The sequence below is a fragment of the Gymnogyps californianus genome, chromosome 5 (genome assembly GCF_018139145.2).
Source record: "Gymnogyps californianus isolate 813 chromosome 5, ASM1813914v2, whole genome shotgun sequence".
NCBI classification, from domain to species: Eukaryota; Metazoa; Chordata; class Aves; order Accipitriformes; family Cathartidae; genus Gymnogyps; species Gymnogyps californianus.
This window is the reverse complement of record NC_059475.1, coordinates 32,133,800-32,277,978: the sequence shown is the minus strand read 5'-3', so window position 1 is coordinate 32,277,978 and position 144,179 is coordinate 32,133,800. Positions and strand designations below refer to the sequence as shown.

Genomic DNA, 144,179 nt, shown 5'->3' with positions numbered 1-144,179 from the left:
GCCACTAACAATCTTTTAGTCCTTCCCAAATCACACTTATTCTTCCCCACCTCTACAAGCTTTGCAGATTCATTCCCCACAAGAGATCTGTTGACCAATTCTGACACTACTGACTACAGTGTGACAAACAGATGGATCAGACCACATACTGAGTATGCAGAGCTAGCAATAAGAAAAACATTTTTTGATTAATGCATACTGCATTTTTATTACAGAAACCATATGAAATAACAGAATCATCGTTTTCCATTCCCATGCACTCACAGCTATACTTTCCAGGCTGCCACAGTAACTGGTAGCTACTTGGCATTGTATAGTAAAAATCTACAGATGCAGATGTCTTAATTCAGCATATGAATTGCATCTGGAGCAAAAGCAGTGAGAAAATATATCCTGTACAACTGTACACTAAACATCATTTATGCTCACAGATGGCCAAAAGAACCCATCCAATACTGACTAATGTAGAGTGGAAAACCGAGGTACTGACCAATGAAAACATGCTGACACAGCTGAATTTACAGTAGTGGTAGGCCACTGGTGAGATACCATTGATGCTATTCTGTCTGACATTTTAGTACTTACCAATTACAGTCAAAGAAATTTTTTTAAAGTTTTAAAGGAAAAATACTGTAATGCAAGGATTTAAGCAGAAAGTCACCAAGACTTTTAATACTTTCCTGCATTTGAAATGCCAAATCTGACATGGTTCCCCTGCTTTGTCTAGTAGAAAGGAAGTTAAGTCTGTAATGGACTGACTTGATGTAGGTATTAATTCAGAGTACTGTATTATGTTACTGGGGCTTGTAGTTATCGATTGTATACATAAAACTCTCCACTGTTTTTAAAAGAAATTATGTAGTCATACAAGGCAAGGGAGGAGGTTGGATTCCGCTTAAGTAAAATATTTTACTTTTTCTAATCAAATGTCTTTCCTAAGTATAAGCCCATAGTACAAGACATTGTCACAAAACTGTATGGAATTAATACGAACTCTGCCATCCACAGCTACAGATTTTTTTTTTTTTCCCCTCACTGAGCTCTATCTTCCCTGAACATGACTTTTAAAAGTCTGGCTTACTTTTGTAATTCAGTCAAACCTGAGCTAGGAGTTGACTACATATAGGGATTATATCATCAACCTTCCTATGCAGTACAGCCAATACATTCAAATCCTTAGCTAGTGTAATAAGGATGCCTGTGCTCTTTTTCCTAGTGTTCCATGAACAAAAGATTAATGGGAAACAAGATAGAAAACTGACCAGGAAAAGTATTCCAAAAGGAGGAAAGGCCCTTTCCAGTCCAGAACCCAAAAAGAATTTATTTGTCTGTTATTGTGAGTACATCTTTTGGGTAACGCTCTGAACTTCAAGGATTTACACAACAAAGAAGGTTTCACTCCTACAGTAGCATCCTTTGTGTTCAAATGCTCATGAGCTACAGATTACTAGAAAAGATGAAGGAGTAGATTCTGTCCAGAAACACTGAAATTTTAGAACAAGACTGTAATGACAATAACTCCAGATATGAGACTACCCTGTCACTGAGAATACACAAAAGGAGCCACTCTGATTCTCACTGATGAAAGAGCTAAAGAAATCAGATGCTGAGCCCTATCACCTTCAGTCAGTAGAATTTCAGCACTGGTAGAACGCTCACGTAACCTGCTCCTAGGGACAAGGTCAATTCAAAGACTGAAAACGCACAAACAGGTAAGCCACAAAGCAAGATCGACAGACCGTCCCCCGAACTCCCGACACACAGCGTTCTGGTCGTATTCACAATCAGCGTTTTCCGCGGGCATTTCACGGATTCAGAAGGCATCAAAGACACGTTGAGCGAGCGCTTCCCGCTGGCCCGCAGCTCAGCAGGGGAGAGGAGCGGCGCGGCGGCGGGCAGCTCCGGCGGTGCTGAAGGGACAGCTCCGGCGGCGGCGGCGGCGGGCCGGCCCCGCGGGCAGCGGGCAGCGCCCTGCCCTGCCCCGCCTCGCCCTGCCCCGCCCCGCCGCCCAGCTGCTGGTCCAGAAAAGAAGTGCGACAGGAAGGCGGCAGGCAGAAGAACGAGATGGGCAAAGGAAAACCGAAGACGTGGAAAGCAAAACTCTTTCTGTATGCTGTCACCCGTTTTACTTCAGGAAAAACATAGCCCTGCTGGATGCCCAAATGAACGAGAACAAGTCCGGGACGTAAAACTGAGAGATATATGCTTCCAGATGAAATTTAATGTGTTACACCGCAAGTTATTTTGCAAAGAAAGTTTTATTTGCAAGTACGACCTTAGCTTACACTGAAAATATATGTTTCTTTAAGGCAGACCAGCCAGTCACCCTCATGGGTAGCTTAATCAGAAAAAAACCAACTCACGTTTAGAAAAGTTTTGTTGGTTTTTTTTAAAGGTATTTTGTGCTGAATTACTTTCTTCTTTTTCACAGACTTAGTTATACAGCTACGTTAGTGCACAAAATGCTTCTTTTTCTTCACCTTTCTAAACACACTAAGCCCTTTTCTAAACTCCAGTTTAATTTGGCAGACACGCTGTACTGGACTGTAAGGGTAATGGGAAAGTTTAACGCACATTTTTTGCCTTAGAATTTAAGAACTGAAGTGCTATCATTCCTCTGGGGACCGATAAGGAATTACAGAGGCTGTACACTATGAACCAGTGGCCACGTTGACAACCGCAAAGTAGTTGTTGTTTAATCAGCATTTATTATACCATACGATTAAGCTATTTAATTCAGTCTGTAGCATGTAAGAGCCCATAGCGCAGATAAGGGTCCTTCAAGTTGGCCCACTGCTGACAGCCTCAATAGGCTACTTCTGTCATTCATGGTACCCCCACTGAGGTAAGGTTCAAGCACACTACGTGGATGGCTGAAAGACAGCTTGCAATTACTAGCTATACTACTACAGCTCTCAGTGGAAGCAGGATCTCTAGGACTTATACTCCAAAACCTTCATCAAACATGAAGGTAAAATTTAGGAAAGCAACTAAAAATAGCTTCTGTGCCAAGGTGCACATCTGGAATGACACCTTGCATTACTCCTGCAAAACTTTAATACTTCATAGTCCAATAAGTTAACAGTAGACTGTTATTCCAAACAGCTATCAAACTAACATCACCAGCTCTAAAAGTGGGTATCACTCCTTGCAAAGGGATTTCTAATATTAAACTTGAAAATCCAATTCAACAGCAACCAACTTTACCCCCTGTCCAAATTGCATTGTTTCTTTAAAAAAAAGAAACATACCCCTTTAGCATATTAAAAACTTATTGGAGGGCAATAAATTCTATGCTGTCATGAACATAAGGTTGATGACTTGAGAGAAGAGAAGTAATGTAGTCCTGTTGTGGCACTAGAAGGGTAAGACAAGGATAAAGGGGGAAGGTGCAACTCCACAACTGTTCCTGAACTATCAAACCATAGAAAGTGCAATAAGGCAGAAGAATCCATAGTTACAAAGCCTGCACTTGAACAGTCAAAACAGGAGGGGAGCTGAGGCTTCAAGAAGTTCTGTAGAAATGGTTCTCCTAACTATCTCAAAGGCAAAACCTAATAAGCTTTCACAGTGTTCTCTGCATGTGGGGGAAAAAAAATAATTTATTTATACTGTTCCAGCATGAAAGAAAGCACCACCACTGCCCAACCCAGTCCCTTCACAATCCCAAGGGCAATACTACAAATTACTGAGTTTTTACCTAAATGCTTTCAAGCAGAACATAGAATAAGAAAAAAAGCTATTAGTTGTATCCCTTGGAGATACGTCCTAGATAGGATGAAGCATCTTTTTACTACTTTTACTTTCTAGAAAAGCCTACTAGTCTGAAGACTTTTCTCTGCCCCTCCAAAAAAAGCTTTATTCTTGCCTGAATTGTCAATAGTGATAGATAAACAGGATCTAGAAACAGTCATTCCACACTGTTTCTCTTTCCACAATTGTACATAGTGGCTAAAAAAATGTAGAGATGAAATGGCCCTATTCTCTGGCTCCAACAAAGGCTTCAAAACTGCACTGAAGTTCACAGAAACAAACCAATCCCTTCGTGCCTTCAGCATCACAACTTAGTCAAGCAACCCCCAGGTAGGCCCAGATATCCAGGAGAAAGGAAGACATTGAACAAGTGTTAGCAGGGAATGAACACTGCAGAAAGCAACTGCTTCCTGTCCAGCAGCGTCTCCTTAAGGATATTCTTAAAGGGAGAGTCACCAGAGCTCCCGCTGACTCCACCACTGCCTAGCCACCAAGCTTCAGCCGTTTGGTGAAAATTTATCAGGCCCTGGAAACACAGGACTTAACAATGGGAAACTGCTCCTGGCGTCAGTGAAACGCTAACACGCTGAGCTAGGTTCGGCCTCCCCGGAGAGGAGCGCTAGCCTGGAAGACAGAAGGGCACTGGAGCAGCAGGAATGCGGCTGCGGGTGGGAAAGGGAACGGACCGGAGAACAGGGCCGGGGCGGCCCTGGCCCAACCGAGCGGGGCCGCCGGCCTGGGGCAGCCCCAGGCCGTGAGGGGCCGGGCGGCCGCAGCCCCCTCCGCTCCCGCACCAAGGGCTATCGCGGGGCCCACTCCCCCCTGCCCCCTCCGCCGCCGGCCGGGCCCCGCGGCCTCCCACGGCCGCTCCCCATCGGGCTGGGCCTTCCCCCGCCGCGGCGGTCCCGGCTCCCGTCAGGGCCAACGGAAGGGCCGGGCCGGACCGGGCCTCCCTCCGCGCCGGCGGCGGTCCCGCCTCCCCTCAGGGACCTCGGGAGGGCCGGGCCGGGGCTCCCCCCACCCCACCCCGGCAGTCCCGGCTCCCGCCGGTCCGGTCCTCCCCCCAGGCCCACAGGAGGGCCGGGACCGGGCCTCCCCCCTTCTCCCCCGGCTCCCTCCCGCCGGGTGGCGGCGAAGGGCCGCGCCGAGCCCCCCGCCCCAGGCCCGGGCCGCCTTACGCTGTATGGCGGGGGGCGGCGGGTAGCGGGCCCGCAGCTCCGGGCCGCCCCCCTGCACGCCGCTGCTCACGTAGTTGCTGGGGAAGATGCCGACGCGCTGGTCGATCTTGCCCGTCCACCAGCCCTCGTCGCCGGACACGTGCGAGTCCCGGGACAGCACCTGCACCACGTCCCCCGGCCGCAGGCTCAGCTCGTCCTCGCCGCACGCCTCGTACTCGAAGACGGCGGTCCAGAGCGGCCCGCCGCCCGGCGGCTCCCCGCCGCCCGCGCCCTCCTGGCTGAGCTCTGTGAGGGGCTCCATGGCGAGGCTGCTCCATAGGGGGAGGCGCCCGCGGCAGCCGGGCGCTGCGGGGGGCGGCGGGGCCGGTACCGCCGCCTATTGTTCATGCGGCCCGGCGCCTGCCGGCAGCAGGTGCCGCCGCCGGGGGGGGGGCCCGGCGCGGGGCCGCCTCAGCCCAGCGCGGGAAGAGGCGAGGGCGGGCAGCGCGTGCCGCCGAGCCGCCGCCGCATCCCCCCCCTCCTCCTCCTCCTCGCCCGCCTCCGCCTGCCGCCGCGGCCGCGCATCCCGGAGCCACCTGACTCTCTGGCAGCTTCGGCGGCGGGAGGGGAGGGGAGGCTCCGCCTCCTCGCCGCCATTGGTCGCTGCTACCGCCCGTCAACGCGGCCCTCACCTGATTGAGGGCCCTCGCCCTCTTGGCCACGCCCCCTCCCCGCCCAGCCTCTGGCCCCGGAGTCTCGCACTCACCGGTGTCCCCCCAATTGGCCCCCGCCTCGTCAGCTTTCGCTTCCCATTGGGCCTCGCGGCGCTTGTCAGTAAGCGCTCCAAGCTCCGCCTTCCCCGCCGCTTCTCATTGGCTGGGGAAAGGGGCATGACACGGGAGAGGGTCGAGGGTGGGGCGACTGGGTGGGCGGGGCGACCTTCGCCTGCCGGCGGCCCGGGGCGGGGCCGCGCGGGGCGCTGAGGCGCTGAGGTGGCGCACCTGAGGCCGGGCCGGCCGCCGCCCCGGCAGCGCGGAGCGGCTCAGCGGTCCCGGGGGAACGCCGCTGCTCCCTTCTTAAAGTCGCCGTCCCTTGGCGCGGGCGCTGCCCGGCGTCGAGGGCCGCTCCGCCGCCTGTCGACGCCCTGCCCCCGCTCGCGGGCGCCGGCGTCCCGCCCGGGCCTCCCGAGGGGTGCCCGAGCCAGGCCGGGTCTCCTGTGGGTGCCGGCGGTTGGGATTTAGGGTGATGGCCGTGTGTAGCCAGAGCTGCGTGTCCTGGCATGCTTTCCGCCCTTCCTGGGTCACCGGCCAGCCGCCCCGCTGTCCCTCCTGCACCCTGAGGGACTGTCATAGCTCTGGTGTAGTCGCCTGGAACAGGGGCTTAGGCCAGAAACCAAATCAAAGCAGGGTCCAGGAAAGTCTTTGTTTTCAGTTACTCCGTATTCTTCCATATTCAGTCTATACTTACGCACAGGTGTTACGTGATTTTTGTACAAGGTTAATATGGGTGCATCCCTGCTGAATGCCTTTATTAAAAATTAAACAACAATTTCTTTCTCATTCTTGCAATCAGTGTATAGCTTCTTGGTCCTGAAACAGCTTGTGAAGATACTAGATCTTGTGAACAGAATCTGTTTGTAATTAGTGATATAAAAGGGAGATTTTCTTTCCATTTCACTCCAGTTTTCTTTAAAATCCTCACTTGATTTTCAGTGGTAAAACTGGAAATGAAGTCTCTCTTCATGCTTTATCGTAACAAAGCCCACTGATGCTGAATGAGAATCCCTGGTACCCTGACCACACATGATGTCTTCCCACTCAGATAAAATCTTGGGCTTAGTTTTTCTTTAGTGTTTTGTAAATGGAGTTACACAATTCTTCTCTGCAAGGTGAATTTTTTAAAAATTCTCCATTCCCTAGAAATTTTTCTAGTTCCCTTCTTTTTTCCCCAAACTTCACAGCCTTTATTTCTGACAGAAACCAAAAAATACCTTGCCTAGAAAGGACTGCTATATTAATATCCTTATTTTACAAATAAAGAGCAAAATAAATCTAGTTGAGGTCAGAACTAACATTTCAATGTGACACACGCAAGATTTAGGCATGCTGCAGCACTAGTTTTCAGCTGAATTTGTCTAAAGAATGAGCTTTAGATTTTCTCCTGTATCTCCCTCCCCTCTTGCCAGTGAGGGCAGAGCTGAGGATGCATCTTCTCCACTATTCTTTTGTTACTTACGGGTGTGTTTTCACAATTAGCGTAAGCTTATCCAATATTACTGTGTTGCTGAAAGGGACTTTCCTGCCCCCTGTCACATGCTTGACCCGCTTTCCTGACTGCAGCAGTAGTGACTGCGCAGCTGTAGAGTCATTTCAGCTCATTTATCTAACTGAAAGCTAAGCAGCCAAGTAAAAGCAGCTAGTTTTCAATCAGCTTTTTAGGTTGATCTGACTTGCGTTAGGACTGTACCTGTCCAGCACAATGTAAGGAAGCGGTACAGGACAGGTGAAAGGGACAGCAGACCTGGCTCTTCCAGCAACAGCCCAGAGTTAGGTTACCTTGTCTTGATCGTGAAGCCGAGGGGTAACAAATAGCTGTATTCATGATTTTTGGAGTTCAAATAATAGATGACTGAGATGGAATCTGAAGGACTGATGTTCATGTCCCTAGTTAAAAGAGCCTCAGTTGCATGCGATACTTTTCTGTCCAATTTTATTTAGGGACAAAAATTATTTTTTTAATTCACACAGTGGGTAATTATTATGCTTTATGTGAATATTGTGCTTTAAAAGTTGTAATATAAAAATTTGAGTGAGACATAAGAAAATAGAGGCCTCCTGTCTTTCAGCTGTTTGACACTTATTTTGACCACTGCTATAGAACACTGATAGGTTTAAAGTGGAGAGTTACATTACCGACGGTGAAAACTATGGTAGGAGAAAAACGACTTCTGTAGGGGCCGGGGTTGCCTGCTGTAGTGACCTGCCAAGACGGAACCCTGCCATCTTGTGGAACGCCTTGATATTGACGTACACAGTCAGCTTTGCTTCTCAAAGACATCTTCCTTTTTTTTTTTCCTTCCCTTATTTTTTCACCGATGATGTGTTTGTTTCTGCAGAGACGGTGTGACCGGCTCAGGAAGCCCAGAGCACCCAGTGCCTGGAGCTCGGAGAGTGCCAGGTGGATGCTCTGAAAAGCCGTGATAGGATTTTCCCATTCTGACAGACTTCTCTTGGCATCTTTTACTAGCCATGTCAGAGACTGGTTTCTGAATGAAAAGATTTGGCCAGATTGGGAAGGCTGTTCTTAGGATCAAGGTAAATAGAAGAGTCAGTAAATGTTCATATTTCAGTAACTGGCAAAAGGCAGAAGAAAACATTAAAGACTGTCTGCGCGCAGTCTGTGAAAGATGACATTTTAGCATTTGCAAGATACAGAAAGATTTTTGAAATGGTGCATGCCTTTCTGGTGAACACATAGCCTAAATGCTACACTTGAGGGTTTTTTCTTATGCATTTTCTAATAAGACTGTATATGTTCCCATTGTTATTCAGCAGATCTGAATAATGGGAATTAGATTCTAGATATAACAGCTCCAGTTCTCAAAGTCTGTATCTGAATACACACTCAGTGCTTCCCAAAGTTTGGATATAGATTTTGTTATAATATGTTTAAAAAGGGGAGTCTAATCTGCAGAATGCAGGTGATACTCTGAATGTAGTTCAAACTTCCTCCAAACTGGGAACTTAGGACCAATGATTTAAATTCAGGCTCATTTTTGCATCTACATTTAAAAAACCCAACAAATTATTAGAGGATGAACAAAAAGGCCAGTCTATCCCCAGCCCTTGTTTTAAGAAGCTATGGAAAGTAGTCTGCTTATTCAATTCCATTATTAATAAAAATTTAGGGTGATCATCTCGGCATTTGCCCTGTCTTTTCTAGACGTTTGTGCAGACTACTAAACTAGTACTCTCTTTTTCAATGGACGCCTTTCCTCTCCCTTCACTGGACTTAGCAGCTCTATAACAACATGTTACCACTGTGCCAGTCCATAGCTATAAATCTACACTGGATATCAAAATGTTGGAACTCTAGGCTCCTAGCCTCTGTGCTCTGTGAGGGGAAAAAAACAGAATGCTACAAAAAAAAGGAAGAGGCATGTCCAGAAAGAAGAAAAAGTACAAGCACAGTCCAACTACACCGCAGTACTAGAAAACCACTTCCAACTATAGCTACGATGAAAGCACATCTCTACCAGCACAGTAAGAAAGTATAAAAGATTAAGGAGATGCTCCTTGGCACATCTGCTTAGTGCAGCTCACTCCTTTTACATCCTGTGGTGATTTATATTGCATCTTAAATTAACCCAGCACTAATGCTCTCATTTGGCTTTTATACATTTCAGAGGATATCTCTCAGCTGTGTTCCATGGTTATATCCACAAGTATAACCATATACACCACTCTGGAGATGTAGCTCATGCCACTAGACAGATTTGTTTGATCAATTGCTGATAATCTCTCCTCAAACAATGTAAGCTTTACTGACAAATGGATTCTTCTGTCATTATAAATTGCCTCTCTGCACGGCTGTAAAGCTGGACTGTGTTTTCATCCCCACTTTAGAACAGTACTGCTTTGCCAACACCACTTTAGTGTAGGTTGGTTCTTCATGCAGGGGAGAGAGGTAAGCCACTGGCAACAGCTTTATGAACTGTGCTGTGCTAGCTAGGAGGCAGGCTGCGAATCTGGGTCTTTAGCATCTGAGTCAGTAAAAGAGAGAGCTCTGCTCTGCTTCATAAAATATATATGCTAATCTCCCAGATGGCTATATCTTCTTTCTCCATAGAACAGATGACCTGGAAAATAAAAGAAGACTAAAAACACTGGAGAGTGGAAATTCTGGGCCAAAATCTGGGAGCTTCCAGTAGGTTTTACAGATAGACTTGGCTTTTAAATTGAGTTTGAATTTGTTTTGATAATAAACTATAGCAGTGATTACATGACTATTATTACAGGTCACAGTACAATTTCACATGTAACACGAAGCATTCATTCATTTATCAGCATCCCTATAAGAAAAAACAAAGGAAGACTTTCAAATGAGATTTCTGCCTACACTAAAAGGTATACAGCTAACAGAAATAATGTTTAACTTTGGCTTAGTAATGACTACCATTTGCATGCTGTGTATTATCTCAATCTAAGCCACATTTATAGCTCTTGTTTAATTTGTCATTGGTTGAGTTGCTGCTCCTGTAGAGGAATAGCAGAACCACACTGCCACACTGGCAACATTGTGCCACAGTTTTGCAAGTGTGTGGAACAAAAATTTACCTTATTTGAATAGAGGAACTGAGATTAGTGCAATGCAAATGCTCCCACCGGAGTTCAGCAAAGACACTACAGCAAACCTTTCGGGTTTCTGAGATCTTTATCGGTGCTGGTGGCCTCGATCTTCCTTTTTATGTTTCGTGTGAAAAATGAAGCAGCAGCACGGTACCCTTCAGTGCCACAGCCAGCATATGGTGCAGCGCTCCCTCAGAGTGTTCTGCACTGCCTGCGGCACCTCGGCTTCCCTTCGAGGCCTTCTGCCCAAGGAATGACCAAGTCTCCCTTGTTTGTGAGGGCAATGAGGTTTTGTTTGGAAATAACAAAAACAAGATGGAAAACAAGATATTAGCTCATCCGTGGTTTTGTTTAGGTTTTAAGTTTGTCAAACAAAGCCTTTGGGCCAGTTTTCAGGTTGCTGAAGCCACCCTTGAATAGCTTCAGAAACACAACACAAAAATGAAGACTCCTGAATCTGAACTCAAACCATAGGAGACGGATGCAAACTTTATTCCTAAAACATACAGAGACATACAACATCTATTAGATACCAGCATTCATATCCAAATCATAGCTTTATACCCAAATCATAACTCTGCTAAATCTGTCATTACAAAGTTATGGACATAAAATAGATAGCTTTTTCATTTGGAGTAAAATAATCCTTTTGTTGATCGAGGCTGATGTCTTTTTTCTCTAATTTGTATTTAGTGAGTTAACTTACTATTCAGAATAATAAACCTCAATCTAAAATAAGGCCAACTAAGTCAGTGCAGTAGTAATTGTTTTTTTCCATGTTGTCTTGAGGGAATAGGCAACATTTGCCTGCTGTCTCCTTTTATTTGCAATCACAATTTAAATCCTTAGCAGAATTAGTTGGAGGAGCCTCTTTCAAAAAATGTATGACTCTCGACTGGAAAATTTTCTGTCTTGATTTTACCATATAGCGTCTACTCTATGCCTAGTGACTAAGCTCAAATATGATACTATATTCATTCGATATTTCATAAGGCACCTGGAAGGGGATTTCCTTGTACTTACATGGAAATGGACCTAACTCTGTTCTGATCTTTTCGTTAAGTGTGGGCAGAGAGACACATCATGTTTTTATTGTGATGCCATCTCTCAGTACTGGCAGCACCAGATCCATAGACAGCCAGAGACATCAACCCATTGCGCACGGATTTCATGTTACACTGTTGCAACCATCTCAAGGAGTCTGCCTTTACACTCCAGCATTAATTTGCATTATCTATTTGCTTTTTTTTTTTCTTTCCCTGATTGGAAGTCTTATTTGGTGGGTTCTGGTCCTGCACACCATCAAGGCACTGTACAGTTCACTGTACAGCTGAAGCTTTTGTAGAATGAGGGAAGCATGATTCATGGAGTGAGCCTACACACCGATCAGTCCCAGACTACAGACTGTTGAGTGTCTTTGACTCTAATTGGTACCTGAGTAGTTCTCAAAGGTAACATTAAACATAATTAACTTCTGAAGGATACATGCCTCCTTCTTTCTCATGGTGTGGTATTTTCCCTCCAAATTACGCTGCTGAAAGGGCCTGTAAGAGTACTATTTGTTAGCATATGAATGACGGGCTTTCTGCACGTATATATTGCTTAAGCATAAGTCTTCCTGCTCCACTGCTGGTAGAATCTGAAGTTTTGTATCACTGGGAAGCGGAGAGTCTCTGCTTTGATCCCAAAAGGTCTCAGGTAAGACTCTACCTACAATGTTTATGGACAGGCAAGTAATAATCAGGTCTTTCTTGAAGTCAGCTTTGACCCTTGTATTCAAAACAAGTAATACACTTGGCTTTACAGGAAGAGGGGATTTGAAAAAGAGTCACAATAAAAGGTTTTGCAATTCTCAGATTTCTTTTCTATCTATTTTTCTGTAACTTGTGTGAAGCTAACAGGGAACAGGGTAACGATGAACCAGCACTCAATAGAATGAGCTACATAAGTCACTCATAGCTTTAATGCTCGTTAAGCGTTCACCTCAAATTCATGCCAGCAGAGCCTTGCCATTACTCCACAACAGAATCTACTCTCGTTAGACTCCATGGTGCTCCTGCTGAAAAGGACTGAAGCCTATACCACAAGCAAGCACCTCCCTGGGAGTGCAGACAGGTACCTAGTGGAATTGAAACACTGAACGGAACCCACCATTTTCTAATAAGCTTCAGGAAAATCTAGCATGTTGTTTGCCTGCATTATTTTGAATGTATGTGTAAAATATGTTACAGTGAGACTATTTTGATGGCTACAAAAAGTTCATTTCCCCATTTTCACAGTTATCCTTTCTAGTATAGCATAGCTGCTTCACTACCAGCAAAGAAATACGCTTCCTTTCTGTCCAATTTTAGTGTACAAATTGTTTTGCCTGCTTAACCCTAGTAGAAGGTATCCATCCTTAAATTGTCAATACTGTGCCAGAATTTCTTTACGTGGATAAGAAAAAGGAAAGGTTCTTAAACTCCAGAGCTGTCTGGGGAGGAAGATCTCTAAGGCGGCAGGTCTCATTATGGGTGTGCCCGGGGAATGTCACCCACGCTGAGGAGCTGCAGTGCCGGCCCCTGGGCAGTCCCTCTTCTCCTCAGACCCGCTCCAGAGATACAAGCCACAACGTCACATTTACGGTCGCCTTCCAGCACTTATTTTTGGTCATTCTTACCGGTGAAGGAGAACCGAGATCCCCTCACCAGCAGGAGCCGTAACTAATGGGCACTGATACGCCCATCGGTCTCAGTTAACACAGCAGACGGATGAAACCTTTGGCTTGGGGACGGTGAAAATCCCGCCTCCCGAAGGCGGGCGGCAGCGAAGCCCCGGGCGGCAGCGGTGGCGCGGCGGGGGGAGGCGGCGGCGGGGGCGGGGGGAGGCGGCCGGGGCCCCGCCGCGTCCCGCGGTGCCGCCGGGGGGCGCCGGGGGGCCGCGCCGCCGGGCAGCCCGCGCCCCTGCCCGCGCCCCTGCCCGCCCGCCCGGCGGCAGCGCCGGGCCTCCACGCGCTGCCTTTCTGCAGCGCCGCGGACGCTCGTCCATCCCCTCGCCGCCAGCGCCGCCTTGTAAAGACAGCTTATTTTTCCATTCTGCGGTTAACAATGAAGACGTTCTCGCCCGGGCTATTTTTGGTCCCGCCGGAGCCGCACGCTGTTTCCTCAGGGCTCAAAGCTCATTGTTTTTATTCACTTAGATGAAACAATTGTAGTCTACATAGGACGTATTTGTTTTCCAGTTCCTCAAACCATTATTACCTTTTCCTGTTCCCCTTGAGAAAATGGACCTTTGATACCCTGCCAGGTTGCGTTATTGAATTCCCTGCCCATTTCAGGGTGAAATCATGACAAAGGCAGGCGCTTTTACTGAAGGGGGAAAAAAAATCACAGAAAGAATGTGGAAGAAAACCTTACTCTGGAAAAAAAGCAAGTTGCGTAATAGTGAAGGAATGAGGTAGCGTGAGTCATCTCACTCATAAGCACTTCATCTGGTCGAGTTCTCACCCATCCGGGAGGGAGTTTGCCAGGCCCCGTTTACGCCCCACAGCCAGTGAGCCCAGCCAGAGGTATAGCACCGAAAATAGAACTGTATCTAGTCATCTCCTAGCATATATGAGAAACGATCTCACAGTTGCCCTCAGCAGAAGCATAAGCTCTCTCTACCTGCATTTTATTACGACTGACACCACTGAACCCAGCCTCATCTAGGTCCGCAAGGAGGTTTGGAAGACTTAGGTCCACAGGCTCCCCTAAACACCCAGTTACTCCCTGGAAGACTCCTTCTCATGGTCCATGCTTCATACTACTCTTACCATACTTCTCCTCCAGCTTCCCCCTCAGAACAACTCCTTTAATCCTCTGAAACTGGTGTTGACTTCAGTTCTTTCCTGTTTGCCCTCCAGTTTACCCGTTTTAATCTTTTATGGGACTTACATGTGCTGTCACAAATCCTGAGGGTGCTCTAAGAGTGAGAAACACATGCTTTTTGGATGTAATCTTTTCTTTTTCTTACGAACTGTGCAGTAGGGTGAAGTAGGTTAATTAATTTTCAGTTAAAGTTTGAATTAGTCTTAACTCAAATGTAACTGTACATGCACATCTAAGACTCCTGGCTTTTTCCTCAGCTCTGCTACCGACTGATTCAGAGAACATGACAGTTTCCAGGTTTGTACCCACAGAGGCTGACTAACTCTCAGCACACTTCTACCCTTATTTTGGATAGAGTGTTAGAAAGAAAGACGGATCACAAAGACAATGGCTGTTGCTACCTTATCGGTGGGAAGAAGACGAGGTGTTATTATAACGGATAAGCTTTCAGTAATGAAATCTCTCTTTTTGCTGTAGACTACACAACACCACACACACTGCCTGTGCAGCCACCTCCTACTGAATTTCCTTGAAGGTCACTCTAGCTAACTGAATTTGATGGATTCTCTGGAGACATCAGTCCCACTCCTACTAAATGCTTTTAGCCTGGAGCTGATGTTGTTCCATCACTCCATTAAACTCAGTCCCTCGTAATTTCTCTGTTGTATTTATGAGCAAGTCTTACAATTTAAGCACTTGTCTCAAAGTTTATGAAATGACGAGGTTCATAGAACTAGGAGGTGCAATTAGCTAGTGAGAATAGCATCCGATAGAAGCTCCTACCAGGCCTGCCAATCACATAGAAGTCTTTTTGAGAACGTGTGTGTTGTTTAGATCTGTTCTAAGGAGTAAGGCAGAAGGGAGGCTAGTGAAAAGTTGGATTATTATAAGCTCTGAACTGTTTACTTGTAAGATCCAGATCCTACAGACTTTCTGCATTAAAAAAACAATCAAGTTGTGTGCAGTTTTCCTCATGTCAGTAGAAGTAATAGTTGTGAATAAAGATGCTTTTCAATATATAGCTTGCAAAATTATGCCTGAAGCTTTGACTTATATCTCTTTTTTTAAAATTTAAAATGTTTTGCTTGTTTTCCATCATATGCCATTTAAAGATTTACAAGAAAGCATTTAGTTGCATTGCTACTAACACAACTGCGAAGCAGCAGTGTGTACCAGAAATTCAAAATTCAGTCCAAGAGTCAAAATACTTTGGCCACCTGTGCTTAATTCTGCTGTTACCACAGCGAGACTGTTTTTCATATGATTTGTGTAACACTCAGTATTGAATTAAATCTTGGAAGTACATTTTCTACTGCAAAATAGCTTTCTGTGGTTAAAATACTGTTTGCAACAAAACCTCCTCTTTTCATGTCATGTCACATGCTGAAACAATGGCAAAAAGATAAATCACTCCATGTCTAATTTTAACTGCTGCAAATTTTGTAATAGGTTTGCTAATTTCTATAATGTTTAGAACACTGTATATTACAGCTATAGGCATACAGCTTACAGATTTCTGATGCAACCTTCACCGGCATTTCTGGATTCTATAAGCAGCACGAAACAGAGTATAAATCTCTCCAAAAGTGTTGCTTACTCCACCCTTCCTTTGTTTCAAAGTTGTTTCTGATTTTTTGCCTTTAGGGTTATTTTTAATGTTAGATCATTTCCATTGTTTATCTCCAGAAAAGTGTTTCCAGGCCATTCTGCAGTCATCACTGTTCTGGGAAGGCCTATGGAAAGGTGAAGGTTATATGTTTCTGTGGCAGATGTGGTCAGAAATATATGACTGTCATCAGCATCATACACCTATAGCTAATTCCTTTGCTCTCTAACAGTTTTCTCCCTGTTCATTTTCATTGCTTAATCCATCAAAGATTTCCCAAGGGGCTGAATATCTCTTGCCATGCTGCGGACTGATAAAGAACACACCAGTGAAATAAATAGACTAATGCTATTAATATGGACAGTGCTCTGGAGCCAAACCTGGAGCCAAGAACCCAGCAGCCGCACAAGGCTTCCATGCAAGTGGCCTTGGGAAACACAGATGCCTATGGATGCCTGAAGATCCCTAAGAATCTGCCATGAGGGCTTTACAGGCTGCTCCATGATGGGCAAAATCCCTCATTCCTGAGCAAAGATCAGGAAGAAACTCTGCAAAGGATTGCTCATGGATCCACCCTCTCAGAGCATCTCCTGTGTGTTTTTCCACAGAAGGGATGGACAAACAAGCAGTGTTTATAGAAAAACCTTTAGGCTGGCTGAGAGTTGGAATGAATCTGCCTGCAGTTCTCTGATCTGTGAACTCCACCGCTACTGGGCTGTTCAGTATCTGCTCTTGATATGAAGTGGGGAACAATCCCATGTGATAAATAAATATAGAGGAATGAATAGCCTTAGTTTCATCCCACTGCCTTGTCTCTGAACAAAAAAAAAGCTCACTTGTCTAGTACTGACTCTGCAGAAGCTGTGACAGTTTGTAGAGACGCTCTTCATGTTAAATATCGCTCTGTTTAATGGTTCAGGACTGGGGAGATCTGGGTGCTGGCTTTGTCAACTGTTTATGTCATGAACCAGAGTAAATCACTGAATTTGCAACAGTTTTAACACCTGCACAAAGGAATTAAGGATACCTCCTTTGCAAGTTGCTTTCATCCACAGATAAAAAAAACTATATCCAACACATGCATTAGTATCAGTGCCACTTAACAGATAACATGGAGTTACAAAAAGTGAATCTATTTTTAAAAGTCCACTATTCTTGGCTGCACATAGTTCCCTACTCAATATGGTGCTCCCATACTGCTGCTGTTGATGAGGATCATCAAGCCTTACCTGTACAGATGAGGGCAAAGAATTCTGACAACAGACCTCATGGACACAAGGATAAATGTAAAAAGTGAAACACAGTTTGATGTACAAACAAGCTGAAGATTATCAGCTAATGCAGCTGAAAGAACATTTGCATGAAAAATTATACTGTTTCAGAACCTGTGGTGTATCTATACATGTGCATGAACACATGGGTCTATATACATGCATAAGAGTGCTCTGTGTTCACAGGGACTGTCTTCCTGGGTTATAGCGAAGAGCTAGCTGAAAGTAGGGGCTGCAAGAAGAGGCTGAGTTGAATGTGTGTGTTTCTGTATAGCTATGAGTTTCTTTTACAGTAAGAGCTTCCTCCTAAATCAGCTTAACATGAAATGCTGTTCATGGAGGGTAGGTTAAAACCAGTTGCCAATTGAATGGCTGCAACAAATCTATTCAGCCAGCAGGGGAGGAAGAAGATCTTTGTAGCTGCTGTTGTTTTCCTGACGAATAATCATGCCACCTCCAGCTGGCTGCCAAAGACCCTTTCTTTAAAAGCCATATGTCCTCTCTAATAAAGCTCTCATCACACCTCCTTCAGGCTTCCTTCATTCTGGTGTACTTATGCCTGATTTCATTTGGTTCATGCAGTGGTACAGCTGTAGGATGATGGCTTCCTTAAGGTAGTGCTTAGAGAAAACATGGCCTAGAGAAAAAGGAAAGATTGTCTGGGACAGCCTGGGTCTGTGCCTCTGTGATTCCTGGAATGTTACTCACTGGGTAGCTCATATGGGTTTTCTTTTTAAATAGCTCTTTAAAGGGTTGCTGGAATCCAAGTTACTTTAGATCTGCCATAAAGTGGCAGTGTTTCAGGGCACTCCCCCCAGATTAATCATTTTCAGATTCTGAAATCTGTCAACTGTACCTTCAGGCACTGCCAATTCAAGCAAATACAAAAATAGTAGTCACAACACCTCACGGCATGATTTCATCAGATCTTCTACACTAAGCAGGTCTGACCTGCTCAGTATTTATCTGGGAGACCTCCAGAGAACAGAGAGAAGAATACAGGAAGGGGCAGATCTTGTGAGGCAGCTGAGATTTCTTGCCAGTATAAATCATACAACATCTCTGGGAATTTAAACCTTGGTTGTATAAAAAATAGCACTGCTTCTGCTGCGACCGACCTATATTGGTGCTGAAGCAGTGTGTGACTAGAGATGCTACCTTCCAAAAGGGATTTAAAACTGAGATTCTGCAGTTCTTTTCTCAAATTCAGGTTGTTAACTATGGCCACGTTCCATCTCAAGGCAATGAATTACATACTGTTTCCAATAGTCTTGAATGTCAAAATTATTCTTCACACCTCCTACTAAAGCACACAGTCACTGCCATATTCCACTTCAGACAAGGCTGTATTCAGCGAGGAGTCTTACATACACAGTTAGCAAAGGAGTTGAAATCAGACAGAAATATAAAGTTAGTTTTCTGTTTATTCAGAATGAAGGTGAAATCCAAGAAAGATCTAGGGAAACTGCCAAGGCCTGCAGGGCCTCTCAACTAATCTGCCCAAGTGGACCCTTGTACTTGTATAAAATCCAGTCTCATGAAATAGTGACTTATATCCCCTACAACATTGTCACCTTGCAATGCCACTAGTTATTCCACAGATTTCCACAGTTCCCTGTTGATAAGCCAGCCATCTTAAGACTATTCTCCAAATTCTGCCCACATTTCCTCCTTGCAGTTCCTAATTTTGGCCTCTTTTCATTACCCTGAAATTGGTAGGCATTTAATATTTTTTGTAATTCTGCCTCTGACCATGTGCTTTAAACTGAAACCCTCTCCTAGGCAGGGACTGACCAATTCAAAAGGTTTAACTTTCTTAGAAAAATGGCTAAAAAGAGCCATAAGAGAGAGGAAATCATTTAAAATTGAGAAGGTGGTCTTGGGGACTCATTCGTACGCTATGGGAGCTTTGTACTTCAGACAGAGAGTTTTAACTGTGAACAAAGATCTTAAATAGGAATTTATCCCAGTGGCATCATGAATCATTGTTTGGTAGGAATTTCTTACAGTGAGGCGCCACTGTGCTGCACTTTAAAGAATGTGGTATAAATGCTACTAAACTACTGTCCAGCTGGGTGTTTGGATATTCTAATTTTAGCCTTGTTTATTATGTTTCATCTCCATGGTGTTTTTAGGCAATTCTTGTACCAGCAATGCTGGCAAATCCCTCTTTTTCAGAGAGACCTTGTGGTCACTAGGACACTGATGACGCTTCTCTGTGTGATTTCTGTATGGACACGTTTACACAATTAGGTCCTGTAATGTGAAAGTGGATGATCCCATCCCAATTTTCTTGTAAGAAACACTAACAGAACTATCTTTAGGAGGAAAATTCATCTTAAAACTGCACTCTGTCTCTAGCAATGGGACCGTTAAGCCATTCCAATTGATTTTTCAGCCATGCTGAAGCAGCTGCAAGAGGTTAGGATAGTGAGACTAAGGCCCACGTAGCTGCTAAAAATGTACAGCAGAAAGCTGTATAGACACAATTTCTAGACAACAAAGAAGAGCGGAGCTGAAGATGCTGTTTTTCTAGTGGCAACTTACAGAAGGTTGCTATCAACAAGTTGGTAAGAATTCTTTTTTCTTAGCTGTCATGGGACTTCTTTGTCTGCGTGGATCTATTTTAAACAGTTTTCCCCTTTCAGCACTCCCTGATAATAAGAAACTTATGTAAGTGCTCTTCTTCGGGGAGAATTTCGCTTTGGTCTGCTTATTTTGTCTTGAGAAAACCACAGGGCTCAGAGAGCGTACAAAAAGAGCTTACATACTCAAAAGGTGCAGCAGGCAGCTGAGACAGACTGCAAGGGCAGGATTAATGGGACTGTGAGCTCCATGGTTCAGCTGTTTGCAGATCAGTAATTAGCATCCTCCACCCAGTGCATTGATCTCTCCCTAAGTAGCACTGTGAAGTACTATGGAGAGCTATATTAGTCATAGGGATAGATGAACAAAAAAGAAAAAAAAAACAAAACAAACCCCAAACCTTTCTTCCCCTTCATTGGTTTGGGAGGGCAAGAACTATGTTCTCCCACACTGAGAGAGAGGGAATGGTTTGGCCTGCCCCACAAGCTGCTGGGCAAGGTGTATCCCGAAAGGGCAGGTGGATCTGGGAGTGTGTTTGGTGCCATGGCAGTGATAAAGGTGGGTGCAGGCTGTGTCCTGGCACACAGCTGGGGCTGCATCATGTGCTGTGAGTGGTGAACCTGCCAGCACAGCAGGGAGAGGAGGTCTCCTGCCATGTAACCTTCCTGCTGGTAAATCCGTGTCTGGTCTGTACTGAAACATTAGAGAATAGGCATATCTTTCTTGTTGTTTCTAAAGGCTGTATTCCAGTTGGGAGTAGGGGTAATATACAGGACTGAAGTTCACAGAGTAATTTCATAGCAAGGCTGATTCTGGTGTGGCTTCTCTGCTAGAAAGGGAGTGTGGTCTGTGAAAGGATCTGGCTCTTGTTTAGAAGTTTTTTTAGAAACTGTGCAAATAGCAGACAAGCTGCCATCAGATGCTAACATGATGACAACATGTTCAGTAGAGTCCTGCAGTTGTCAAAAACCACTCTACTGTAATTAAAAACAAATCTAGAACAACCTCCTGACAGGTGTTATAAGAAAAGTAGCTATCTTACAGTGAAACCAGGCTAAGAAATATAATTGTAGAATGACTTCTGCTTTCTGTCACCCTTGTAAATAAGCCTACCTCTTAACTCTCATATGAGATAATGAGAGAATAAAATGCATTTATCACCATTTATGACAATGTTTTGAATTCAGATAAACCCTTTTTTAACCAGGTTGCAATTACAGGGGAATGGTGGAAAAAAAGTCAAGACTTAAAAATTCCGCAAAGACTCTTAATGCCCAAGTAGCAAGCATGTATTTTAACTATTGCTTCTTCAGGAAATCAAAAGGTAGGTGCACTTCTCTCCTAGGCGGATCAATTATATAGAAAATTGACTTTTGTCTTTTTCTTTCTTTCTTTTTGGAGCCAAAGTTGCTGCTTCGGATACTGTATCCAATCCACAGTAAGTAGTATGTGTCAGCAGGATTCAAAAATCGGGGTTGAAATGCTGCTGTCTAACTATAGATCTTGAGACAAGGAATCAATAGGAAGAAGTAAATAAAAGTTGGTAGTGAGCCACCAAGGCCTAGTTTGTCAATCTTCATCTGAAAACAAATGCTGTCTCCAGCATGGAGAGAGAAGTGCTAACCCTCATAAAGTGAGTAAATCAGTGTTTTTCTTATTTTCTGCTGATTGTTTTATTAGCTACTTACAGCTTGGTATCATACTGTGATGATTACTGTAACGAAAAATTACAAGGAAGTGCCAACCATAAGCTCGTTTCTGGACATAATAAATTTCATCCAATTTAGGCAAAATATTCTTTTTAACTTTCTGTTTCGCCTCTTGTCCTAATTATCTAACTTATGTTCTCATAAAACTTAGGAATTCTCTTGATACCCAAAATTATAATTTTTAAATTAGTTATCCCACAAAAGATGTCTGGAAGGAAAGTGTAGAACTTCATTCCCTTGAATGAGAAGATAAGAGAGACTAAAGTACTATTAATGGTGCAAAGCATGCTGCAATATTGTTCTTGGAAATGGCAACATGTTGAAGCATTTTTGTGGCAGGTTTCAGTGTTTTGTTACTGTTTTGATTAACTTCCTGTTCTTGTAATATCATGCATTAGAAAAAGTGTGCTCATAAGGCCGGTCAAGAAATCGTGATTAGTTTATCCATCTTAGTATTTGGTATAACCTACGTTCTACTGTGCACCACGTAAAGAGTTGCCCTGATTTTGCAAATGCCCTTTCAACCCACTGGAGTGTGGCATGAAGTAAAGAAAAACATTGCTGTATACGATTACAAAATCATTCTTCCTTAGCCAAGTCCAAGTCAAAACAGCCATATCTTTAATATGATGGCATACCTAAGAGAGCCAATCATATTAATTGCTATAGAATTTTCCCCAATAGCCTGCAGTTGTAAGGAGGGCACTTGACTGTGTACATATATAAAGCATGTGACGAAAAATGGAATTGAAGTATTGTCTGGCCGAAATAACAGTTACAGTTTCGAGTTAGTCTCCTCCTGTGTAATTCTGGCTTATGTGGCAAATGACTTCTTTGCCCTAGTCTTGGCATACTAACTTACAAGAGAAATGCTGGAGAAAAATAGGTTGATCTCCAACCATTTGATTTAATGCCCCTTCTCTTAAATATTTTATCTAATAAATCGTTCACTCTTCACCGATGTCGTGCTCTATTTTTCCTAGAGCACACTCTTTTGTGTACAGAGAGTAATACCCATCCTAAAGAAGTACTGTAAGGCTAAAGTAGAGTGGAGAAGATAAGCTAGTTATTTGTTGGATTGCAGAGGTTCGATGCATAGATTGAGTCTACTGCTGTTACTTTCTATCCAGATATGGATGGATTGTTTGTTTCCCTTAAAAGCTAATAATGACTGTTTGTTTGTTTGTTTTTTTCCTTACTTTGTTAATGATGCCTACAACTGGGCTTGTTATCAATTTTACCTTCGGGCATGGATGGATTCCAATAATATTATTTCTCCATCTTGTGTCCTAATGTTCTCAGTCTGTCTGCATTTAAATAGCTAAACAATGAAATTTAATTGTCCTCTCAAGCACGTGATACTCTCTCACTTATTTTACCGGATGCAGACTAGATCATCCCACGATGAAGCGCTCTTGAACAGGGCTGTCTGTGCTAAACTAGGTTATGCTGTTTTGGATCAGGGTTGAGCCTGTAATATTCATGCTTTGTTTCCTCTGTTTGTTTGTTTTTTGCTTTAAACCACTCCACCCCCCCACCCCCCCAAGCCTCTATCACTTCATGGCTGGTCCAATGACTTCCAGGAGCAGGGCTGAGGAAGCAGCCATAAGCTTCCACAGCATCCAGCCTCTCACACAGGGGCACTGTTCAATGTGAATCATTACTATGAGGCTGAGGCTAATCTGTCCAGATTTAATCAATGGCTCCTAAACAGAAGCATAAAGGTTTTTAAAGCATTTACTGCAGCCTTCAGACACGTTATTAATGAATGTTATCCCTCTTGCCTCCTTTTTGTGGAGAAGGTGAACAGCTTTTATGTAACATTCATAAAACAGCTGCTGGAAGAACTAACACTTCATAATCCTGATCATTACAGTATCATAGTATATTTATGGACAACACATCCTAAAAACCTCATCTTTTAACAGCTGTACTTGTAATTTTAGATTTTAATGATATTTTGGCAAATGATGTAGTTGAAACAGGCTTCATAGTTTTATTTTTTCTGAGCCTACTGTAAGTGGTGAGGATTGTCATGCTTGGCTTTATCTCAAAAGGGTAAAGGGAATTCCCCCTCTCCATCCATGATAATCCTCTGTAGGTTTTATCTGTTGGGTTTTTTTTCTTATTCTCCTCCCTCCTTGCATCCTTTTTTCTTTTCATATCTCAATCCTGTTTGACAGAGTGAAAAGATGCTCCTTTGCAAAATACTGCTAGCAGTCTTGTATTTGAAAATGCACTATCTGAAATGATAAAGTTTAAAATGGTTTATTTGTTTACACTGGGGAGAGAGAGCCACCATGGTTGGGGTTTTGTGTCCATCCCTTCTCCCTACTTTCCCACTGGGGAAACAAAAAATAGATCATCTACATCTGCTTTGAGTCAGTCACTTCTATCTTCTGGTTTTCCAAGAATAGCCAAATGCTGCCATTGGTTCGCTAACTGTCAGGGAGAAAAACACCGTGGAGACTGTGGCATTAACGCAGCCTCTTGCAAACACCAGCCCAAATGCATGCTCATCATGAGTCATGACTGAGTGCTCTGGTTATTTCATTCCTGCAATTCCTCCGCAGCAGAGACCCAGAAGGTGCTGTTCCACCATCTCGTATCTGCTGGAGTGGGACAGTAACTTGGTTTCAGGACAGAACGTATGTGGAATCCTTCTGCCACCACAGTGACAGTATCATAGCGTGCCCTCAAAGCTACTTTTTCCCAAACATGGCTGGAGACTCAGGTAATTTAATGAGGGATCCTCAGCGTTACTCATTTGTAGGGTTTGAAGGAAGAGACCTCTCCTTTCCCCTGCTTGCCAGCACTCTCAAAACTCCTTCCCTAATCTGTCCCTTTCTATCTGACACGTGACTTCTGGGATGTGCTTGTCTAAGGGGAAAGCTTGAAAAGCTGGGACTTGATGAGAATGAGTGACCTGTAAAAATAGGTCAATGTGGAAGTTGAGACTTAAATTTGTGAGAGACTCGTGGTGTACCCATGGCCTGCTGTGTTGTCTTCTCCTTTCTAATAAATCCAAGTGACTCTGGCTTGGTATGTGTTGAAAGCAACAACACAACAAACCCCATGGTGGGGACAGGCACGCAAGGGTTTTGGTAAAATCATGTATTGACAGTAAATGGAAGGACTCCAAAAACGGCGAGGTTGTTATCTTGCTTTAATCTTAAAGAATTAACGTGTACGATGCGACAATGTCCTCCTGCCCTGCCACAAGGAGAGGACACCGCGCCTTGCCAGGAGTAAGGCCCTGAGAGAGGGGAAGGAAAAGCCCTTTGCGACGGTTGTGTCTCCCTCCATTTTCTAGGAGTATCCTGACACGGCACGAGGCCCGGGAGCCACCCTGGCCAGGCCGCAGGCGTAAGCACGCCTCGCTGACCGGGGGACACGTTCTCCTCCGGTACTGCGGGCGAACCCCAGCCTGCTACCGCCCCGTAGGTGGGGTCTGGGCCCCGGACGGGGATTAGGGCCGGCGGCGGCACCTCACCCGCCCAGCGCCCAGCCGCCCCGCCCTCCTCCGCGCCGCCAGGGGGCGCTGGCGCCGGCTCTGCCCGCCTCGGCGGAGGCGGGGGCAGCGGTGAGGCCGCGCGCAGGCGCAGTAGCGGGCGCCCCCGCCCCCGCAGCGTTGTCCCTCCCCGGCGACAGAGCGCGGGGCGGGCGTCCCCTGCCGCAAGGGCTGCCGGTCTATCGGCGGCGCGGGGGCGGGCGGCCGGCCCGGGGCCCGGACATAAGATGGCGGCGGCGTTGCTGGGGAGGCGGCGGCGGCGGTTGCGGCCGTGCGGGCTGTCGCGGAGGGCGGGCGGCGCGCGGCTCTGCCCGGGCTCGCAGGGCGGATAGAGCGGGGCCGGCTCGGCGGAGCGGGGCCGCCATGGGCTCCCAGGTGCTGCAGATCCTGCGCCAGGGCGTGTGGGCGGCGCTGAGCGGCGGCTGGTACCAGGACCCGCACCAGGGCGCTGGGGTCAACGCGCTGCACCTCTACCTGTGGCTCTTCTTGCTCGGCTTCCCCTTCACCCTCTACATGGTGAGCGCAGGCCGCCGCCGCGCCCGGGGGAACGGTGTCGGCCTAGGCCTCGGGGCGGGCGGGCCTTGTGGGGGGCCGCCCGCCTCAGCGGCGGCGGGGAGGCCCGGGGCGGGGGGGGCGGGAAGGGCCGCGGGGCCGTCGCACGCGCGCCCCCTGCCCGCGGCGCCGCCTGCGCGCTGCCGTTGCCGGGCTGCCCCGGGAAGGGGCGCCGCGGGGCCCGCCTGCCCGCGGCTTTCCCCTGTCGGCGCCCGCCGCTGTGAGCGGTGGCCCGCGGCGGGGCCCGGCAGCCGGGATCGAGGCGGCCCGGAATACGCCTGAGGCTGCGACGTTTCGGAAGCACGGACCTGTTACCGGGAAGATGTGGGTGGGTGCTAGCGGAGCGCCTCGGGCGCGGCAGGGCTTCAGTCGCTGGCATTTTGCCTTCGTTTGCTCTTTACTTTCTTTCAAAATTGGGCATAACTCTACTAGCTTCCACTGCAGATCTACTGTTAGTCCAGGAAAACGCACAGTTTCTGTAGAAGCTGTCAGATCTAGCCAGTATTTCTGGCTGGCAGCTCTGTCACTTTCTGTTCTGACTTCTGAGACTGGTGAGGGATGTGCTTCAGGGTCCATAACCTAGAAGTTTATTTGGCCATAGTGTAGTGAACTGTGTGCTGGCTGGTAGCGTGTTTGGACTGTGTGTTATTGACAAGAAGTTACTTTGGCTTTTTTGCTTGTGTCCAGACTTTAGTGTACTTGGTTTGGGAGAGTTCCTCTTGAATATATCTTTGTATCTGACACTTCAATCAAAGCTGTTAAAATACTAACCTTTAAACCTAGAAACTTTCCTGACATTTGGGCTTGGAAACTAATATAGGAGAGGTAAGATCAGTTATGAGAGAAGGGAACAGTTTCCTGTTGGCCACTGCTTTTCTTTCTCAGTTGTGTGTAATTTATGAAATACTAATATTTCACTTCAGATTTCCCAATAGAAAAGTGTGATCATACTGGATGTGTTGTGACCAGTTTTGAGCATATGAGGTAGAATGTAATTTGCAAGTCTGCCAGGTCCAGATGCTGTGACAACTTAAAGTAGAAACTGCCTTGTGAAAAAATGTGAGTTAGTGAATGAAACCTTGGAGGAAAAACTCTATGTGAGTGCAGTTGCAGAGATTGAGAGCTCTGGGATCAGACATTTGCTTTGTTAAAAAGCAATTTGTAAGATTGCAGTGTGAGACACTTCATACTAAGAAATAGCTAATGTGGAAGAGGAGGTTACAGCCCTGTATGGTTAGCTTTTAATTCACATTACTGTGTCTTGGAAAAGGTAGCTCCAAGGCTTTTTGTTTGAAAACTTTAGACTGCTGGCAAGGAAACCGCAGGCTGAGACAAACTGCTTTTAAAACCAAAGTTAATGTGACAACAGCTAGATAAAACTTTCAAGTAAGCAGATCCTCTCTATAAAAACTGTGAATCTGTATCTGTTTGCAGCTCCACTGAATATGGGAAGAGGGGAGTCCTTTGGTCTCAAATGTAGCTTCCCCCCCCGAAGTACTGCTCTTCTGCTTTGACAGAATAGTCTATTTAATTAATACCGCCTTGCTGAGAAGGCTGTTCACAAAGGTGTGGTGAGCTATATCCTGCATGCGCAGGAGACTTTGAAGCAGGGCTGATCTATATTGTACCTAGGTCTTTTGACAACTGATAAATCTGGACCGGCATTTGAGTCTCCTGCTGCTCTTAAAGCAGCAGTTAAGCTTCAGTTGCCCATACTATAGGATAAACTTCAGTGTTGCTTTAAACTTTTTTTCTTTTCCTGTGCAAAGGGAAAAGATGGGTAAAAGCAAGCTGCTTCGGGTTTTGTTGAGGTCAGAGAAATTCTCTTGCTTCATAGCTCTGGACAAGTTAAAGATGCAACAACAAGTGCCAGCTTCCCTGAGAGTAAGTAGGGAGATTAGTCACAAGTTAAAGCAGATTGAATCATATTTGGCTGTTTTCCCTCTTTCCACCCTCTGCAGTTTAAGTGTTGTCTAGACATAAACTAAACAGGCAGAACCGTGATGGTCATCTTAGCTCTTTAGCATCTCTTAAGCTCTTTTTCAGAATAAAAAGCAGTAAGTGTTGCATTACTGTAGGACATGCATAAATAAGCAGAACTTGCTTAAAAAATGTTAGGTAATTGTAATCTGAATTCTGACCATGGCTCACTGGTGTGTAGGAGGGAGTTTCTAAGCTAGCTTCAAATGACTTGTTGCTGGCAAACAACCCTGTGTGTTTAAAAAACAAGGTATATAGAAAGAATGCTGGCAGGTTTTATATTACTTACAAAACTTCCTCACATAAGGAATTCCAAGATCATAGGGTTGCTTTGATGCATTGGGGCAGCAATAACTGTAGTTATTCCTAAGTTGCTTTGTAGCAGCAAAGGCAAAAGGATCCCCTAAGAACTTTGCTTGTAGCTGGCTCTCAAGGCTGAATGCATTTTACAGTAAGCTAATCACTTTTTTCAAAGGTTATTTAACCCTCAACAGGAACGGAACACTTAATCACTTTTGGATATGGTAATTTAGATGCACTTATTGCTTAAAGACTAGGTTTATTGCACCCAAAGTTGCTAATCTTTCGTCTGTGCATTCCTTCTATTGATCCTGTATTTTCAGAATGGAATCTGGTAATGGTTGTGGTCAGCAAGTAATACCATAAATCTGTGTGTTTCTTTGCACGTGCATGTCAGTGCTGTTAGGGTTGATGGGTTTAACGCACGGTGCAAAGCAACTGAAGAAATGAGCAGTAGAATTCAGCTAGCCTTTCTTCCTTGGTCCCTCATCTGCCTTCTGGGCTTAAGCACGTGAAAGTGAGGTCTGTACCCCTGTGTGAAGAACAGATAGATGTATACAAAAATGTATCTATATTACAGATGCAGATACTTTTTCTTATGTGTATTTATACACTAACCTGTTCTTGTTGGAAGTGTGGCAAAAAGAAAAGTGTAGATAACGAAGGAATTGGGGTGTAGAGGAAGAGAAATGTCTGCTTGAGTGAAGCTGCTTGAGTTTGTATTCTTGGATCTGTGGCTTGGCAGCATGCATACAAAAATACTGCTTTCTAGACTAGTTAAATCTATCCTGTTTGGATATTTGTATTCAGTAATAGACTCAACTGTGCTTGTTGATGTGCATATCTGTCATAAGAGCTGATCCCTGTTTTTACTCTAATCCAAAACTCAAGCTGGGAGAAGAAAATATGCTACAATTTGGGGAAACTGTACAACTAGGTTGTAAAATATAGTGGTAGAGTTGGAAAAAATACCCTAAATGCAGAGGCCAATGTTATGCATCAGTGTTGCAAGGGGGAGGGGAAGACAGGAGGCTGCCAAAGCACTTCCCTTAGTCGGAATGCTGTTTCAGCCCCACCACGTGCGCAGGAGGGGGTGAAGTCTTGGCTCCAGCACTCGGGGAACTTTGCCAGTGACTGAAGAGGAGCCAGGACTGTACCTTGCTTGGGGTGATGGGCTCGTATGTACCTACAGAACTTGTCTGTCAAAGTCAAGCTCATTTAGACAACAGTTCACTTAATACGCACTTGATTTCCTAACTTGTGTACATAGTTATAGAAGTAGGTTGTATAAATGTAGCTTCACGTGAAAATGTTTTTCTAGTGACACTTCTGAAATAGGTGCTGTCTCTTGAAGTAAGAGTTTAAGTTCTTGAAGTTGGATATGTGATGAGTATCCCTGGTATCCCACGTTGCTCTAAGCCACATCTAGTTTCTCAGCTACTCAAGTTTCATTTGTATACTTGAGGTTTCAGTCAAAAACTAGATAACTTGTAACTGAACATGCTTCCTGATAACAGCAGTTCTTAAGGGCTCTGGCTGTTCATAAACAACAAATGGTGACAAAACTACATCTGCTGTTTCTTGATCTTTCCTGTTCTCCAGTATGAATGTTTCTGTAAAATACTGGCCTCAAAATGCTTGAACTTGAGAGCGTTTTACAAGACAGCTGTTACTGCTTAACGAATGTTTGATTGATAACACTTTTATGTAAGGAGTTGCAATCTGATTTGGGAGACTTCCCTGTGAATGTTCTCAACAGGTAACACCTACATGTCTCTTTTTGAAAAGAATCTGGAAACTTCATTGCATCTGTAGTGTCTAGCTAAATAAAGCTAGATGTGGTTAGGTAAGATCCATATAGTGTTTGTTTCTTCATAAGTATGTAGCACAGCCTGTGATCAATGAAATTCCCGCTGGTTCCTGGCACTTATGTATGTGAAATGTTGAATCAAGATACGGTGACCTTTGTAGTTCGAATAGGAATATTTTAGTCCTGTAAGTAGTGGTCTGAGGCTTCTTTTCTGTTCTAGGTTGACCACTGGAATCTAGGAGTGCTTAGAGCTTTTTCTACCCACTCTTTCACAAAAGGTGTGCTATGATACAACTGAGCTGACCTAAGAGCCAGCAGCTTCCAGAAGGGACAGTCCCACTCCTCACCTGTGCATTCCTGCATCTTAGCTTTGTCCATGTGTATAGTATGGATTTCATAAGTTGTCTTGAAAGGTTTAAATTTGGAAAGTAACTCCTGAGGGAAAGGTGGTAGACTATCAGTGTCCTTCCCCTCCCTCTCTGTCTTTGAGAGTACTACTTTACTTCCTGTTAAGATTTAGGGAAATACTTTCAGCTAGGAGTTTATCTAATGATTGGGTTTGTTCAGCCATTAGATGACTGATGTTTTCAACAGAATGTAATTAAAGCAGGCAGTTTTTGTATGGTCATGTCTAGCTCTTTCTTCTCTCCTACAAGAGCTTCAGTTGTGACTACTGCTGTTCAGTGTATGTTTTCTTTTGGTGCTAATGGAAGTGACTAAAGATGTGCAGTAAAATGGGATATTCTCTGAAATGCTGTTGTAGCTACAGACTTGTAGCCAGCTGGTGTCTGCTAACAGGCTCTAACCTGAGGTTTTTAGTCTGTTGTGCCTAATAAAAATGCTTTAGTACTTGTGAAAAGAACTGAAATGATATCTAGCTGCAAATCTGTAGGACTTAGATTTGTATTCCAATCTTGAAGATGGTATTGTATAGGATGTTCAGTTATGCTGGTGAGAGACCCATCTCTCCTCAAATGTGGTAATAGTCAAGCACAGTTTAAAATACTAATCTCGCTTTAACTCGCTTTGGTTTGTGGCGAGAAGACCCCAAACGGAAGTTGAATGCTTCTAAGTTTGGCAAAGAAAAACAGAGAAGGCACCAGTGGTTTAGGGTAGGTTGCAGTAGCTTTTCCTCTTGAGGCTGGAATGCAGACGAGTTGCTGGTACCATGGGTAGCACTGCTGTAACACAGCATGAGACTTAATGTAAAGTATGATCAGACAGCAGAGTATGCCAGACATGCCAAAATTTCTTCTATTCCCTGAGTATATGCCCTATCCAGAGAGGAGTAACTACTAATGAATATGAAGAATGAAAAGTAGTGAGTTAACTTATCTAATTTTTAGCTTTCTGCAGTCCTGTGGAAACATGGAACACAAAAAGGATGTGAGGAAAAAGCACCCTTTAATTCTTTATTGGGTTTGCTGCAAGTTATGTGAGGGTGTTTTGCCTTTTTCCCCACTTGTTCTCAAAGCTTTCCTCTGCAGAACAGGATGTGTAGATTTTGCATTCCACAAGATAAACTGGATACACTGTGTGACCTCACTGCTGACGGAGCGGAGGGGAGAAATTTTAGAGCTCTCCAGATAGAAAAAGTATAGGCATGTCTTTTATAGACTAACTCTAACTTTTGTCGTGTAGTGTTAAACTGACTCTTCTGGTAATGACTTCTGAACACTAGGTACTTGTAAAGGAGAGGATAGTTGAAGTTGTGTTTGTGATTGGGTAGCAGACTGCTTAGCAGGTACAGGAAGCTCATACTTTTTGCCAAAGTTAACGGGCTTGCCCTTGTCTGCAGGGAGCTAGCTGCCTCTGAAGTTCTTGGAAGCGGAAGCACCGCATTTCTTGAGGGAGCCCTTGTAGTATTGCTTCAGGGGTTGTATGGATGCCATTAGCATCATTGTGGCTCCTGGTTGCTTACTGATGCTGTTTTTAAATAGCTTTGTTTCCTCTTTCTCCTCCTGAAGTGGTGCTTGGTAGGTGAATCTCCCTGTCTGTTAGGGTCTTGTCCAGCTCAGCATGCAAAAGCTAAGTTAGCATACTCAGCTTAGTTTGCCTGTCTTACTTCAAATGTTATATTAAGTGTTGACTTAACTTGTTTTGGAGGAAAAGGTAGGTTAAACTGGATCTCTTTAAGAAAAGAATCCTAATAAGTAACCTGCCTCCTGATTCCAGACTCAATTATTTATACTTGTTTGGCTTTAGAAATGTTATATTGATTATTTGTTTTCGCTTACTGCCAGAAAGTGAGCAGCCAGATTAAGGGTTGGTTTTGTTCTGAAGTCAACAGTCAATACAATATTTAGAAATGTTTATTCTTTTATCCTCTTTATTAGTACAATATTTTGTATTTGGAAATATCTTTGAACAGTGTTTTTGCTAAACTCATGGCTTAAATTGTGTCATGAGCACTGCCAGTTCTTCTGGGACTAATAAGCTCTTGAATATGTAGAAATATTAGTATTGTGATCAGATCTCTCTTAAATGACTAAAACTAGCTTTATGTGCAGAATAGAGGGCTCTCTCTCTTATTGTCCAGTCATGTTCCCTTTCTGATTCTGCAAGATGTGCATGGGGCTTTGATCACCATAAAGACTCTTCTCTTGCAATGGTCTGTCTAGGGAGGGAGACTAGATGTATGAAACAAGCTGGAGTTCTCCTTGGGCTAGGAGGTCTAAAAAGACAGTTCATTTGTTCTTCTCATCTACTAAATTAATGTTTGTGCTGGGTAACAAATGCTGTTTAATTCTGATTGTCTTATGTCTGTGTGTATATATATATATATATTTATGGCTGTTAGAATTTTGTATCAAACTACACCATCAGTGGGGTAAAGGATAGCAATGCAGCAAAATATTTGAGAACAGACTCTTGCTGCTTTTGTGAGGAAAGGATCTATTTGTGGATGAAGACTAAGAGTTAAAATCTCATTTTGTTTAGTGACTGCCTAGGGAAATGGCAAAATTATAAGTATGAATAAAAGGTGAATTAGAAGGGTGAAAGCTTTGAAGTGAAATCTGAAATTTAACTAGTACTCTGAACACTTCTTTTAAATAGCTATTAGGCTGCACTTAATCAATATCTGTTGCTGATGTAATTGATCTGTAAAAGCCTTTTGGGCCTCAGCAAAAGTTGCATGAGAAGTCTTAACACTGAGTGGAATTTCAAAAGTTGAATTCAGGACTGAGGTTTTTCATGTGGCTTCTGGCCACCTTTGACACAGCTGAAAAACTCTCTTCAGAACATCTGCGTTAGCTGCCCTTCCATGGGCATGTAATGGTCTAGCACAAATAATCGTTGCAGCCTGTGGTCTTGCAGGTTATTGTGGACTACTGCTCAAATGTGTAAGCCACAAATGTAAACAGCCTTTTTTTGTATACAGGTAGGGAAAAGTTTGGCTTTTGTGACTGACCGGTATCTTGTCATGCAAGAGTAGCTGTTGGAAGCTGACAAGCTATGTCAAAACATCTATGTTGGGTAGTTGAGCAGGTTTTCTCCCATCCACCATGCTGTCAAACTTGCACCAGTTTTTCCAAAATGGACTTGGTGCTGTGTACTAGCCCTGAAATAAGGTCATACTCTGTGCTTAGTTTAGTTTTCACATTGCTGAAAATCTTCCCATCTTTTTTATTTGTAACAACTAATCAAAAGTATTGGATGTAATACAAAAAAATCATGCTAGCTCTAGGTTTCCTAGTCTAGGTCTTGTTCTCTTTTTCCAGGCTATTGGAATACAAGAGTTGAATTTGGTTCTTGGGCTCCAGTGATAGCTCTACTTAGCATGCTGCTGTGGTGCTTTGGTATCTTGTAGTCCAACTGTTCCTTTTGTCTATGTTGCTACACTTCTAACAGTCTCCACACAGGTTGACTGTAGAGGGTGTGTGTTTAAACCTTCGTTTTCAGTATGATCAATATTTTCTGTATGAGAGAAACTGTTAAACTCTAGATAGCTTTATGTATTCTTATGGACATTTGACCTTGTGTTCATTAACTCTTTCTTACTCTCTTTTGAAAGGCTCTTCCTTCTTCCATGATGATAGTAGCTGTCTACTGCCCGGTGATAGCAGCTCTCTTTATCGTTTTGAAGATGGTGAATTACCGTTTGCACAGGGCACTGGATGAGGGAGAAATTGTGGAGAGGAATGCCAGTGAGCACATGGACAGAGGTGCAAAAACAGAACAAAGCAATGTTTCAGCCAAGAGGAAAGACAGCAATGGGCCCAGGTAAGGTGTCTGCTGATGTTTGTATACTGCTTCAAATGATAAACAGTTCTGTCTTCATCAGATGTGTAACTGGAATGGTGGTTGAAATAAACACTGAGGAATATAGATGCAGACCTCCATAGTTCTGAAAGACTGTTTAAGTCTGGTCTCTAAAAGCAGACTTATTTATGTATTAGGTTTGAAATGATGGATTTATGTTAATTTCCTGGTTCCTCTCCCAAAGGAGTTCCAAAACAATATTGAAAATGCTGGAAGCACTGAAACAATAGCATGGAAAATGTGTGCTGATTAGGTCACTAAATACTTAATGAACACAACCAGTACAAGTAATCTTATTTCAGCAGTAGACTTAGTTTTAAAAATCTAGCTGTCAAAGACCACATACTACATGCTAAGTCTTTTATCACTAAAAGGAGTGTCTGATCAAGTTTCAATTTGCTTAGTTTTTCAAAAGCAGGAGTCGGATACAATGCTTGACTCCAGTTGTAGTCTTGCTTCAGGAGAACACTGTCATGTGAATTTGGAAATTGTGGAATTGCTCAGCTCAGTAATGAAGATAATGATTGTGAAGTACTGTCAATAGGAGGCGATTCCTTTCCACAGATCATCTTTACTGTCGCCAGCATAAAAAAACCCAGAGGTTTTCCTCCTCTGACCAGACTATTGGGAGAAAGAAGAGCAAAAGATGACTCATCGACAAGGCCAGCCTAACCAGTCTGATCAGACTGAATGTGTTACAAGCTCTATTATCAAAGCCTCTGCCTGACTCCAGATAATTGAGGCCATCTTAGAGTCAGACTGCATGACATAAATCAACCTTGAATTTTTAGCTTTTAAAGAAGACCTTTCTCTTGTCTGTGAGTTTCTGGTACTAGTAGCCATGAATAATTTTCAAAGCGAGGCAACTGGTATGCTGTCCTGACTCTTAAAAGGTTGTGTGTGTTTTATTTAAAAAAAAAACAAAACAAAACAAAAACCCAAAAAAACCAACCTGAAACTTCTACATGGAGACACGTGCTATAAGGAAATGTAGTTGAAAGAAGCCTCTTAAGTCTGTTTATCAGGATGCTTAAAGAAAGGAAGTGTTAAAGTGATGCTTTTTAAAATGCTCAGCCTAGAAGTAAAAGGACTTCACTGTGCATATGGGGTAGCTTCTCATGAGATGGGTCTTAAGTTCTTCTGTATCTGCTCTCAGCTCAGGTATTGTTAGCAAAAACAGTGTCTTAGAATCCTTTAAAGTTGATATACAGTAACTTCTTGTATCAATTTTTTTATAACCTGACCCTTTTTCCATGTTGTGTTTGGTAACTGAACCTGCTGATTTTAATTGTGACTCCATTTATATTGCCATATACCTTACTAAAACTGTTTTGAGCTATTTTGGCAGAATGCTTGCCTAAATGTATATTAATGCTTATTTTGCTTAATAAAATTCATGAAAGTAAACTCATGGTCTGTTCTGTTTCAATGCAACCTTGCTAACGCATGTTTTAGCTGTGATCCTTAGATGTTTTGAGTTTTTTGTGGGTTGTTTTTTGGTTTTGGGGGTTTTTTTTAAGCCATGTAGCTTTTGCTTCCAAAACAGTAGCCAAGACTTGGCAAGGGACTTCTTTCTACTAGTACTGTGAATTACTTCTGGATGTTTCAGAAGTTCTGTTTTGTCTAAGGAGCAGTTGACATGGAACAAGTTACTACATTATAAGCATTTGTGAGCTCAGAAGTAGAGGTTAGTTTGCTGTGTGTCCTGCTTGCCAACTGAAGTTTCATTAACTTTTATATGATCCTTGTTCCCACTTTCAGGTCTCTTAACTAGAACTGGGAACAAGGTCAATGCAGAAATTACGGAGTTACTTTTTGGTAAGTGGGATGTACAGTATATACTAATCTCTGCCTGGAAGCTTACAAGAACTCTGGGATAACATTCAAACCAGTGGAGGGGATGTAGAATGAGTGTTTAATATTGAGCTGTCACCTTCTTAGTAAGTTAAATCCGAACACTAATAAAAAAAATTGTCTTGGAAGAAAGTGTTTATCTAGGGCTTTCTTTTTTTAATCTCTGCTCCCCTAGCAGAGGATATAGGGGAGACCTAAGCAGTCATACTACCTTAAATATTTGCCTAATCAGAACATTAGTTTTGATAGCTTAGGCTACAGCATGTGATTCCAAATAAATATATATATAATATAGTGTGCAAAGCTGTCCTAGAGTTTTCACCCAGCCACACGCACCCTCCCTGAGACCACTTTAGATACGAATATTAGTATTTTTGAAGGATTAAGCAATAGTCTGGTTTCTGTTCAGAAGTTATGTTCAGGATTCCGTTTAGCTTCTAAGAACTAGTGTTCTTTCTTTCTGAAGATGTTTATCTGCAAAGTGGTGCTTTCAGGTATTTGACAAAAATTATGTGCTGTCATTTGTAGGTTTACATGAACAGCTCATTTATCTTTGGTTCACATTGGTTTGTGAATAGGATCAAACTCTGAGGGTTTTTAATCTTCTCATAAAACTTCGGCATGCTTAAGCGAAGAACAACTTACTGTTCCCTAAGAAATACCTTATTTATTTTTTCCTCATCGTTTTTATAAAGCTGAAATTCTCTAGTTAATATTTTTGAAAGAAGCTAGTCTTAATTTAGAGATAGGAACGTGAGTTATCTTATTCCGTAGCTTCTAGTGCAGTTGCTGCTTTTATACTTAAGGGGATGGTGTTAGTAATGCTTCTGTGAGTTTTCATGAAAACGAGTAGTGGGGATACAGGCTCCTAATCTCACATAAAAGGTAGAAGGAACAGTGCAAGCATAACCTTCGTTGGGTATCAGTGGACCCACATAGATACCTTAAAACACTTAAGTCAGTCTTGCTTTTGGGGATATGAGTATCGTTTCTTTCTTGTGTCAGTGACTACTATGGTTCAAAGTATCATAAAGCATTAACCTGGTGACACTGCTGTCCCTGATCTCCATTAGCATGGGGGAGCTGTAATCATGATGCTACATGAATTTGACATGTACTTCTACAAAATAAAACTGACAGCTGGAGAATGTTGCATCTTTGAGTTACACACAGTCTACTTAAACAAGTATGAGCAAGAGAAATTAAAAAAAAAAGTAATCTCTACAACTTTTGCCCTACCTTTGCTGTTTCTTCTCTTTGCAGTTTTCTGTGGCTGGCAGACCAGTTCTTGAGCTTGGAGTTGTTTTGCATTTTGAATTAGTGATTCAAGCGTTAAAGAAAACTTCTCTTAATACTTGAAACTGTCATGGTCTAGCATTTGCAGTATGTGCTGTGGTGGTCCTGTGTTTTGAGAGCAGCCTCCTGACTAGTTATTCTGCTATTGTAGTTGGAAATTAAGGACAGAAGAAGGTTGTCAAAAGAAAAGAACAAAACTCTTCCTCTGCTTTGTCCTGAAATCAAAATTGCTCATTCCAAATTCTCTCTGGAAGTTCTAGTCCAAGTATCAGATTTCTTTAGTCAGTCAGCCTAAGTCAAGTTTTAAACTTCTGAATTCATGTAGACTTACAGCCTCTTCAGGCTTTCAGTTAGTCTCTGACACGCTAATGTAATACAGCTACAGATAGTAATTTTAGATATGACAGTTACTAATAATTAGAAATACTAGCTTTAATTTGTTTTGTGCAGTCTCTGAATGCCTCTTCCACAGTAATCACTGCTGCAGGTAGCTGGAGATAATTTATTCAGTCTTCTCAATTTGTGTGGTAACTTCACTTCAAGTTTTTTTGTTTGCAAATTGAAAAGCGTAGCACTTGCTTTAAGGTATGAAGTCAGCAAACTGTAATAAACTGATTGTAGAACTTAATAGCAGAAAGGAATGGCCACAGCACTAGCAGAAAATAGCTCCTGAAGGATTCTACATGCTGTTGTAGTCCAGATCCTTATGCAAACAATGATTAATCCTAGAAATCTGTACTTCCTGCTTGTTCCTGCAGACTTTATTTGTTGTTGTTTGTTACTAGCTTTTGTTAATCCATTAGTTTGCTATATTCTGTGACAGCACACGCAGCTGCGAGTAGAGTGGTGGCATTGGGTTGTATTGTTGCTTATGCTGATAACTGTTGGTTCATTTTTAGACAAAATCACCTCCTTCTCCCACCCTGGCTAGCTACCCAGTTCTATGCATGAGAGCTTATTCTCAATGACTTATTTTTCTACTTCATAGGACATACTTTAATCATATGCAGTGTTTCTCAATGAATTATTCAAACAGGAAAGGAATTTCATCTTTTTGTGAAAGGCGTTCTTTGTTATATCTTCGGTTGTCATCATAATGTATGCTGAACTTAAACATTAAGTGAGAGACTTTTTCAGTTTAGTCTCTAACTTCATGTTATATCCTTATGTGTCCTTAAAATGCTTACATAAGGAATACTTTGTTTGGTTAAAGCTGGTGGAAATTATTGAAGCTGAATTCTGTGTCTCTTCCCCCCCCGGCCCCTTACCTGGTTCTGCCTTAGTGTAATTGATTATCAGGTCAGAGAGGGCTCTGTAAACAGCCATCAATAAGAGCATGCTTATATCTCACTGCTGAGTTGTACCAAAATGGTGGTTTTTCACTTCTTTCTTCAATTTGCTGGAGTCAGACCATAATTGTTCTGCTACCTCATGGCTGGTTGTCTCTTAAGTTAACTTATTTTTACTGAAGGTAATATATTCCTAACCTCAAACTGTCTTTTTTGTCATCTCTTTGATGTAGGAAGGTTCAGGGGCCTCTTGTATGATCTAGAATGGTTCCCATGGTTGTACATTTACGCCTCTCTGACAACAGCTTGAAATGTCATGCTGCAGAATGAATGATGTTTCAGGTCCTTTAGTCTACAGACAGTTTGTTTATAATATCCTAGATCGATGTCCGTATATTACAAAAATTATTAGGTGTTGGTCTTATTGCATGAGACTTTTCTATGAGACTAGTTGTCTATTAAGTAAGTCCTGCAGTGCTTCTGTCCATTTCTGTCCCCTTCTCCAGAGGGGCTTCGTCTTTAGTTTCTTTAATCCAGCTGGAGAAGGGTTGTGCATGTGTTCTTTCTCCAGCAAAATGTTGGAGTGGACTTGCCATAGCTCTGAGTCATTGATTGTTGGGAGGCAGTTATTTATCTTTGGGAAGGAGCAGAGAGGGTCAGTGTCAAACTACGCTGCAGTTACTTCTGTTCAGAAGTCTCCTGGATCAAGATGGTTGGAGAGAACTGTATTGGGAGAGGAAAAAAGATGCCTCAACTTCTCCCTCTTTGCAATTAAGAAACACTGCTAGGTTGGATCCCTGAGTTGTAGTCCTCAACTCATTTCACACCCCGTTGTCCTAATGGACAGATCTAACTTGCTTTTGTTTCGTAAATATCTGCATTTGACAAGCTGAATTATGTTGAATTAATATTTGGTGTTGTTGATCTAGAAAATACTTTCAAACCAATACTTATTAATCCTGAAATGGGTGAAGTCACTAGGATGTAATAATATATATTGTACCTCAAAATATTTCTTGATAGGGCCTGTAAATTATCTGAAGGGAAGTTATTTTCTGGTAGGAAGAAATGGTTTGCATCCCTGGGAGAGATACCACGTCCCTGTATGTCTCTGCCTTTCTAATAACTTTTACTGACAGTGTGTGGATTTCTTGGTTAACCCATCCTTACTTTTGCTCCTAGATCCAGTCTAAGGAAGCGATCTGGAGTCCTTTCCCTGCTCTTTGAAAGAGTTCTATTTAGTACTTTTTCTATTGATTGATTTCTGGGTATTATAGTTGGACAGATGATCCGAAAGTTACATGTGTGTATGTATTGACAAAGAATTTCACACTGAAATTCAGCATTTCAGAATGCCTTGTAGCTCCTAAGTCTTCATGGTTTGTGTTGGCTGGTGACAGTGAACTTCACAAGGCAGCAGCTTCTGTGACAGTATATAGGGTGCTCCAGCTCTGACTGAGCTTCCTGTGTCAAATGGGCAGTATTCATCTGAGATACTGGGATATATTTGAGCCCCTGATATTTGAAAAGGGAAAAATTGTTTGAATCTGCACTCGGCATAGACAGACAAACTTCTGTTGAACTGGTAGGTTAATGTTCTTTTTTTTTTTTTTTTCTTTTATGTTTCTCTCAGTGATCCTGGTGGAGGGATTGAGATGTCAGAGTTCATACGAGAAGCAACTCCCCCTGTTGGCTGTAGTTCACGCAATTCTTATGCTGGGGTAGATCCAAACAACCAGGTAAGAATTAAAGCTACTGCAGTTGTTGCTTTAGTACTGCTGACTTTGCAATCTATAGAATAATCTTTGCTGATTTTTTTTTTCCTTATTATTTTACTTTTTAAAAATTGTATTAGGATAAACAACTTACCTTTCTGGATTTCTTAACGGCTTTATTAGGGTGGCATTGCACTCTCAGCTGCATAGCTCTTGCTCATCCCATCTTGTGTTCATTTTAGGAATGGCTGGATTTTATAAGGCAACCTACTGTCCCATCAGAAAGTATTCTCTTTTGCTCAGTTAGCTTTCTTCTGATTTAGTAAATCAAAATGGCTCAGAGCATGGTCAGATAAGTACCAAGACCCACTGTGGTAGGCTTCCCTCTTCCTTTTAGTATCAGTGAGCTGTTAGATAGCTCAAACTGTAACTTCATCCCTATGGTTCTAACTTTGTTTTCCTCCCTTACTTTTGTTTGATCTGTCATTTAGGTGCTTAATTGGCAAACTTCAGTTGTGCTGAATTTGAGGAGGCTTCTGTTAAGTCGTCTTAGAAAGCATCCACTGCTGATTATATCTTGCAATGCTAAATGGCTTTCTGAAAGTTGTTATTCCTGACAGTTCCGAGACTGCCGTCAAAAATGTTAATTTGCTGAAGTACAAAGCAAGATAAACTGGTAGAAATGGAAAAACTAAAACTGTTTATTTTTGGATGACCTCTGCAAAATCGTCACTATTTTGACACTTCAACAGGGGTGGGAAGAAAGCAATAAATAGGGGCTGCTGCGCACCAGATGGAAGTGCTGAAGAACTTGGCTTTGTTAGATTTTAATGCAGCTTCATTATGCTCTAGTTGCCTTGTAATTTCACTGGGGAAGTTGTTCTGTTTCCTTATGTCTGCTAGATTTATGCATTTGACTTCCATAGCGCTGCATGTGCTGTTCCTTCTATTTGGCTTGTGATGTTTAGCCAGTTGTGGCATCTTTCTTTTACCAACCCTTCATGAGGACAAGTAAATTGACTGGCCAGACTGTATGGTTATGTTGACGATGAGCAATGTAGCATTGTATTAAAGATACAGAAGCTATTTTTGAATGATGTGGAAATCCTTGGTGTGATATTACAATATCAAGTCCTTCTAATTAGCTCTCTGAGCAAGCAGTATATAATGTAGTGCAGTGTTATGCTAGTGTTGGTGTTTTATTTGAATAATGCTCCGTTATGCAGCATAGATACTCTAAGAGATTTTCTCCTTTGAAGAGAGCAGGTATTTAGTAGTGTTCAAAGGAATAGGAAACGATGGTCCACGTAGGAAGACAGAACTAGGCTGGGGATCATGTTTCTTTGACCCGTCTTTGGAAAAAAAACTGTTCCAAACATACTGAAACAGTTTTAATGTTAAAGCATGTGAAGAAGTTCTGTGTTCTTTAATGCTGACACTATAACACAGTTAAAGCTACTGTGAAAGGAAGTATAGTGTTTAAAATGTGTTTATGCTGATAAAATTAGTGCTCACTAGTCCCCTGTGATTGAATGTGCAGCATCAAAAGGGTATGTGAACAGTAAGCATCTGAGTTCTGTTCAGTTTTTTGTGTGAAATAGCTTTCCTTTGCTGATGCATTTGCATTCAGCTACAGCATTCAGTGAGGCATGTTACTGAAGGGGAAAAAAAAAGTTGAAACATGGCAAAATGACTAACAAAGTGTCCATGACAGTGTACTAAAGAAAATGCATTAAACAAGCTCCGGCTGCTTTTTTACATTACATATAGCAAAGCTATTGTTCCTCTGTAGTATGGCTGAATAAAATCTGAAGATGTGTGCAGATTACCTTAAATTTGCTGTGCTTACAGAGAAGAATTAGTAGAATTATGTTCTCTCTTCCCCAGAGTCATTTGAACTAGGGATTTTTGAAAAACAGCATCCCAATACAGTAAAGTCAAACTGCCATCATTTTTATGTATCTTAGGTTCAGCTTTGCCTTTGAGTGCTCTTCTCCTGTCTTATTTCTGAGTGGTGTAATTATTTGACACATGCATTTTTGTGTGCTATTTGGAGTTCTTTGAGAGAGCTGGTATTGGAAATATTATTGAAGGAAAGACTAAGTTCTCTTTAGCACCTGTGCAAAATAATGTGCTACAGACTACAGGATGTATGTAGAAAGGCAGATTGCAAACCTAAATGGCTAGCCAGTTTTTGTATGAGGTGGTACACGCCTGCTGGTTGGCCACTGAACATGGCTGAAAAGCAGATGCTATACATAGGAAATTTGATTGTAATTAATATCCAAGAATAGATGAAGGAATACTGCAGTCTTCCACTAACCAGTTTACTTGCTTTGAGGTAACTGTGATCTGTGTACTTGGAAACTGTCTTCAAAAGAGAAATTGCATTTGCAGGAATGAGAGGGAGGAATAAGATACAGTAAAATAATTAGGTTAAATTGACTTAAGTTTATTCAGCTGCCAGCAGGGGTCATCCTGCCATATCCCCTGTTCATGCTGCTGCCACTTTCCATGTACTAACAGTTGTAGTTTGTTTCCACATTAAGTGTTTTCAAGGAATATTCCTAGGTTAGAAACTGGTTTTAAAATCAGCGTAGTAAAATCTCCAAGTACATTGGCCATAAAACAGAATAATGCAGTGATATAGTTGGATGCATAACTAGATGCCTTGTCAGAATGTTTCCACTGCAAACAGATGAATCAGAAAGGATTTTACAGCACTGTGCTGTTGGATGCTTTTGTGCCTTTGAAAATCTCTCCTAGGTGTGTAGGCAAATGCATGCATTGCACTAATAGGAAACAACAGTTGGGTAATTCCTGAAAGTTTACAGCTTTTTACATAATTCCCTGTTTGTAGGTTGGATCTGGGTTATCTCGTCTGGGAACAGCAACAACCATCAAAGGTGAGATTTTTGGCTACTTAAAACTAACTTGCAGTAGCACTTCAAATCACTATTGTTTACTATGATGTTTCCAAATGCTGTCTACCTTGTTCATCTTCAAAACTTTTTTGTGAGCTAAGTATAGCATTTACTAATTGGAAGAAATCTTCCTTGGAGTTGCAAATTATATGCCTAAAACACTAGGAGAGAATATCCTGGAATCTTGGCATCTAGCAAAAGTATTGTCCAGAACAGCCCTTGTGAACTCCTCTGAGACAAAAAGATAAATTATTTGTAATATACGAAGTAGCTATCTTGTAAATTTATTAAGTCAATAATAATACAAGAAAATGAGATTTGAATTTTTGTCTCCTTCCTGATTTTTTCCTTACCTTTTTTATCTTTACAAGTATTTTGTTCCAATCTACCCCTCATTCTTATTGGCAACCATGCAAAAAGGAATATTCAAATAGATAATCTTTTAAGGAAAAAAAAATAAATCTTTATTTCCATTGGGTTCTGTGTAACATACTTTTCCAGTTCTTCATGGAAGATCTGTGTAGTTGAATGAAAACTTTCTTATATACCAAATAAAAGAAAGAGAGTAGACAATACTTATCTCTAAAAGATAAGAGAAATCTTGTGTTACTTGTAATTATTGTTATTTACCTTCAAATGAAGAAATAAAAGCAACAGTCTTTCATGACAGGTGAGAAATCTGCAGTGTATGTAGATGTATGTGTTAATACTTTCATCACTAATACTCTTCTTTCTTAAAATTCACAGGAGATACTGACACTGCGAAGACCTCTGATGATATCAGTTTAAGTCTTGGCCAGAGTTCTAGCCTATGTAAAGAAGGGAGTGAAGAACAAGGTAAAATTTCTTCTTCTGCATATTAAACATGGTATTTTGTTACCAGAGACCCTTTGCTTAACATGCTAAATAAATTCATGCAATTTGATGATAGATTCTCAGAAGGGGTATCCTGAACCTCTCTGTTTCCTTTCTTAATTACTCTAAGTTCCTGGGATGTATAGCTTGAATACTTTTAACTTTATTCTTTGGCTGTGTGTTTCTTGTTCTGGCATCTTCCAGCAGGTAATAAATATTTACTGTCTCCTTACTGCTGAAAGATAGCTAGCTTACATGTCTCTAGACGATCTCTCTCATACTGAAAATGGCCTGGGATTCATGGACTTCATTGTAGACTAATTTGCTTTGCTTCCCAGTCCAGCCAAATGAATTCTTTTAAATCAGGCGTGCTTTTCTGTAAAGTAAATAATCCTGTGCAGAGTTCTGTGTTTCTTGAACTATACACTGCTTCTAATATGCAAGCTATCAGAGTTTTGTAATTGTTTTTTCCTAGTATGTAAGGAAACTGCTAGCTTGTATTCTTCAGTTGTCCAGTTTTGTTTCAGATCTCATTTTTCATTTAGCTTCATTGCCAGGAAAAAGTCTGCTCGGACTAAAACAGAGCATAAAACTGTAGGAAAATCTTTTGCTTGCTGATTTTAAAGTACCTGGTGATTTAGCAGGAAGTTAACTCTGGGAATACTATAGTTCATTTTGGCCAATCTAATGAGACTGATGGGTTCCTTTCAGTTGTTACTGTGTGATTCAGTGCAGAAAGTATGTTTAAAATAGAGAATTACAGGTGGCCGTGCTGTTGTAATAGACAGCAGGGTTCTTTCAGCTGAATAATGGAACTGTTTGTCAAGTCTCTTGTTACACATGTGCAAATACACTCTACAAAAATTTAGCAATTGTAGTAACTTAACTTGGCCTCCAGATCTTCTATTTTTAGTGACAGTACAAGAAAGGAAAGTAGCCTGACTTTCAATACTACTTGCGGGTGGATGTTTTTACAAGGGACCGCTTGTGATGGATAACAGAAACAATTGTTCTGACCAAGAGCTAACAGCAAATCCTCATGATTTGCTTTAACAGCGCCAGTTTTAGAGGTCGTAAAACTCAGTAACTTTGTAGGGAGTTTCATTATAGTACCAATAGACCTGTGCCAGTGCCTGCATCCTTGCTAACTGTGAGCTTGCTTGGTATCTGGTAGGAAAGGTGACTTTTGGTTTTTTTGTGACTTCAAAGTTAATGGAGTTTACTCTGTTTTCTTCACTAATTTTAACATTTATGTGAAACAGTTTACTACATGTAGAAAATAAAACAAAAGGCAGGGTATCCTTTTATTATTAAGAAGCTTTGGGATACATAAAAACACAAAGTCTGAGACACGTGAGCAATAGAGGAGGTTGGGGACTTGTCAGAATCGTGTTGTCTTTTATTAGCTGCTAGGATTAAGCTGGTGTTGATGGTTTCTTTTTTTATAAAAAAAGTCTCTGTCAGGTTTGCCTAGATGCTAGGAAATCTTTTAAATGGTAATGTGATGCATAGTACTTGCAAATGGATTTGTCAGTTTATTTACTTTATCTGATATAAACAAGCAGTTGTAAAGCAGATTGTATAACTTACATGAACATTGTACATGAATATTTTTAAATATGTACTTGAACAGATTTGGCAACTGATCGGAAGCTTTTTCGTCTGGTGTCGAATGACTCGTTTGTCTCCATCCAACCTTCATTATCCTCTGGACAGGATTTGCCAAGAGACAACAGTGACAAAGTGTGCCTCTCGAACAACCAGCTTGTGGACCAGTCTAAAACCAGCGCATGTGACACAGAAGTAGCTTCGCTGGTAACTCTGCATTCTCACTCCTATAGGAAGGATCATAGACCACGAGGTGTACCAAGGACTTCTAGCTCTGCTGTTGCTTTTCCAGATGCTTCACTAAATGACTTCCCTCTCTATCAGCAAAAACGAGGACTAGATCCTGTCAGTGAGTTAGAAGCTTCCAAGCCCCCTTCTGGATCCAGAGAGTCCTTGGCTGAGAACTCTTGCATTTCAGGAGTCTTTCAATTAGATGACATTCTGAAAAGTAGTAGCCCTCAACCATTGGCTAAGAGTGGGAAGAGCAAATCCCTGAAAGCAGACAAAAGTGTGGACAGTCTGAGAAGCCTGAGCACTAGAAGCAGTGGTTCAACAGAAAGCTACTGCAGTGGGACTGATCGTGACACTAACAGTACCATCAGTAGCTATAAAAGTGAACATACTAGCTCAACGCATATAGAAAGTGTGTTGTCAGAGCACGAGGAGGAGTCTCCTAGAGAAGAGAAAAAGGATGGTAAAAAAAAGGACTGTGGTGTTGACTCAGAGGATGACAGTAGTTCTACTACTGACAAAAGGACTAGTAGCGAAAGGACTGCTGTGGAAGTGAGCACTAACAGTGGTGGTCAAGAGGTAAAGGGTTCTAATGCATCTGAGATGCACAGTCAGAAGGGTCTTGGTGCCTCTGCTTCAGAAGAGGCCAATAAGAATCCACATGCCAATGAATTGACTACGCAAGCTGACAGGCCGCCTGAGAAGGCTGCTGAACAAAGAGATGAGCAGAGTGAGAAACTAGCTGTGTTAGATTCAAGAGCTTCTAAAGAAATGAGTGGAAAACAAAAAGAAGGAGATGTTCGACCAAAATCTTCTAGTTTAATACATCGAACAGCCTCTACCCACAAGTCCAGCCGGAGAAGGACAGGAAAAAAGCGGGCTAGTAGTTTTGATTCAAGTCGGCACAGAGAATATGTTTCCTTCCGAGGTGTATCTGGTACTAAACCTCACAGTGCTGTGTTTTGTCATGATGAGGACTCCAGTGATCAAAGTGACTTGAGCAGGACATCAAGTATGCAGTCAGCTCACCAGTTCAGCAGTGATAGCTCTTCCAGCACCACCTCCCATTCATGCCAGTCTCCTGAGGGAAAGTACAGTGCTCTAAAGACCAAATATGTTTCTAAAGAACGTGGGGGCACAGACCCTGAAAATGCTCACAAAACCCATGTAAGCTCTGAAGGAATTAGCAAAAAACGATCTACACGTCGGACTTCTAGCACAAACAGTGCCAAGAACCGTGCCAGAGTATTAAGCCTGGACAGTGGTACTGTAGCTTGTTTAAATGACCCAAATAGTTTAATGGCACCAGGTAACATAAAACAGTTAACCACTTCAAAATCTGATTTGGAAGCCAAAGAAGGAGAGGTGCTAGATGAGCTATCTCTGTTGGGAAGGGCTTCACACTTAGAGTCAGTCACTCGTTCTAGGAATAGCTTACCAAGCCAGGCTACGTTTCCTGAAGGGGAAGAGCAAGAATCAGCAAGTGGAGGTAAGTAAATGACCTACCAGAAGTACCTTGCCGTATTTTGTTATGAGTTTGGTATACATGAGTTAAGTTACAACTATACTTAAGTGTCTTCCTGTTTCTTCGTTCTTGCCTAGTAAAACTGACAGAGCATTTATTTCATAATCTCTTGGAAGATCTACAGAAATGGGAGTTGAATTCAAACAGATGTTTTGAAATCTACAGGTAGAGGTGTTATGGGTTTGTAACTGGCAGTTGTTTTTAACCAGAGCTGTATCTTAAAATTATTATTTGTGAACAAATCAGACCTGCTCCATTGTATTACTCAAACTTCAAATTATGTGTACTATTTTAAAAATTAACAATAAAAGAGAGACTATTTTTGTTTGAAAGATTGTGCAATTGAGAAAATTGGGAACATGGAGGTGATTGTTTGAAGTTACTGCTACCTCTTAGATGAACTCTGGCATGACTTGAGGTGGTATCAAAAAAAAACCCAACCCCAGACCCTTACCATGCTGCCTTGAATTGTGCATTCTTACGATGGGTCTAGTTACTAAGCTGAATTCTCCTAGGGATTTGATTTTGCTTAGCCTTGCCGTTGTTGGCTAGACAGGGTTGTTTACTTTGGGTTTGGTGTTTGGGTTTTTGTTGGGGTGTTTTGGTTTTTTTTGTCCTCATTATGAGAACACAATAACCTTCCTGTGCTGGAGAGAGGAATGTAGTTTCCTCTTACTTTCTATAAATATTGCTTTGCTTGGTGTAACGTGAGTACTAAGCTTACCTGTAGTAGCTGGTATTAATATAGAATAATAGGGACATTTTTAACAAATTTTTGGAGCTCTTAATAGTTTTTTGTTTATCACTTGTTATGACGTTTCAGTCTCTTTTCTTGGTTAGCCATACTGACTGCCTTAACTGGAAGGCTTTTTGTGTCATGGAAGATAAGTGGGTTTAAAATATGTTTTCAGAGCAGTACAGGATTGCTAATTACCTCAGTCTGACTTTTGGGATTGTTTGAGGGGAATACCTAGCAGATAATCTGGATCTTGTTAGCTAAGCACACAAATGCTTCATAAAATTTTATTTTAGATGAAGACATAGACATTTGTAAGAAATCGTAGCAAATTTACTGTCCTTGTTATTTAGACTGCCTAAGCAAAATATAGTGACTCCGCCATCTTAAAACAAGAGACTTCCAGCTCACAGTGAGATGGGATATGACCAATAGTTCTTCCCCACCTGCCTCCCCCCTGCCCCAACACTGACATAAGAACAAACTCTAAAAATCAGTACAGTTAATTTCGGGGGGGGCAGGGGGCAGGAAGTGTGCTACACTGAAGTTCAGCTGTGTATTGATTACTGATCAAATTTGACTGATTTACAATTAGTTCAGACCTATTTAGATGCGTTCACTTTAAAAAAAAAAAAAAAAAAAAAACCAAAAAACCAACCCAAAACAAACCACCAACCTGCATATGTTAGTACTTTCTGTCTTTCTGTTGTTCTTAGTAACAGAGCTCTGCAGTAGTTTTAATGAAAGAGTCCAGGTTGCTCTTTTAGTGCTAACTGCAAGCTAAACACTTAACACACATTCTTATTATGCTTTGTTAAAGTGACAGCTCTTATGTCCACTGAGAGTAATTTCACTAATAAAAGGTCTACTTTATGTATTTACTGTTTTGACTCTATGCTCTCCTTAGCACAAGATTTAATTTAATTTTGGTTTGTGTTATTACAGCTTAAAACTGTTAAGGTTCTCTCCTTATATGCAAAGGAGGATTAATATACTTTACCTTACAGAACATGTCAGACTTCATATGTACTCACCAGTCATCAGTATTCTGAAAGAATCAGTGCATGACTGATGCTGTATATTGCCAAATATTTTGATTGCTCTTTTTAAGAGTGAAATGGGGGGGAAGACCAACCTTAACACATTTAAAAGCAATCTTAAAGATACAAATCTGTAGCAGCTTAAGCAGGGAAGTCTTGCTGTCATTCTCGCCGGAGTATTCTTTTCAGTTTCCCCTTTAAACTTTGTTTAGATAATGGTCATTTTGAAGTTGTTAGTATTTTTAATAAATGGCAAGCACCCAAGTATTACTTGCCCATGGGTTTCAGGCTGACTTTAAGAAGCAATCTGTATTCAGGTTCTCCAGATTTGATGACATCATATGATTAATAACACTTGCTGTATCTTATGTTTCTTATTACCAGTAGAATAGGAAATATTTCCTTTATGATTGTAAGAAATGAATGTCATTGTGCTTTTTTTGAAAGCAGAACAAAAATATCACTTACTTTTCTTGAGCATTACTTAAATACTTATGCAGTTGTGTCTAGCATCAAGCCAGTAATTATTTTGAATTTATCTGTTCATGATCAATCTGAATAATTCCTTCATGTTGTCCTTCGTTTCTACTGGTTTTTCTTTTGTGGTTTTTTGTTGGTTTTTTTTTTCCAAATTTATAGCTTACATTACAAATTTTGTAACAGCTGTATCTTTAGTTGTGGCTTTCTTGGGCTTACCTGTGACTAATAGTAATCAGAGAAAATGTTTTAACTTTGTAGAATCTAAGTTGCTTTATATTCAGTATTTCCCACTGTTGAGTTGTCTTCACCTTTTGGGAGTGTTTTTAAAGACATACATATGTAATATACATATGTGTATGTGTGTATAGAAATTATTTCAGAAAATGAAGAAGTTATTTTATTTACATGTAGCAGATGAATTACAGAATAAACTTGATTCAGATTTTCACAAGATCAGAGAATATTGGTTGGATGGGACTTCTAGAAGTTGTCTGGTCCAACCTCCTGCAAGGATTATAAAATAATTTTATTTAAATATTTTTTAATTTCTGTGATTGCTTATGATAACTTTCTGAAACAAATAATGAACAGATACAGGCTGGATAACCAAAAGACTGATATTAATACCACCTCCTCTTTTTCAGTCAGCAGCTTTCAGTTCCTATTTTTCAAATATGACTTAAATCAATAATTATAACTTCATTTTATCTTTAAGTCTTTAGGAAGTAAACTAAAAAATATGTTCTTACTTGTTTGTGTAACTGCAAAAACGTGTTTAGTCATGGATATGGCCTTTAGTAATCTTTTACTAAGCAGGATGCTATGCAAACTTGCACGTATTTTACTTCAGCAGATACAACTTAGCAGTTTCATTTCTATCTTACTATGCCAGGAAGTGGTGAATGACTCACTTTTTAGAAGATAACTTGTGCATTTGAATAGAAATTGCGGTTTATTAAAATGCAGACAAACAGCATTTGAAAATTCTGTAATTAAATATGTGGTGGATGTATAACAAAAAAATGGAAGATGTCTTACAATAGTTGTTATCCTTGTTTAACTACTCAGCCTTTAAAAGTAGCTAGTGAATTGATGGGTTATGGGTTAATGAAGTTGTTTAGATGTCAAAGAGCTTGCCTAGATGTCTAGTGATATTTTGGAAATACCACCTTGATACTCTTCTATGCCTGGTTTCTGTCAGATGTGTGCTATTTCTGGATTGCTGTTTGTAAAGCAATGTTAAAGAAGGAACATAATGCCTTATATGACATAGTGATGTTTTGTAAAACTCAAGCTGACCTGAAAAGTCAAGTGTTCTCCCCTAGTTCTATATGAACTGTAAAAGATGCACCCTTTAAGTTGCTACACTCTTTTACAACTTACTGTAATTTAAGATTTATTTATTTATTTACTTTAAGTTCTTCAGTTACATACCCTTTTGTAAATAAAACTGCATGTAGTGTAATGCTTTTTTCCTTCTGTGCATTGCATAGTGATATTGAAGTAACAGCTTATACTGTTCTTTTATGTTTTGTGGTCTGCAGTACATCTCTACAGGCAGGCAAAGTAGGGTTTTGTGAGCTTGGATTAGAATCTTGTGTTTCATATGGTATATGGAAACCTGTTCATCTTTTCAGTCTGTGTGTATTTGTACATATATGCTTAGTGTATCTGCTTGTAATCATTAGACAGTATCCTCTTCAAAGTTAAAAGTACAATTCAGTTCTCTGCTATGCAGCCAATGGTCATGTCAGCTGTTACCAATATATCACTCTTTTCCTACTATGCTTATGTTGCGTATGGTCTACAGTCTTACTTATTTTGCCTGTGTTGTAGAGCTGTTCCGTGCTTCTGATGGCTTTAGTTTGATATGTTTTCTGCAAGTGGAATTAATACACTTACAGAAGATGGGGCTTCTGGTCTGTTTTCTGGGAGTCTATCAGTTCACATTCAAACTGCTAAACAGTTTTGCATGAGAAATCAAACTGAGTTTAGAAATGGTAGAAACTGAAAAACATGTAAAGTTACTGTGATCTGGTCGTGTGTATGTTAGCTATCTCTATTCATGTGTTCAGCAGGACCCCTCCTGTAACTGGATCAGATAAAGCAGATTAGCCAGTAGAAAGGGCTCTCTTCCATATGAGGTTCTTTACTGGAACCAAAAGACTGTATTCCATTACTTGATTTTTAGATGTCAACTAGCAGTGTCATAATATGCACAGCATTTGGTTCAAGCATGACATAGAAATTTTAATGTTAGCTCTTCCCAATATCTGACTTTGAAAGCATAATGTTGTTCTGTCACAGCTTTTGTGTGTAAAGGTTGAGTTTTACAGAATTACCTCTGATTATGTGTATCTTATCTCAGTAGAGGTGAGATGTTGCTATTCAACACTTAGATGTAAACAGCGTTAGGAGTGATGTGTGAGGCTGAAATGGAATTCTGCAGTCTTGGAATTTAACAATGAAATAACACTTGGAATGAATCTTGCATTTTGCTTTAGTAGGTAGTGATTGACAATTAGTAGATGCAGTTTTAGTACATTGTGTGGGGACTCCGTCCAGCCTGTTTTGTCCCTTATTTATGGCCAATACAGGGACTTTCATTAGATGACTTAAGACCAAAAACTACCAGCTTCCTGATACTTTGTGGTTCCATAAAGGTGGTGATGGGGAACAAACAAACACACACCTCAGGTTTTGTCCAACTCACAGCAGTGGCTGTTGCGAGTCAGGAATGTGTGTAATTGCGTGGCAAAAGCACTGAGTACTACTGGTAAGAGACTTCTTATTACTTGATAGAAACACGCTCCTTTAGTGTCATCTACAGAGTAGTAGATATTGTACCTAAAGTTCTGCAGAGCTGCATAAGGGAAATTCAGGATACTTGATGAGAACTGCATGCCACAGCATTACAGCATACACCAAAAGTTAAAAATGAAACAAAATACACTTCATATAATTTTTTGTTTGGTTGTTTTTTTTCCCTGGGAATATTATTTATAAAATTTTACCCTGGTTAAATTCTCTCAAGTCTCCCAAAGAAACCAGAAGTAGTAGTTCTTTTGCATTGCCATGGGTTTGAGTTATTTAAATGTCTTAGATTGGTAGTGTTTGTGCAACTACTTCTTGCAATAATTTTTGGAAATTGATTTGGAAAGAATGGTTCAATTTTGTTGACAAGTAGCATGTATTCATAAATTTGCCAAGTATTCATCTCAAACAGGAGTTGAATAAGAATTTTTGATACTTGGTATAAATGAAGCTGCATCTACTAACTTAAGTTTATAAGCCACTCTTTTCCAGGTAGATGTACCTGGATTTATTGTTATGTATACAGCCAAGAAAGTTCTGAGAGCTCTCTGAACTGTAATGGAAGTGCTGACATTGCTGCCAAATGTAGCTATGAGATGTAGTTCCAGGATATATTGAAGCTGGCTACTGATTAACATTTGGTATTATAGTTAATAGAAGCCCATTCAAAGCAAACATGACTTTCTGTGTATGATACGCTAATATAGAATACCACTTATGCTGGAAAGGTTGTGTGTTCTAAAGATTGAAAGCATCTTTTCCTTAAGGTGAATAAATCCAAATACAAAGTCAGAATCAAGTTTCATGAAGATTAATGTAGGTTATAAACATTTGTCTGCTGCATGAACATACTATTAGCTATTGACATCCAAATCCCTGGATATAGGGACTATATTGGGCAGGGGATCAGGTTAGGTCATAGCTTTAGCTCTTTGACCCCAAGTCCATCAACATTATATTCAAGAAGTCTGTGTGAGTAACACCTAATGTTTTTAAAAATTGAATAATTCAAGTGGGTAGTACAGTGAAGTAGAATAACTGAGACTCCTAGTTTTATCTTTGGCCTTAGTATAAAATTTGTCTATCAAGCTGGTCTGTAAAAATGTTTGGTTCAGAATTCAAAACAGATGGTTTCATTGTCCTGGTTATTCCCTGCTTGACAGCGTTTTGCTCTTCAGACTGTTGTAGTGACTGGTTTGACATAATTGTAAATATTCCTCTGGCCTAGTCTCAAACTTGTTTTTTTCATACATTCAACCACACACTGAAGTCTTGGGCTTTACTTCCCTTGTTTCTCTTTCAATTTTCTTTTTTGTTGTGTTGTTTTCCTCTGCCCTATTTTCTAGCAAAAGCTTCTCTTAGAGATGTCCCTCTGTTCTTCATTTTTTCTCCTTTGCTGCCCACATCTCCATTCTTCAGAAATTGGCATTAGTGATATTTTTCATTAAATGTCCACAGTAAGTTATAATATTATAAGCCAATACTTTGCTTTTTCATCAGAGAAGTATAAGAAATCCCTGCAATTGTGGGTCTTACAATGGTGCATAATCCATGGTGATTAATAACTGTATACTGAAGATATGGACTGAACTTCTTTCTACTTGAGTATCTTACAAGTATGGTTTTTAAAACAGTGTTAGGGCACATGAGAATAAACCACAAATGCCTCAACCGCGAGGAGAGTGGTGGTGTTAACCAATAAATTCATGTGAGAAGTATGGGTTTTCTCAGGTTTTGAACACAAATGAGATACAGATGCTCGACTCGAGCAAAATTTCAGCTGTTTGGTTTGGCAAAGTATGTTCAGTGTTAGAAGACAGATTTCATTGCTTATGTGAATGCATGAACCATAAACTATTCATTTCAGCTCTCACTGAGAATTTGTAGGGTTGGTAATTACAAGTGGCTGAAAATAGTTAGATCACAATTTCCCATTTGATAGGGAGAGAAATGGCATGTTCAAGCATCAAGAGGTTCCACACACACGTTTAGACATGCTTAACCTGACTAATGTTCAAGACCATCTAGGCTTCAAGTGATGTATCTTTTTTTCTTTCCTGAGAAGAGTGAGGGACACTGTTTCCATTGTGTGTGGGATTTTTGGTTTTTTGTTTTCTTTCCAATCAGACTGAAGTTTGCAGTTTTTATCCTGAGAACTCTGTGGTTTTCCACATGGATACTTTACCTCTGTATTACCTCCATACCATATTGTTCCAGGAATCTTCTTACTTGGGAAGAATTTATCTACCTCAGAATTTATCTGAGGCACTGGCTTTAGTGTTTTTTCCTAGCAAAAATGAAATGGGACTTGTTGATGCAATAAAATTTGGAAATTCTGCTTTTTCATCTCGTGCTCCTTCAGTTTCCATCTTCAAAGTTTGGGTTAGAAGCAGGGGTACTGACATGCAGGGTGATGTTGTAAATGTTTTGGCTTGTATGTGTAAATGATCCTGTTCAAAATAAAATATTTGCATTTTATGTTTCTTAAAGCTAGTTGTATTGTACAACAATTGTATAGCTGTAGTGTAGAGCTTTGTCTTCAGTTCTGTTTAAAACTTTGAGGAGCTACAGAGGTTTACGTCAAAAACACTTGCGTAGTATAGAAAGAGAAATTTTGGAAAGGCATAACCTGCAGGCAGGATAGTTCAACCTATGTTCAGATATTCCCAGCTATTTGGCAAAGGGATGTGAATTATTTGTTCTAGAATTTTCTCTACAATAAATTTTAGTCCTTTTATTGGGAAAGTATCATTCCAAATGTGTGATGCCAAAATGATAACTTCATGACTTTCTAAGTGTGTAACTGCTAATTTGGCTTTTTTCCAACCAGAAGTGTAATGAAAGAAAAAAAGGATTAATTTTAATAAATATGTGTTCGTATGCACAGTTCATTAACAAATACAGAAGTCAAATTATTTCCTTTTTGAAATTAGATGTATTATAGTTGGGAATAGGTGTGGGATGGTTAAGTTTGCTGCAAAGTTGTCATTAGGTGTCCACCTCTTAGTTTATTCATCTATGGGATGTAGGTTTGTATTTCTAACTTGTGCACTTTGAACTTCAAACCTGGTTTTTCTGTTCTTGAGAACAGATAATGTTGGGGGCTCAAATGCATATGACAATATGCAGAATAAATTTATACTTAAATTTCTTGACATTAATGAAGTGTAGTTATAGTTGAACCATGACGTGTTTCAACATAAAAGTTTAGAATAAAACAGAAAAATAGAACAGACTTCAACAAATACTCTATAAGCTGAAAGGCTTGTCTTCCTTTACTGATTTACTTAAAGTAAGCAGGAACTGTAAAAGTGTAACCTATGTATCTCTCCCTATTAGATCTAGATTTTGTACATGAGTGTAGATGTTGGATCTTACCTTTTCTGGAGTCTAGAGTAAGTGGTTGTAAGTAGCAGCATTGGAGAACTGTAAGTGATGGTTTAAAAATGTATTTTAAAAAAAAAGCTGTCCTACAGGGGTAGTTTTATTTGTTTAGTTTTGTTTTTAAACATCAAAACATTATGTTACTTTGTAAATATTAAAGGAAGCTTATTTATGTTAAAACAAAGCTATTTCCCTCATGATTAAACTGCTCTCAGAGCATGATAGAGGATAATTTAGGAGCTTTATCTTACATCCTACTGGTGAACTCATGAGCAGCTGTACTGCTTCTCATTAAAGACAAGTAGAAACACAAATAATACGTATTAACATAAGTAGCTTTCCATACTGGTATATTTTTTTCAATCCTATGTGCTCTTTAAAATGAGGGGTTTCTAAAAAAAAAAAAAAAAAAACCCCAAACAAAAAAAAAACAACAAGAAAAAGCCAAAAAAAAAGAAACAAGAAAAAGCCAAAAAAAACCCCCAAACCCAAACTGTGCTCAGTTTGGCTTTCCACACTTCAAACAAACCGTAATCCTTTCTGCTCAATTAGCTTTTTTTTTTTTTTTTTTTACTGTCTTCGTCATGGTTTCAACATGTGGCTTCTTGAGACGTTGCATAACGTTAGCAGACTCGGAGCTTGTTGGGCTAAAAAGCTCTGCAGTCTTTTCAAAAGAACTTATAGACTTGCTTAGTGATCCTGAATGTCACCACCTACATTCAGGAAGAGCATATATAGAAGATGTGCGTTGCACAAGATCTTCAAGATAAATCAAAAATCCCTTGGTAGATTAGGTAGAAAGCTACACCAAAATCTACTTTGATTTTTAAAGGTTAAAGTGAAATAATAAAAAGTTAGCAAATGCCAGAACTATTTGCCTGTGCAGCCTTGAATTTAATCCCCAAGTACATAGGAATTTTGATTTTTAAATTTTTTGTCTTCAAACATGTTTATATCTCTCTCTCTTCCTGACAGGACACTGCCTCAGTCAGTGCTTGAGGTAGGCTTGCTTTAGTGATAAATTGGAGCTGTGTAGGAAGGACCTCTAGTGTTTCCATAATCTGGGCTTCAGTTATTGCAGAAGGTGATGTTTACTGAATAAAGGATGTGAAAAGAAAAACAGATATTGTCAGTGTTAAGGATGCTGCCTCGAAGAATTGCACTTGAATGCTGCTTTTGCTAAGTAGTTGCAAATGGTAATTAAGATGTAATGCTGATGTTTACCATCTTAATGGTAATTAAGCTGTTTACATTTCAGTTAAGACTAGTCACCCTTCTTTATTTTGTGATGCTTAACTATGGCCTGATTAGCAGAAACATGTGGAATTGCTTTTGCATCTGAAGTCAGTGGAAGCTGTGTTGTGAATATGTGAGTTTTTATATTCTGATGTATACACTGGAAAAATAGAGCTTTACAAATTAGCACCCAAAATTAGCAGGCAGTTTTGACCTCTTGGGTCTTAACTTAATCCACCAGAAAAAAGTCAGGATTCATACTGTCTTTTTTAGTGTGTTTCACTTTCCCAGTACTTCAAGTATGAGAGCTGTAAAGAAATCCTTGAAGAAATTAGGCTGTGTATTAAAACAAAGCATAAAGCTGTAATTGTATTGAATTCTTGCTGAAATACACTGAAAAGTAAGTATCATCTATTCATGCTTAGAATAACAAAAACGGTTGTGGAGGAGTGAGGAGAAAGTGAGCAATCCCACAGTTTTCCTGAAAATACAGGAAAGGACTGAATTAAGGATGTCCTTAACTTTTGATGTTTTGGTAATGAAATGCTTGTAACTTTAATATTGGTCTTAAAGTATATCTCTTCATGTAGCTTCTTAGCTTTTAAAGGAAACTACAGATTGAAGTTTCATATACAGTATTCATTTGATAACCTGTGGTTCATGGGTGGAATTAGACTCTTCCATGCAGTCTTTATTGCTTGAGCTATGGCAGTAATACACAGCAGCAGTAGTAGGTTGCTATAGGTTGCTATTCCCTGTAGACCAGCATTAGAGTTTTTGCTGGTAAGTTTTGAAAGCTTAATGACAGGAATGTTGTAACTTGAAATGTGCTTAAGTGAACATGGACGACTATGCCTGTTATCTGTCTGCCATAAAAAAGTGTTGCTCCCTTAGTGTTTTTTCTTTTTTTATTTTGGCTTGACACAATTCTTGGTTTTCTCACTCTAGTAACAGGCTTCTTGGCTACCAAGCTGTGACTTCCCCTTCAAGATTGTGATTCTGCTCTTGCACTGACTTCATGTCAATTTTTTTTTTATTTCTTCTTCACTTGCCTGCCAAAACCTATTTTCTCTGTGACCCATTAATTTGAGCTCTCTAGTGCTCTGCATTCGAATTGGTTAGTAGCTTCCTTGATTCAGGAGGAAGACTGAGATTGGAGACACATCATGAAGTTGTCCAGACTGTGAAGTTTAGGGAGCACAAGTGGATTTTGGGGGGTAATCTGTGGAAAAATCTAAGACTCCCTTGAGTACATACAAACTGGGTTTTTTACAGTGTTGCTTTAAGTGGACCAAACATTTTGTTTGTTTGTTTTTTGTTTGGGGAGTTGAAATAATGAAAACACCAATCCTTACAAAGAAGTTATTCTCTCACTTAATCTCAACCCCCTGCTCCTCCAAATCATAGTGTAGCTAGTCTAAAATGAGCAATATATATCCCTTGGTGCTTACGAGGGGGGGAAAAAAAAACCCAAAACTCTATTTTATCCCCTGAGGAGGTGTGATGAGGTTAACCTCAACCCTATCTGTCTGGCAGAAATTGTAAAATTGAGAAGAGAATATTATGGTGAGGAGTGGCAGACAACCTTTCTAGGTTGTCCTTTAGGCTTCTCCTTTAATTATCTATTAAATGAGATAAAGGGTGAGATCAGTCTTGTCTCTTCCTGCCCTGTGTAAATGGAAGAGATTTGGGATATCCGACTTTTTTTGCAACCTGACTACTTGGATCTGGGGGTAAAAAAAAAAAAAAAAAAAAAAAAAAAAAAGAGCTGTATATTCAAGAACACACACACCCCACCCCACCCCAAACACCCAAATTTTTGCTAATAATTGTGTGTTGTGATCCTGTCTTGAGGCAGGTCATTTGAACAGTCAGTGCATAAGCTACTTTTGTTGTTGCAAGTCAAGTTCATTAACTTGGGGAGGGTCAGGGGGAAGAAAGGAGTCTTAAGTTACTGTGTACGTAACTAGGATGGGTTCTTATTTGACCTAAAGTCTGTCTTGATGCAGCAGCACAAGCCAGCGAGGAGACTGTCACATTTCGTCGTGAACGCAGCACATTTAGGCGTCAGGCAGTACGACGCCGGCACAATGCAGGGAGTAACCCTACCCCTCCTACATTGCTCATCGGATCACCCCTCAGGTAGGGTATCTAAATGTTCCACCATATTTAGCATGCATGCAGCAGACCACTTCTCCCCAAACCCACCAGTGTTACCAGAAAAGTACTTTTTACTTCCTTCCCCACCATAACCTCCTTGAGCTGTCACTGCATGTCACTGTGGGCTTGTTGAATTGTGCATGTATATGTGGCACTATTTTCCAAATGATCAGGATAGCCAGTCTCTAACATGTTATAGCTGATTTCAGATTGATAACAAAATGAACTAATGCTAACAAACTTAGACTCAGTGTTTTTTATTAAAAACTTCAGAAACTTTTACTTTCAAGCAAGGAGAAAAACCCAGGAAAATATTATTCATCACTTTGGTTGCCTCACTTTGGTTTTCTTTCCTTTAAGAAAGTAAGCATTAGGGACAGGTGCCATAATCACTTTTCACATCTGTAGATAGGGATAAGCATAATAACAAAATGACAGAACTTTATAAAGAGTTAAATCATACGTGCAAAGGTTCCAAATCTAAAATACAGGTAAACCATTGTATGAACATCCTGCAGCTTTTTACAGCAAAAGAGAAATAATGAAGTAATAGCGATGCCTTTGTTATAGAATGCACAGTATTGCTCAGTATTAAATCTAATTGTGTGGCACTTTGCATGCCTTGGCGATGTTTAAAATGTACTATATACATGTATCCCAGGAGTCCCCAACCTTCACTGGCCCATTTATTAACAATTCTCAGCCTAGTGATATGTTGCATACAGCGGCTCTGTTTGGTCTGTCAGCTTGAACGGTAGAAGCAGCAGCCACGGTAGTTTTTAAACTTGCTTTTTAAATCTGTCAGTCCCATGGTTGCCTACGGTGTTGGAGAATCTGGTGAGAAGAACATTGCTTGTAGAGGAAGGAACACTCCCCCATACATAACAAAGTAATTCTTCCTCCAGTTATATGATAAATATGCAGGAATAATTGTATATGTTGTGTATGCTTAATGATCTTCATATGCTAAGCTATCTTTTAATAATAGGAGCAGTCTGCTTTTGTGTTTCAGGAATACTTGTGTAATTTTTTTAACTGGAAAAAGCTGTAGAAACTGAGCAAATAAAAAGAAAATACTTTACAATAGAGGATGGGGGAGGAATTGTGCCATCTTTGTGGCACCACTGAAATAATCAAGGACTAAGTTTGTAAATTTTCCTCAGGCAGGGGGATTGCAAGAATGGTATCTAAAATCTAACAAATGAAGGATTGACTTCTGCCACATCAAGGACTGAAACTAGTTAGATGTCTTTTTAGTGGCTAGTGCAGTATGTAGCAGTAATCACATAATTTCAGACAGTGTTTTGTTAAGCTTCTGATCTTGCTGAACATAGCTTGTTCAACTTTTAGTGATTTACTTCATAGTGAGGGATGCTAAAACTTTGCGTTCTCTTAATCACTTTTGCTCTACTCTCCATTGCTTTCACTTGCTTCTGATATTTTGTTGTTTTCTCCTTTTTTTTTTTTAAAAAGGAGGGTAGTGTAGGGGTGTGTATTGATTCATAAGAGGCTGTGCAGACTAATCGGAGCTCCTTAACTGTGTATTAGCCAGAAGACAGTGAGGCTTCTTTCTCTTAGGTAGAAAGTAGGGCAAATAAAGGACTCTGTTTTAAACTGAGGCTGACAGCTGCCTCATTTTCACATGCTAGTGCAGTCAGTAAGGTTCCCATGGCTTAAGCTGGACTTCAGTGAGAGATCATGAGAAAACGGAAGCTGGTGGAAGTAACTTCTTAATCAGACAAGATGTTCAAGAGTGAAAAAGCGGATCAAATATTCTAGCCTTGTATTTTCCTCTATGCGTCTTCCAGTTATCTAAATTTGTTCCTTTCTAAATAAAAAACCCCCAAACTCTGTACTTTCTCTGACATAATGACACATTATCAAAAGTACTTGTACTATAAACACATGTTCAGAATTGAATACTTAGTGAGGTTACTTTGCTCAAAGCATTGTTTGTGATGCTAAATGATTGTTCCTTGGAGTGGAGTTAAATTGCCTTAGTCCAACTAAACACCAAAGTGCTTTCAGATTTTTTTGACATAAATTCCATTTGAACTACCAACTGTGGAATGCATCTGAAAAATTGTATTTATTACTGTTCTGATTTCTAAATGAATAGTATGAAAAAACTTTCCTTTATATGGGTAGCTTAATTTTAGTGTAAATTCTATGTGTTGCTGGAAGGAGAAACTCTTAAGAAAGATTTAAAAAAAAAAAATCGTGCATAAGGAAGAAATGTGAAGAAATACAGGTATTTTTTAGCCAGTTACCACCAAGATCTTTTCAAAACATCACTGCACCTGTACTGGCATTACATATATGCTAGTGGTTAGCTGCCTCGGTCTGGTTCCTGATATTGCTAATCCATATGACTTCAGATGTTAAACTTCTAACAGTATTAGATTTACTAATCTTTACTTGCCCTGCTGTTACTTCTTTCTTATTCTTGCCAGCAAAACTTTAATCTCCTAATCTTCTAACTCTGGCATAAAATTGGATGTTGGGGGGATGTTCCCTTAAAACCTGTTGAGTGTAACCTGATTTTTTTTTTTTTTTTTTTTTTTTTAAATTTCCTATCCATTATTGCAGTTACTTTTCACTTCCTCTGTGGAATGTTTAGTAAAAGAGACAATGGCATTATATATATGTGTGTTTGGCAATGGTAGACACTTAAGTAAAGCCTGGTCTAGTAAATTCTGCTGGTTTGATGCTAAATTAGACGCAAGAGTACTTTGCCTGGTAACTTAAAAACAAAACAAAACCAAACCCCAAAACCCACCACAAAACAACCAACCACCCGTGCTTTTGTCCTGTCTAAATGTCGACAGTTTTTTGGGCACTTTAAACATAAGTATGCATTGGCATTCTATGTAGTCAATGGTGTATGCATGTGTGTCTGATACGAGAACGTAAGTGATTGTCTGAAGCAGAATTTTATTTTTATAGTTATTAATTAGGCAGAGCATAAATGTATCTTTTGCATAGCTGTGCAATCTGTTAATGTCAATGTTTTGGGTTGTTTTTATTGTGAGAGAGATGGATAACCACTGAAAAGGCAACTTTGCATATACCTTTTGATACGTAGCTACTGTTTAAGGGAAAGCAGCATTGTTTAGCATTGTTTTGATGTTACTGATAATACTTAAGGGAGACAATGAAGGCTGGCACATCTCTGAGCTTCCTTAGGGCTTTTGTTGCCATGTAGCTCACTGAAAGCCTTGTGTACAGCAGCAAAACACTGAATTTAAAGTTCAGATTATGTTAGAATACGATAAATAATGAGTTACAATTTTTACCTCATGAGCTGTGTGCATGTCTGCTTTATTTTGCATGAGCTTTTCTTAACACCTATTCTTATACTTATCCATATTTTGTTTTCCAGTGGTGCTCTAACAAAAGAACTGAAAAGTAGATGTTCTAGAAAATACTGTTAAAAGCAAGTACATTAGTTATAACTCCTCAGCTCTCAGTAAGATCTTGCTTTTTCAGTTGCCTCACTTGCCAACTGTAGCATCACACTGTAAACAGTGAAATGTTAAAAGCAACAGATGATAAAGATTGTTTTTCAAGAGTGTTTAAGATATTTTCTGCAGTCCTTAAAATATAAATTCTTTAACTGTCTAAAAAAAATGATTTCTTAATTTCATCACGTCCCACAGCTAATGACTGTGATATAACTTCTTTAAATGCACAAAATGAAGGACAATAAAAAGACTAATCTTGCAAAGTAGATGTGCTACACAAGTGTAAACGTTGTATTCTGACACTTCGCCATGTTTAATATAAAACAAGCTATTAAAAATCTAACATTGTTAAATAGCTTTATAAAATAGTTTTGCAATGAGAAAGCTGTGAAGAGAAGAACTAACATTTTCAAGCATTGTCTACTCACATGGCTATAAACTTACAAATTTCTCTGAAGCCCAAGTTGACTTTTAAAACCTGTTTTTTGGTGCAGGTATGTGTCTGGGTATAGAAGAATTTCTTTGTGGTAGTAATACTGAGTAATAAAGTTTTTGCTGTACTGTCAAAATAACTTCAAAATATACTTAAAACTTTTGCCAATTAATAATTTGTTATAAGCATTCTTAATATATTAAAAAAAAATTCTGAATCCAAATGTTTAACTACAGTTATCTACAAGGTCTGTGGTAGCGTATGGCTACTAACGAAGCTTAAAGACATTTTCTAGTTAGAGTGCAGATTAATAGCAAGAAAGGTGATGTTATTGTGACCAAAAGAAACCCAAACGGCCAACTAAACGGCTGATCAAGTCATACCTCAATGAGCAAAAAGGACCCTAACTATCGTGAGGAGACTGGAATAGTCACTACTGTATGTAGGTGATACCTCAGGTTAGTCTACAATTAGACTAACCACCAGTAATTTGCTTTTGCACCCACAAATTAAGACTTGTAAGAATATACTTGAGGGTGACTTGGGGAGATGTTAGAAAGCAATGCTACTTCTAAGAAACAGGACAGGAACTGTATCTCTAGATTACTGACGTAACCAGTGTCCAAATATTCTGTTATACGGAACTCATGGGTTATCTTAACCCTAATAAGTGGCTTCTTAATGCTATACTCTTTTTTTTTTTTATTAAGTTTTCCTCTTGAAACTAAAAAGTCGTTTTGCTTCACTTCTAGCTATTTTCCTCTTCTTCCTGGTAATGTGTCCCCAATCCGTGTTTTCTCGTAGCCTTCAAGATGGTCAGCAAGGTCAGCAGCCCTCCTCCCAGGTCAGAGTGCAGTCCCGCCCCCCTTCCCAGGCAGCTGTGCTCGGCGCTAGCGCCTCCTTGCTGGTGAGAAATGGGAGTGTCCACTTAGAAGCATCACATGCCACTGCATCTGCTGTAGGCGGTAGCAGTTTGCACGATGAACTTGGTATGCAGGCCTTATGTAACCTTGGTGACATGGAAGTTTTAATACGGCAGATATATCGGTAATAATGCGGTGAAAATCAGCTAACCTTCTCTTTGTTTCTGAGTCTTGTAGGTGCATTTCTTAGAAGGCCATATTGCTCATAAATTCCTTGCCTTTCACAATTGCCTTCCAGGCACTTGCTCTGACAAATGCACGATGGGAAACACTCTAAGGATGCATAGATACAAGTAGTGATGGTGTGAGAGCTTTCATGACTTGAATAATGTAACATGTGTAATGCATAAGTTTTCTTGCCTTGTCACAGGTAGTTTAGCAGAGATTGAGACCAACTTCGGGGATCTTCTGGTTCCTGAAAAAAATTTTTGTTATGGTCCCTGGGAATTCTTGACCTTACATTTTTTAGATGAGTCTTGCTTAGCTGCTCTTCAAAAAAGAAATCCTCAAGTAAATGAGAGTGCTTTACTTTTCATGTACACCTTAATTCAGGAGCTTCAGATTGGAAGAAAATCTGGACTCTTTCTCTTATCGAATGTCATCATTTCATGGAGCCTTACAGTGCCCCTTAGTTCTTCATGCTCCATTTTATGTAGTATTCTTAACTATTTATTAATTTCTGTGCAGCTACTAAAATTGCTAGGGAGAAGGAAGTTAAGATGGTCATAATAAGTGCCTGATCTCCTGTGACACGGTAATGCAGGGGCAGATGTGGAAAAATTCCTGGCAGGGGTCTTTGCAGCTATCTGTGCATGGCGTGTATTACTTAAGACTTCAGCATTAATACGGAGTTCTTCCTTGAATTATTAAAATGGGCATCTTTAGAACTGACAATTATTAGTGACAGTATTTTGAGCAACTGTCAGCTGTAATAACCTGAAAGTACAGGTTAGCTCAGAACACTGACAAAACACTAGTTTCAGACCTTACTGTAACCCAGTACTAAAATATAAGTGAATTGTCATCTTATTCCGCTAGTGGGGAAGACTTCAAGAGTTGCCATGCTGTGGTACCCCTTTAAATATGAGTTTGGCTAACAAGTTGCCATTCTTCTGCGCCATCTAGCTGCAATATAAGGAAGAATTGAATATAAGCAAAACTGAAAACAGCCCTGACATCTCTGGGACGTTTTATAAAAATCTAACTACAGATGTGCTAAATACACAAAATCTACTTACCTGATAATTTTCATTTTAGATTCTGTGACTCAGCTAGTTTCTAGATAGAAAAATTGAGACTTCTATCTCAACACTTGTATGTGTCTCTGAACTCTGAAAGCTTATCACATGAAACTACAGATTTCTTTAATTTGGACTCTTATTTCTTGTTTGAAAAAATATTGGAATATAACTCTGACATTCAGGGATACTGGTTATATCCGTCCAAGGTTAATGTTGAGATTTATTCTTAAAGCCACCATTATTGTATTTGAAGGATTTGGTTCATCTTATCCAAAATAATACAATCAAGTTTTATAGAATTCAAGATTTAATACACAATCTAGGTAAGTCTGAGTTATTTAAGTTATAAGTGGATCATTTAAGAAATTCAGCATTGCATTCAGGCTCTCTGAAAAGGCATATTCATTGCACTTGGCATGTATTGGAGTCTTCAGAAATTTATGTAGCTAAATTATTCTGCAATTTTGTCTGTACTGTGCTTACATTTATATGGGGCAGCACATTGCCTTTGGGAGGCACAAAACTTCCAGGATCTGCTCAGCTAAAAATCTGATGTATAATAGGGATTTATTGCTGATTTGAAGCTCTGAGCATCTGTTTAGAAACCTTCCATGAGTGAAAACAGCTGTTATAGGCAAGATCTGTTTTTGTTATTTTAGGAAAATCAAATTTTCTAGCTTGCGTAGCAGGCTTTGTGTGACAGGTACTATCTTTTGTTAGAGTAAAATAGTTGGCAAAATAGTGCAAGCTTTCACATGCATGATTCCTTTATCAGGCCTGACAAGAAGGGAGAGTATCTTTCCTTATAACTGGTACATAGTTTGTTTGGGTGTTTTTGTTTTGTTTTTTTTAGCCTCAGTCAGAGATGAAGTAACACTACGGCTCGTTTCCCTTAAGTCTAAGGCTGTTGGTTTTGCTCTGTTGTCCCAAGATACCTTACAGTGAAGGATGACCCTGTTATGTTACGTTACTTTAGATTGTGTATAGTTTGGGGATGGGGGAGGGTGTTTTTTCTTTAACTTTTATTCTGATGCTGATCAAAGCAATGCAGGTGATATGACCAATTCTTTGTCACTGCAGAAATCGCTGTGACTGCCCAGGGCAGAAAAATATTGAAAATAGAGAGTGGGGAAAAGATATGGAAACAAAACCTGATTTACAGCAACTGGAAATGTCAGTGACAAATGTAGTAGATGGGGTTATACATCTCTGTACAATGCATATAAGAATTTCTTTTCTTACTGAAATTCTATTAGCATATTCCAGCTCTTCTAGAAGACAAACAGGGCATGTGTTAATTTACATTAAAAGCCCCCGCATTTAGGACTCCTGTTTTTGTGCACCAATGCAGTATCTGCTTCTACATTTTTTCCATTTATGTGTTGATGTCAAGCTGCAGCTCTTAACAAGACACAATTTTTATTTTTTTGTTTGCTTTAAAGATTCGTGTCTGTTAACTTTATTCTGGTGGCTTATTTTACAAAGGATGAACCTTACTGTATTATACCTAGCCTACATCCAGTCTGGTGACTATACAGTTGTCTTTAACTGGGCATTGTCCTGAGAGTAAGGCAAGAGATGCTTTGAGGCATTATCTTTAGTCTTCCAGGTTGGAAGTAGCAAGACTTTTATCAGTTATGTTGTTGTTTTGTGAGGGGGAAGGAACTTGAAAGGATGGAAAAGGAGCTTAATGTGGAGCAGTAAATATGAAGTAAATCATAGGAGGAATGCAGGTCTGCAAGGAAAGGTGGCAGACCAAATACCATGATTATAGGCAGGATTAATATAATATGAATCCAGAAAGCAACAAAACACGTACCGTGACTTAAGTGAATGGCAGAGCACAGTGTGGCAGTACTGATGCCTTTTATTCTCACTAATATCTGATTCTTGAGATGTGTAGGTGATGGGTGGGATTTTCTCAGTCCTTGCAGCGAAGGCTGTAGGTGTTACAATTTGTGGTAGTTAGGAATCCAAGTACTGAGTTACTAGAACAGATGTCTAGTTTCTGAAACTGGGGTGAAATAACAGCCTCATGTCCTCAGCTAATGCTTTTTGTTTGGTTGGTTTTTTTTTAAAGAAATACTGCTTTTGTGATTAAAGATAACTGGTCATCTGGAGCTTTACAATACAATTACACTGCTATGTTGGATTTCTGGTTGTATCACTCACATGCAAGCAATAATCCTTCAGATTTATTGAAGAATTTTAATTTTTGAAGGCAGTTGGATGGTCTTGAAGATCAAAACTTTAAGGATAAATGTATACACTGATTACTTGTTTGATTAAAAACAATTTAGAATCAGTTCCTCAATACCTTTTTATAATTAAGTAGATGTAATTTATTTGGGATGGATAGGGGAGTATTTTCAAAGGTACAGGTAGAAAAGAAATACTCACTTCTTATAGTTCCTATTGAAAATATCCCTGTTGTAGTCTGTGGAATTCTGCGTAATAGGTAAGTTACTCTTTTGACAAACTTCATATAGAAATAAAAAATGAACCGCTTTAAAGTGTTCTAACTGAAAAATTGTAAGTCTTCATACTGCAGCTGAAGGTAAAATTTTGACCTTTGGAAATGATAGCTCCTTGCACGCTACAGAGTGTTCAAATTCTGATGGCTTTGGTTTTGCTGACTAGGATTAAAAAAAAATTGTCATAACTAGTAGATGACTATGTCTTGATAGTCTCACTTGATCTAATGATGATATAGGCTTCAACATGTCAAAAAGTGTTAGCAACATTCAGAACTAGTTTATGAGAGGTTTGAAACTAACTAATGTTTATTAGATAGAAAACTGGGAAATGTGCTGACAATAACTTAGCTGAAGAAACCATCAGAGCACCATTTTAGTTGGATCCTGAGCCACTTAAGTCTTCCAGGTTTCATCTGTGTAAGCTCATCAGCCTGTTGCTTTCATTGATTCCTGTAACTGTGGGAACACCAATTCGTACAGTGTGAACTGTTACATAGTTGTCTCTGGACTTGGTGATGAGATATTTTTGTCTTTTGAAACAAGGAAACTTGTTTCAAAGGAAGTGCATTCATCTTTTCCTCTCCATGTCAGAACAAAGATGTATTTTGGATTTGTGTGCCTGGGTATCAATGACTTGGTTTTGTTATTTTTGTAAGCTGGTCCAAACAGAATATTGTTTGGGTGACTTTAATTTGCTCAGAACTCACAGCCCTCCCTTTGAGGGGTGGGGGAGAAGTTACAAGCATTTCTGTTTAGTGCAAAAACAGGCTATTGGCCATATTTGATTTGTAAAATAAACTTTTGACTCTGCCATTTGTTCACAACTTGATAAAACTACAGTCCTTAGAGAAAGAAAAAACTTTCTGAAGCTTCTTCAGTGTGATGCTATTAAAAATATTTCAGGGAATGCTGTGGGAGAGCTAGGAATGGGAAGGAGAGAAAATTACTAGGGTAACTAAAAATGCTCGGTATGTCCATATGTATTGAATCTTGTGGGCACTGGGATCATTCATTAGAGTGTGTGTGCTGTGGGGAAGCTGCTGTTATCTCACACAGTTTAAAAAGTATTTAATTGATGGGACTTTGGAGCTCAGCCATAGAATCTCCAGTCACACCGTAGGGTTTGCGTCCTCAACAGCACTGAATAGTCTTGTCATCTTTTTCTAGTTTGGAGGAGTTGGGGCTTTTCTGGAGAGCCTTTTGATTTAAAACAAACAAACAAAAAACCCCAACAAAACAAAAACCAAAAGAAAAACAAAAAAGGGGGCAGACAACTTTGTTTTATTGAGAAGACGTGCTTTTCTTGACAGAGAGCTAACTTTCAATAGGAAGCCTATATAAGTAGCGGGGTGAATGACAAGTATGGCAAAACCTGAGTCTGTTTTGTAGTTTGTATGTAAACAATTGGAATTAAGTGTTCTGTCTGTTTGCATCCTCTCTGTTAACCAGGTTTGTTTTATCCAGCTGCAGCCATGCAGTACTTAAGCAGCAATACAAATGCAGTAAATTTTGACAGATTCAAAGATGAGTTGGATGTGAGGGAACTGTAGATATTTTCTAACATGAAGCGTTTTATGCTAAATTTTTTTCATAGTTTGAGGCCCTTTTCAGAAATTTCACATGAGTGTAACAGTTCAGTAAACTTCTTTTGAAACAAATGTATCTGATGTATTATCTCAGCCCAAGAGAATGGGAAGTTATATCTTGCAAGTAGTATATTCTAACTTCTGGGACTAGAATTTCGTTAATTTAAAAACCAGAAAGTTTAATTTCCAAGCTCTCAATTCTGTAGTGCAGAAACATGAAGAATTTAACCCAAACTTCCCTGTCTCTTTTAAGGACTGGTTGCCCAGAAGATTTTTTCTGTATTAAGTTATGCATAATTTTGTCCTGACTAGAACCTGAAGTGTATTATCTAATACCTTCATGTTTGCTGTTGAAATTTTTTTTTACTGATGCAGTTAAGAAATAGACCTGTGTAACCAACGTTATTTATTAGTTGTGGGGAGGAAGATTCCTAATGTCTTGCACTAGTTTACACTTCAGTAACAACTGTTTACTACAGTATGCATTAAAAACCAAAGGATATTTTAATGAAGCGCTTCATTAAAATCTTAACTATTGAGGAAAAAACCCTAACAAGTGAACTTGCTGCTTGGTTTTTCCTTACAAATGCCTATAGCAGATATAATTAAATATTGAGAGCTGTTGTATTACTGAGCTCCGACACACACTGTACATGACTCCTGAACTATGTAGTTGACTTTCTTGTTAGAATGGTTGGTCTTAGCATGGCTGCGGTGTGTGTCTGGTTGGTCTGAAGTGCCCCCTCTGAGGGTAGAAAGCTTTATGAAGATATTTTCAATATACCAGTGTTTTTCCTTAGTTTCACTGGTTCTAATCATCCAGTTCGAGGTTTTTAACCTTCTCGCTTTCAAACACTTCTAAATTGAACTTAATTGTCTGTGGGTCTAAAGAGAAGTTGGAGCAGGATCATAGAGTGTTTTTTAAAAAAAAAAAAAAAAAATCAAACCCCACTATATCAGATGCAGATTATGTTCTCACAGAAAAGTGAAAGATTGGAAGCTCTGATCTTGTTAGGTATTTCTCCTGGGACTGCTTGTTATCCTGTATCAACAGAAGAAAGAGCTGCAGGACATGCAGCTGAGAGGTGTATACAGTTTTTGGTTCAGATGCTCCAAAGTGGGATTTTTTTTTTTATATAAGCAGATCTTAAAATATTGCCTGCTTTGCATCATGACTTAAGAAGGGTTTTGAGCTAGAAGAGATGGAGAAGTTGGCAGAACACTTTGTATGAGATCACAATTTCAAAATCAGCTTCCTGCATTCAGGGCTGAAACATATTGAACCTGGCCTTCAGGGGAAATTACAATGCTTATCTCTCTGATCAGACTATTGTGGGAGAAGGGCACTGTAAAATCATATTGTGAGTAAGGTAATTTATTATTTGAGTTATAATCTCTGGCTACTTTTTTGTTAATTACATATTTAGGAATAGCTTGATATTGTTCATTCAAAAAGTTTTTAATAACAGCTTTAGGAAATTATGGTTAATGGAGTTCCAGTAACTCCAAATGGTTTATCTGAGAAGTTAGTTTTCAGTCTTCTGTTCTTACACTGAAGTGTTTTCTTCTGGCTTGTAGAATAAATCTCTGCCTGCCATTTCTTTTTTTCTAGAGGTATAATTTATGAAGCATCTCTGGCCACTTCTTTCACTGTTTGTATTTCTTTTCAAATAGACATGTGCCTCTCAAAAGAATTTTATTCAGGACACTTGAGGAATCTCTGCCTTAGCTAAATGCCATGGTTCTTAAATGCTGATAGTGAATGATTTACTGATTGTTCTACTGGGGGTAGGGGGGTGGGGAAGAACTGAAGAAGCTGGTCATTACAAGTTGTTTGCCTGGTTGTTCTCTAGGGCGGGGGGGCAAGGCTTAAATTGTGCTTCTGTTGTGTTAATGGTGACATCTTGTAAATACAAACTCTTAAAATTTAATTCAGTATTGCAGTTTATATATGTCCTGTAAAATGTTATGAAAGAGGACTGAGTAGCTAATGTCTTGTCTGCACTGGTGACACATTAATGTGTAATCACATTTTATATTTTGACACTGTAAATTTATATGTCTAAATTGATCTCAGTAGTAAGTTAATAAATAGAAACTAGTGCCAGTGGGATGAAACATTATGAAATTTTGACCTGCTTTTGACCTTTTCTTTAATAGGTAAGTTCAGTTCTACGCTCTACGAGACAGGGGGCTGCGACATGTCACTTGTGAACTTTGAGCCAGCTGCAAGAAGAGCATCCAACATCTGGTGTGTGTGAAGGCCAGTCAAGAGTGATGATTCTTGTCTTACTGCAACCAAATCTTTGATTTTAATTTTAAAAGGTTATTTAGTATGGACTACAAAAAAATCAATATAAAATATTATCCATATACTTTTACTTTTGAAACCTAAGTGATTTTTACTAGAAGATTACACTAACTGCATAAATAATCTTCTCCACTTAAATAAATCTCAGAAAATGGAGACTACTATTAGCTTAAGCAATGAATGTCCAAACTGAGAACTTGACAAATGCATTTTTGATTGGCTTATAGAAAGTCTTTCTTAAAGGATTTAACCCAGGTTTTGGCAAAGTGGCTGTTGACCATAATGGCTGTTAACTTATTTACAAATGAACTTCGAATTGTGAAGCAAATGTAAACTGATAAATTTGTTCTCAAGTTCATAGATGGCATGAAACAATACATGGAAGTGTTAACATGCCTGAGGTTAAAATTGGACTTACAGTTGAAATAGCCAGCTATATACTGGAAAGTTCATCTGCTGTTGGAAAGATGCCCTTTCTTTCTCTGAAGGGACAGGAGGCAGAAGAAAGAAAAACAACCCAAAACCTCCCACGCGTCCCCCGCCCCCCCAATCCACTTCACTACATAGAACTGCACTGAAGCTATTGCATCATGCTGAATGCTACAAATTCCCACCATGTGTAGGTGGAATAGCTATTGGAATTATGGAGTACTGACTATAAAAGCTCCCATCTTCAAATCTTTCTTGTGAAAGTGTGCAAGCGCCTTTTGTAGAGTTGAACTTTGACAAAAAGTTCTGTATTCCTTGCACAAAGCTGCCAATGCCTGCCTCTACTGCATGTTCCAGATGCAATGGCTTTGCTGATGGCTGCTCTTATGAAGTTATATGTGCTAATGGAAGGAACAAACTGGCCACATCCAAATAATCAGATCTCAGCTTTAGAGAATACTTGAGTTTCAGTGAAGTAAAATTGGTAACAAAGAATGTTTTTATCTTAAGGCAAGGAACTGAAGGAAAGTTGCATAAATTTGATACAAGTCTTACAGCCATGTGATTTACATGGAAAACAAACATCCAAAAGCTATCCAAAATTGGGGAAAAAAGCAATGGTTGGATATGGACTCTCATACAGTAAGAGAAATTTCTCCTCATCTCTAATGAATGGAAATTGCAAAGTAATTTTGCTCTTCTTACCAGAGATTTAAGTTTATTTAAAGTGAAGTTTTTCAAAAGCAATTTATGGTTAAGTAACTCAGTATACTCGTGTTAAGTATGTACTGTTTTTGGCAGTTTTGGGACCTTCGTAAAAACAGTATAGAATTAACAAAAACTCTGTATGTGAACACATAGCAGACTCTGCACTCCTTTAGGGATGTGTTGCGTGTTTACACATCAGTAGCTATCAAGTTATAAAATATCTTTGTTTATTCAAGTGGAATAATTACTATCGTGATAATCCTTGTTAGACAGCTTAGGGACTAGGTGTTGAGAAAATTACACTGAGGGTAAGGGTAAAGAGTTTCCTGATTTACTATAACTACAGAATTTACCACAGTACACAAGACTAAGTGGATACTTCTTTAAAATATGTGATCGAAGGAAAAACTTAAAGGTTTTTAAATAAAATTTACAAGGAGTCAAAATTAATTTGGGACGCTAGAAAATTGGAGTGGCCTGTTGAAATAAAATGTAGTTTTATAATCTGAAGTCTTTCCCCTGTTCTTATAGTGACACGGACTCTCACGTATCGAGTTCTACCTCAGTTCGCTTTTATCCACATGATCTAGTAAGTTTTTCTTATTTATTTTTAAAGCATGCAAAAAATCAGAAGACTTTCCAATTTTATAGCACTGATTAATCATCCTATGTGGTAGTTCTTTGTTCTTTAGAAGGATTTTTGCCTGGGTTTAAATGAAGATAAAATATTTATTTATTGTTGCAGTGTCTTCATATATACATACAAATTCATCTTTCTGCATAGCACTTTAAAATTTAAATATAAATGGTTTCCTCTGATCTAAAGCATAGTGATTTTCTGAATCACGTGGAAATTGGATGTTCTGAGATACCTTGTAAAGGTTTCCAGACATGACTGGACAACTTGGACAGAGTTTTTCCTCTGCATTACTAAGATTAGCAGGCAGCAGAAAGAACAACTTTTGTGTTCTGACCGAGAGAAACTTCAGTAATTTCCCTGAAAGGAATTTAAAAATCTGTCATTGGAATCTGCTGTACAAAGTTTTAATTCATATGCAAGGAGTGACTGGGGAAAAAAGGCAGAGGCTTACGCTGTTTCATACTGCAAATAGCTCTAGAATTCCTTAGTTTTGTGATCTCAAACCTTTTATGTTGTTGACAAGTCCAGACATATCTGTACTCTTAATTCTGAAGTCTTATATCCCTCTGTCATGAAAACAGTGCAAATGGTCATGATTCTTAAGGTCATGATTCTTAAGCGAGGAAACCGAAGTAAAGTATATTGAAGTACCTAACGACCTAATCAAGAAGGAAAATGAAATATAGATTTAGCATTTGGCAGAGGAGCAAGAGACCTCCATTTGCCTGACTGTGCTTTTGATCAAGAATGTGATCTTCAAACCTGGTGTCTGCTAGAGGAACTTTCATTGCTTTCCACCATCCCCCTCAAAAATATACCCTTCAAAAAAGAGACTGCATTACCTGTTATGTGCTGCTGGTTTGCCGGTGTGGTCCCATTGGAGGGAATTATTCTGTCTGAGGCAAACTCGTATTTGCAAAAGCTTAGCCCACGTACCTAAATGGAAATTTCCACTGAAATTTATTACTAGTGAGACAAATGTTATGTTATGGTGATTCTATCTTTTAAGAAACCAAGTTTTTAAAAAGTTGTCAAAAAAGCACCTGTTTTCTGACACAGCTTATCTTAGATAGTATGTTTTGTATTTTTTAAATACCTTTAGAAAGTGTTCCTGCTTGTTGTTTTTATTAGAATTTTTCTAGGAAGGAAAAGCTGGCTGAGCATAGTTACAGTACACTGATGCTTCAAGGAGTCACGAAAAAAATTTTCAAAACCAAGAAATCGAATGTTAAACTTCAAGATAGTTGGAAAAAACAAACAAACAAAAACCTGTAATTTTGACACTTAAAGGTGACATCAGTATTTAAATTTTACTCTTTGCTTTAAAAGATTGTGAAGATTTTTCATTAAATGACATTTTAACGATTATATTGTTTAAGAATGAAGGGCAGTGCATTAAGATGTTTCTTGGCCTGTTAATGAAGTTTATAAAGTGGGTTAGACGACACATACATACTGTAGTAACTTTTTAACCTTCTGAGTACTTTCCTTAAATGTCCTTTATGGTTGTTAGTATTACTGTGATTTCAAGAGAACTGTAGAGTGACAAACTACAAAATAAGTGAGAAATATAGTCAGTCATAAATAGTACTTGACTAGTTAGGGCAGAGCTTTTTTTTTTTAGTTTGTCTCTGAGTGTATTCTAAATGTAGTGAGTTTGAACTTGACCACTGATGCACGCATATGTTGCTTTGTCATGCAAAAACAACCATTTGGCATGGGTATGCATGCAGATTAGCTGACTATAAGAAATGTGTTGTAATTTATTGAAATTCAGAATTGGTTTATTTTTTTAGTATACGTTATTCCTATTCACATATCAGTTTACTTGTCTTCAAGTTTGAAGTTTTCAGAGTAAATGGGATAATGTGCTTGGAAGACATTTTCATACTTCATTTGAAATAAGGCATATGCTAAAATGCCAAACAGTTGTGTTGTATGCAAACTATTATTGCCGCTGGTGCTCTTCATTTGCTGTGATAAGGACAGGAAAAGTAAGTAGAAGCCTGAGAACTAACAGTGTTTAATATATAGCTTCTCAAAAGTGAAACTAAATAATTCTAGCAATTTTTTCCAAAGCAGTTTTCAGTAGAATATAGCAATACAATAAAAATGAGCTTTTGTTAATACTGACTTTCTTTTAGCTTTCTCTTCCTCAGATCAGGTTGAACAGGCTGCTAACCATGGATACAGATCTGCTGGAGCAGCAAGATATTGACCTGAGCCCTGACCTTCAGGACCACATGCAACCTCAAGAGGAAGCAGCTCAAAAAGTCAAGCAGTACTATCGCTTTTGGATCCTGCCTAAGCTTTGGATTAGCATCAATTTTGATAGATTAACTCTTCTGGCTTTATTTGATAGGTGAGATCCTCATATGTTACTAGACCTCAGAAAGTAAAGGTTAAAAAAATGGTAACTAAACTGTGAGTAATACAGATAAAGCTATTCTTAGAGAACTGTACTTATTTACTGTACTCTGAAAGATGAAACAATAATACAAAAGTTTTTCTAAAATAATGAGGGCTACTCTCCCTTTTTTCCCAGCAATGCTAAAAAGAGAAAAAAAAAAACCCCAAAACCCCTCTCTGCATGAGTGGGGTGATAACATATTTGAATGGTCAAAAAGAGAGATCTGTTGCTAATCTTTAAAGCTAGAAAATAACCTTCTCCAAAAAACTAATAGAGTCTAGAACTTGGCATACACTTACATTATTTCAGCAAGTAGAGAGAATTTACCTGCTGTTTCAAAGCCTTTTTCCAAAGGGTCATCTAATACTGTAACCTGTTGTCCCTGCTGCATTTACCTAGTGGAATAAAAGAGAGGTGACCCCCCCCAGTTACCAGCTTTTGGAATATATAGAGTATTTAAATTTTGGTAACAAACTTCCTTGAGATAAACAATATAGTAGTGATTCTGTCAGGCAGAAATACTATTAATTCTGTTCCAAAGCACTATCAATATCATATGGAATTATCTTTATTCCACTTGGCATATCTTAGCCAAGTGAGAGTGGTTTTAGTTTCTTCATTACAAAATCATGAATGACAAATTGTATGCAGATAAGCTATCATGCATACTTTTTTCACAGGCTTGTAATTATCCTGTGTGGGCCTTGAATATAGATTTATGTTACAGACCATGCTTCTGGTTGAGCATTTGAATTATTTCTGAAGTGATCTGCTGAAATTATCTTCTGCTGTTTGAAGTTCAATTCCATAAGATACTAATTGCTTTTAGCTATCACTGAAATCCTGGTAGCTCCTAGCTTTGCTAAAAGACAGTGTGCTAGTATAGTCTATGCAAGTTCAAATCTAGTCTTAAGTACTCTGCTGCCAGCAGCATAACTCTTGTTAACTTCTGACCCTAACTGTTCCCTTGCAGCTTTTCCTAGACACAGTTAGCTTTTAATTCTCTCTCTCTTGTTTTTTTTTCTCTCCCTCTAATACAGGAATCGTGAGATCCTTGAAAACGTGTTAGCTGTCATCCTAGCTATTCTAGTTGCATTTCTGGGCTCTGTACTTCTTATAGAGGGCTTTTTCAAGGATATTTGGGTCTTCCAGTTCTGCCTGGTAATAGCCAGTTGTCAGTACTCGCTGTTGAAGGTATTTTAATTTCTATCTTCACTTTCTATAAACAATAGAAATAACTTTGGGTGTTGCAGGTTAGTTAGAGCTTTAAGGAAAAAAAATGTTTGTTTATCATTTAAAAAGCAATGAGTAAACTTCAGCTTCATGGAAAGTTTGATAGGTGGTCATACAAGGTCACTTCACTAGAATGGTTCTGTGTGTGTTTGTTAAACAACCCTTTATTTGTTGTTCTCATGCACTTCTTGTTTCCCAAAGAGGAGCACGTTCTTCGTGGTTGAAAACAGCCTACAAACGAAACTTGAAGTTTTATTGTTTTGTTTTGGTTTTTTTTTTTAGTGGATACACCTCAATGCATTCATATTAAGCAATTATATCTGAGCATATTTTTCATCCAAATCTTGGTTTTTATTAGACAATGGTTAATGGTATTTTTGTAACTTAAGAATGATTGTTTATTTCCTTATGATTAGACTATTAGGGTGGAAATTAGATTTAAAATTAAAGCGCATAACACATTTTGTGTTTAAAGAAGGTAGAAGTTCTAAAAATGAGTGGGGTTTTTTTTTTAACTGGCTATAGACATATACTCTTTGAACAGATTTTATGGTTTAATACATTGTGCTATATAAAGGCTGTAGAGTGTCTTGACAATTGTAAAATTAATTGTAGATATTATTAAAAGAACTGTAATCAAGAAAGTTGGGGGCAGGGGGGAGGAGGTAAAAGCATTTATCTGTAGATTGGGTAACTTTCCTCTTCCCATTTTGGTTTCAGAGCGTTCAGCCAGATTCTTCTTCCCCTCGACATGTAAGTCATGGGCATGTGCCACTGTACTAACCCTGCAGATGTAGAACTTCCACACAGAATTGATCTCTTTGGTTTGATCTTTTTGGTGTCATTGTCGTGTCCAGTGTCCCCATCCCCCGCTTTATTTGTATTTAGCAAATCATGTCCTCCTTGTTTTAGGAGAGCTTTTGCTGTAGAGCTGTATCATGATAGGTTTTTTGATGAATCTTTAGTATTCAAGCAATTATACTGAGAAGTATTCTTAATGTTGTAATTTGCTGTGCTGGTATGAACTGACACAGCTTTGATGTTCTATTCTGGTCTTGTAGATCTGTCCTAGTGTGCACACAGCCTTATTTTTTCACTCTATTAAGCTGAGTATGCAATGCTCTAGTGAGCATTAACATTTGAGCATGGAAATGTTAATGTGCTAGTGTTGCACAATATGTTTATATTCTATTGTGCATCTGCTAGATTGCCAAGACAAAATATTTTTATGTCCTAAATAAGCTGTGAAAAATTCATATTTTAGGTAATAAGTTGTATGTTTTAATGAACACACAAATACAGATTTTTTTTTTTTCCCCCCAGCAGGAGCAGTATCTGAGTAATAAACTTTAATTGCTTTTTCTTCAAAATTGATATATTCTCTCTTGCTTACAAAGCCTAGTCAGAGTTTCTCTGGCATTTAGTATTGCAAGAAACATACTTTAAAACTTAGCAGAGAATTAAGGGTAAATGTAGCTTACTCTAACTTAATCTAACTGTTGTGTCCTTGTTATATCAAAGCCACACAAAAAAAAAAGACTTCTATCACTGCAAGACCATGCATTAAGGATTTTATGAACAAAACTTAAGGATGTGCTGAGCTGAAAGCTAGTTTTGAAATTATCTGTAACAAGAGTAACAATTACTTTTTCTGCTAATAATGAAACAAATGTGGGGTTTTTTGTTTTTGTTTTTTCTTTTAAACAGGGTCATAACCGTATCATAGCCTATAGTAGGCCTGTATATTTCTGTTTATGTTGTGGTCTTATTTGGCTGTTGGATTATGGCAGCAGGAGCATATCTACAACAAGATTCAGGTTGTATGGAATGGCTTTCACCAACCCATTGCTGCTGCTGTCAGCCAGGGACTTAGTTATAGGTGAGTGGCTTTTTCATGGATTTGAATTGTTTGCTTCACCACAACAGAAATCTTTTTTTTTTTTTTTTTTTTCCCCCTCCCCACTCTGCATCTTGTTATGACACTGTTGCATCATCACCTTCTAAATGCAGTTCATTTAGTTTCCTTTGGAAAGAATAGTTTTAGCTTCGAAGTTTATGGGAAAATTCCCCCTTCTATAGCTTTGCTGTAACAAACTGCAGAGATGTCAACTAATATGGTGTCACAGAAAAAAAAAATTTTAGCTTTTTAATTATCTAGTATCTTAGTCCTCATCCCTGAACCTTCTGTTCTTTCTTCTTAACTTGGACCTGGATATGCTACCCTGTACTTGGACCTAGTTGCTCAGTAGTTAAGAAACGTTTTGATTTGGACTCTTTCATACTCTCTAGAGGGGCTTGTGGCAAATGAGTAGGAGTTTTCTTAAATCAGGTTATTTGTGTTTAGCAATCAGGTAGAACAGTACAGACACAATTTTAAAAAACATTATAGACAGATTAAATTTTATTTAATGTGTCTCTTCTCAGAACAGGCCTATCAGCAATACCAAAAATATCATTTTGGGGGCTATATGAGGTACTTGCATTGTATTCTGAGCAGGACAGTGCATTCACAATACTGCTGGCATTTATCACCCCACCCCACCCCAAAAAACCAACCCAAAAAAACAAACAACAAAAAACACACCTCCAAAGACAACAAACCTTTCCCCTGTTTACTTACAAAATTTATTGAAAATAGTAACAGCTACATAAACTCAGGCGGAGCTCATAGAAAGGAGAGAGAGAATGTAAACATTTGAAGACCATCTTATCATGGGAACTTTGTGCATATTTAATGGAGCAAAGTTATTTGGGTGATCCTCTCTGGATCACCTCTTTGGAGGGGGAAGAAAATCTGTAAGAATTCATATAAATTGAACACACTTGCTCTTCAGTTGTACCAAAATGTCTGTGCATGAAAGATTATAGCAGTTAAATGTTATAACTGCATGCTTCCAGTTCTTGGGCAGTCTTCTGTCCAACAAAAATTAAAACTTGGTCTTGGTTTTGATTCTTCTTTTTTTTTTTTGACTTCTAATTGATTAATAAGAATTACTGACTCAGGCATTGTGGGAATTATTTTTTTATTACTTCATTTTAGGAACATCCTGAATTTCATACCTCATACTGCTTCCCCCTTTGACTTTCTGCTAGTAAATCTGTATTTAAATTTAAATGTCCAGAGGGAAAAGGTCTAGGCCACTTATTTATGAACAGAGGATTGTCCAGGCATTTCCAAAGGTGCTTTTCTACAGATTCTATGGATCTATTCATGCACTGGCAGTCTTCATTCTGTACCTATGATGGAAAAAGGAGTTAAGGCAGCAGATGCTTTTGACTCATTCAAGATATAAAACTAGCTTCATTTCCCCTTGTTTATGCTCTGTCAATTTCATAAGTCTTTTCTTCCCTTTCCTGTCACCTTGAATCATTGCCATAATGTATACCCATATCCCCATAAGGTAATACATAAATGTATATGTAGGTGGTGTGTTGTATTGTTGAAAGTGACCTACTTTTTAAAAGTACTTAAGAGTCTTTTCCAGTTTAAAAAGACGTGCTGGCATCTTCACCAGGCCATGTCCATTTTGGCATTAGCTCTTAAAACTTCTTGGTTCAAGAGTTCTGAATGCTTTTTGATCCTTATGTTTTACTGTTCTTCTCATCTTCTCAGGTATTTTGCACCAGCTTATGTGGTTTATATTTCTTAGGAGTTCTACCAATAAAAAATCAAATTGCCAGAACAGCTCTTGCTTCTTAAAAAAACTAAACCAAAATAAAAACCTACCCCACCCCCCCACACGCATACCCTTGCCTTTGGAGCAAGTCTTAACGTTGCTGAAGTACTGTTTCAAGAAGCTTTGTGTGTATTGCAAAGCAAGCTGGCTGCTAGCAAATATGCTTTGTTAGCACGAAGTAAAAATCTCAGCTGCCATTTTTTCCCATTCCCAGGTATAGCTACTAGAACAACACAGGTGCAGGGAAGGGCAAACTTTGTGTTTAGATAACAACATAATTGCTGTGTCCTTGCCAACAGACAAGTGAGGACTGGTATAAATTTTTTATGTATTTATTTTGTGTGCCACATATTGGACTTGATCAATTGGTGTAAATCTGTTCCACATTTATAACAATTATTTTCTATTTTCACCTAGGTGGTCCCCATTAGAGAGCAATTCTGTTATGGACTTTAAAAGTCATCAGAAATGTTGGCTTTTTGCTGGACTACTCTTTATAAATTGTGTATTCCCCAATCTATTTTCTAATTTTGTTTTCAATGGACTCAAGATAGTTCAACTTACAGGCCTTCACAAAACAACTTTTTAACCTGTCAGTGAGAGAACACTTTGTTTGCCTCCTACGTAGGCTTCCTTGATAATGATTTGAGATAAAGGTTTGACTTGAGATTTCTGAAAAATATTTTCTTTGAGTCCTGAGTAGCTGGTCCTTAGTCTTACATTTCCTAATTTGTATCAGTAAAAAGATGCAGAACTCTGTGTTTTTCCCAAGCCCTGAACCTACATGTTTTTAAACAACATTTAGTTATTTAACTTTACCAAGGAGTAGGAAAAAAAATCAGATTCTCAGTACCTATCTCACTGTAGATATTTCTAATGTTATATCCTTTAGTATCCCACCATTCTGTGGATATAAAGTTAGAAACTTAAAATTGAGACTTGTGATTCTTTACAGGATACTTTAAAATTGGTTTCTTCTTTTGGTCACTGAACGTACAAGTCAATAAGGTTATAGAAAACCCTCCCTAAACTGTCAGATTTTGTCTCCTAGGGTTATTTTCATGGTTTGATCCTTCTGTCCTTCAGAACCTAGAACTTATGATACGCTGCTGCTTGTGAATTATATCTGAACTACTTAACAGTTGTGTAAAAGACTGTTATTTCTGCATCTTTTACTCCTTAAGATGGAAAGTAAATGATATGTACAGGTTGGGACATACCATTCTCTGTATTAAAATTAAGTGGCATTCGTTTATCTTTGCATTCTTAAGTCCTGTAATTTGCAGAGGTTTTAATGGCTCATACAGTTACTCATTTTCATTAAAAAAAAAAAAAAAAAAAGAAAAAAGTCATTTAGGATCAGAACTTTTCAGAAGTGGTGTGGGAAAATGAGTAACGTTGTCAGATGTTATTAGTGGCAGAAAACCCAGAGGTGAAATGCTTGGCCTCTCTTATGTCAGTGTGGCTGGTGTTAGCTTGCTCCTGTAACTCCAGACAGGCAGTTGGGCTTGGATAAGCCTCACTTACAATGAGTGAAAACTTAGAAATCTTCTAATCTGTAAACACTCTTGGCTGATCTCTGCTAAATAAAAATGAAAAGCCTGAACTGGCCTGTGTCCATTTCTACAGCAATTAAAATGGAAGTACAAGAAATCTTCTGACTATTCGTCTATGTAACCTCTGTATTCAGTCAGTTCTGAGTCACTGAAGTAGAGATTTACATAATGGATGTTTTCCTTAGAAATACTTCAGTGATGTTGAGTTAAATGGTGTGTGTGATACCCTAGAACTTAAACTGAAGAGTACGTTACCATGCTATATTTTTCATATTCACCACTTTTTCAACTATTCTTTTCCTCCGTAGTGTTTACACTATGTTTCCCTATAGTATTCTTCATTGGTCTCCTGCCTCAGGTGAATACATTTGTGATGTATCTCTGTGAACAGCTGGATATTCATGTCTTCGGTGGCAATGGTGAGTGTTTTTTGTGTCGGTGGCAAAAGCATTAGATTAGGAGCAGCCATCAGATTAGTAGGCTAGTTAAAAAATTTAGTGATTACACTATTTGTATGCCTAGCCTCTAAACATAGAATACTAATTGTATTTTTTAAAAGGCTAAAGGTCTTCTGATCGATTGTTGAGAAATAGAAATACTGTCCTAGTAAGTCTGTCAAAAACTATACTTTCTTCCTCGACTGGTTTCTGTTGCAGTTGTTAACCATTCCCATGGTAATGCTGTTGAATAAATGAGGAGGTAAATAAAGCCATATAAATTGCTCTTTAAAAAAATCATCTGTAGGGGAAAATACAAGTAGTTGCTGTGGGTTGGATTTTTCTTTTTATATCAGAGGGGTGTTGCAACTAGGGGGCTGATATCTTTCTTAAACAATCTGAAGTATTTTGTATTCTAACCTAATTACATAACACTGTTTAATTTTTCTTTCTTTTCTGTGATATTCAGCTACCACAAGCCTGCTTGCAGCACTTTACAGTTTTATCTGTAGTATAGTGGCAGTAGCATTGTTATACGGACTGTGCTATGGTGCCCTGAAGGTGAGCAAAATTTTAGACACACCATACATTAATGTTTTGGGGTTTTGTTGTCTGCTTCCTTGTATCTTAGATACTTAAATATGCAGAAACTGAATTAGAAATATTAGTCTGATTTGGTAGGGTTTTATACTTGCTCAGCTGTGATGTCAATAAAGGAGATGTAATGCAGGAACAAAGCAGATTTTTTGCTCTTAAAAGGTGTATGACTTGTGCCTGCACTAACAGGCTATTTTATTGGCCAAAACCACATGACATTTACCGTCAGTTCCATTCTACGCTGGTTCTTGAAAAAAATCACATAAGTGGCTTGTTTCTAGCACAGTCTTCATGTATTGGTTTGTTAACCTCTCAAAATGGCTCATGTGAGTATTTTTTCCAGTGCTGCAAAACAGAAATAGTCTTTTCAAATTAATCTTTACTTGAAAAGAAACCAGGAAATAGTTTGTAGTGTCAAAGTGAAGATGTGTGCCTATCTAAATGGTAGAGTTAGCTGGTGAAGGGGGGGAAAAAAACCAAACCCCCAAACCAACAGCTTTTCCTTGCTTGAAATGCCATTGTGTTTGAAAACAGTGTGGTGTTGGTTCTGTTTGTTTGGTTTCAGGTGTGTGTGTCAATAATCAGCTGCTCTCAGTTCACAATTAATTGTAGCATGTGCACCTTCCAACTCACAGTTGGCTGGCTTTTTTCCACTCTGCCACAGAGAGTAAAGTTGCTAGAGGAAATACTCCCATGATGCTATCACCTGCAGAACATCATTAGCTTTCTGTGAATTTGTACATTTGTCTCATTAACCTTTTGTAAACACATCTGTTCAAGATAAACAAGCTTTAGCAAAGAATCATTGTCTCATCTTTTCAGATCCAGTACAGATCATGAAAACAAAAATAAAACCACTGGTTTTATCTGAATTCAGCAAATTAGAAAAAAATAAATCTGAGTAAAAACATACGTAACTTTCAAAATTAAGAAGTGACTAAATGCAACTCTAAGAACCTGTGGCCTCAAGGAATGCAGGAAATTCTTCATAAGGGTTATGAAAACTGATGACTCTTTAATGTTTAAGATGGTGTAGGCTTAAGGGATGTACACTATGTTAGTTTCTGATCTATAGTTAGGCATAGGTAAATATGGAACAACATTTTTATTTTAAAAGTCCTGTTTCATTTTTGTGGAATTGTAGTTAATTTTTCCATTCTTTTACTATGCTATACATAACACTTATCTGACATACAAGAATTATATACTTTGTCTCCTTTTTATTAACGTTTAATGTCTTTCTCCAGGATTCTTGGGATGGGCAGCATATTCCAGTTCTCTTCTCCATATTTTGTGGTTTGTTAGTGGCAATATCGTATCATCTCAGCAGACAAAGTAGTGACCCTTCTGTACTTTTGTAAGTGACTCAGTTTGTGTCCCTTCCGCAAGGAAGAAGCAAGTCACAAGGGAACATTATTTATAATGTTAGATATTAGTACTGTTAGAACTGGTAGTCACCAGCATTATCAAAAATAGTATGATATTGGTTCAGTTGTTAAAGAGAAATTCTCAAATTTTGCACCTAGTTCCTCCTCTAATGACAACCTTTCTTTGTGACTTCTGGTGAATCACTTACGTGCCAGAATCTGATTTAACTGCTTGCTGATGTTCTCCAGAATGCCAGTCAGGTGCCATCTTTCTGCTGGTACGTTTGTGCTGAAGGACCTGTACCCATTCTGTATCTAAAGAGGTGCTCAAAGCACTAGTTTAAGCTGAAGCCCACGTGTGGATTTTTTGAACTGTTTCTCTCTCTTAATTTGTTACTGTGTTCTTACCTTGAATGTATGCTCAAAGCACTTGCAAATAATTTCATCTCACATGCAAAACAATAAGGATCTGTTTTGGTGATAAGCGTTCCCATCTAGCATGGGCAAACATGTTCATGTTGCTATTCTGAGTTGGAGTATTGATCTCATGAGGAGAGTATTTCTGATTCAGTTAATAATTAGGTGTGTAAAACAAAGTAGTTCCAGTAGGAGAAACACCTCCCACAGAATAGCCAATAGAGGCTCAGTCACCTACCTGGGTTAGGCAGAGCTTGAACTTGGATTTAAATTTAGCCATAATGTTGGATTAATTGGATAAGCAGTAGTCTGGGGTAGATAGTGAGGGGCCTCTTCTGTGAACAAGGAGATTAATGATTTGTGAGTGTTCACACAGAAGGAAAATTCTTATCTTTGCATTGACAACTAAACCTTGTCCTGTTACTCTTAGTTCAGGTGACTTTACTCAGTTGGTATGAGGTCCTTGTCCCTAGATACCTGTTCTTTTGTTCTTTCCAGTTACTATAGCCTGGATGCTTATGTTTGACCTGCGAGTTCACCTATTTAGCCAGATGTGGCACAGTTAAGCATTGCAATATGTTGCAATGTGTAATTGCCTTTGAAGATCTAGGGCTCATTCTGTAGTGAGCTTCCTGTCCATAAAATGAAATAATACACGTTTCTGTACCACATAGGGTATTGTAAGAAAAATCACATTGAGGGGTTGCAAGACACTTAGGTATGGCTAGCAGTGCTGCATATAGTCTTCTAAAAGCTTAGGTATAAGTTTTTTGGGCTTTAGCACCAGCAAGGTCTGCTAAGAACTTAGTAGTTTGGTCAGCATGGCTAATTCATGAATTAATCGGGATAGTATAGATTTTTTTTCTTTTGTTGCTGTTGAAGTTTGAATTAAACCAAGGAATTCTTGGTTTTCTAATTAGTGTTGACAAATAGACCACTTCTAAACTTTGCACCAAGTTACATTTCTGTTCAGGTATTCATGAACTAAAGTTTTGTTTCATGAGTACTAAGAACTCCACTTAAAATTCAATATTTGTTCAGTTACTCCTGTCAGTACAGGAGAAACTGCTGTTTGAACAACATCTGGCTACTCGTCTTCAATGGTGGTCATTGTGTGCAACCAGAGAACTAATTCTTTTATAAAGTTGAGATCTCATCTTTGTAAATTTGCTCAGCCATGTGAAAGCACTAATCTGCCAGGATTATTTTTTCTTGTAATCAACTTGTAATAGAACTTTTGACTTGGTTATTCTTCTAAAACCACATGGGACAATACATGCTTTTCAGTGGGTTCTTTTTTTGTCTTTCCTTAAGCTCTTTAGTGCAATCAAAATTTTTTCCTAATTCTGAAGACAAAAACCCTGAGGATCCTCTGTCTGAAGTAAAAGATCCTTTACCTGAAAAGCTTAGAAATTCTGTGGTAAGTAGGCTTTTTTTTTTTAATTAGAACTAAGCATTTACTTTATGTTTGTATAGCATCAATCTGGATCTTACTTGGCCCACAACACTTGTTAATTACCATGGTGTTGATTAGAATGGATATCAGAGTGTTTCCTTTAAATCTGCAGATGAACCAATGTACTACACTAAGAGTATAATGCTTATATTGCAATTTAAGTTATTTAAAAGGAGGCATGTGAGAGAACTGGAATTCCCTAGTGTGAATTCAGTGAAGTATCATTGAGGATTTTCTTCTGGCTCATATTGATAATAATAAATGATACTTGCTTTTGTGCAGAAGTTAGTGGGAAAGAGTTAATGGTGGCAAAACTATATTAACTCAGTATTTCTAGTAATTGTGAGCAAGAGCTTTGTGCATGCTGTTCCAGAAGCAGAAAATAAAAATGGTGGAAGGTGTTGTGGGTTTTTTTTGTGGGTTGTTTGTTTGGTTTTTTGTTTTTTTTTTTTTTTTTAAAGAGCAGATGTAACCTGTTCCATTTACTTTAGCACATACTCTGAATTTTTAGTACAAATTCACTCTATATATTTATTAAAGTAGTAATATTTAAGCATTATTCTTTTTCACACAGTGGAGCAGTAAGTAAAAGACTTAAGAAGCTTAGTATGTTTAACTTGCACAAAAGAAGGTTGAACTTTTATTTAACCTTGTGTGGGGCTTGGCTGTAGGGGAATAACAGTATAGATGGGTTTCTCCTAGTACAGCAGGCACAAGTGTGACAAGGTGCAGTGTGTGGAAACGGCAAGTAAATATTTAGAGCAGAGAAACTGCAATTCTTTTAGTGCTTAACAGGAGAGAATGACCATAGGAGCTACAAGCTTCTCATTAGCTCTCAAGCTGTGTTGTTAGTCTCCAAGGGGGCAGGCGGGTTGAGGATTATGATATATTCTTTCTTCAGTGTTTTTTAAATCAGGACTTACAACTTTTTTTTTTCTTTTTTAAGTCAGTATCCTAAGAAGTTAAGACCTTGCAGCAGTAATTGCTGTGTGTAATTATTTGGCTGATTTTGGAATAGTTAATCCTTTAATGATTTTCTGGGCTGAAAATATTAATACTGTATTTACAGAGTGGGAACAGGTCTGAACTTGAAGACTCTGAGTTGTTGTGGCCTTAAGTACATATTGCCCCCTTGTGACTGAGTCTGGCATTACTCGTTTTGGGCTTTTTTGGGGTTTTTTTGTTTTGTTTTGCCCGTTATCAACAGCTTGTCTTTTTTTTTTTTTTTTTTTTTTTTTAGGGGTAATGGAAAATTCAAACTCATTCCTCAGGGTCATTCCAAAGCTATCCTTTACCCTTTTGCAAAGGAGAGGGGAAAATGGTTGAAGAGCCTAGTTGTTACACCTTGTTGTTAGCTCTGTCTAGGCAGCTGTCTTCCAGAGCTCTTAATTACCCCATAGTCTCAGCAATTCTTAGATCATAAATGGGAAATTTGATTGGCCCTTCCAGCTCTTTCATCAGTGCTGTAGGGGGGTCCTTATACTCCCTCACAGTCCAGAATGAGAGAGAGAATATAGTGGGTATATTAATTTCTGGTGCCTCACTTTGGGTATGCATCTTTCCACTTAACTCATTTGAACTAATGCTCTTAGCTGTAAGATTTATCTTGTGAAATTTCTGATGATAACTTCAATGGAAATAATTAACACTGGCATAATTTGAAAATATTTAATCAATTTCAGTGTTACTGCTGATGGGCATTAAGAATCTGAAAAGGACAGCCAAAGCTGGTATTTTCTAAAATTATTTTGTTTTGACTCCCCAGAGTGAACGATTGCAGTCTGACCTGATTGTGTGTATAGTCATTGGTGTACTCTATTTTGCAATTCACGTCAGTACAGTATTTACAGTTTTACAGGTAAGGTGTTCCATTATGTCTGCCACTTGTCTTCTATATACAAATACTCTAATGTGATATAACGCTTATTCTGGTAGTGCACTGGGTCTCCTGACTAGTTTTAGATGGTCTTTAAATATATAGTGTGACAGGTACATGACTGAAAATCTTCACGTTCCAGTTTTATGTGCTCAAAAACTCTTCTTCTCCTGCTCTTTCCTAGTTTCTTCTTACATTCAGGATTTTTATTTTAGTCTCTGACACAAAATGCCCTATTTTGCTTCATCTATCTCAGTTAGATAGTGTCAGGATCATTTTGGAGTAAGGAAAAATGAAACTTTAAAAAAAAAATTAAAAGGTTTGATTCTTAAAGATTGAGGGGCTGAACCTTGACTCAGCAATTGCATACTAGCATGGCTGTTTGTAGACTGTAGTATAGGGGAGTACCCCTTTACTGGAATGGTTATTTACAGGACTTCAAAGAGCCTTTGAATTTCAAGTTTTTTAGTTGTCAGTCTAGCTGATATTACTGCTTTGGATACTTTTTTAATGTGTGTATATGACTCCTACTTGACCATGATGACATGGGACCAGATCCTGTGCTTGAATTTGTTTAAGTAAAGGCATTTGCCTAAAGAGTTGCAGTTACTGAATTTCTTCTTTTGGTATTCCTGTAATGGAACCATTGATTAGCTTATGAACAGCCTTATGTCAGGCAAATGAAAGTTTCTTGCATGCATTTTAGAAGGGTTTTACCCTCCTGCTGCTGCCTACAGTTAAAGAAACTAATTTTAAAAAGATATGCGTTTAGGTAGCTTCACATTTTCAGGTGGAGTGTCCTGCTTAAGCAAGTCTACTAGTTTTTTCTAAGGAAAATATCTCTTCTGTTGTATGGCTGGACTTCAGCACACCTCCCGAATGTTGCTTTCTCCCATGTTTGAGAAACTTGTCTATATGCTCTTCACCAGTTATATAGTTCAATAGGCTTAGGCTTCACAGAATATCTCAATCAAGAGCTTATGACAAGGTAATGCAATCCTAATTTTGCTATGACATATCTAGAAATTGAGAGAAAATTTTAACATATAGAAAGTGTTACTGTGAAATCCAGTCTTCATACCATGTTCATATAGTAGTATTTTGTGACTTCTGTGAAAGAGTTTGGTCTTGGTGGGAGACTTCTTATTCACCTTCTCAAGAGAATATAAGATTGGTAATTTGTTTTTTCCTTATGCTTATACCTCCTTTTATCCAGCAGATCAAAATGTAAATTGGGTTCAGCCTTTAGAGGATAATAGCTTTATCATTTGTAAAGTGAAATGCAGATGGGTCAGAAGCAATGGACTGTGAAGGAAGATTGGTGTACTATTTTTACTTCTCAATTTAGTGAAAATTTGTTAGAAATAGATGGTTTGTTCTCTCACAGGCATTTCTTGTTTGATCTTAGAGTTGGTAGTACAGGTTCTCATGAAGAAATACATTCCCAACTTACAGGAACACCTGCTTAGACATTGGAAAAGGTATTACATTATTAGTGTATGATTTTGTTTGTAAAACACAAACCTTAATTTCTTCAATTCTTCTTTTTAGCCTATTTTAAGTTATGTTCTCTATGCATTGGTGGGTACGGTAGGCTTTGTGACCCATTATGTTCTGCCTCAACTCCGAAAGCAACTTCCTTGGCATTGCTTTTCTCACCCGCTGCTGAAAACCAAGGAATACTATCAGTTTGAAGTCCGAAGTAAGTATCATTCGTGACACTTTTTTGAACTTACTGTAGTTGCTGACCAACTTGTGTTACCTATTAATATACTTAATCTCTTTTCTTTATTGTTCTCACTACTGGAGTATTTAATGACATCTAATCTAGACATGTGTAGTTTCTCAGTTCCTCATGCTTTGATTCCACGACTTTTTATGTATTTCTTACCTGATGATGATAATATATTACATGTGCTACCATTATCTCAGAGCAGTTCCATTAAAGCACAGTCTTCAAAATCTTAAGTTGCAAAGTTTGTGCTAATGATTGCCTTACCTTTTTATAAAGGTAGAGTGTGTTTCACTAGGTATTTCTTCAAGATAGTAAGTTTTCAAATGTTTTAGAGGGTTAGGTACGGTGAATGCTGTCGGAGATTTCATCTTGGCATGGATTTGATTCTTAATGGTATTGTTGACATGTTTAACAACAGAAAGTAGTACAAGTGGCCTACTTGTACACACTAAGGGACCAGTCTTTCTAGGTGATCTGCGTAGGCACGCACTTGCACCTTGTGTTAAAGTCTACGTTTCCATGAAATCTTTCCCTGGAGGCTGCAGAAAATACAAAGTTATACTGCTGATCAGTCTTCCAGTATGGATCAATGTAGCGGTAGATTGTGGGGTCTCCACTGTTGGAACATTTTTATTAACAGCAGACATAAGAAATTTCTATCAAAAATGGCTTAGAAACAACTGAAGCTATTTTGTTTTTTTCTCTTCAGTTAGCTTTCAAGGTAAGACAGTAACAAAAAGAAAGCGAGCATTCTGCTGCTTTCAGGAGCAGAGAATTACAGAATTGATTTGCAAACTTCCTACCATTGTACCAGTTCTTCAGTGTGGTCTTTTCACTGATGTCTCAATTGTGGGCTTTTTTCAGTGATTGGGTGTAAAGATGGATAAATATGAATAGTAATTGTAATATGATGCCAAACTCTGTTTGGAGGAAGAAGTGAAAAGTGCAATTGTATGCCTTAGATTTTTAATCTACGAAACTAGAGAAGCTACAGTCGGTGCCCTTTTGCTGATACCCGACTTCAGTATTTCCATATGTAGTAGTGTTTTCAGGAAAGGTGAAAGTCATATCCCGTGATGTTAAATATGTTTGTAGCATCTCCCAGTTTGGTCCCTGTAATGTGAAGAGAATTCATGCCGTGTCAATGCCTAATTGTCCTTATGGCTTCTGTTGTAGAAAAGGAACTTCAGTTTTTGCTGGGGCTCATCTAGGCATGTGCAGTCATTCATAGCAATGAAGAGGGGTGGGCCTTTTTCTAGCCTCTTTCAAGTATACCTTTAACCCTTTATGTATGCAGCAATGTTTAACATAACTTTTGACATAGGCTCTTCCAGCCTGTATTTGTACTGCCTTGTAAAACAAATTTTGTCATTATCTTCATTTGCATTAATTTGAAACATAGCAGTCCTGTTATGTATTTTCCAATCATTGTAGAAGTTTAAAAGAAGTTTGTAAGTCTCAGACATTTGTGTTGGCAGGTTACGTATGCTCTTTTATACTGTAGAGTCGTAAACCAGAAATCTTTCGGTTCAAATATGGTAGGAAAACATCCTTTTGCATGAGATAAAATGCGTAATGTCAAACAGCTTCGTCAGTATCAATGTTGAAATTATGGAAGAGGTGGTAACCCAGTTTGTTTCCTGCCATGTGCAGTAAGCAAGTAGCTTGCAAACTGTTATATTGTAATACATTTTGGATAGATGTGTAACAGTGCAAAAACTCTACTGGGACTACCGGCAGTAGCTTAGAAGGAGCTTCCCTTTATTTCAGTTAGATAAAACTATGGAAGTCCAGTATGAGCATACAGTTAGTGTTTGGCACCACAGATTACTTGGATCAAGAATCTTTATTCTGTTAGCTGAGTTTGATTTGACAGTGCAATCTGATTTCTTCTTTTTAATATGTCTTGACAGATGCTGCACATGTTATGTGGTTTGAGAAACTTCACATTTGGCTCCTTTTCGTAGAGAAGAATGTTATCTATCCACTGATAGTCCTCAATGAGCTTAGTAGCAGCGCTAAGAATATTGCTAGTCCAAAGAAACTGGATACTGAGTAAGTAGAAAAGGCTATCAAGTAATCTTGAGCATGTCTACTGTGATGGGAAATTAAATAGTAAGTTCTGGCCTCAATGGGAAGACAGTTAATGCTATTGCCTTAAAACTAAGGCAAGGAATAAATAAAGTTTTTCTTTATTTGAAAGCTCTTACAGAACCAAGTCGCCTTGCTGACTTAAATTGAATGGAGTATTACAGTGTTAAACTGAGAACCCACACTAAGATAAATCATTTGATGCATAGCATACACTATAAAGATTGCAGGTTGCAGGATTATCTAGGAGTGTGGTATCAGAATTTCCTTGTTGATCTTCAGAGTCTATAATATGATTATCTGGACTGCAAGTTCAAGATAGTGACAATACATTCTGGTATTTTGTCAGGTGTAAATTTAAGACTTGTGTAATGTTCTGAGTTGGCATGCCAGCTTGCAGCCCCTCTACAGCTTTGTGTTCTCATCAAGTAATTCCCCAGGCCTTCCAGCCCCTAAGTATAATCTGTATCCAGATGGAATTGCACACTGCCTCTTAAATTGAGCCTTAGTTATAAGCCCTCGAGCAGTGTATCTGACTGTCTCAGCAAATGAGTTCACTAATAGGCCCTGCCTTTTTTGCCTCCACGAACAGTGACCAGGTGGCTTTTTTGAAGTTCTATTGATTTAGAACAGAAGTGTTGTAGAGAAAATAAATCTTGAAACAAAATGGAATATGTATTGGCGGGGGAGGGAGGGGGGCAGGGCAGTGTTGGATTTTTTGGGTGTGGGTTTGGGTTTTTTTAAGTTTAATAATCACTGGATCTAGTAAGTTCTTGCTTTGGGTTTGTTACTCTTGTCACTACAAGACCTTTGGAAGGAATATTGCCATTACATTACTTTAACGTTATTTTTATAACCCTTTGATCTGTCAGTTACTATCTCTGAAAAAGAATATCACTGGTAGTTTATAATTAAATTGCAGTTCCCCCAATATAAGCTAGAGCAGTATAGTCATGCAGGAAATAATGATAATCCAGTGTTCATTAACATCCTCTTGCTGATTAATCTAGAGCCCTTCTAGCATTTTTGCATCTCAATATTCATAACCTGAATTAAAGACTGGGTTTCTGTTCAGAGTACAAGGATATTTCACCTCTGATTTTTTTTTTTTTGCTATTTGTTTTTAGCAAGAGTCTTACAAATAATGCTAATGCTTGAACATTGATTGGCTTGAGAATACTGATAGAAAGACTTGGATAGTAACCTTTGAAAAAAAAAAAAACAACAATAAAAAAGTCTGAAATTGTCTTTAAAAACAAACAAACAAAAAACACCAAAAAAACCAAACACCACCTCCCCCCCACCCCCCCAAAACTCCAAAAGCAAACCCAAATCTAAACCTTGAGTTTGAAGAGATTGGCATTGTGTGACAGCAACAATTTAGGTGGTCTTTAAACCCCTTTCGGACAGCAGATAAGTAACTGTTTTGTGTGAATTTCTTATACAGGTTGGGTGCTTTAATGATCACAATAGCTGGCTTGAAGTTACTGCGTTCATCATTCAGTAGCCCAACGTGCCAGTATGTCACTGTTATTTTCACAGTGCTCTTCTTTACTTTTGATTACAAAAGTTTTACTGAGACCATGCTGCTAGATCTCTTCTTCATGTCCATACTCTTCAGCAAGGTAACTTTTAACTGTCTATTTCTAGGTGTTTCAGGTCCTCCAAAAGGGAAAACAGCTAGTCCTAACTGATAGGTAGTCTTCTGGATCATCAGTCCTATTGGTACTGTAATCTGTATGCTATAAGACAGCTAAGACTTCTCCTTCCCAAAGCACTTATGTTTGCTTGAGAAAGCATATGTAACTTTCTAAACATCTCATGAGTTTCTGTTAGTAGAACAATGAAGCGCATATTATGTTACTTGCTTCATTATTACATCCTTTTTGTAAGTCTCAAGGCTTCTGGTAGACCAGTAAGAACTTTAGGGTGACCAGTAGATTTCTCAGGATATTTGTGTACTGCAAAGCATGTTGATTCTCAGCCAAATCACTAAATTTTTCTTCTCTTTTTTTTTTTCTTCTTCTTTTTTTTCCTGTAGCTTTGGGAACTCTTTTATAAATTGAGATTTGTATATACCTACATTGCTCCCTGGCAGATCACATGGGGATCTGCCTTCCATGCTTTTGCCCAGCCCTTTGCTGTGCCACGTATCCTTTGAAAATGCAGACTTTCCTGAAGTCATGTATTTATAACTTCTGAATGTTGCATTATAATGGATTACGTATTATGGGCTAAGTCTACTGAATGAACAGGTTTGTCTAGTGAGTATATATGAAAAACTGTGCACGCTTTCTGCCTTGCTACAAGTTATACAGTAGTAGATAGAGTAGGAATAGAATTCTGACATAAAAGAAACATGGAGCAGGAGTTATTTCATTCTGAAAATGACATAGCTTTTCTTCTGACAGTCATTCACTTTTTCAAGAGTCACTAACTATGGTTTTAGTTCTTGAGTTTTGCATTTTAAGCTTTTGTAGACTGGTTTGAATGGAGTGTGAGTTAGTATTCTCTGTAGAATTTTGAGAAAGAGAATGACCGCCACGTCTAGTGCCAAATTTTCAGCTATTCCTGTTCTTAAGAACAAAAAATAATCCCCTTATTGCTGGAGGTACTGTAAAGATACTTTGCTGCATAAAAATTCTTAGAGATCTTGTTTTGCTCTTAGTTGATGTTACTGTCTATTTCAGGTACTATCACAGAAGCCTTGAAAAAAAGTAGTCGTTGCTTCGCTTTCCTTAATTCTGTTGTCCCACAGATTCTGCAATGTTGTTTGTCCAAGCAGCTGTGTCAGCTTTCTTCTCCACTCCACTGAATCCTTTTCTGGGAAGTGCAATATTCATCACTTCATATGCCAGGCCTGTCAAATTCTGGGAAAGAGACTACAAGTAGGTGAAATAAGACCTTTAAAGTTTGTGTCCTTTGTTTTTAATAATGTAACTGTGGCAAAATGTGTTAGTTTGGGTTTTTTTGTTGTTTGGGGTGTTTTTTTTTTCTCCAAGTGCTGGTATTTTTTTTCCCCAGAGAAAACTAGTTTATAGCACTGGAAGTTTTCAATGAACTTGTTTCTGAAATACTGTAGCAGCTGGGTTTTTTTATACTAGCAACATTTGCTTTATCTTCTTCAGTAATTTCTACTTAGAGGTATGCCATCCTGGTAATTTTTTTAAACATAAAAATTATAGTATTATAAAGTGCAGTTTTAATCAGAAAGTGAATTTGTGTACAGAAAGGTGGGGGGGCAGTTCATAACTGTATTTGACTTGTGTTCATTATTGCTGATTTCACAGCTAAAACTGGCTAACCTCAATATAAAAATCTTTAAATCTTTTTTGATCAAGGTGGGATCAGTAGTAAAAGATTCTTCATGTCAGATTATACCTCCCTATTGTTATTTCTGTTATATTATTATTTCTATTTCTAACCTATTATACTCCCTGTTTTATTTCTCCGAAGTCCACTATTGTTGATGGAGTATCAGACCAGTGAAATGTTAGATAAACAGCATGGGGCAAGATGAGTGGATAGTTCTGGCATTTATGGAGAATTAATTTTTCATTTCAGTGCTTTATTGCTTTTTTTTCCCTTCTGACACTAGAACAGTTTAAATACAGTGTTCCAGATCTTAGGTTAAAGAGTTAAGGTTGTAACTTCAGCCAATGAAATAACAACTTTCTGAAAATTGTCTTTCAGTAAAGTCTAGTGGAATGTTAGCTATGCTGATTTAATTGTTTTTAAGTTTATTTGTCACATCTAAAGCTTTATGATATCTATCTAAGAAAATATATACACTTATCTAAAGCTAAAGATTATTCTATGATGGCCTACTGTGGACAAACTTTATTAGGTATTGGATCATAATGCTGTTATAGGCAGAAAATACTTTTACATATGAGAAGAGCAGCAAATTTGTGTATAAAATTATTTTAAAATAACTTTTTGAAACTATTTCAGTGGGAATATTTTTTAACAATTTTTATTGTTAGTATTTTCTTCCCTTAGACTTTCTTACAGTAATAAATTTTGTGCTAAGTATGCTTTATTTTATTATTTTCAGCACAAAGCGTGTGGATCATTCAAATACAAGACTGGCTTCACAGCTTGATCGAAATCCAGGTAGCTTTTGTAGTCTGATTTTTGTGGGGTTTTTGGGTTTTCTTGTGTGGGTGTTTTTGTGTGTGGGTTGGGGGGTGTGGGGCTCGCGGGGGTTGTGGTTAGTTTGGGGGGGTTGGTGGGTTTCTTTTTTGGTGGGTATGTTGGGTTTTTTGGTGGGGTTTGGTTTTTTTGGATAGTGGTGGTTTTTTCAAATGTAAATACTTTTATAGGATTCATGACCAGTTTGCCCTCTGATCTTCTCCAGCCCTGCCCAACCTTTCTGTTGTTCTGTCTACTGTTATTTTCACCTCCATCATCTCTTTCTTGCTTTATTCTTTAGACTCTCCTATAAGTTTTTCTTGTTTCTCCCTTAGCTTTATGTGTGTCTGCTTTACTTCTTTATTTATAATCGTGGTATGCATTAAGCTGTTCTGCTTTTTATTCTTAAGTAATTAAAAAAACCAAACATTATTTGAGGCTGTCTCAATGTCATGGCAATGAGACGAGTACAACAGTCATTACTGAGGTACTTCTGTGCTCATTTGCTTTTGCACTATATTATGTGGAATAGATTGATGGGAGATGCATGAGGGGAACTGAAGGAGTAATTTGGGAAACGGAGGAGTGACTAAGAAGGGAAAAAATTTGGTCAAAAATACTAAATGTCACAACATTCATTTGGAGTAGTTGTCCCTTAAAAAAAGGGGAGGCCGGGTGTGGAGAACAACCTTGAAACAATGTTGCTGTTAAGAAAAGTGTGGGATTCAATGTGAAGTGATAATTGACATTCAAGCTTGATGTTTTTCTGCAGATTCAGGTAATAACCCGAATCCAATCTTCATGCAGGTTCGGATGATAACAACCTGAATTCCATCTTCTATGAACATTTAACTCGTTCCCTTCAGCACAGCCTATGTGGAGACTTGTTGTTGGGTCGGTGGGGAAACTATAGTACTGGGGACTGCTTCATTCTAGCCTCTGACTACCTCAATGCACTAGTACACCTTATAGAGATAGGAAATGGCTTGGTCACCTTCCAGCTGAGGGGGCTTGAATTCAGAGGTGAGTGTGTTGCACTTCCTTAACTGTCTGTACTAAAAAGTGGACTTCTGCTTTGGAAACTTATGTTATTTTCAGTTCCATCCTGTAAATTAATTGCTTTGAAAATGGGCTGGAGGGCCTCTTTATGCCCCTGTCACTTGTGAGGAAAACTAGCTTGCTCTAGCAGAGTTGATGCTAAGTCTCTCTTTCCATTTCAGCGCAACATGGCTACCATAATTGATTCTTAGAGACACCTAACTAAAATGTGATCCTAGAGTGATAAATTAAGCTATCCAAATCTTTTGTGTTCATTGGCAGATAGTTCACTTGGTGTTACAGAAACGTAATTGGAGATGGGTTGGATTCTAAACACTTTTAAACGCAAGTCAACATTAAAGCAATCATATAAAGTGTTCAACTCTTTCTTCGTTTCTCTGTTTTCTCCTAAGGAACTTATTGCCAGCAACGAGAAGTAGAGGCCATCACTGAAGGTGTAGAGGAAGATGAAGGTTTTTGTTGCTGTGAACCAGGCCACCTTCCTCACATGCTTTCCTTTAATGCTGCCTTTGGGCAGCGTTGGCTGGCTTGGGAAGTGCTTGTGACAAAGTATGTTCTGGAGGGTTATAGCATCACTGACAACAGTGCGGCTTCCATGCTTCAAGTCTTTGATCTGCGGAAAATTCTCACCACTTACTATGTGAAGGTATGATTCAGATCAGTAGGTGGGGGGGAGGTAGGCTGGATTACGTCTGGGAACTGCTTAATGTCTTGAACTTCTAATGTCTTTCATATGAGGATCATGGAATGTGATACAAATTATAGATGCATGAACACCTTCATCAAAGGAGGACAGAGTTTGCTGTACTGGTGATTACTTGATACTCTGGTGCATGAGCAGGACAATGACCCTGTAGTCTAGAACAGAGCGAGGACACTTTCTAGCTGAAGCTGGAGCAGAAACTTGAAAGCTGTTACCCAAATGTAATAGCTGTGTTGTAAATGAAAAGTTAAATAAATAGTGTGTTTCTCTTGGAGAAAGCTAAGCTGCTTTGGTCTTTAAAAGCTGTCCAAACCCATCTGTGTTTTTTGGGTTTTGTTTGGGTCTTTTTTCTTTTGTTTTTGTTGGGTTTGGGGGGGCGGGGGGGGGGGGGGAACAACAAACCTGCCCTGCAGTTGTAAGAGAACTCTAGGCCTCAGATCCCTTCAGATAATAAGTTTATTAATTGAGATCTTTCATAAGCTACCCTCTTTCAGGGAGCTGAAAATTTTCAGGTTGAAATATTTCCAAGATACTTATTCACACACAAGTTGTTGTGTTCCCCCCTCCAAACACAACGGTGTTAAACTGTCTTGTCTTCTATTTAGCATTTCAGTTCTTTAGAAATTCAATATCTAAGCCTCCATGTTAACTAGATAAAAATTCCTATGTATTTGTTTGTTTTTCTGCAAAGTTACAGTGAGTCTTGTCCCATCCTTTTTTCCTTTTCTTATTCCTTCAGTGCATGCTTCAGAAATCTTGACAGTCTTTGAAAAATATGCCTGTATACAAACCTGTGTTGTGTTTTCTGTGCAAATTTGTTGCATCTGTGAGCTAAATAAATGCTACTGTGTATCAGTTTTCTTCGTTACCAGGAAAATAATGCAAATGAGTTGAAACAATTGAGATCGCTGACTTTTTTTATTGCAATACTGACTCATATTTTTTACTACTGCTGTTTCAGGGAATCATCTATTATGTCACAACATCCCCCAAGCTAGAGGAATGGTTAGCTAATGAGACAATGCAGGAAGGACTGCGGTTGTGCACAGACCGCAATTATGTTGATGTAGACCCAACATTTAACCCCAATATCGATGAGGATTATGACCACCGTCTAGCAGGGATCTCAAGAGAGAGTTTCTGTATGATATATTTGAACTGGATAGAATATTGCTGCTCTCGAAGAGAAAAGGTAAGTATGAACGTGTGAGGAAAGCCGTTCGCTATTCTAGGATGGTCTCATTTTTTTTCCCTGTTGGTTTGACTTACCAGGCTGGTTTAATATTGATTTTTAAAATAAAGATTTATAATTGAAATATTAATTTATAGTTTACTGGTTTTGATCTTCTGCTCTTGACATGTACATTTAAATAAATTCTGTAAGTAGTGTATGATTTAACCTGTTCATTAATGAATTTTCATTTACCAGCTCAAATGAATCAGTTGAATCTTAGTCAGGCATTTATCTACATACAAAAGGGTATGTTTTTAGAATTGATGTTTTGTGCTTAGATGTCAGTGTTTACAAATCAACCCTAACTTAAACAAAAAAAACCCCAAACAAAACAAAACCCCCAAAAAACCAAGTACCTGTTGCCAGCTTATAAGATGGACTACTTCTTTCTTAGTGGTCATACTATACCGTTCCTTTGGACCACTGGAATTGTTGGCTTGTGAAAATGATCATCCCATATTCAACCCTGTTCCTCTCTCGAAATTCTTCCACCTTTTAAATACAAACGTTTGTATGTTTGTAAAGGAATGCCTTGACTTCTTACTGTTTACAAAAAAACTGTATGTGGTCTAGTCAAAGTAGTGTTGCCTTTGAGAATAAGCAGAAATTGATTGAGATTAAAGGGACAGGAATATAATTGGAATTTATGTGTTTAATGAAGGATCCAAGACTTCAGAGTTCAATTTTACTTTGGAGGTACAAGATTAATTAGAAGCCCGTTTTCACAGGTTTAATTTTTAAAGTGTTCTGCAGTCAAATGACAAACAACAGCTGGAGAAAATTGTTTCTCTCCAAGTCATGATCTTGTGAAATACTTTGTGTATGTATTGAAAATCAGGTCTAATCACTTAAATGAATGATACTATTATCTAGAGCATTATATACCCTGTACAGCTACTACTGGCTTTGAGCTGAGGGTGAGTTTCCCCTGAATAAAACTGTAGTCCAGGGAAGCTTTCCGTTAACTCAGAATTATATACTCCTAACCAGTAAGTGAGAATCCACTTTATTCACTAAAAATAATTTTATCTTAAACCCATAATTCTGCTAATCAACAGTTTGCATACAAGATACACAGTATCTGAGTGTTGCATGCATCTGTTCAGCTTACAATTTGTCTTATTTCAAATATAGTGTGTGTGTGTCTGCCTTTACAAGTATTCTATGTACTTGCAAAACTTTTAGAAAAGAATTCCTATTGAAAGTCTGAGCAAGAGTAGCTGGTGTGGTAGGTACGTACGCACACTTGAGTGTGTGTACCTTTGTATGTGTTTGGGTCTTTTTACTGCTTCTGGCAGAACGGTTTTTCTATGACTATTTCTTTACTCCGTTCACCTGACTATTCTTTTTTCTTTTGTTATTACAAGCCACTGGATTCAAGTAAAGACTCACCTCTGGTGACATTGTGTTATGGACTGTGTGTTCTGGGGCGGAGAGCGCTGGGAACAGCTTCACATCATATGTCTAGGTAATAAAATATTGTTGTTGTAAGCTTCCCTTCCTCAAAATTTCTCTGGGTTCCTAGGTTAGGTATTAGATGAGTACCTCTTCATAAAAGAAACAGATATTTAATGTCATCTTTCCTTAAACTGGACAGATATGCTATGTAACTTGTCTTCGTTATAACAGCCAGTGAAACGTAACAAAAGAATAGCAAATGAGGGAGAGCTTGAACTTGAGCATTTTGTTTTATCAAACTAATGCAAGGTGAGAATTCTGGTGTGGGTAAGGACCAGTTATAACTGATGAAAAAAACAAGAACTGGTTGAATTCAAAAAGCAAACTCCATTTCCTGCTCCAAGTATGTGCTCTATGTGGAAATAGAGGGAAGAAGAGGACAGCTTCTTAAAATGAAGAACACACATGTCTTGACGGAAGTTAGATGAGATCATTATGATAAGTTTCACGATTTAGCTAGCTCTCTGTGGCAAGCAGTTGTATTTTGTACAAATCTCCTTCAGTTCAATTGTCATCATATAGCAACCTCTTTCTTGCAGACTGACAGCCTCAACTTACTTCAGAAAGCCAATGTAAAATACAGTTGTATGTTTCAGGAAATCACAAGGTGATGGTTTAAAAAGAAGATAGAGAAGCATAATCACATGCGGAAGCTATTGGTCAGCTGGGTACTGACTGTAAAACCTGTTCTACTTCACTTGCAGAGAAACTGTTGACTAATTTTTCTAAGTACCAACCAGTTGCCCCCTGAAGGTCTTGCAGATATGCAGTCACAAGAGTGATGAGAGCATATTTGATTTTTCACTCTTAGGTTAGCTTAGTAAAAGGAAACAATGCCTTTAAGCATGATGAAATTGTCAAGATTTTTATTCTGTACTAAAGCATGCACAACTGAAGCTACATATCCTCCTTAACTGGTCCATTGTGGTGTTATATTCCCTGAAAAGTTTTCTCTTTAAAAATCTTCAGAATAAAGTCAGACATTCCTCACAGTGTTTCTGTTTACTTTAGTCCATGTAAATAGTCTGTTGCATGTATGGTTTATTCATTGCCTGTTCAGTGCACATAGACATCTAGTGTCCAAGCTTTGCTTGCACGTACATCCTTACTCAATGTTCTCTTCTCCCTGTCTTCTCTGTAACGATAACTTACAGGATAAGAGTTGTGTGCCTTTCTGTACAGCTCAGTATTTTCTGCTCTTGTCAGTGATGATAATTGTGGATATGTTTGTATTTCTGTTAATATTTGGGCTGTTTTCTTCATTTTTTTTTTTTTTTCCCCTCAACAGTAATCTGGAATCCTTCTTGTACGGCCTGCATGCCCTATTTAAGGGTGACTTCCGTATATCTTCAATTAGAGATGAATGGATCTTTGCTGACATGGAATTGCTGAGGAAAGTAGTGGTTCCTGGAATACGGATGTCACTTAAGCTACATCAGGTGAGAGACTACACAGGAAGATATGTCTAGTTCTTTTTATTTCTATGCATTCATTCTTTTAAAAATAAGCGACTGGGAGAGAGAAAAAAGAGGAAGAGAATAAAAGGGCGTGTGATAGAGATGGACAACTGAAAAAGAGGGAATATCATGTCTTGTCCTTTGTTCTATTACAGCTCACGTGGAAGGTGATACAGAGGAAAAGGGAATGCAGTTTATGCTCAGAGCTTGAAAATTACATCAAATGTAGATCAGAGAACATGTCAAGCCCTGTTTCATATCCATCTAGAGATAATTCCCTTATGAACAGTCTCTCTGATATTTTCCCTCCCTCTTCCCCTCCGCACATATATATATATATATATAATTGGCTGAAAAGGTGGTTATGCCATTCAGAGCTGAACAGCCCTCTTCTCCAATGGGAGTTGGTTTTCTTGTTCTTTTTCTTTGAAGTGTTGTAATAACAGACACTTTGGTGTTACTCATTGACCCCGTCAGTAAGGTTTCAGGTGAGAATGAGAACGTTGCCTTTCAATAAGCTGAAATTAGGGTTGGTCTTTATAGTGAAGTGAGGGTGAAGGTAAACAATCTCAAATTCTGTCTAGTGTGTCTATTAACTAAGCTCAGCAAGTACAAGAAAGCATGGACTGAGTGATAAGCACTCAGGGCGGGGCGGAGGGGGGAAGTGTTGGTACCCTAGAAGAACAGATTGCTTCAAAATCATAGTAAGTAGGCAAATCTTAGTTGCACTTTTGTAGTAATAATTCAAGTTTCTTTTTTTACCTTCGTTGCAGAGTCTAGAAGTCCCCTAAAGCTAACAGTGATTGAATCAACTCCTTCATGTAACACAAACTCCCTGAATTTAGCAGAATGCCTGTGTTAGGAGTACATGTAGCAAAGTAGAATAATTACAGAATCATTGTTGAAACCAGCAGAAGTACCACTTCAACAATTCTGAAGTGTTCTCAGTGTATTTGGGTTACTATGCAGAATGGGCTTGAATTAAGTCAGAGGATGAAAAGTGAGAAAAATACAAATATCTCTAACAATAAAAAAAGTTTTTTCTGAATATTATTGTATTAATCTATAAAGGGTGTTTTTTATTCACTTGCAGTGCAATAGCATATCAAGGCTTCAGCCTTCCACAGTTCTCAGTGTTGGAAGTTTAGCTATTAACCACTATCCTTTTTTAACCAGAAAGTAATGTGACCTAATACTGAATTGAACTTGCAAATCTTGTGTTTCTGTTTGACTGGCAGTAATGTAAGTTGTGTGATAGTATCTGATGCTGAAGTAGTCTGTCATCAACTTTTTAATAGAAAATACAGATAAACCTTACTGTTTTTCTTCTTATTGCTATTTTCATATAATGCAGTCTCAGTGAATAATCAGTGCTTACGTGTGTTTTACAGTTGGAGACTTCTGAATAAGCAAAGAAGCTAAAACTAAAATGCTTCTGCAGGCAATATAAATAGATATAAATCTAGTGTAAAATTCAACTATAAATTTACGTGGATCGATAATAGGCGGGTCCTTCCAGTCATTTTGTTTTTAAGTTAAAAAAGGAGGCAAACACAAGCAAGCAGAACTAATCTGTTGGAAAAGAGGTCATCTCTAACAATGTTGTTTAGGAGGTATCTGATATTTTTGATGTCTAACTTAGTGTAATGCACTGAGCCTTTCAAGAGTTTGAGGTGTGAAATGTTTGATTTTTTTATGTAGTTACATCTGAAATGTTAATCATATCTTCTTGAACATGTGTTCTTGGAAACAGGATCACTTCACTTCTCCAGATGAATATGATGATCCTTCTGTCCTTTATGAAGCCATAACAACCCATGAAGAAAATCTAGTTATAGCACATGAAGGGGACCCTGCTTGGCGGAGTGCAGTTCTTTCCAATTCTCCCTCCCTCCTTGCTCTGCGTCACGTGATGGATGATGGCACCAATGAATATAAAATCATTATGCTGAATAAGCGATATCTCAGTTTCAGGGTCATTAAGGTAAGCTTTGTGCGCATTCCACAACGTGACAGTATGTTGTGGTATATTTTGATAACTGTACCAAACTGCTACTTCAACTCAAATCATTACTTTTTTTGTTATTGATCTGTCAATGCTGGGGCTGCTTCTTCTTATATAGTGGAAGTATTTAATCAGAAAATCAGTTCATGACTTAAGATATATTATTTCTCATCCCATTCTTAAATTTGCTTTATTCTCACTGTTGCAGCCTGTGTCCATAAGTTCAGCCTTTTAAAGAAGTGAATATGAATGCTTGCAGTTCTGCAGTGCAATATTACATACACTCGTGAAGGCCTAGGTATAGCAAAGCAGTCATCACACACTCTCATTGTTTCACTTTCTGACACAGCCTTTCTACTTGGCTTTTGCAGGTGAATAAGGAGTGTGTGCGCGGCCTGTGGGCAGGACAACAGCAGGAGCTTGTCTTCCTGCGTAATCGTAATCCAGAAAGAGGAAGTATCCAAAATGCAAAACAAGCTCTGAGGAACATGATCAACTCCTCTTGTGACCAGCCAATTGGATACCCAATTTATGTCTCACCTTTGACTACTTCCTATTCAGATAGTCATGAACAGCTTAAGGAGATTCTCGGGGGAGCTATCAGCTTAGGAAACATCAGAAACTTCATAGTGTCTACGTGGCACAGGTGAGCTGAGGAAATGAGTTCTCATTAGTGTGTGTTCATGCTCTCATATTCAACTAACTGGTCTCGTACATGCCCAACATAGCATAATTTATAATGTTCAGTCACATAAAAATAAATAAGCCTTGACTTTTATTTCAGGCACATCTGTAGCATATGGCAACTGCTTTGGTACAGGATTAATCTTCAAGGCGTATAAGTAATACACCACAAACTATGTAAATGAGAACTCAGAAAACAACTTCAATTCTAATGTCAGGTCTGATAATGAGAGACAATGTAACTTCTCTGTTTTTTTCAGTACCATCACTTTTGCAGTCTACAATACCATCTTTACAGAATCGGGACTATTTGGTAGGGTTCCCGTCTGGCAAATATTTAACATGCAAGTGCTGATATTAATGTTGTTAGGGTATGCTCATACATAGTAGCACAAGCTTTAGCTGTTGTTCAGAATTTCATGAGTGCTTATAAATACCCTGTATGTCAGAGCCAGAACAAGTAACTGGAGTCATAATAATATAATCCTCCCTCCATATGACCCCTCAGTAATTCAGTACAAACTCTTGCTGTGCTGCGTTTTATAGGCCATGAGAACTTTTACTGCACTTCTGGCCCCTTAAGACTGTGGCTCCAAAAGCAACAGTGGCAGCTGTGCGTGGCATTCAGAAATGTGCATCCCAGTTCTTCCAGTTCCAGGAGCTGGTGCCGTAGTTGGAACAGTCCTGTAGCTGTTCTGATGGTCATATTTACGCTTAAACATCTACAGCACATCAAAACAGAATGTACTGCTTCACCCCAGAATATGCCACGCTTACTGCAGTCTGTGGTGTTTGTCTTCTGTCGCCATCTGCTTGTCTGACACGTGGCTAGAATAACAGGTGAAAGTATGACACAGAACAGTATTTGGATCCAAGCTGTGTATGCTTTGGGATTCTGGATCCCAGGGGCAAATAAAATGGGAAAGGAGTGCTCAGTGTATTTGAGTGCGACAGAAAGAAAAGAATAATAAAAAGTAGGAATTGAAGGGAGGAGGAGTGTGCTGTGGTTTTTGTGTCCATATGAAGTTTATTAATGCAAACAATGTGGTGAAAAGCCTGTATGGCTACATACACTGGAAAATGTTGGCTAACCTACTGTCTGAATGTTCAAAATTCACACAAGAATTTGTGATTCAAATAATTGTAATATGTGCTTCAAACAACTGTGAGTACATTACTGAAGGTAACAAGAAATCAAATACATTAAAAAGAAAAAACCACAACAAACAACATTCTTTTCCTGCTCATCTGAATAGACAAAGATTTTGCAGTATAAGAATACACGACTGGTGTGTTAAGGAGCATAAATTTTTCTAAACTGTTATGAAATAACCAGGATGTTCTACCAGCATTTTATATTTAGAATTTTATCACTTTATTGTACTTCAGAGGTGGCTTGATTTTTCAAAAGCTATTTTATATGAGCATTTGGCTTATCATAAATAACTTACGTGAATAGCTGTCATGAAGAAAATTGCAATCTCTTAGACAGCAGCATTTGTATTTGCAAAGCATATTCTGCAAAAATAAGTCAGGTTTTATCTGATTTTAGGGAATGCTGTGGATTGTGCTGAATAAAGCCTTTCGCTTGTCATCATAAGGCATTTCTTAGAATCCCGATGATTAGGAGGCCTGACTTCATGTGTCAATTGCATTATGTTTTCAGACTAAGGAAAGGCTGTGGAGCTGGCTGCAATAGTGGTGGAAACATTGAAGATTCAGATGCTGGAGGTGGAGCTTCTTGCACAAGTAACAATGCAACTATCAATGAGTCGCAGAGCAGCATGTCGCAAGGAGGAGGGAATGCAACTACAGGGCAGGGACCTGGAGCAGTACAGCACCCTCCTGTTGCAGCTCATCCCACAGCTCTTCCTGCAGCTCATCCACCAACTCATCCCTCCACTCTGGGTAAAGTCAAAATAAAACAAAGCAACAATTTTATACAAGTACAATCCTATAGCCAGAACTGGTCTTTCAGCTCTTTGGATCAGGCCTAAGTTAAAAGAAAAAGCAAACAAAGTGACTTGATTGTGTAAACACCTGCTGGATTCATTTTGAACTACAGTGCTGTTTTATGCAATGCAAGGTTCCCAAACAGAGATTTGAGCAATAGGGGTATAGCTGTGCTGGCAAAATAGATTAAATAACTTTTTATAGCATGTCTCTATGGATTGGATCTCTTCACTTCTGCCGTATTGTCTGCAAATGCTAAACTTGCCAGTTTTTGTGAATGTCTTTATATTTCTTATTTATACAGTGGAATGGATTTCCACAGTATTTTAGCTGAATCCTGTCCAAGAGTCTGTAGTGATCTGTAGTTAGGGAGGTGATAAACAGTAAAGCTGAGAAAAAGCTTTCCAAACTCTACCTTTACTCACAAAGAATATGAAAGTGTATGTAGTTGAATGAACTTTTTCTTTACACAACATAATTAGGCCTATCAGCTGTGGAGAGGTATCTACAAGTACTTAGTATAGGAAAAGCAATGACACCAATGCTTATAAGCTGCAATTCCTGTTTTTCACTTTTGAGTGTATTAAATTTTTCTGAACTTGTTTAAAAACAGCTTTTGCTCTAACATTTTCTGACTCAATCTTTGAACATCCAGTCAAGCATATTAAGAAGGAATGTTTAGTATTTTGAAACATGGACATCTCTACCTGCCTTAATGCCTTAAGTATGGGAAACTTAAGTGTTAATATTAAGAAACAAATTGTTAATGCGGGAAGAGCAAGGCTGAACCATTTTTCAAGCTACTTGTCTTGCAGGGATTGGGAATTGAACAGAATATGAAATTCCAAGATAAGATGAATGGAATGTATTCAAATGCTCTGCTATATGAAATGCAACAGAGATCTTCTGCAATACAGCTGTTTCAGATGTTGTTGATTAGACCCATCAGTTTTGTATCTAAGCGCTAAAACATTTGTGTGTCAGCAATCTAATGTGTGTGGGAGGCTTTATCAAACTCTCCTGATTCTGTATCTTTTACTTTTAGGCACCAGTCACAGCTCTCACTCTGTGCAGTCAAGCCTTGTCAGACATTCCCCTGCCCGTGCCTCAGTAGCTAGCCATTCATCTTATTGCTACGGCAGTCGTCATTCATCTCTTCGCACATCCACAACAGGCTTTGTGCCTTGTCGGCGCTCTTCCACCAGTCAGATATCCCTTCGTAACCTCCCATCATCCATCCAGTCCCGCCTCTCTATGGTGAACCAAATGGAACCTACTGGCCAGACTGGGGTCAGCGCGCAGCATGGACTGCCCTCTTCTAGCAGCTCCAGCCAAAGCATCCCAGCCTGTAAACAGCATGCCCTTGTGGGCTTTCTAGGGACAGAAGGAGGGAGTAATGCAACTGAAACTCAGTCAGGTGGTAATGCAAGCCCTGCAAATCAAATGCAAGCCAAAAAGGATGACGTTATTTACAGAATCCAGGTGAATAGTCCAGAAGAACAAGTTAACCTATGCTTCCACGTGCTTTTGTTAGTGTTACCTTGTATGTTGTTGAAATCACTACTTTTAAATACACACGCAGTCTGGAATGTCTCAGTATAAAACTATTGTGCAGTTACATTTGGAGAACTAATGTGAGGAAAAGGTTTTCTGGACAACCAGCCTTCCTGCATGCTTAGACATCACTGTTTACATTACTTACATGTTTTGCTGTAGTGCAGCTTTGAGAATGTCAGCTGAACTCAGTTCCAATTCATACTTAGTTTGCCTGTATTCATTACAACATGTAAAGCTAAACAGCTTCATTTGCAGGGCAGAAGGCAACTAGCTTTTTTCTTTTAAACCAAGTAGATTTTCCACAAAAGTAAGTGTAAAAATACTCACTTTCACTTTCATATGTATTTATTCTTTAGTTATTGCCACAAGTCTGGGTTTACTGAGCAGAAAACAGTACACCATTGACTAAGTTAATCATGGCAGCCTTACTCGTTTTGTGAAAATCCAGAAATTTGTATTCTTGCTCTTCTAGCTTTTATTAGCCCCACATACGTGTCTTTGGCAGTATATTAGTGGGAAACATCAATAAGTGTATTTAATAGGATAGATCATAACAAAAGTGATTTCATTGCTGATATCACCTCATTTTAAAGTAATTCTTAGTAAACTGCATCATAGTGGGGGAAGTTAACAAATTAATTTTGCAGATCTGTGCCTAGTAGCTTTTTTTTTCCAGGCAAGGGCCCTTTTATGCAACTGCTTCATTCCTCTGTGTGGGGAGGATACAGGCAAAGTTGACATGTGCCCTTGGATAGTGGACATTATGCGGTTCTCTCTGTCCTTAAACAGGAAGAAGTTTACAGGAGTTTTCTCCTGCTGCCTCTGTGGAAAGGCCAGTTTACTTCAAAACATGGGGTGGGTCTTGACTAACCATGCTAGTAAATAAATAGTTCTTCAGCCTAACAGTAAATTCTCCAAGACCATGTTTCTTAAGATATTGTGGAAGAAGTGATGAGCCAGTTTTAACAGCTCATCATCACTTAACTCTTCCCTGTTACTGGACCATGTGCTGCCAATGCTTACGTTGTGCCAGCTCCTCAGACCCTGCCATGAGCCAGTGTAACTGAAAGAAGGGGTGGGGAAGGGAACCAGAGCTGCTGCTTCAGACAGCAGTGAACTGGTATATTGTCAGCTGTGTCTGAAACCACAGCCTAACTTCCAAATTCTGTGCTGCTCTAGGCTTTTTCCTAGCCTGGAGCTTGAGTTTCCAATGTTGAAATTGGTCAGAAATCGATTTCTATGGGTTAAAGTCAGTTCTCTGGAAGTATGCAAAAGGTTACAGTTTATCTGTTTCTTTTAAATTTGGCTGAACTAACAGTCAAAACTCAATTCCTACTTATAGTTAATGGATCCCAGTCAAGTACTGGAAGGGATCAACGTGTCAAAAAGGAAAGAGCTGCAGTGGCCAGATGAGGTGATACGGCTAAAAGCTGGAAGAAACAGCTGGAAAGACTGGAGTCCTCAGGAAGGCATGGAAGGCCATGTAAGTTTTGCTTAGAAGTTGGCAAGCTAATTTTAAAAAAGGCGGTGTCTGGATTCTATGGCAGTCTGCCTAGATATCAAGGCCAAAGATACATGTAGTAGTAAGTTGGATCCAGCAGCTGTCCTCCAAGTCACTGTTGCTGGAAGAGCAGGTCTAGAATCCTAATTTGAAGCAGAGGGATATTTTTGCAACTGTATCCAAAAGATGCAGGATGATGATTCAAATGTTGTCAACCACCTTTCCTTCCTTGCCTTCTTAGAGCTTTTGTCATGAACTCTCAGGCATTGCGCTCATTCATCCAGCATTCATTTTCCTTTCCTTAAACTGTCAATCCTTGAGCAAATACGGAAGGTCAATTTACCAACAAGTCCTTAATTGAATGGTTAACAGTGTTTGTTTTTAAATTATTCTGATGAAAATAGAGCCAAGTAAGATTGCCTGTAGATGTCCCTTTATTATATAATAGGTATGTGATAGGTGTTTACTTTCCTTTAAGAAGGAAATCTGCTGTAACTAAAACTTACAAAAGCCTACAACGTGAAACTCTGCCTGCCTTTTTCCTAGGGGTGTTATATCTGCATTTTATAAAAATTCACTGCACTAGTTAGAAAATTTATCTCCCAATTTAGGTTCTTTTTATGAGGGGAAAAAACCTAGCTCTATCTTTGAGGCTTTTTGGTTTTTACTAGCGCATACATTTTTTTAGACCTTTGTGTCTATAAAGATGCTCCAGGGAGTATTCTTTCAGTGATAAATAGTAAAAGGGAAGAGTCACTGAGATTGTGTCTGCATTGGTTCATCGATACAACTGTATTTTCATTTGGAATATGTCGGTTCTGCCAGTTCATAAGAATTTGCTTTATTGACTGCTTACCTCAATTGGAGGCGTTGTTTATAAATTGGATTCAGGGACTGGATTTTGCTGTCTGAAAGTCCACATCCACATCACTGTGGATGTATGTGCGAACTTCAGGTAAGAAATGGCAATATGCTGATAACACAGTGTATGCTAAATCTACCCTGATGTTATATGTATGTGAAGGAAGGGCCCTGGAAATACAATTATTCGTGGAAGGAATTTATCATAGTTGCTAGTCCACTCTTAAGATAGTAGGGTTACCTTGTAGGTAACACCTAGGAGTAGAATGCTGTTGTAAACATTCATAGTTATGTTGGGTTTAGATGTTACACTTTTGGAATTTCCTTGTTAGCTATTGCAGATCAAGTATGTCAAGATGGTGAATGTAAAGGGTTAAATTGAAATGTCCTGTTGCCTAGTATCATTGGACAATTTTTTCAGGAGTTCGTGAGTGTGTTTTGCAAATTGCAGCATGCTGACACGTACAGTGATTGATGTTACAGAAAGATTAAAACAAGAGGATTTGAAGGTCAGAGTAAGCTACTGTTCTGAATGCTTCTCATCTATTTTTGGTGCAGCATACTGGCAGGTTTTTTTTTTTTTAGAAGAGCATCTTTTAACCTAAGAAGAAAGGAGGAAAGCACCAGATTACCCTATGTGTGATTAGGAGGAGAGGCTTTAACTTGATGACATAGTTTCCACTGCCTGCTTCAGCTGCCTGTGGTTAAACATACTAGTATCAGTAAAGCCATTATCTTAGGACAGTCTTCCCTTTCTGATGTTGCGGTCCTTTCTGCAAACAGGCAGAAATGATTCTTACCTGCTGAGATGCTGCTCATCAAGTCGTTTACCAGCCAAAGCCTTATGTCAGTGTGCTTGGTATGAAGTTCAGCACTCAGTTGTTTAAAACTTCTCTACTACATAGAAAAAAGCACTTTTCCTAACTTTGCTTTTTATTTTGCTGAGTATACAGTACAGTATGTATAATACACACAGACATTACAGGATTTCTTCAAGGAAATGAAATTTAGCAATCCTCTTTGTATTGTAGCTACTTTTTCCAGGACTTTGAGATTAAGGTATACTCTGCATTATCTTTCTGGGATACCTGACACTGGCATGCAGAAGAACCCTTTTCCCCCAAGAGATTCTTATCACCTCTTGAGTATCTAGTGACATCATTTTGCATGTTATCAGTCATTTGGGGCATCAAATAAATGCCAGTCATGATAGAAGAGATGGTAAAACTGAGTGTGGGGGGATGGTTGCAGTGAGTTATAATCTATGTACAACTTTTGCATATACACAGTTTTTTAAGGAGCCATGATATTGATGCCTTTGGAGTCGGCCCTTAGCTATCTCAAAGGCACCGGTTTTAAGTTGGACAACAAGGATGTAGTACGTGGACTTTATTGGGAGATATTTTATGTCTGGGGATAGAATATTCCTGGTCTCACTCCATACAGCAGCATAAAAAGTTTATTTGGACAGACTTTGAAGTCAGACTTGAACAGACCACTTAAATATCATGCTGTTGCATCAAACAAAGGGGCATTAAAGATGCCATGCTTCCCTGGCTGAAGTGCTCTCCCCATGGATGCAGTGTAGATCTCATGCAGTAGACGAAGCTGAATCTCCTTCACCCAGTGTTAAAGAAATTGGCAGCTGTCAGCTGGGTATAGCGAGGATTAAGGGCGTCTCTTGGATTTGATCTTAGAAGATGTAGATTACTTGTGGTTTTCTGTCCTTTTTTCCCCACCTGTGTCTTTAGAATTCTTGAAAACTGTACTGTCCTGGATTTTGTAAAAATTAATTTTATTTGATTTTTACCTTACCTTGTCTTGAATTTAGGGTTCTTTTGCCACAGCTGGCAAATCTGAGAGAATTCTATTTCTATGGAGCTGGCAATACTTAAAACCATGTTACTGGAGCATCCTTGTGGTTCCTTTGGGGCACCCAGAAGTTGAGGGTGTATTTTTACGGAGGCAGCTGAGCAGAGACAGACAAGATCATACAAGGGCCTGTATGGAAAAGGGACCATCTGATAGTCAATATCGGGCAGGATCCTTGGAAGCAGCAGATCAAAGTACCTGAATTCTGTAGATCCAAAGGAGTATGGGACAGTAGTTTGTGGCACCATTTCTGATACCCTTCCTCTTTGTAATATTTTTTCATTTTAAATTATCTTTGAATAATTTAATTTAAAAGATCAACCTTGAATTCACAGTGAGTAGGGAACAAAATTAGGGCAAGGGATTTGACTTAGAGGAGACAGTAGTTTACACCTAACTCCTGATAAACTACAGTTCTGTCCTATTATGTGCTCTGCAACACTGAGGTATTTTAAGACTATTACAGCTAGAGCATCAAAATATCCCAAATCCGTACGTGTACACTTGTTTCAGTTGTTACTCACTTTGCATGAACTGTTTGGTTCTGATTTGGGTCAAGTTGTTTGTTCCTGCTGAAATTCAAATCAAAGGCTGGCTGTTCTCAGGTAAGCTGCAGATCTCCAGCAAGACTTCAATGAGTAGCTTACCTGTGGGTATGCTGTCACTGAAAAATGAGCAATGAAGTCAGTATAGCACTTACATTACTGCTCCTTTTGCCCTGTAAGGGTCTTGAATTATCAGCCACAACTTTGATATGGCAGCTCTCCCTGTGGAACTTATGTTTTATTATACTTTTTTCCCCTCCTCCAGGTGATTCACCGCTGGGTGCCTTGCAGCAGAGATCCAAGTAGTCGATCCCATATAGATAAAACCATCCTGCTGGTTCAAATTGAAGATAAATATGTTGCTGTTGTTGAAACTGGAGTCCTTGAACTTGGGGCTGAAGTGTAAATCTCTTTGAGACTGAAACTTCCCCTTCTCCAACCGTTCAGAAGAGAGAAGGGTCCAGAAGAAGCAGCTCCCAGGATATGAAACTTCGGTCCAGTTGTAGGAAAGGACTTGAAACACAGATTTGTCTAAGTCCCTTTCCCCAAATAAACAAGTGTAAGAAATTTTTTTAAGTTGTCAGCTGCTGAAGAAACATTTGCATGAAGGATAGATTTGTTGAGACATATCTTATTGTTTATAAATTTTGTTTATGCATTGCGTAATGCTTTAAATCAACAAACTTTTCAGTTCTAAGATCAGAGCACCTCATATTTTTCTAATTGTTTTGCCAAAAATTGCCATGTCTTGTCACAGAGTGTGTGGAATTCATCCACCTTATTTTAAAGAAATTGACTACAAACCTTCAGTTTGAAACAGTGTAAGAGTTTCAGGTGTGGCAAGAAGAGACTGAACAGATGTATAGATTCTTATTCCTTATGAGCTAAACATTAATGAGAACTGCACTAATTTTTTTACAGCAATGCACTAAAAACAACCCTGAGATTGCTGAGAACATTTATTTATATATATATAAATATAAGTATATAAAATACCATTATTTAAATTGCCTTTGGGATTAATCCCCTCCCTCTCCATATACATGTTGATGGTAAGGGCTGTGCCATGGGTTTGGTTCTATGTTCTGTATTTCGTACAAGTGCATTTGCTGCATCCTCTTCACAATAAATGGTAAAATAACAAATATATAGAAAAGCACCTGAGTATCCCTGTACTACATCAGACTCTATTGTGGTGGCAGTGGTACCTCAAATCTGTACAACATGTCTAGCTTTAAAGTGGACCCCAATATACTACCTTTCATCTGTCCTCCTGTCGCTAGCCATGGCTACTTTGCTTCTTTACACCCAGAGCTGGCTATGTTGTTTCATTGGCTCCTCTCTGGCAGAGACAGTTCTTTGAGTTTTGTAGGGGGAGGTGCAGGTCCATGATTACGTCATGGGTGCTTGAAGGTTTTTTTGATTCCATCCAATTTAAAAAGAAAAAACAGCAACAACAACCCCCCCCCCCAAAACAAAACCCAAAATAACTTGACTTCAATTTTTAAAGAGCTTTTATAGAAGGCACAGCCCTGAACTTGTATCACTTTTACCACCTTGCCTTTTCTTTCCCTTTAGTCTTCATTCTTTTCTATGACTTGAATTTTATTTTCTGTGATTATATATTCTATGTAAGTGTAATTTGAGTATTTATAACTGTGAAGTTGAATTATTCATGTGTTACATATCCTAGGTTTTATTGTATTTTTTTTAAAAGTGTGTATTCAGGGAAACAAGTAACTCAGAACTATCATGGGAGTGTGAGAGGGAAACTGGTTTGTTCTTGACTTGCAGTTCCTATGACTCACTTAATCCGTAAGAAAAAAATGTACCTGTTGTGATTGTTTCCTGTTTCTGACCTGTAATTATGTAGGACTCTGTGGGAAAACTGCACACAGTCCTAGCTTTTGGGAGCAGCCATCTTCTTCCCAGTCACCTCTGCTTCTTTACATGTAACGTAACCAGAAGAGACTTCTGATATACCACAGAGGTTATTGTAGTTATTTCTCTGACATCAGAGAAACCTTGTCCATTATGTACCTAATGTAAGAGTAAAATTATATGGGATGAGAAAAAACAAAGGAAGAAACAGCTACCTAAGAAATACTGATATTCTGACTCAAGTCACTGTATGCCATCTAGCCATGAAAGGGTAAGTCTGTGTGCCTGGTAGCTAGTGGATTCTTGATACTGTTCCCAGTGAATTATACTGGGACCTTGCTTACATCATATACTATGCAAACTTGTACTCAAAGTACTGTGCATCTTACAGTTGCATATTACTATTTGGTTTATGCATATGCAGTCCGTCCCATTTAATCTTGGTATAAATGCACAGTTCTGGATCTGCCGCCATTGAAATAATTTCGCTGTTCCACATAGTTTATCATATGTGCACATTATAGTGTAGTTGAATTCATCTCCTGCATATCTGAAGATGTAGTACAGTAGATGAACCTTCTTCAGCAGTCTGGTAATGTTGCTGTCAAGAACAAAGAAAATGTGTGAGTTTTGAATTGAAGGTGTTTTAGTTAAGGCTTTATTCTGTGTCCTTCCTTTCAGGTTATTACAGGGTTTCCTGTATCACTAGGAATATTGCTTCATTTTAGAAAGAGAAATTTGTTTGAAAATAGGCCCCCATTTGATATTAGTTGCACAAGGTTTTTTCCTGTACTGAAGCCTTGAGGTAAACAAATGACAGAAAAACAAAAGACATTGTTTTGGTTTGTTTTTTAAAACTTGACCGAAGCAACTTTCAGTGTGTTAACCCTGGCTCTGAACAATCTCTTTCACTCTCTTCGGGGCAAGATAATGACAATGTCCATTGCTGGTAATAGACATGATAGGAATAAGTGGCTTGTTAATGTAAAAATTCTAGAGAATATGTAACTGCCTGGAATTAGATCAGCAGATGGGGAAAAAGAAAGGCTTTTTTTTAAGGGGTACAGAGAATTGATGGATCTTTCTGTTTATTTTTTTTAATCTTAAGGCTTTTGGTGTGTTGCCTTCAGGAGATGGAGTTTAGTATGGCCAGTTAACACGTTAATCCCTTCTTTCAGATATTCAGCAAACACCTGTGGTGAAGCCATTCATAGTGCTCATACCTATTCCACATCTGCTCAACAGAAGCCACCTAGTTGAAATTTCACTCTTCCATAAGGCATTGGAAAATTAACTTTTTTTTAAAGTTTTCCTGCATTTGGAACTCTTAAGATTCATACATGATTTTATGTTGGTTTGTGCAAAGTTTGTCTTAGTTTCCACTGTGCAAGTGACAAAACCGTGTTTGTTTTCTTCTAACTCCCCACAGGATAGATCTGTCCATGGAAACCTCTGTTCCAGATGGAGATAACTTCATCTTTTCTTTTCTTTTCTTTGGCCTTTGTCTTGATGCGTAATACTTTTTCTCCTGCTGTGAGTATGGAAAAGATGGGTATTTTCAAATTAGTCCTGTCAGTCCAGATTGAGCTCAGCATAGAGCAGTTTGGTTTGGGGGGTTTTTTTGTTGTTGTTTTTTTGTTTTTTAGATCTTTCTAAGCTTTCATGAAAACCCATTATATATAGATCAGTGCTTTAACTCTGTCCACTTGCATTGGTGTGATATTCTCTTGCCATAAGAACATTCCAGTTAAGTCCTGTTGTTTTAGCTTCCAGGTAGATCCCAATCTATTTTGTTTCTCTCAGATTTCTTTAAAGGTGGTATCTATGTGTACGTACATAAGGACTTACTGCTCCCTAAAACAAACAAACAATTACAGACAAATGCTTGAAAACCCCACTAATCAGATGATGTTCATTGGTAAAAATGGCTGCTACTTAATTTTTTCCCATTTCACCTGCCTGTGAAATCTTTTAAAATGTTCTGATTAAAACAGACAAACAAAACCCTAAACTGTGTATGTGACACCACTGATGACACCTAGACTTCTGTGCCACTTGCACTGTATGATACTTGTGATGAATTCTGGGGATCTGTCCCATGATTCAGCATTTGTGAAATGATTTCAGAGTTGGGGGGAGAGCAAGGGGGAGATGATGATGATGATTTTTTGAGGTAATTCCATGTAGGTTGAATGGTCCTACAGCTACTTTGCCTGGGACATTTGGCAAGTTTCTGAGCAGTGATCTCAGTTTTCCGGTCAGGTGTGTAGTTCATCACTAGGCATTCCTTACCCCCATGTTCACAACCCCGTTGGGAACTGAAGAACTCTTATGAGAAGCCTAGATGACTGGTGAGGTGAAAGATGAAGACTTGTGGCACAGGTCCATGCCCTTGGCTGTTCGGCAAGTGGCCATAAAGCTTGGTCTGGACTGGGGGGAGAAGAGATGCCTTACAACTGGATTCAACTTCAGATCGTTTCTCTGGTAATGCACGCAATGCCATACGACCTAGGAGTGTAGATACAAAGACACTGCTTTAAAGATCTTTCTCACTTACAGAACTCTCCATTCGTGAAATGGAGCAGGATAGATTGCATTTCTTACCATTAACAATATTACTCAAATATTATTCAACTTATATTGGATTTGGGGTTATACCACCACAGGTTTTATGTACTTAATTTTATTAAGGAATTTTATACCTATTATATAGGCATCTATTCTTTTCTTGTCTGGCTTGCTATTTGATAAATCTAATGCAGTACATTCAGTGACGCTGGACTTTTTCAGAAATTATACTGGTAATTACTGGTGCCTTAGTAAAAAAGTGGGTACATAACACTTTGGTGGAAAGTAAAGCATGTGGCTTGTTTCACCCCAGCATGACACGCATATTTCAAAAAGGTGATCAAGATGGCTGCTCCAAAAGATTTCAGGAGTATACATACATCACTCAGTCACAAACATCTGAATATGAGCAATTGTTACGACTTCTGGTATGTACAGTTTGAGTAGATAATCCCAGTACACCTAGTCCACGGCTCTGAAAGATGGCGATCAAATAGCTGGATATGTTAACGTGTGACACAGATGCCCCCAAAAGCTCGACGATAAGCTGCTGGTTAGGAAATGGAGGGAGAGGGGAGTAGAGCATAAATGAGAGGATGGCTTTTGGTTTTCAATGGACAGTGGAAAATATATATTGCCTCTACCAGCAAACGGATACCTTGCCAGGGATAGGGATATATGTACCTGCGTGTCTGTGAGTGTGTATGTGTCTGCGTGTGTTATTGGAAACAGCCTGTAAATATTGTAGCTGTTTAAAATGGAAAAGGCAGAGTTTTTTGCAACGTGTTGCAGCAAAAGGACAGTATTGACAGTGGAGAAACACTGAGAAATAAAAAAAACCTTTTTTCACTTGTTGTCATTTATTGCACTATTACATTCTCTTAAGATGTCGTTAACATCTGTCCCTGTAATGACTATTTTAAGTTTACTCAAATCGCCCTTTAATGAAGGAATCTCTTATTTTAAAATTATTTCTCTTACGTAGCTGTAGTAGTAGAAAGGAGAACCTCAGCTATTCCTGTTTTACTGCCAGCGTCATACCTGTTTTCATGCTTGTACATAAATACGAGTGCCACGTGCCCTCTCTTCTACAGCTAAAATGTTTTTCTCTTGTCTTTGTTGAAGTATTTTCTGTATTTATCATAGATTTCCCTTCCCTCTGAATCTCTTTCAAAGCCCAGAACACTATTGTACTGTCTTTATGCTCTGTAATTTTCCATTCTTCATACTTCCCAGGGAAATATTTTACCTAGTGTGGTTTAATCAGTGATTTCTACCTTTCTGCTGTCCTTGATCCGGTAGCTAAGTGCAGCATTGTGTAAAGTCCTGACGAACACTACGCTTAATGAAGCACTTGTTGATACAGTGATACCAATTTAAAAATACTCAGCTGCCATCTGTACACTGTCTGAAATTTCTTCACGCTAGTACAGAGTATTACAACATCATCTTGTCCCTCTGAGTTAGAAGTGAATTTTTCAAACGTAAAAATGACAGCTCTGGGTGTTTCAAACTAAAGATTGGATGTTCCCTTTTGTTTTGCAACATTATCCATCTCCTGGAGCTTGCTTCTGTTTGTACTAGACCAGGTGATTTGACCAACAGCTGCTTCAGGCCTTAATTTATGAATGAAAGAGGAGAGTACAAATACAACAAGTGTTCTTAAGGGAAAAACAAGTCCTTTTTAATAAAAGCCAGTGAGTCTCACTGAAAAGACCAAAAGGTCTGTAACTGATGTGCTTACAAAAAGCAGCTGAGGTTCAGCTATATTTCTAACAGTGACAATATCAAAGAAAGGACACGATCAGCACTTCCAGTGTGATTTAGGGGTGGCAAAGGAGAAGATGGATTTGTGCTCTAGTCCACTGTTTCTTGCTGTTGGTGTCAGCCTAAGGACTGCAACTGGTAATAACTGGGGGACTGGAGCCCTGGGTTGTGGTTGGAGTCTTTACCGGTTTAGTTTTGCCCGAGAGGAATCCGATCCACATGCTCCAAGACTGCGTATCCATGTGAGCCCATGTCTGGGAACTGGGAACAGGACCTTTGCTTCAAAAACACACCTGGTCTGTGCGAGTGTAATGCCTATCACATGGCTTCCTCGTAACACCACAGATGATCCTGTATAGTGGTTTTTAATCGGCCTTCCTCTAAAAAATAATTCTTGTATAGAAAGATGATACTTGGCTTCCAGCAGAACATTGCGACGCTTACTTTTGAGCATCTCTTAAGAGAGTTTTCCCTTTTGGTTGGAGCAGCTTAAATGTATTTTGCTCCGACTCATCAGGAAGTGGTTTGGTTTTTTTTTTCCTAGATAGTGGTGCAGAACACCTTGTCCTAGGGCAGCGCTAGCAGCATATAGCGCTGATGATGCAGGGTACCGAAGTGCTTTTGGTGGAAACTGAAGTTACTGAAGAAATGAGCTCACGCAGTTAAACGGCTTGGGCAAGAGGTCTGTCTTAACTTCTTCCTAGTGGTTCAGTCTTCCGGGCTTCGCTACATGAACAGAAAGAGCACCAAGTTATGCTGTGACTGTAAAGAAGGGAAAACTTTGGATAGACGGATGTTTTGACTGAGAATTTTGGTTCCTTTTCAGCTCCCTTTTCTGCCTTCATACTTTCATAACTGAAAAGCCAGGTTATTTTGGGCCTTCTTCAGTCTATAAAAGTGTTGAGATGAGCTGTGTCAGAAACAAGTCTGAAAAGGGTAAAGCTGCAGAGCAGCAGTTCTCTGTTAGCGCTAGTTTTTAGGTTTATGATATTGAGTAAATAAGCGTGCCCCACGCGGTAGGATTGTGAAGCTCTAAGAAGATAATTAGGAGGGAAAAAAAACCCAAAGAAACCAATCTTTGAGTCCTAGAGTGTTAAAGAGAGCAATGGTCACCCTTGAAAGGGGTCCCAGGCCCTGGGGGCGCAAGGTGGGTGAAGGGGCCTCTAACTCACGTCTCGGTAGTGGCTGTTCCAAGCTGGCTGAAGGCTTGCTGAACCAAACCGCAAGCTGCGCAGATGAGCTGTGACAAGCGGGGAAGGAGCGCGATGCCCGCGGCGCCCGGGCGCTGCTGGTGCTGCTGGTGCTGGTGCTGCTGCTGCTGCTGCTGCTGCTGCTGCTGCGAGCCCGGCGCAGGGCTCCCGCTGCCGGGCGCCGGCGCTGTACGCGGCGCGCTGCTTCCCCCGGGCAGCCCGGCGGCAGCTCGGCCCGGCGCTCCCCGCCGCCGTGCCGGTGCCCGGGTGCCGGTGGGAGGCTGGGGGCGCCCCGCGGCCGGCAGGTGGCGGCAGGAGCCCGCCCAGCGCCCGGGGCCGCCTGCCCGCCCCGGCCCCGGCCCCGGCCCCGGCCGTCAGAGGGGGCTCGGGCTCCGCCGCGGCCGGGCAAAGCCCCGCTCCGAGCCTGGCCCCCGTGCTTTTTAACCGGGGGCGAAGGGTCGTCTTCAGGGGAGAAAGCAGACAAGCCAGGGGCTCGGGGCAGCCTTTTTGATGCCCGCCAGCCGCCCCCCCCCCCCCCCCGCTCCGCGCTTCCAAACCTCTGCCGGAGAGGACACGGCGAAACGCAGCGCCTGTGATTGCAGAGAGCTAGTTTTTAAATCCCCACCTGGCTTTCTGCTTGCTCATCTGTTCTAGCGAGCCTTTGGGGTTTGTTTTGTTTTCAATGTTGCCATTTTAATCTCCACCCCCTACCAAAGCATCCAGATGTTTCTGCTAAGCTAAGCAGCAAAGCTGATAGCAGCGTTCGCACGCAATAGGTTAGTGCTGAGCTGCCCCGTTAATCCTGCGTGGAGAGGATGCTGCAGTCCTTCCCTGCAGGGCTGGGGGGGCTCCGGCTGGAGCGCCTGTGGCAGAAAGCCCCTGCTAGTTCATGCCCTTGTGCTGGGGCTGCTGCCTCTCCCTTACGTTGTCGGGAAATGGACCCTGCTTTAAAAACATAAGCCTTTTCTCCCTACTTCCAGGTGGGAATGCAACCCCAACCCCAGCAGCCCTGCAATGGGAACGTGCCAAGGGGCAGGGCAGGAAGGAGCAGAGGGCAGAGCAACAATCCCTCCAGTGAGTGCAGAGGCTGAACACTTCATTTAGGGATCCCACAGTCTGAAATAAGGTACCTGGGACCTTGCTGGGCCATCACGAATTAATATTGATGAGCCTCCCACACCCGTCAATGAAAACTGCTGAGAAAGCCTTCATGCGGCGTGGGAGCAGAGTAGCCCATATCCCCGTGGCAGCGCAGGCAGCATTGCCAGTCGGTTAGGGCACGGTGCGTCACTGCCCTCCATCCTGCACCCCGCACCCCTGAGACGCCGATGGACCGAGGCGGCTGGGGCTGGCTCCAGACCTGCGCTGACCAAGCACGCCGAGAGTGACAGCAGCGTGTGCCCAACCACTGCTGCAGCCCGGGCGTGAGCTCGGGGCAGTTGTCTAGGAGCCCTTCGCCCCCATCGGCTCTGCTGCTGGCTGGCTTTGCTCGGGTCTGTGGCCTTCCCTCCGTGGACCAGGGCAGGGATGAATGAGTTTGATTGTTTGATTTGGGGAGTTTTGGCATTGTTTTATAATGTCCTTTTAGATGTCAAAAAGAAAGGAAGACACCCAATCAACCAATAATTTTCTTTGACTGTCAGTGATCCCATGGCTAGGGAAGTAAGAAGAAGAGAGGAACAAACAGCAAGAAAAAGGAAGACAAACATACTAGGGAAAGGACACGCAAGGAAAGAGAAAGACCACCTTCATCTTTCTGGAAGCTGGAAGAGACGAAGTGGGCAGCTCCAATGTCACTTTTCAGCCTCTTTCCAGTAATTCCTCTGTGTTTAAGTGAACCTCAAAAGTGCAAATTAATTTTGAATACAATTCCGATTTAGCAAACACCAGTCTTGGAAACTACTATAAAGGTCATAATAGGCCACTTCCTTCACTGCAATGTTTTGTATATATTATGGTGCATTATCATTCTCATGCAAAATTGCAGATTAAACCTTGGTTTAAGAGCACAGTGTCCCTGTTCCTCTGCGATGCTGGGAATGAAATGGCTGCTGTTTCCACATGCAGTTCTTGGAAATGCAGGGCTAACTCCTGCAACCCAAACACGTATCCATACTGCAGTTGCTCAAAATGTAGGCTGATGAGGATCTGAGTGGCCCCTGCTGCTTGGTCGGACCCCGCATCCCTTCCACTGGCATGGCAGGTCTCACAGGATGGCTCGGAGAGGCGTACTGTGAACCTGCATGGAGTTCAATAACTCTTTTTCACTCCTGCTGTGGAAAGAAATCCTTGGGACCTGCGCCCTTGTGAATCTCTCCTGCAAGCCTACGTGCTCCATCTGATGCGGGTGCCAGAAAACGCAGGCAGAGATTGTCACCGGTAAGTCAGCGCTGTCTTTGTAGAAAAGAATTTCCTCCTTTGTTGGCGGAGTGTGTTTTACACGTCCCGGCAGTGGCTGCTGGGGATGGAGAGGCTGTAGCGATGTTCCCCAGCAACAGGAACCGTTCCAGCCCTCCTCCGTTTTCACTGTGGGAACATCAGAGATTTGGAGCACACCGTCTCCCCCTCCCCTGCGCTGTAACTGCCACGGTACGTTAACTTTTTCTCTCTTGCACACTTCAGCGCTTTGAGCAATCAGCCCTCGGTGTTCCCTGACACCCGCTGAGAGAGGAAGCCAATGCCGTTCACAACGTCTCTCCTTGCCGGTGCAATCGCAAGCCCCGTCATTCAGATGTGCGGAAAACAAAAGCGGTAGCAGCTCGTCCCTCTGCGAGTTACAAGACAGCAGCTCTCCCTGGAAGAAGCAGCGCTCTGATATATTAGGAGCAATTACAAACTACAGCTTCCTCTCTTCCTGTCATTCTTCTTGTTTGCTATTAATGGAGCGTTTTGTTCCATCAACGTACATTGCGTACATCTACAGCCAGCCTGGGGCTGTTCCCTCCCCTGGAGCTGCAAAGAGGTTAGGCCAGCGGGGCTGGCGATCACTGATTGCCCGGGCCCCCCTAGGCCCTCCCACCCAGCCACGGCGGAGCCCAGCAGCTTGTACTTCTTGCCTTCTCAGGATCTTTTCTATGAATAGCAAGGTAACTTGCTTGCTGCACCCTGGTTTTAATGCTCTTCGCTCACCTTTGCCTAAGGCTTGGAAACCTCTGGGCTGTAGCTTCCTGCAGCAGTCCTGTCTTTTGTCACTGAATCTGTGAGAATGACCCCTGAAAATGACTCCTGGCTGTGGCCTGGGTGATCTGCTTTATGGGTGCCTTACCCGACTTAAAAAAAAGATTGCATTTGAAAAACGCCTTGTACTTCAAGGTAGGTTAGTTTGTTGCTGCCAGGGAAGTACCTGGGTAAGGGTCCCCTTGGCCGGCCAGGGCTGCTCACTGCCATCCACGGAGCCTGGATGTGCCCCTGGAGCTGCAGCTGCACTCCCCCCCAGCTCCGCCAATGCATCCCGCTGGCACCGATCGCTTCCAGGGCAAACGGCGCCAGCCCGTCGCTGCCGCAGGGCCGGCTAGGCACAGAGAGGGTGACCCTAACCTCAGTAAGGGCAGCGGCACCGACGCATTCACCGGCAGCGTCTGCGCTGAGCCTTCCCCCGTCCCACCCCACAGCTGCACAAGCTGTGTCCACCTCCCCTGCTGACCCCTCTGCTTGTGCTGCCCACCAGCAGAACCCACCACCGTGCCTGCCAGCCCATTTGCCTGCTGCCAGCTCACAGGGAGCCACGGCTGAGGTCTGAGACCTGATTTCCCTTCTCCGCCTCTTTTGTTTTTTTTCAGTTCGGCATGATGCAGAGTGCATTAGGACTGAGGAAGCTGATACCTGTGAGAAGAGACAGCCCTAACATCGTATGGAAGTGCTACTGCTTGGGATCTCTGAGTCAAGTGGGCACCCTGCGCATGGGGAGGTCTTTCATCTGCTGGGCAAACCCTCCAGCCTAGGTAAGGATTAGCTGCCGCCTGGGAGCCTGTGCCTGGATAACAAGCGTGCTGGATGGGTACCTGTGTGGGGTAGCATCACAGGATGGTTTGGGCTGGAAGGGACCTTCAAAGATCATCTAGTCTAACCCCCCCTGACACCGGCAGGGACATCTTTCACTAGATCAGGTTGCTTAAAGACCCGCCCAACCTGACCTTGAACACTTCCATGGAGGGGGCATCCACAACTTCTCTGGGCAACCTGTTCCAGTGTCTCACCACCCTCATTGTGAAAAATGTCTTCCTTATGTCCAGTCTAAACCCACCCTCTTTCAGATTGAAACCGCTGCCCCTTCTCCTCTCACTAGAGGCCCTGGTAAAACGTCTCTGTCTTTCTTATAAGCCCCCTTTATATACTGAAGGGCGAGGTACCTGCTGGGTGTGAGAAGTTGGGAGCTCCAGACAGCAGAAACAGTGTTACCTACTGCGAAGCTGATAAATAACTAAGATTGATGTTAAACAACCAAGCAGTACCAACCCAAGGGGCAATTAGATGAAAGCCCTATACATTTCTGCCTGGGCCTTGCCACCGCTCCGCCTTCGCTGTTGCAGCAGAGGTTGGAGGCCTTTGGAGCCCTCCACGTGTGCCGGGGGATTGCTGTGAGCAACCAGCCACTCCCCTCCCTCGCCTTGTGCTGTAAAACCTGCCTCGTGGATAACAATGAATGGAAGTGACCTGTGTAATGAGTAATTGGCTCAGAGCGCGGCGTTGGCTGCGATTACGAGTTCATCTGTACGTGATGTTACGCTGCATGGCTCCCTAACTATTTTCAACGCAGTTGGTTTTCATTATGGAAAATGCGTTCCCTGAAGGAGACGGCAGCGGTGCTGGTGGTATCGCGCAGTGGCACGGCGGAGCTGGGCTTCGTCTCGGGCACGAAACGCACCACGTAAACACGAATAAACGTCAAGTCTGGGGGGCAGCGGTACTTCTTCCGCTCCCGTGCCAAGCCCAAAAACACGTGCTCGCCCATCTCCATGGCCAAGGAGCTGTCAGCACCAGGGGGATGGAGGGAGGGGAGCAACCCCTCACCTCTCTCACCCCTGGCCACCGCAGCTCCTCTGGGGAGGGAGCAGATGGGCCCTCTCGAGCTCCCCATCACCCTTTGCCGCCCCTGGTCCACCCGCTGCGGGAAGGGGGTGAACGCCACAGTGCTGCCCCCGGGAGGCCTTGGCACTGGCACGGCTGGAAAACTGTCTGGGGGCCATCCTCCAGCTGCCAGCTCGGGGTTTAGAGGCATGCCATAACTTCCTGCTAAGTTATTCTCTGTTTTATTAAATATTTAGCAGCGACTGTTCTAGAGATTAGTGATGAATGATAGGAAAAAAACCCAAACCACACAGATGACTTTTACAGTCAGGTTTGGTGTACCAGTACTCCTACGCCCGCGTTTCTCTCCCAACAGGAGCCAAATTGCACAGCTTTATGTAACCAGCTATATAAAGAGCGCCTTGAAGGAAGGTGAAAACGCCGCCCACCCCACCCCCCCCACCCTCGCCCCCAGCACCCCCTGCCCTCCCCCACGTGTGTGGGCTGCTCACGGCCTGGCCACCCACCCAGCAGCACCGGCAGGCCGAGTGCTGTTGCTTAAAGATGCCCAAGTGCCGCTTAAAGGTGCCCAAGTGCCGCTTAAAGATGCCCAAGTGCCACTCAAAGATGCCCAAGTGCAGCTACGTGCCCAATGTGCACCCAAATGCCCGCGGTGCGTCGGTCCCTGTCTGTGCCCCGCGAAGCTGCTTCTAGCTCTGGCATGTCACTGCCTGAGGTGTTTTCGTGGTCAGGGGTGGGGGGATGGAGGAAGAGGAGGGGGAGTTTACAGTCACCGCACAAAGCATAAACTGGGCAGTGTGTTCAGGCTGAGAGCCTTTGCTTGCCCAGCCACAGAAGGCATTTGGGCAGGGTGAGCAATGATTCAGCCTTGTGGCTTGTCTCTGGGCCTTTCAGAGTAGTGCAGGGGCAGTCCCTGGTTTGCTAAAGAGGTCCCAGCACACATTATTCTATGTGTTTATATGTATGTGTGTATATATATATACACACACATATACTATCTTCTGAAATTAAGGCTGCCTTACAGAGTCACATCCTGGGATGTCTGCAGCAAAGCAGGCGTTGCACGAAGGTTTAGGCAGAAAGCACGTGGGTCGCGTGAGCTGGAAGCTCGGAGAAAATTGTAGCTGTAGCTCAGCGTTCCTGCCTGAGCCCAGCTCGGGGATTTGCTACGGGGCGCTCACATCTGCGGCCGCAACTGCGTTTTCATTTTCATCCTGCAAACGATTTATAAACAACGCCTGGGGACAAGCATGGTTTTACCGGCTCTCTCCCTCATTCATAAACATGCAGATGCTCACCTTTCCTAACTCTTCTCTAAATGTTTTCCTCACCGGTTTTAAATGATGCCTGGGAGGATGCGAAGGGTGGCAGTGAAGGGAACTATGCCTCCGTTGTGCACATAATTACAAAACAGTCATGTAAAATACATAATTGCTTGAGTGAGAACTGCTTAAAATATGAATTCTGACTCAGCTGGCAGCTGCTGTAGCAGGGGCCAAGGATGCTGTGGGAGAAGGTGTCTGTGCAGAGGTTAAAGCTGAGCAGCAAGGCACGGGGGCCTGGATTGCAGTCAAAACTCTGCTGCTATGGTGACTTTTGGATCATTTTAATTATTTCCACCTCCCTTTTCATACCTTCTCGTAGGTGAAAACAGTTTTATCTGCCTCATGGGAGAGAAGTGTTGTGGGAAGCAATTTCTATATATGTATGTCATGCTATAAAGGTTTTCGTAATACTGATGTAGATGTGAGCTTCAGATGTTCTCATTTTTGGGGGGAGGCAGGGTTTCTGAATCAACTCACTCGACACAGAGGTAGAAGCCAGCCGAGAAAGCAGCCCAGCTCCGTGAGCGCTGCCATGCTCAGGGGTGTTGGAAATCCGAACTCACAGCCTTGAATTTTGCAGTCGTAGCCCCTTCCCCTGCAACAGCTGGAGCCACAGCTCGGAGGAGGGGTTCTCTGCAGCCAATGCACTTCACGGGGGTCAGGAGAAAAGCCTCCAGAGTGATATAAACACACCACGCGCCAGCATAAGTCCAGTTGCCCATGACAGGGCTGGAGGCTAGAAAAGGGTTTTCTCTGCAAAATACCTGCCCAGGGGAAGGGGATCTGCTTAGGCTGGTTTCACCTTGGAGCAGTGTGTCTCAGGAACTCTTTGCACTGCACCTCCTTCCCCATATCACTGCTTCTCATTTTTCCCTTCATCTCCCTTATTGTACCTTGCCATAAACTAGATTCAGTGCACAGATCTGGTCTTTTATGTTTGTACAGCTCCTCAGACAATACGGCCTTTGAGCGCTTATCATAACACGATTATTTTAGGGCATCGGCAGCTGTTCACATTTCCTGGGCACAGTTATAATATTGTTTAGATCCTTCTTCTTCAAAAGTGAGAGTATCAGTAATGCAGGCTGCGCTGGTAATGCAGACTAAAGCCAGTTTATTTCAATATGTATGAGATTTCTTCCTATGCAATACGGGAACCTTTCTGAAGTCAAACACGAAATGAGTCATTACTCCCTTATAAATCCGACGCGGACAGTCCGCCCAGTTATGGCACTTGCGGAGAAATGGCTCTGCGTGTATGTCTGTGTCTTTCTTCCTCTCCCCCCACTGCCCCTGGCTTTCCACAGTAATTGCCATTCTCCTCCATTCCCACAAGTACAGGGAGATCTACAGGAAATTATATTGCTAATTAAGCTATGGAAGAGAGTACAAAAGCCCTAAACTATAAATACTCCATCTGTGTTAAAAACCAGTAACATGTATTGTCATTGCTGGTTGGAAGCCAGCACAGCCAAGGAGGTAGACAGAAACTTTGGGGAGCAGGCGGCACAGGCGGCGCAGGCAGAGCGCTCTCGGAGGGTCTCTGACCGCTTGCCCCCAGACTCAAGTCACAGCATCGCTGCAGCAAGAAGTCAGGATCGCAAGCAAAACCAGGATTCCTCAGTTATCCAGCTTTTCTAAATACAAACTGCATCAAATTACAGGTGATGTCCATAAGATTTTTATATGGTGTCACGCTTAAAGTAGCTTTCTAGCAGCAGTGTAGTACGTGGTGGTGGGATGAAGCCGAAACGCCGCTCACAGCCGCTGCGGCCGCATCCCCGGCGAAGGCGTGCGCCGGTGCATTAGTTCACCCCAGACCCCCCCTGCCATACCCCAGTTACAGACCCGCTGCAGCTGCACGGAGCATTGACCCGGGGCAAAACCTGCAGCCAGCGAGTGCCCGTGGCAGCTGTTTGGTGCCCAGCTCGTCCGCACCCGACACCTGTGGGTCCTGCCCGGCTGGTGGGGCTGCGGGGGCCTTTCAGAAGGACGGGTCCTCAGGGTGCGGGTGTGGGACAGGTGCCTTGCTGGGTCCCATTCGTGTCACCGGATCACTCGCCGGCTGACCGTTCCCCCTGAACACCCGCCTTCTGCCCGACACTGTCATGCCACAATGTGCCTGCACGAATCTGTACTTCACGTCATCGTCCGAGTTCCTGCCTGTAAAATCCTGAATTGCGTGCAGAGGTGTCAAAACCACTTTTTGTAATTTTGTACTGAGGCGAGTGGCTGAAGAGGGAGAACGGGCGCTGGGAATGATGCCTGCAGCCCTGGTGAGGTTTGCCTTCTGCTGCTGCATCTACAGACTGCACCCAGGCTACGAGTTTTTCTTTCCAACCCGAATAATCAAAACTTTTTCCTTTTTGATGGAATTTAAGATTTTCACATTCTTCATAGGCAAGAGTTTTAAGAAAAATACCAAGTATTCAGAGAGACACAATAAACCTTGAGACTCAGCAATGCTGCGTATGCAGAAAAAATATCATTTCTAGGTCATGGAAATAGGTTAATTCAGCAGTTACAGGAGCTGAAATCCGGTCCACAAAAGTACTTAGACAGAAAATGCTACTCCTCACTACAGGTGCTTCAGTTCAAAGTTTCGATCCTCAAGACCTGTGCTGAGATGCTGAGATGACAAACATGAAGAAGTTCTGGGCCATTAACCAGAGCGACAAGAAATGCCGGCAGTGCTTCTTCCCCCTACAATGGTCCAAGCAGCACGAGATCAATTAGCTAAAAGACCCGACTGTTTCTTACGACAGAGGGGGCCACGGCGACGCACTCTCAAATAAGCTCGTGCACAACTGGGCATTACTTCGGTTTGGTACCTCATTCTGTTGGATACAGTTTCTTTATCATTAAAAAAATAGGAAGTCTTATGCTAAAAGCTACATGTAAAAGGACACATTTCCTGATGGAAGCACTCGGAATTAAGGCATTACATTGTACTTCCCTCCTTAACTTTGTCATTCAGTGCCTTTTTGTTACAATGCTGCTTCATTACTTAATTATATGTATATTTGGCATATGTTTCTTGCCTAACGTGCTGGATGTTGTGCAGTGAATGAATCGGAGTATTGGACAGCCCATCCTGCCTAGTGAATGAGGCAGGTGTCCTGCAGGAAAATAATGCTATAATCAGCTTCTACTGTTATTTGTGTACGCCAAGAAACCAGATCAAAGTGTTTCGAGCAGATTTCATCTCACCTCTGTTTAGCACCGAAGGGGAATTTGCACCTTGCAGCTGATATGATCTAACAGCTCTCTGCTCCCTTCCCTCTGCCACGGCTCCCAGGCAAGGGGTCCTCCCGCTCCCGGTTTCTGCTCCCCTGAGACTTAGGGAGGTTGCCTCTGCCAGCTCAGGGAGCAGAGCCAGCTCAGAGGGCTGCCAGGGCTGGTGTCAATGCAGGGAGGGAGAAGTGGGACTTTTCCTTTCCTTGGCAGCAAGCTGTTAGATCAGCTCAAGCCATAAATAATACCAATCGCCCTCTCTAAGGAAGGTCTTTATCCAACAAGCACATTGCCCCAGGACAACTGCTCTCAGTTCTTAATTAACTGCCCAAGCTACAACACACAAACTCACTTCTGTACAAAATAGAAGTCCCTGCAAAATGAACTTCCCTGCTTACCACATCCTATCCTGGATGAGAGAACTATTTGCCCACAGGGTTTCCATGCACAGCCCCGGTGTGGCAGGACAAACACACACCAGACACTGATGAAGAGCAGACAAACCTGCTCACCAGGGGGTTGTTTCCCACTGGACACCCCCTCCCTCCCCAGGGAAGGGACAGCTACAGAAGGCTTTCAAAATCCAAACCTTTGAAGGAAAGCCTGTGACTGTGCTGGACACTGCAGGCTCTGCCTCTTTCCGCTGGTCACATGAGAGGGACACATCATCCCGTCTCCTCCCGCACACCACAGGTACCAAACACCTTTTTTCTGGTGTTTGGTTATCTACCTGGTTACCCAGCGAGGCTCAGAGCTGAGCAGGAGCCACTAGATTGCTGCAGCGAGCAGTTATCCGTAGTCCTGCAGGATCCCTCTACAGTCAGCGGAGGGAGATAAGCGGAGCGGAGTCATCCTCTTTACCTTCCCACAGGTGCAGGTTAGATGGATCTGCACCTGCTGAACCCTGCGAGCTTCACTGCCACGACCCTTTAGCACTTCTGGAACATGCCCAATATTGCCTTAGCGTAGTGCTGTAACATGCTTCCACCTTTGTACCTGATGGGTTGTAAATAAGCTTTAAAACAAAGCTGAATATAAGAGGTTGAGTGTTCAGTCTCATAGCAGGCTCTATGCTCAGGGTGCCTTCACTTTCGGTACAAACATTTCTTGTGATTTTTCTCTTTGAGAAACTCCCAGCTGTGCTGTGAAGGGATGAAGAAGCCCTCACCTGCCCCACGCAATTCCACTTCAGTAGACTGAGTTTGTTAACTATTTCCCTTCTTTTCTTTGCATAACTTAGAAAAATGATGGTCTCCTATAAAACCAGTGAGCAAATGTGCTTCTGGAGGGTAGGGAAATACCCTCCGTAAAGCAAATGCTGCGCACACTGGCAGGGAAAACCGGGAGCCTCCTAATGCAATTGTTAAAGCTTTCTGCTCTCTCTGGACCAGCAAAGGACCAGTAGCTCAAATCTCAACCCACGATGAGCTCAACGCTGAACAGAAAGTGTGTCAAGATGAGCAACTTCATCAGTCAGAGCCCTGCTCAGCGCTCCCCTGCAAGCCAGTTCGAGGGACCCGCCTGCATCCCAACAGCCATCAGCATCGGCAGGCGGGGGTGAGGACGGTTCCCACGACCATCCTCCCAGAGCTCCTTCTCTCGGAGAGAACCGCTTTTGGCCGTTGGGTAACACAGCTAGTCTTACGAGGCACATGGTGTTAGTCCAGGCTGAATAGCTGATAGGACTAGATTTGACATGTGTGCGCACCGAGACATCACCTTTTTAATGACACAGTTAGAGACATGGTTTTTTTCTCCGTTAGATCTCTGCTTCATTAAGGGTCCACAAGACACACACTAGGAGAATTATGGCAACACAGGAAACAGTCAGTTAGTCCCTGCGCAATTTTCAGATGCATGCACCCTCTGTTAATTAACCTGTATCAGCTATGCTGTAACATGGTGCATGTGCATATACATATGCACGTGCATACGTATTGCATAAGGTGCTTATATTGCAAGGCAAAGATTGGAAAAAATGTTCTTCTTGTGTTTGAGAAAACTCATATTCTGCTAATGGAGAAAGTAAATTTGCATGAGTTTGTACATGCAGTTGTATTAGGATTTGTAAATAATTTATATGCATTTTGTCAACAATTTAAACTAAATACTATCTCTAATACCTTATAGTTGAAGTCATTAGGCTTTATAAGGCTAACTCAAACACGATGTAAGCATAATGCAAGCTGTACAACAAAAGAATAAGGACTCCTGTTCCCTCAAACTGGGCTGTAAATGGGACTTATGAGAGCATGCATTTGTTTCACCTGATGGAAAGATTTCAGCCTATTCAAATGGCTTTGGTCCAGGTACAAGGGGGGGAAAAGGGCTTTTATCCTTGTTGTCGTGCTTTGTAATAAAACAAAATATCAACGAGTAAGAAAAACAGAGGCCATTTTGCTATGTCAGGTATCAATACCTTTAATGAGTAAGTCTGTATGTCTGTTAGTCTGGGTGTGAGAGCTTTTTCTTTCCCTTGCTCCAAGGTGACAGCTAGTTTGGAAAGCTGGGCTCATGTCTTCCATGCAGATAAATGCTGAAGGTGGCATTTCACAGCTGTTCTCTCCTGAGAGCTGAGGTCGGAAAGGGATGATTTATTTCCACCTGTGAAATTCCTGGGTTGGCTACCTGAGATTGCTTTTTCTCACTGGTACCTGAAGTAGTTATGCCACTTGTCAGTGAGGTAATGATAAAACCACACGTACCTGTGGGTTTTATATCTAGAATCACACAAAAATCCTTCCAAATCCCCCCCAAAATAACTTCTCAGGCTGAATATTCAGTCCGGGTCTCTTAGAGAGGCACTGCCATGAAGGGCAAGGTGGTAATGGTGCACATGAGGTTGGATCGAATGCCATTGCCACTTTCTGAGAAACAGGTGTTTATAGCATGTTAATACTAAGAGAAAAGGAAAGCCTTGGGCAATAGATCTTTTTGGAAAGGCCATGGCACAGCTAGGTAGGGAGGGGTGGTAGCATGCTGGCATAATTTATGCCACAAAGCGTAGGGAGAAGTGCAAGACCAAAACCTATATATTCATTGCCCCACATGGCCAACCTGCCAGAGCTGCAGAGATGAGCTGGAGCCGCACTAGCACAGCCTGGGAAGAGGCACCGCAAGAACTGCGAGGCACCAGGTGAGAGCAGCAGTGTACGGCTACCCTGCTGCAGGGCCAGCATCGCCCCATGCATTATTTTGTACAGGAATGGCAGAAAATGCTCTGTTCTCCTTGCAAAGAGCAATGCTTTTCTTGTTGAGGGTAGGGTCTAATGAGTTTTTATCATAAGCTTATCATCTAGCCTCCCACCCAATTTAAGGTTCTCCCACAGAATGACAAATTTGTGAATGGACGGGGATGCTCGCCTGAGTTTTTCCGAAGTAATTGCTCAAATTCGGAAACCGTTTGTTCTCTGGCCAGGATGACATGATTAAAATGTGTTGACCTTCATTAAAATCTTGCTGATGAACTGAAATGGGCAGAAAGCAGGCAGAAGGGCAGCATTCCCAGTGTTGCTGGCCAGTTTTTGTGTCAGATATACTTCCTTTATTGCTCTAAAGTGGCACAAGGAAATAGATTTTTTTAACAGTTTAGATATCCATCCATCACCTGAATTTTTCTTGATATCATTGCACTGCTCTGGGGGGCATCTGGCATCTGTTTACTCGTGCGCTGAGAGCTTGCCTAAATGAACTGCTGATGGAAGCATTCGGCATTTCTCTGCTCATCAGAGTTGTTTTATTTGTTTAATCAGCAACTCTTTGCTCTTGGCTGTCTGTACCCTGTTAGGCAGTGACTGTGCCTCCGTGTCAGTATTAGATGAGGATTACGTTGCAATTCAGCTTGATCTTTCCATTCAACATGCAGCTATGCTTACTTTTTTATTTGCATGAGGCCAGACCATCACATTGCAACTAAGCTCCATCAGCTTACGTCTGGTGAAGGGTCCTGCAAATGCAGCGCTCTTCAAAATGCTGCAAAAAGCAGACACTGATAGATTAATTAATTGCCCACAGCACTAGCAATGATCAAAGCAATCACTCTCTGGTGAGGCTGTGAAGAGAAATAGGGGGAAGCCATGATGATCACACTATTGCTTGCAGGAATAATGTGCGTGTGCCTCTCCCTGTGCCTCACTGAACTCTTTGGGGTAAGCACTCATCCCTGGAGACTTATTTTCGTAATGGCAGAAACTTGGATTAGAGGTGTGAGAAGATTTGCTGTCTGCCTCCCCTTGCCTGCTTGTTTTATTTTTCAGAAGTCATAGCAGGAGATGATGATGAAGAGGAGCACTAAGATAGGATGAAGAAAGAGATCTGTTACTGTCAGTGAGGGTGCGGTTTTTAATGGATCTTATAGCAGGTATATTAAAATACATATATAAAAACCCCAGTATCTGCTGTTTTCTCATTGCAGAAGGGACAGGAAGAAAATTACTTTCAAGAGGGATTTAAATGCAGAGTTTGTAAAGGTCCAGAGAGGGCATTTCAGACAGGACTGGTAATGCCATGTAACCATAACAGATACACCCTTCTAGACAAAAATAAATTATTTGTGCTTCATTACCAAGTCTCACATAGATATCTGATGTCTGATCGTCTGTGCTGATATTTCACTAATTCTTTTTGCACCTAATTGAGGCTTGCTGTTATCCTAGAGGAAGGCTAGGGGACATGGCATGACTAACAGACTGATCCACTGGGTTTTCTGTATTCATGAGGCTCCACTTCCATAAAGAGGAACTGGAAATCCTTTTCACCGGGGAATAATGTACGAGGCTCAGACTGGATGAAGTTTGTGTGCTCTTTTTAATAAGCACTGCTTTTCTTTCTATAGACACTCAAGCTCCCTGAATTAGAGTGCTGCCTGAAGGGACAGGTATTATGAAAAGAGCTGCCAAAGCCTTTGTGTGTCAGTGGGAAGCCCCTGATTATCACAAGAGGATCTAAATGGAAAGGTGACATTCAAAAGACCATTAAGATAAAAGCCAGGATGAATTTCTTTCCAACCTCACTTAATAGAAACTTTTGTTTAAAATCACCTTTCCTGAGAGAAGGAAGGAAAGTCTGACCTATGTGATTTGATATACACAGCTTACTCGTTAATTGGGTACAGTCAGCTGCTTAAGAAAGCAATAGCTTAGCCAGGAGAGGTAATGAGATTAATGGCAGAGGTAATAAGAATGTCAATATATGTGACAAATATGTATTTCTAATCCTTCAGCCATGAAAGCCCAATGGAGAACGTAGTGCCAGGTACTTCCAGATGGTCTTCCAGGACAACAGGCACAGTTATGGTATAGACAAAATTGCCTCTACCAGGAAAGCCAGCTTTCCCTGTGCATGGTTTTGTGGAGCTTTAGGAAATTGAAATAGGGGGGTTTTTTATGGCTAATTTTTGAGTTTCTGCTTGCTTGTCCTCTGGACTCCCTGCAAGATTGTTGCCTACAGTGTACTCTCCAATGCTCTTGGTAGCCTAGTTTTGAACGAAGTATGAGACTGGGCTGTGTCCTTTCTGCCTGAAAACTGTCCCACAGTTTAACAGTTCTCCTTGCTTGGCCTGGGCTTGTAGCCAAGAAATGTTTCAGTTCTGTCCCATTTTTCCTGTTAAAACTTTGTGACTTTTCCCAGAAAAATACACAGGGGGGTGGGGGGTGTGACTGGTTCTCCCTTCTGAGCATTAACCAGATGGCAACGTGAGCCTGAAACTTGAAAGTGTGGATTGAGGAAAAAGTGGTCACAATCACTGTTAATAGTGATATTTGCCAAGCATACAATATATTAGGCCTGATTTCCATCTGGGCAGTCCTTCCCCTCTACAGCCAGTGATGCTGTCAGCCTAGCTGGTCCCTGGGAGCTGCTGCTGCTGATCGAAGTTATCCTGCAGCTTTGAGATGACTCTGGCCAAGATCTCAAGACCCAGACTAGTATCTAAACAATGCTCCTCTCTGCTGTGATAACAGACATTGGCAGCAGCACAAATCTAACTCATGTCTTTGCTCTCCGCTCATATGCTACCCATGTGCAAGTCTCAGTAGTAGCAGAAATAGGCAGTAAATGGATTGCTTAATTTGCTAAAGTCAGATCTATAGGTATCTACTTGGCTGTATGATGATGTGTTGCGCTTCACAGCTGGGCCTTATAGTTCCCAACTATTGTTGAAGGAAATGCATTAAACGAGTAGGTCGCTTTTATTATGTAGGATCTGTGCCAGTTCAAAGCTGCCTGCTGCCTTTGTGAGTTATAGCGGGCTTCTTCCACAACAATTTCTTTTTTTCCTAAGGATTGTCTCTCTCTTGTAATGCCGGATCAGTGGTCCTAGAGCCCCTCCACCAAACCTGCAAACAGGTACAGAGCCAGATCCGCAGCGTATCACACTGTGCCTTAAGCGCTGCAGCGGGTGGTTGCAGAGAGCTGTCCTCGACCCCTGCCTCCCACCCAACTTCTTGGCTCACCACCATGTTAAGGCTGCCTGCAACTCAGCACCTGGCTCGGTTGCTTTGCACGGGAGCTGCTTTAACCTCTGGGATTTAAATACTCTTATTAAATTCTCACCATAGTAGGCTGTGATTTTGCTACCTGCGCTTCACTGAAGTCCCTGTTTCTGTGCATGACTAATATTTAGTCACAGCTGGGAGAGTTTTTCTTCAGAAGGATTTCAGCAAGAGACATAAGATGAAGCACACTTGGCAAACAGTCCCGTTCACTGTCATGTTATCAGGGTTACCCTGGCGAAGGTGGAGGAAGCGATTTCAGGTGGTGCAGGAAATCAGAGGTAGAGCCTGTCGCCACCAGAGAGGCCTTTTTGCAACATCTCCTGTAAAAAATGCCTAATTTAGTCTGGGACCAGAAAATAGTGATGACGCATGTCTTTTACAAGGCAAACTAGGGGAATGTCATCAATAGTCCAGAGGTGTAAATTCTAGTTAGGATGCTATGATGACTGTCTATTATGTAGTAAACTAATTATATCACTAAATGCGTGTATATATATCCTGTTGTTTTCTTTTCCATCTACTTCTAAATTTCTCTCTCTCACACTGTTTATTTTGGACTTCTGTTTTGTGTTGGATTTTTTTTTATTTAGCATAGAGTTGAAAAGCAGTCTCAGCCCTCATGTTTTTTCCTATTCTTCATAGATCTGTCTGGCAAAATGTCTTAAAGTTGCCAGAGCCAGTAGTAGGTACAGGCATAGCTCTCTGTTACCTGCTATCGTGTGAACACTTTTAGTTTCCTGCTTAGAAACAATCATGCTAACAGCCAGCTCCAAGGAGTTGAAGATGAAAATATCTTGAGCCCGTCTTCCTGCTGAAGCAGAACTGTTATCTTGCATTCACTCACTATTGCTTTGTCCAACTTAATTTTAAATGTACCAAGCAGCAGGGCTTCTGCCACTTTCCTCTTGGGAGATAATTTTGCATATCTCACTGCCACAAAGTCCTTCCTGATACTCCACATTTTCCTTTCCTATCTTTACCCCCGAATGCTAATTCTATCCGGGTCCATTCTGCTAATTGGCTCCTTGCTCTTCATAGTATTTAAACCCTCTCAGGTCTTTCCTGTCATCACTTGACTGTGCTACAGGCATTAACTCTTTCTTGGTCTCTTGAACCAGCAATTCAAGTTTTGCTATCGACTTAGGAAGCAACACTGCAAATCTTCAAACCTGCCTCGTAGGCAAAGTGGTGGAAATTATTCTTTGATCCACTGTCTGGTAAAAAAAAAAAAAAAAGGGAGAAAAATAATGTCAGCATGAATAGAGCAATTTGCTTTCTTTTGAGGAATAATATATTTAATCAATGTGTACATAATTTCTAATCAAAATGCTGGGTTTTATTAGGAATTGCAAAATAAAGCTACTTTGGTTTTAGCAGTCCACCTAGATCAGTGGTCGACTGGCAATGCAGTCATTCATTGCATTCTGTTTAGTTTGTTCATATATCTCCACTAAGTTCCAGATACATGAGCTAATGAAAGGTGCTTAGCCAGGCAGATCTTTAAATGTTTGCAGTATCCACAAGTAAAAGGTTAATAGCCCAAATGATCCAGCATTCCCAGTTGCCTACAGCATGAAAGCTTTCTTTGGCATTTTTATTGTTTGAGAAGCCACAATAGATAGTTGTAAATACTGCAAGGAGATGCATTTGGCATGTGTTGAAGGACATGTCCCTGCAGTGCTGAATGTGGCTTGTTTCTTGGGGCAGGTATGAAGCGCACCCGGGGTGTAGAGACTGGAGCCATCCCATTAACCACTGGCTGAAGTAGCTGGCTGAGAGAGTTGGTCTTTACCTACAAAGTTGCTTATTCAAGCAGAAGCCCCCAAACTGCTGTAGGGAAAGAACAGACAGAGGACTTGGGGTATTTAAAAGGTAGTCTTCCACGATTGATTGTGGTACATCAAAACTGCCGCCTGCATGGTGATGGATTCCTTTTGTCGCTAATTGCTCACCCTTAGTATCTTCAGGATCTGAGTATTTTGTGATCTACTCTTCTCTACCAACAAAATGCCTTCCCTTCTGCAATCCTCTGGGTCTTTCTATCACTTCCCAACTAGGATATCTGCATGCCTGACAAACCGTGAGCTTGCTGGGTACAAAGATACCTGCTTCAAGAAAATCTGTAAATGTGGATACTGGCACATGGATTGAGTTACAAGGATGAGGGATCAAATGCAATGGTGTCACTTGCGAAGTGCAAGGCACACACATCCCTCTCTCCTCACAGGGTGTGCAGCTGCCACTTCGACACGCATGTACCCGTGGCCAGTGGGCCAGCAAACCCAGAGCTAGGACCTGTCACGTGTTTCAGTAACGTGGCTGTTTATAGCCTGAGCCACACATTATTCCTCTCTATTCTGGTATTTCTTTCATAGTTTTTTACACCTGGAATGCTTTTTGAATTGGGCTGCTCCCTGAATAACAGAGCTATCCTCAGCAATGCTGAATAATTCATATTTTGTACATATTTACAGGCAGTCCAAAGCTTTTTCCTCATGTCCCAAGTGCTTAAAGAAAAGGATGCGTAACCTCTCTGGCATCAGATATATATGTTAGTAAACCATCCATGTAAAGCTGTAGCCTCGTCTTTATCCCCCAAGGCAGGTCCTCTGGACGCTGCCCATCTGCCTGACTTGAGCTGCCGTGAGCTCCACAGCAATCACCAGGGCCAGGGAGAAATCTGATATTCCTGCAGGACTCTGGCAAGGGGAGGATCCGGGTTTGGAGCTGGCAATCACAATCAATCACATAAAATGAGCAGAAGACAGGAGTCTCTAACAAGCCTGTGACCCATAAGGCGGCAGCATGAAGTTTGCAGATAGAGATGAAATCTCTTAATGAGTGAACCACCGCAGGGGCTGGATGTGAACTAAACCCTTTTGGACTTTGGTCTTTAGACTTCCCAGCAATAGAAGCTTGCCTAAAAGGCAGTTTCCTCAGTCTAACAAATGTACATATGCCCCAGCAAAATGAATTTTAAATGAATCTACCAGCTAGAATTGCAAGCTTAGTAGATTCAGGGGGCATGTGATAAGGTGGAATATATTTGGGTCTCAGTAAAACATTTAAAAAGAGTTCATCAAAAATCATTCAAATTGCCTTGGCTCTGACAAAGACTTAGCAATTTTAAATACTGCCCAAAGCGCTGCTAATAAAGGATAGCCGGTGGCAAGGTATCAGTGGAGAGCACAAGGGAATCGTGGGGTGGTACTGAGATGTGCAATGTTAAATAGTCTGCAATTTATATTCAGAAATATCCCCATGCAGGAGCCACGTGGAGGAATACATGTTACCTGGCTGCTGTTTCTGGAGAGTACTGGACAGGGAGGAGCTGTGGGCTCAGAGAAAGGAAACATGGCTAGAAATAATATGGTGAAATTTGTGGAAAATGCAATGTGATCCCAAAATATAGCTACTCACTGGGGCAAGCCTGGCGGCAGAAACCCCAAAAGAGGTTTAAGCTTGGTAACAAACAGTGAATGATACATAAAGCTGCAATGCAACAGGCTCGCCAAGATATTCTTTCCTGATTTCCATGGTATCTGAGCACTGCAGAGATTACATAAATAGACACTTTCTGGAGAAACTGTTCTCCCTACTAGGATATGTTAGGAATTTTATTTACCAACTTTTGTATTTTGCAGTGAAGGGGTGGGCTAAATTGAGAAGACAGGGGCTTGTATTCAGGCTTGGTTACAGTCAGATCATCCCATTCCTGCGAAAGAAAAACGAAGGCTGTACTGATAATATTGCTGGTGGCACTCCTCTGTCCTGAACTCATGCAAGCTTTGCCCTGGTGTGGAGAGGACCACTGCCCCTGGTAAATGCTGCTGATGTGAGCGCATGTCTCTGAAGCATGCTTCTGCTCAGGGGTCAGAGCTTGAATCTAATCTGCTACTGAAGGACCAGCCAGAGGACTGCCCAAAGCACCGGCGTGGTACCTTTGCAGCAGCGTGTGTGGGAGAACACGTGGGCTGCTGAATCTTCAGGCAGATGACATGATATTTTATTTCACTCTATTTCTAGAAACCCCGAACCTTTGTTCCTAAGTGGCGTACGGTGCATTAGCGACCGTTGTGGGAGGTGGCAAATGCATGATTCAGCGTTGCCTAGGTCTTTACCCTTCAGTACAGGCCCATCATACATGGAGGAAAGAGCGTTTAACTGAGGGTGGGAATGGGCTCTTTGGCTGTGAGGGCGGTCCAGAAGGATGCTCCTGGGAGAGGGGCATGTGCCTCTGCACATGCTCTGGCTCTGTCCTGTAAATCTGCCCCTCTTCCTAACACATTGCACTCTTTCACCTAGTTTTAGGTATGGTTTGGACCTGTTTCCTATGGAAGGAAGGTTCATGTGATCTCGTGGACTACCCATTTTGTCACCCTTATGTTCAAGCCTGTTAGCCAATTTCAACCAAATTTGACTAAGGGGGCCTCAAAAATAGCAAGGGTCCTGTAAATTTCACCAAAAAAGTTGCATGCAGGAGAAGGGAGGCATCATTCCCAAGTTTGCTGCCGAGAGTCGCCAGTGCTGCAGCACATGCCAGCCTGCATGTTGTCACCAAAGTACTCTTCCAGGGGAGAGCTGTAAGGCAAAAAGAAGCTGTATTTTATAGGGATAGGAGGAGACAAGACCGAATTGTACCATGATTCAGTTCAAAAGCCAGTCAACCCCAAGGCACAAACCCCAAGAGAGCATGCCTGGTCATTTCTGTTGCTCACCAGGCTGCTCCATCCCGCTCTGGACTCAGCCCAGTCCCTGGCAGCTGGACGGTGCTGGCTGCGTAGGGTCAGGGACTGAGGTCAGGAACAGCTGAACAAACCCCGTGTCTCTGCACAAAGAGATCTAAATGGGAGGAGGAGGAGGAGGCAGTGCCCAGGATGTCCCCAGATAGTACACTGATGTCCGTGAATCATAAGTTGCTCTGCGATCACAAGGCTGAGTCCTGTCCTTTTCCCCCAGTATAATCCTATTAAAGATCACAGGGTTGCAGCTCGTTATGCGAGAAGAATTTGACCTATGCTTCCCCCCGAGCTGCCGTAATGAGGGCTAGTCTGTGGCGGGGGCTGTTGCTATGCTGAGAGGAAGGCAAATGAGGCAGATGTTTGGGGAAGACATTGTGTTTTCTTAGTTTTTAACTGCTAATAAGGCAGCAGAGGAGAACAGCACATTGACTGATTCAGTGTGTCTTGGGGCTGGAAACACCCTCTGTTTGCAGCTGCAGGAGCTGCTCAGCTCTGTTAGCCTTCCAACCCCGACAAAAACAGGACATCAGCTGGAGAAGTGCAGCTTCTGCATGTTTCCTTTCACGTAAAATTACTGTGGTGGGCTTATTCCATGCTGCCTTAGTCTAGCTACAGCTTAAGTGCATTAGAGCCCCACCCTGGAAGAGGTTGAACTGGAGCTGAAGCATGAACTTTAAGTAGCACAGCAATAAAATTACACTCTTACGTATGCTGGCCCATCACTGACACAGGCTCCTCTCGGAAGCAGGACAGTCCTCAAGTAGAGACCCAAGCAGAGAGAGTTTGTATTGGGGAGGACTGTGCAAATCACAGCGCATCAGTCCATGAACATTAGAGGTCAATTAATATTGAGGGTCATTTTATCCCCAAAGGTCCTTGAGCTTCCTGCCACGCAGTAAGTCAGATGCCTGCAAGGGTGTCATGCTTCACAGACACTGCCATCTGCGAAACAGAAAAAAAGAGAAATCAGCCAAATGATTTGCAACCACAATAATCTAGAGATGATAAACGATGAACAACAGCTGAGTTGTCAGCTCTATCCAAACCGAGCATTAACTGTTCCTGAGAGTGCCAATAGAGGAAAAAAGGTAATAGTTTATGCTGCCCTGGGACGTTCTGCTTGTACTTTATAAACATGGCATTTCGCCCAACTTCCCTGTGTGAGGCAGCTTGTGCTGTTGCTAATATACTGTCCGAGAGCCTGGTAGGCAGCATCAAAGTGCTTTGGCTAAGGCTGTGCAGTAAACCTCCGAAAGAAGAGCCCCCAGGACAGGGGCTGCGCCCTGGCCCTGCAGCAGCCACCGGTCCCCTCCCGGCCGCTCGGAGAGGCCACCAGCGCTGAGATTTTGAACAGATATGAAGCACTTTAAAACATACTTCAACCCACTGGAGCAGCACAACTCGCTGCTATTGCGGAAATGAAGCTGTGCTCATAGAAAGCCGTGGCTGCAGCTAGTCCTGGTAACTTTGTTTTAGGTGCATTACAAAAAGCCATTAAAAATATTTTACGTTTACCCCTTTCTGTATACCTCCCACACCCCTGAAGAAGTGCTAGCGTTTCAGCTGGATTGAGAAGACCCCCCCCAGCCTGGCTGTGCAGGGGACATCAAATGTGGCAAGGAACATGCACGTGCAAAGGACTGCTCGAAACCTAGGGTTTACTGTTTGTGTGAAGCCCTCATTCTTGGTTTTGTTCCAATGCTTACATGAAAATACTCTCTTCAGAATTGCCCAGGAAACTGGAATCACAGGAAATTCATACTGCAGACATAGCTTTTTTTTTTTTTTCCCCCTTTGGTGAAACACGCTTCACAGACCTGGGGCAGCTGCTGCTTTGACGTGACACGATCTCTGTTGTTACAGTGGAGAGGTTTGAGTGCAGATATTCAGCTGTAAAGAGTGGTGGAGATGACAAGAACCATGCCAGTTTTAGTCAGCAGTTGTCAAGGGCTTCCCGAGTCCGTATCTCCCAGGAAACACTTTATCACGGAGTGTAAATGCCCTGCGTTCCCAGCTATTGCATCTCTTTTGGGGAAGGACTGAGGAAGTGTGGCAAATATTGGTGGGTTCCTGAGGAGCAAGGAAACTTGTGGGAAAATCCATGCGTGGTACTGATGCAATGCTGCTTGCCAAGCAACTTTGGAAACCTTCCTTCATGTTGTTTGAAAATTCATGGAAAATAAGTTGTTTCTGAGAGATATTAGCAACTTAGTAGTTTCCCACTGGAAAACATTTTTTTGCAAAATTTCCTACTGTTTCTCCTCATGTCTGTAGGGCCTTTATTTGGTGGAAAATGCATCTTGGCCAGTGTTATTTTCAAGTGGAGACAAATAAAGCACACCGATGTCTTCTTCACATGAGCTAAGGTTGAAACCCTGGGTCGCTGTGAGTGCAGATAATTCCTGTTCAGGATGGACCCTTGCACATGGCAGCATTTGCAGACGGAGCAGATGCAGGCTCTCAAGCCAGACATCAGCACAGAAGTGAGAGTTACCCTTCTGCTTTGCTACCCTTCTGCTTTGCTACCCAACTTGCTGTCGTACTGAATAACTTGGCTGCAGCTACACTTGGCTCTGCTATCCAGACTTCTTTTAATAAACTTAAGTCTCTGTCAGAGTGCTCCAGAAAGTTTGGTATGACATCGCTGCTGAATAAACAGAAACCAATATCGAGTGGATTTGCTGGAGAGTGCATTCAAGACCTCAGCTATAATGCCAAAGTTCGGAGTGATTCAAAATACCATAGATCTGTTGTGATTTATAACCATCTAATCAGTGCTTTAAAGCAGTTAGTTATGGGCAGGCAGAGAAAGCAAGGGTGACCTACCACGAGTAATACTTGCCCATGAGAAAAGAAAGAAAACAAAATGAGATAGCACCATTCTGGAAGCAGTTTGAAGCCCTGATGTGCCTCTAGATACCTATCTGAAAAGGGGCGCCCCATAGCCCTGGACTCATGAGGCTGGTGGGGATATTTGTATTCCTTTCAGTGGGGCGGGCTCCAAAGCAAACACTGTCCTGTG

The 144,179-nt window shown here is 40.7% G+C and overlaps 1 protein-coding gene across 3 annotated transcripts; it reads left to right on the top strand.

Moving 5' to 3' along the window:
* The first annotated feature begins 25,069 nt into the window (after window positions 1-25,069).
* On the top strand, window positions 25,070-114,774 carry PCNX1 (pecanex 1). Of its 3 annotated transcripts, XM_050898169.1 has the most exons (36): window positions 25,070-25,305; window positions 33,447-33,655; window positions 39,767-39,872; window positions 42,709-42,754; window positions 43,520-43,609; window positions 45,261-46,955; window positions 58,691-58,823; window positions 63,543-63,727; window positions 71,126-71,216; window positions 72,945-73,002; window positions 75,198-75,415; window positions 76,504-76,657; window positions 77,417-77,449; window positions 78,404-78,575; window positions 82,238-82,348; window positions 82,836-82,927; window positions 84,211-84,320; window positions 86,062-86,167; window positions 87,969-88,061; window positions 89,631-89,781; window positions 91,728-91,869; window positions 93,353-93,530; window positions 93,947-94,055; window positions 94,664-94,793; window positions 95,963-96,021; window positions 96,847-97,062; window positions 97,491-97,744; window positions 98,763-98,993; window positions 100,403-100,503; window positions 101,782-101,932; window positions 103,704-103,934; window positions 104,327-104,601; window positions 106,306-106,547; window positions 107,638-108,074; window positions 109,492-109,632; window positions 113,194-114,774. In XM_050898169.1, exons 1-36 carry the CDS (start codon window positions 25,153-25,155, stop codon window positions 113,332-113,334), a joined length of 7,044 nt encoding a protein of 2,347 aa, XP_050754126.1. In that variant the 5' UTR covers window positions 25,070-25,152; the 3' UTR covers window positions 113,335-114,774. The 3 variants fall into 3 exon arrangements, with proteins under 3 accessions (XP_050754126.1, XP_050754128.1, XP_050754127.1); XM_050898171.1 differs by lacking the exons at window positions 58,691-58,823; window positions 63,543-63,727 and having other exon boundaries at window positions 75,213-75,415; XM_050898170.1 differs by lacking the exons at window positions 58,691-58,823; window positions 63,543-63,727.
* The last annotated feature ends 29,405 nt before the right edge of the window (window positions 114,775-144,179 follow it).

Bases quoted from the DNA above. Each gene is read 5' to 3' on its own strand.
- PCNX1 (XM_050898169.1), top strand. From the start codon at position 25,153: ATGGGCTCCCAGGTGCTGCAGATCCTGCGCCAGGGCGTGTGGGCGGCG. The intron at 76,658-77,416 runs GTATTTTAATTT...TTTTGGTTTCAG, and splicing joins GTCAGTACTCGCTGTTGAAG to AGCGTTCAGCCAGATTCTTC. The intron at 97,063-97,490 runs GTGAGTGTGTTG...TTTTCTCCTAAG, and splicing joins GAGGGGGCTTGAATTCAGAG to GAACTTATTGCCAGCAACGA.